The sequence below is a fragment of the Petromyzon marinus genome, chromosome 49 (assembly GCF_048934315.1).
Source record: "Petromyzon marinus isolate PM22_M1 ecotype Great Lakes invasive population chromosome 49, UKy_Petmar_22M1.pri1.0, whole genome shotgun sequence".
NCBI lineage: Eukaryota > Metazoa > Chordata > Hyperoartia > Petromyzontiformes > Petromyzontidae > Petromyzon > Petromyzon marinus.
This window is the reverse complement of record NC_133715.1, coordinates 10,571,352-10,715,530: the sequence shown is the minus strand read 5'-3', so window position 1 is coordinate 10,715,530 and position 144,179 is coordinate 10,571,352. Positions and strand designations below refer to the sequence as shown.

The 144,179-nt window shown below is 46.8% G+C and overlaps 5 protein-coding genes across 7 annotated transcripts in view; 2 read left to right on the top strand and 3 right to left on the bottom strand.

Annotated features, from left to right (window-relative positions):
- LOC116953056 (extracellular calcium-sensing receptor-like) overlaps positions 1 to 45,634 on the bottom strand; it is an 82,852-nt gene extending 37,218 nt beyond the window's left edge. The window contains exon 1 of the mRNA XM_032972908.2: positions 45,134 to 45,634. The gene's annotated coding sequence lies outside the window, so the exon portion shown is untranslated. The remainder of the gene's footprint in view (positions 1 to 45,133) is intronic.
- A 17,893-nt stretch (positions 45,635 to 63,527) lies between these two features.
- On the top strand, positions 63,528 to 101,140 carry LOC116952973 (uncharacterized). Its single transcript, XM_032972740.2, has 8 exons — positions 63,528 to 63,732; positions 67,020 to 67,058; positions 79,578 to 80,018; positions 83,171 to 83,292; positions 84,233 to 84,407; positions 85,259 to 85,299; positions 86,018 to 86,113; positions 90,391 to 101,140. Exons 2-8 carry the CDS (start codon positions 67,025 to 67,027, stop codon positions 90,640 to 90,642), a joined length of 1,161 nt encoding a protein of 386 aa, XP_032828631.2. The 5' UTR covers positions 63,528 to 63,732; positions 67,020 to 67,024; the 3' UTR covers positions 90,643 to 101,140.
- On the bottom strand, positions 100,482 to 105,309 carry LOC116952975 (non-histone chromosomal protein HMG-17-like). Of its 2 annotated transcripts, none has more exons than XM_032972745.2 (6): positions 105,093 to 105,309; positions 102,762 to 102,806; positions 102,608 to 102,637; positions 102,312 to 102,365; positions 102,007 to 102,144; positions 100,482 to 101,424 (listed from the first exon to the last, which is right to left on the bottom strand). In XM_032972745.2, the coding sequence occupies exons 1-6, from the start codon at positions 105,108 to 105,110 to the stop codon at positions 101,386 to 101,388; spliced, it is 324 nt and encodes a 107-aa protein (XP_032828636.1). In that variant the 5' UTR covers positions 105,111 to 105,309; the 3' UTR covers positions 100,482 to 101,385. The 2 variants fall into 2 exon arrangements, with proteins under 2 accessions (XP_032828636.1, XP_032828637.1); XM_032972746.2 differs by having other exon boundaries at positions 102,054 to 102,144; positions 105,093 to 105,248.
- A 551-nt stretch (positions 105,310 to 105,860) lies between these two features.
- Positions 105,861 to 112,368, top strand: GET1 (guided entry of tail-anchored proteins factor 1). 2 transcript variants are annotated; one of them, XM_032972742.2, is made up of 5 exons: positions 105,861 to 106,045; positions 108,560 to 108,725; positions 110,883 to 110,950; positions 111,181 to 111,295; positions 111,951 to 112,368. In XM_032972742.2, the coding sequence occupies exons 1-5, from the start codon at positions 105,953 to 105,955 to the stop codon at positions 112,022 to 112,024; spliced, it is 516 nt and encodes a 171-aa protein (XP_032828633.1). In that variant the 5' UTR covers positions 105,861 to 105,952; the 3' UTR covers positions 112,025 to 112,368. The 2 variants fall into 2 exon arrangements, with proteins under 2 accessions (XP_032828633.1, XP_032828632.1); XM_032972741.2 differs by lacking the exon at positions 105,861 to 106,045 and adding an exon at positions 106,072 to 106,261.
- A 4,649-nt stretch (positions 112,369 to 117,017) lies between these two features.
- LOC116952914 (uncharacterized) lies at positions 117,018 to 141,717 on the bottom strand. The gene is made up of 8 exons (XM_032972621.2): positions 140,467 to 141,717; positions 139,015 to 139,211; positions 137,042 to 137,322; positions 136,315 to 136,581; positions 134,530 to 134,667; positions 129,660 to 129,741; positions 126,141 to 126,485; positions 117,018 to 123,589 (listed from the first exon to the last, which is right to left on the bottom strand). Exons 2-8 carry the CDS (start codon positions 139,205 to 139,207, stop codon positions 122,997 to 122,999), a joined length of 1,899 nt encoding a protein of 632 aa, XP_032828512.2. The 5' UTR covers positions 139,208 to 139,211; positions 140,467 to 141,717; the 3' UTR covers positions 117,018 to 122,996.
- Between the last annotated feature and the right edge of the window lie 2,462 nt (positions 141,718 to 144,179).

The window sequence follows — 144,179 nt, the reverse complement described above, 5'->3', positions numbered from 1 at the left end:
TACAGTGCAAACGTACGTTTCACCAAGCAGGTGTAAGTTATTCCTTCCTAAGTGCTCCTTCCTATGCGTTTTCATTCCACCGGCCCCTTCACCTCTCCCCCTTTCATCCCTCGTGCTCCATATACTCCCTTAATTAAGTTATTCCTCCTTCACCTTCCTGCATCATAGTACACACATAGTCCCCACTCGCAGTCCCCACTCAGTGGGGCAGCAGCGAGCCCAAACTCCCCCCTCTCCTAGAATCAGGAGCACGGCATTCGAGACTTCCCCCCACCCTCCCCCCACATCACAGCACGTGCTCTGTGCCGGGCTCCAACTGAAATTAAAATATGAAAAACCATTGTTGCATTGGAAGACCCTAACAAAAAATGGCAACGGTGTGGGCATGCTTTCATTGAGTGGTGGAGAGACAATGGTTGATGATGATCATAATGACGATGACGGTGTTGTCGACGTTTATAAATTCATGAGTGGCTTCCAAAGTCCCAACCGCAAAATCTCAGCGTTGCTAGCTCAGTGCTTTACCGGAGGCACGGTGAGGCCTCGGGCAACCCAGCCACCTCTCACTGCACTGATCGTGAAGACGCTGATAATCATCGTCGTCGTGTGCAGTACAACGGCTGCCGCCGATATCGTTCCCGATGCAATGACAACGGCGTGTTCCCCCATAATTTGTTAAGTGGACGGGCATCGACTTCCGTTGTCACTAAAATATTTCTCGCAGATCCCCGATACGCGTCCACTTGGCTAAGTAAATTAACAATATCATCAGAAACAAAAGGAACACGTTGCTGGGTAGCTCAGCGACCCAAACCCCCTGAGTCGACATTCCTACTGAGATGGTGGGCCGAATGCAAACAAGGGTGTCAAAACCATGCATCTGGCATGCGTTCTGTAATGCGATTTCCAGCTTGCATTTGCCTTCAGCCGGATCGATGGAGGGTTAGAAAAACGGAGGGATAGAGACGGATATATAGAGATGAATAGATAGAGAGACACACATGAACGGAGCTAATGTATAAATGCTTTAAACCTTAGTTGGAAAGTGTTGAAAAGTGATGGGAGGGAAAATGTATCTTCGAGTTATCGATATTAAACTAAACTTACGCATGCACTGCGTGTGCAATGAATGATGTCTAACAACTCAGACACCGCAGCTCCAGCGATGTGGATCAGGACCATTGCCGCTGCTACAGGAAATGGAAGAGAGAGAAGCGGTTGGAGACATTAGCGGTGGATAATGATGGCCCAGCAGGAGGAAAAAATCAACGGAAGTTGTTTTTCTGAACACTTCACTCGTTGTGGGGGTACTAGCGGTAGTGTTAATGCCATTATGAGGTCTGATCAGCTTTAGAGATATCCCTAACGGTGTCTAAAAGCCAGAGACCCGCGGAGCAGCCGATTTATACCAACACCTTCACTAAAGTATGGAAGAATCGGAGTTACCCTTTGTGCCAATAAAGCAGGAGGTGTTAAGATGTTCAAACACCAAATAGATACTTCGTGGCAAAACATGCAAACAAACATGCTCTGATAACATCTGCCACAAGTAAGTGTGGTTAATGCAGACGTGATGCCTTGCAAAAGGCATCAATTTAGTGTTTGAACATCTTAACACCTGTTTCATTGCTAGAAAGGGTAAAACCTTTTTTCATATTTTGATACTGGTAAACATGTCCCATACCTTTAATAATCCGTACTTACCAGAATGGGGAGGTATGGTCAAATAGCCCCCACGTCCCTCATCCAGCAGTGGATTGGCAAAAATGGATGTGCGGTGTTACCGCAAACCATTATACAGTACCTGGAAGAGCTGGATTACTGGTGTCGACTCAGCCCATCACCTCAATGCACTGATAAAACGAGTACCACTTTGTGGGAAGGCTACATTGACTGTGCTAATGGACAAACTTGACCCATCCATAGGAATGTGAAACGTTCGCACTGAGACGGAGCCACGGATGAGAGATGGCCGCGGCGAATGGACGTGAGCACCGCCCGCAAGCTATAGCCTGAAACGCGGTGATTAAAATAAAGGGTCAACATTCTGTCTCTCACTTGAATGTAACTCTCTAATCTCTGTGTTACTCCAGTCAATAACATCGTTCCGTCTCTCTGTGCTACGTTAAGACACTCGAGGAGCTATTGTTCCACGTTCAGGAGCACGCCTGTGTATACCAAACACTGCCACAAACACTACCACAAACACTACCAAACACTACCACAAACACTACCACAAACACTACCACAAACACTACCACAAACACTACCACAAACACTACCACAAACACTGCCACAAACACTGCCACAAACACTACCACAAACACTGCCACAAACACTACCACAAACACTACCACAAACACTGCCACAAACACTACCACAAACATTACCAAACACTGCCACAAAGACTACCACAAACACTACCACAAACACTACCACAAACATTACCAAACACTGCCACAAACACTACCACAAACACTACCACAAACACAACCACAAACACTACCACAAACACTGCCACAAACACTACCACAAACACTACCACAAACACTACCAAACACAACCACAAACACTACCACAAACACTACCACAAACACTACCACAAACACTACCACAAACATTACCAAACACTGCCACAAACACTACCACAAACACTACCACAAACACTACCACAAACACTACCACAAACACTGCCACAAACACTACCAATCACTACCACAAACACTACCAAACACTACCACAAACACTACCACAAACACTGCCACAAACACTACCACAAACACTACCACAAACACTACCACAAACACTACCACGAACACTACCACAAACACTACCAATCACTACCACAAACACTACCAATCACTACCACAAACACTACCACAAACACTACCACAAACACTACCACAAACACTACCAAACACTACCACAATCACTACCACAAACACTACCACAAACACTACCACAAACACTACCACAAACACTACCAATCACTACCACAAACACTACCACAACCACTACCACAAACACTACCACAAACACTACCAAACACTACCACAAACACTACCACAAACACTACCACAAACATTACCACAAACACTACCACAAACACTACCACAAACACTACCACAAACACTACCACAAACACTACCACAAACACTGCCACAAACACTACCACAAACACTAGCACAAACACTACCAAACACTACCACAAACACTACCACAACCACTACCACAAACACTACCAAACACTACCACAAACACTACCACAAACACTGCCACAAACACTACCACAAACATTACCAAACACTGCCACAAAGACTACCACAAACACTACCACAAACACTACCACAAACATTACCAAACACTGCCACAAACACTACCACAAACACTACCACAAACACTACCACAAACACTACCACAAACACTACCACAAACACTACCACAAACACTACCAAACACAACCACAAACATTACCACAAACACTACCACAAACACTACCACAAACACTACCAAACACTGCCACAAACACTACCACAAACACTACCACAAACACTACCACAAACACTACCACAAACACTACCACAAACACTACCACAACCACTACCACAAACACTGCCACAAACACTACCAATCACTACCACAAACACTACCAAACACTACCACAAACACTACCACAAACACTGCCACAAACACTACCACAAACACTACCACAAACACTACCACAAACACTACCACAAACACTACCAATCACTACCACAAACACTACCAATCACTACCACAAACACTACCACAAACACTACCACAAACACTACCACAAACACTACCAATCACTACCACAAACACTACCACAAACACTACCAATCACTACCACAAACACTACCAATCACTACCACAAACACTACCACAAACACTACCACAAACACTACCAAACACTACCACAATCACTACCACAAACACTACCACAAACACTACCACAAACACTACCACAAACACTACCACAAACACTACCAACCACTACCACAAACACTACCACAAACACTACCACAAACACTACCACAAACACTACCACAAACACTACCACAAACACTACCACAACCACTACCAAACACTACCACAAACACTACCACAAACACTACCACAAACACTACCACAAACACTACCACAACCACTACCAAACACTACCACAAACACTACCACAAACACTGCCACAAACACTACCACAAACACTGCCACAAACAGTGCCACAAACACTGCCACAAACACTACCACAAACACTACCACAAACACTACCACAATCACTACCACAAACACTGCCACAAACACTACCACAAACACTGCCACAAACACTACCACAAACACTACCACAATCACTACCACAAACACTACCACAAACACTACCACAAACACTACCACAAACACTACCACAAACACTACCACAAACACTACCAACCACTACCACAAACACTACCACAAACACTACCACAAACACTACCACAAACACTACCACAAACACTACCAAACACTACCACAAACACTACCACAAACACTACCACAAACACTACCACAAACACTACCACAAACACTACCACAAACACTACCAAACACTACCACAAACACTACCACAAACACTACCACAATCACTACCACAAACACTACCACAAACACTACCACAAACACTACCACAAACACTACCAATCACTACCACAAACACTACCACAACCACTACCACAAACACTACCACAAACACTACCACAAACACTACCAAACACTACCACAAACACTACCACAAACACTACCACAAACATTACCACAAACACTACCACAAACACTACCACAAACACTGCCACAAACACTACCACAAACACTGCCACAAACACTACCACAAACACTACCAAACACTACCACAAACACTACCAAACACTACCACAAACACTACCACAAACACTACCACAAACACTACCACAAACACTACCACAAACACTACCACAAACACTGCCACAAACACTGCCACAAACACTGCCACAAACACTACCACAAACACTACCAAACACTACCACAAACACTACCAAACACTACCACAAACACTACCACAAACACTACCACAAACACTACCACAAACACTACCACAAACACTGCCACAAACACTGCCACAAACACTACCACAAACACTACCACAAACACTACCAAACACTACCAAACACTACCACAAACACTACCAAACACTACCACAAACACTACCACAAACACTACCACAAACACTACCACAAACACTGCCACAAACACTACCACAAACACTACCACAAACACTGCCACAAACACTGCCACAAACACTACCACAAACACTACCACAAACACTACCAAACACTACCAAACACTACCACAAACACTACCAAACACTACCACAAACACTACCACAAACACTACCACAAACACTACCACAAACACTGCCACAAACACTACCACAAACACTACCACAAACACTTCCACAAACACTACCAAACACTACCACAAACACTACCACAAACACTACCACAAACACTGCCACAAACACTACCACAATCACTACCACAATCACTACCACAAACACTACCACAAACACTACCACAAACACTACCACAAACACTACCACAAACACTACCACAAACACTACCACAAACACTACCACAAACACTAGCACAAACACTACCAAACACTGCCACAAACACTACCACAAACACTACCAAACACTACCACAAACACTACCACAAACACTACCAAACACTACCACAAACACTACCACAATCACTACCAAACACTGCCACAAACACTACCACAAACACTGCCACAAACACTACCACAAACACTACCACAAACACTACCACAAACACTACCACAAACACTACCACAAACACTACCACAAACATTACCAAACACTACCACAAACACTGCCACAAACACTACCATAAACACTGCCACAAACACTACCACAAACACTGCCACAAACACTACCACAAACACTACCACAAACACTACCACAAACACTACCACAAACACTACCACAAACACTGCCACAAACACTACCACAAACACTGCCACAAACACTACCACAAACACTGCCACAAACACTACCACAAACACTACCACAAACACTGCCACAAACACTACCACAAACACTGCCACAAACACTACCACAAACACTACCACAAACACTAGCACAAACACTACCAAACACTACCACAAACACTACCAAACACTACCACAAACACTACCACAATCACTACCAAACACTGCCACAAACACTACCACAAACACTGCCACAAACACTACCACAAACACTGCCACAAACGCTACCAAACACTACCACAAACACTACCACAATCACTACCAAACACTACCACAAACACCATCACAAACACTGCCACAAACACTCCCACAAACGCTACCAAACACTGCCACAAACACTACCAGAAACACTACCACAAACACTACCACAAACACTGCCACAAACGCTACCAAACACTGCCACAAACACTACCACAATCACTACCAAACATTGCCACAGCAATATACTAAAAAAAATACCACGTGATTTGTGACGCAGACATCTTAGACAATGCAAGGCCGGGTACGTGGACATTGCCCCGAACTCGATTTGTTCTGCCGCTCGTGCAACGTGTAGGTTGTCACCCCCAGAGCATCGGGGAGAGCTCAAGGAGGACGCACGGCAGACACGAAGCGGATCGTGCCGTGACTCGTTCTGTGCAGCGGTTAAACCCAGCACGTCGACCCCCCAATCAACACCCCCCCCCCCGACTCTTCCCATCCCTCAGCCCCTAAAAGACCACTAAAGTTACTAAGGCCACGATAACACAGAGAGAACACATATCCACGTCGCCTTTGTGTAACGTGTTGTTGGTCAAGGCACGTGTTTTATGGTGTGTATGAGTGTCTTTTCACAGCGAAATGTTGCTGACTTTCCCCCCACGTGAGAAACCGTCTCCTATTGACACGGTTGGCTACGTACGGCGCGAAATAAGTTCAACAATCGTGCGTAGAAACGTCTCCTGCACGGTACCCATGCCGCAGCCTGCTTAAGAGTTCGTTTAAGATCGACAGCGGCGTTCCCACCCGGAGTTTACGAATGCCCCCACCTCCCTGCGGGCAAAGTTCACGGCACGGGGCTGACGAAGCTGCCGTGCATCTTCTGCGTTCATGGTCGAGGCTCGGTGATGAACGGACCGATAATATCTTCATCACGGCTGCGTGTTCCTCCCTTGTCGGGCTGCCGCGATCCCGGCACTCACTGGAGGCACTCGGCTTACACGTAATCGCTGTTTACAACATCATCACGCGAGCCCCCGGGGAGAGAGGGATGTGTCGTGCGCTTTTTACATAAACAAGTGATAACCTCCGCTTAAGTGCGGGCATGAAACACTCACAGACAACAACAACTACAGCAGCAGCAGCCGTTCGCCGCTAAGTGGCGGGGTGATGTCACTTACGGCGCTTGTGTGCCAGGCTAGGTGCACTTTGAGGCCACGTAAAGTGAAGAAAGTTCACTGTTAGCACGTCACGGAACAGGTCCAGGTGCCATGGGTTGACTGAGTTGACTGGAAAAAAAAGTTTGCACCACCTGTGCCCTCCACTGTGCCAACTCGCCGCTGCGTTTTAGCCGCCCGGTGCTCCGCTCGTTGTTGTGAGCCTCGCTCCTCTCCCCTCGCCACTTTTGCTGGAGGACGACTGCCTCAAATTGCCCAGTAGCGTCCTTCACGAGCTTCCTCCACAGAGGCCGATTTAACTTTGCTGGTATGGCAAATCCACTCAGCCCCACATCCTCCTGTATCGGATCAGCCCATCTATTCTCTAGCCCGTGCCGAGCCCGTTCAGCCCCCTCTATCCGGCCAAACAGAAGCGTCTTACTCACTGAGTACTTAGTCGTGTTAAACAGAAGCTTCTTAGGCATGCAGTAGCTGGACATGCAGCCTACATGACCCAGCCAACTCAGCCTCGCCTACAGGAGGAGGTCACTGATGGAACTGTGTCTAGCTCCTTCAAGGATCGGTGAGCTCCTCACACTGTAATCCAGTCTAGTTAAACCCAGGATGTATCGTAGGCAGGCCAGCCTTTATGTTTCAAACCAGTTAAGATGTCCCTTTAAAGGGATCCACGCTACGCAAGTACTGTACAGAGAAGTGAAGGCATTACTAGCCGCGAAGATCCAGAGCTTCGTATGGAGCGACAGGCCAGGTAGCTTCAGCACAGCGTTACGCAGTAACAACAGGAAACACGCACACGCGTGCAGACACACGCACTACGCAAAGCATGAAATACCCACATGCACATTGCTTACGTTCTCGAGATGTGCTCTGGATATTTGTAGCGGTTCATGAGAAAAAAAATCGAATTATCAGGCGCAGATTTTTACGAAATTTCGGACGGTCCAAACCAACATGATCATTGCGGAATCTTTAGAAAACCACAAGTGGCGCCACTCACCTGCTGTGGCTGCTGCGTTTCTGCCGACGACAGCGGTGTCCCGTGGCGTCGGGAGGCGTCATTATTGGGGACATGTAGACATGTTACATGTGTACATGATGCAACATTTTAGCAAATTATCTGAATGTTAGAAAACACAATAAGATAACATCCCAAAACTGTTTTTTTTTACTGAAAATGCAATAATAGATTGCATTATATTTGTCAATTTGAATGCTTGTGATGCCTATATGAGATGGGCCGCTACGGTGATGAGATGTTAACTACCTCGCCTGGTATAACAGGAGGTTGTGGGTTCGTTACAGACCCTGACGCCTGCTGCTGTGTATTTGGAGTTTGCAGCGTGTCTCTCTTCCCGTGGTCGCGTGGATTTTCCTCCAGGTCCTCCGGTCTTTTTCCCTCCATATTTAGAATCAACATCACGCGTCTAGAGTATTTGGCTGCTTTTAATTATTTCCACGTGATGATGATAAGCCACTTCGTTGGGCCATCATTATTTTGTGGCCAGGTCGCTTCTGAAAAAGAGCTATGTAGCTCAGTGGGCCTTACTTGGTAAAATATAAAATAGTTGTTTTAGTTTTATGATGGTGATGAGGTTATATAGCAGCGATTAACAACATCATAAACATGGACTTGGGAAACAAAACATTGAACGGAAACTGAGAAGTGAACACAGAAGCATGGAGAGGCACTCAGACAAGAATAATGACGAGGTACATTCTCGGAATGACAATGAGAGCCAGGAAGAGGAATACATGGACCGTATGTGTCTGTGTTGTGCAGTACAACCACACACAGACGAGGAATACTACAAGGGCTGTCGCGGTTTAATAACACAACTCTCGCACTCGGCATCCTGCACGCACACCAGTGTAGGTGTACTCTATCTCGGTCCTTCACACGGACACTGAATACTATTTGCACTCTACCCTCGGCTATCCCCTTGGCCCTCTCGCTGCCCGGAGCGGGGGGATCAGCCAACACCGCCCCCGCGACGAGCAGAGAGAGACCCCCCCCCCACTCCAGCCGGTCCTTACCCTGCCTCCCGACAGCGAACTCGCCCCCGTCACGAGGCCCCCCTTAAGGACCCCTTGGGTGGCCCCGCCTTGCGTGACCTCATCCTTGGCCCCGCGTGACTCAACCAGCTCGCACATCCGTCCGCTCGCCCCCTCATTGCTTACTCACAATACTCCTCTACACCTGTATGCTGGACTTCTTTTGCACCGTACGTAGCCAACCGTATCATTCGGAGGTGCGAGGATGATAGAACATGCACAAGTGAGAGACGTGATTAAAACCGTGAATGAAAACACGTGGCCTTGGGTAGTCATGGCTAGAAGGGATGATGACCGAATGGTCGAGAGTGACGATAGGCAAATGAGGGTACACGCCTGGGACAGGAGCTGCCATGGAGATGGAGCGTTGAGATTACTTGTGTCCAGGAACTGGATTGGTTGTTGCATCATAAGACTGACAGACAACAGCTTAGGGAAGAATTCATCCAGCAGTGGAGAGATTATGGCTGCGGATGATGACATGATCGATAGTGATCGATGATGACATGATCGATAGTGAAATTGACATTTCTCAATTCCACAGCCATACACGCATGCGATGTACTATGTGTTATTAGGCTATTTATTTCGTCTCTCAATTAGTGTAACAGGTTTTTATTATTATTATCGAGCATTGGATTATAAATAGTGTCCACCCATTTCATTAATCCACTGCTGGACTGACAGCGACCTCCGGTAGTTAGCGCAAATGTGCTATGAACGCAGTTAGCAACCTGAGATCGATTCCCGGCCACGGCCAACATCAGTTTGCGAGCAGCGGTCGATGGCAACGTGGAAGAACTCCCTCGGTGTGAGCCCCGTGGGGCACAGCGACGGGCAGCGTCCTCGTCAGTGCCGGGACACGGCACAGCTGCTGGGTGCGCTGGGAAGTGGCTAACTCGCTCACTCGCTCATTTCGGGCCCAACGTTGACCAACGAGTATTACCTACGTGGAATTCTGCGTGAAGACGGTCACTGCGTCGCGCACTTTCAGGTGCACTTCTGTGGCCGTCTGGAACGCTCCTGCGATATTCGGAAGCCACTGCAGATATGCACTATTAAATCATCTAGATTGAAAACTAACTTTTAATAATTATTATTTTAAGTTTTGATTTAAAGCTTTCGTGACTGCAGTAATTCATATTCTTAGTTTTTTCGGTAAAGTCACGTTGAAGAGAAACAACAAAATAACAAAATATATATAAAACAATAAAAAATTCTCACGACGTTTCGACCATAACTCAAACGGTCATCATCAGGTGTGTCGGTTTGCATAAATTTATTTTGAAAACGGCATATTTATTTATATATATAAATAACGTTTGCGTCACGCGCAACGATTGGCTGTTTGCCAGGACTAGTCCATCTATTTTTTGAAAAGAGGAGGGGGGAGACGAAATTTGTTTTTATGTATGCTGTCTGAAAGGCACTGTAAGCGTGAACAATCAATCAAGAACTGAAATGATTTATCAAATCTTTCCAATGATTGCTAAGATAGAATCCATCTTCTCGGTTGAAATTGTCTCTGTGTTTGTATATGTGGATAGCCTCATGAACGAATCTCTCATGGAAGCCAGATGGCTTACAAAGAACCTCCGTCTTGGAAAAGTCAATGGCATGTGAGCCTACTGAATTAGAACAATGATCTGCTACGGCCGAGGTGTTGGTCCTACCGTGTTTAAGGTCTGCTTTATGTTCACGAATGCGGTCCGAGATATGGCGTTTGGTTTCTCCAATGTAACTACTACCACAGAGGCAACTTAGTTTGTAGACACCAGGGTATTGTATGTCCGGAATCACATCTTTTACAGACGGAACCAGATCACGGATTTTATGTAATGTGTTGAAACGGACCTGGATCTTGTGTTTATTCAAGATTTTGGAGATCTTTTTTGTGATCCCAGCAATGTAGGGTAAAGTGATGGTTTTGAAAGGCTCCTCAAGAGGGTTCTTCTTCATGGTTTGAGTGATAGCTTTGCGGATTGTATAGTCGGAGTAACCATTAGCCCTAAGAGCTTGGTGTACGTGCTTGAGTTCACTGCTTATGTGTTCCTGGTCGGATATGCATTGGGCTCTATGATACAGAGTCTTGATGAGAGAATTCTTCTGTGATGGATGGTGGTGGGAATCCGGTTTCAGATAAGCATCCGTATGGGTAGCTTTCCTGTAGACAGAGTGGCTCATTGAACCATCAGGTCTCTTTTTAATTAGGACATCCAAAAAAGGTATCTTGCCATCTATTTCGACTTCCATGGTAAATCTGATGGCTGGGTGTATGGAATTGATGTGGTCGAAGAATTGGTACGTGGATGACACAGAAAAGGTACGTGGATGACACTTTTGTCATCTGGCCACATGGCCGGCCTGCTCTAGACCAATTCTTCGACCACATCAATTCCATACACCCAGCCATCAGATTTACCATGGAAGTCGAAATAGATGGCAAGATACCTTTTTTGGATGTCCTAATTAAAAAGAGACCTGATGGTTCAATGAGCCACTCTGTCTACAGGAAAGCTACCCATACGGATGCTTATCTGAAACCGGATTCCCACCACCATCCATCACAGAAGAATTCTCTCATCAAGACTCTGTATCATAGAGCCCAATGCATATCCGACCAGGAACACATAAGCAGTGAACTCAAGCACGTACACCAAGCTCTTAGGGCTAATGGTTACTCCGACTATACAATCCGCAAAGCTATCACTCAAACCATGAAGAAGAACCCTCTTGAGGAGCCTTTCAAAACCATCACTTTACCCTACATTGCTGGGATCACAAAAAAGATCTCCAAAATCTTGAATAAACACAAGATCCAGGTCCGTTTCAACACATTACATAAAATCCGTGATCTGGTTCCGTCTGTAAAAGATGTGATTCCGGACATACAATACCCTGGTGTCTACAAACTAAGTTGCCTCTGTGGTAGTAGTTACATTGGAGAAACCAAACGCCATATCTCGGACCGCATTCGTGAACATAAAGCAGACCTTAAACACGGTAGGACCAACACCTCGGCCGTAGCAGATCATTGTTCTAATTCAGTAGGCTCACATGCCATTGACTTTTCCAAGACGGAGGTTCTTTGTAAGCCATCTGGCTTCCATGAGAGATTCGTTCATGAGGCTATCCACATATACAAACACAGAGACAATTTCAACCGAGAAGATGGATTCTATCTTAGCAATCATTGGAAAGATTTGATAAATCATTTCAGTTCTTGATTGATTGTTCACGCTTACAGTGCCTTTCAGACAGCATACATAAAAACAAATTTCGTCTCCCCCCTCCTCTTTTCAAAAAATAGATGGACTAGTCCTGGCAAACAGCCAATCGTTGCGCGTGACGCAAACGTTATTTATATATATAAATAAATATGCCGTTTTCAAAATAAATTTATGCAAACCGACACACCTGATGATGACCGTTTGAGTTATGGTCGAAACGTCGTGAGAATTTTTTATTGTTTTATATATATTTTGTTATTTTGTTGTTTCTCTTCAACGTGACTTTACCGAAAAAACTAAGAATATAATTATTATTTTACCATCACTCCAACTAGCCAACATTCATCGTTCACTGCCATTGTTGCTATATTTGCGGCCGTCTGGAACGCTCTTATTAGGAACTCACTGGAGCCATGCACTTTTAATTGTAGATTGAAAATTAATTTCTTTGCAACTTATTTTTGTGTTTGGTTTGTTGTCCTCCACCCGCACCTGAGATGAGCACGGTTGACTACGTACGGTGCGAAAGATGTTCAGCATACAGACGAATATTGTCATCTGTGCATTATGATGAATTATTTTGTTAAAACAAGCAACTGGTTTACTTGCGGGCATTTTGCGGTCACGAAGACACTAAGCGGTAGTTCACTGGCCCTTGGCGAGCGTGAAGCATGCAGCTGTAGTAGCTTAACGAGCGCGTGTCAAGGATATCTCATTGACCATGTTCGTCAGCACGGTGCATCCGCAACCCAGATAATCCGAGCACGACTAATTGAGTGTGAACAGGTTCACTCCCCATATAGTTCACGCGTTCACTTGTTACATAGACGACGTATTAAATCAATGTCTGTTTCGTACAGGGAGCCTCTGCGAGTAGTTCATAAATCATCATCCAGCTCACATATCCGCCTATCTATTTACTCCGCGCATTGAGCAACAGCCTGGATCCGATTCAACGCCACGACCCCCACCACCGCACCCACGCATCCTCCTTATCAGCTGCAGACTGGAGACACCGCTATGCTAATTGCATATCGTCGCTTCGTGGCACAGCGAGCACACTCGCTGGCTCGCTCCGGTCTGCGCTGGCGCGTTTGCTGACATCGCTCGCGCGCGTGCGTCAACGAAACTGTTCAGCCGCACGCATCCGGCGCAATGTTCACTCTCCGCTTGTCACGGAGGGGGGACGATGATGAGCGGTCGCTAAGGACGGGACCATCGTGTTACCAGGCTCGCCTCTCCCACGTGTAACCAGGCTAGCCTCTCCCACGTGTAACCGGGGTAGCCTCTCCCACGTGTAACCAGGCTAGCCTCTCCCACGTGTTACCAGGCTAGCCTCTCCCACGTGTAACCGGGCTCGCCTCTCCCACGTGTAACCGGGGTAGCCTTTCCCACGTGTTACCAGGCTCGCCTCTCCCACGTGTTCCCAGGCTCGCCTCTCCCACGTGTAACCAGGCTAGCCTCTCCCACGTGTAACCGGGGTAGCCTCTCCCACGTGTTACCAGGCTCGCCTCTCCCACGTGTTACCAGGCTCGCCTCTCCCACGTGTAACCAGGCTAGCCTCTCCCACGTGTAACCGGGGTAGCCTCTCCCACGTGTTACCAGGCTCGCCTCTCCCACGTGTTACCAGGCTAGCCTCTCCCACGTGTTACCAGGCAAGCCTCTCCCACGTGTTACCAGGCTCGCCTCTCCCACGTATTACCGGGCAAGCCTCTCCCACGTGTAACCGGGCTAGCCTCTCCCACGTGTTCCAAAATAAGCTATCGATCAATTCGATCGATCTGTTTTTCTTTTACCAGGTAAGACCCACTGAGCTATGTAGCTCTATTTCAGAAGCGACCTGGCCGCAAATGACAACTCAACTTAGTGACTTGTCACGTTGATATTTAGAGCAGCAGCCAAATACTCTGAACGCCTGATGATTCTTGACGTGGGAGGAACCGGAAGACCCGCATAAAAATCCACGCGACCACGGGGAGAACGTGCAAGCTCCAAAGATACAGGCATCAGGGTCGGGATCGAACACACGACCTCCTGAATCTCGCCACTACAGCACCCCCTCTCAACACGTGCAACTAAACGTCGGATATCGTGTCGGACAATAACACCCGATTGTTGGAAAGCAAACAGAATGTTGATAATTTCACACGACGCCTACCTTGGAGATTACTTCAAGATTCATCAGTCCAGCTCTCGTGTGAGCTCATACAGTGAGGGAAAAAAGTATTTGATCCCCTGCTGATTTTGTACGTTTGCCCACTGACAAATAAATGATCAGTCTATAATTTTAATGGTAGGTTTATTTGAACAGTGAGAGACAGAATAACAACAAAAATCCAGAAAAACGCATGTCAAAAATGTTATGAATTGATTTGCATTTTAATGAGGGAAATAAGTATTTGACCCCCCTGCAAAACATGACTTAGTGCTTGGTGGCAAAACGCTTGTTGGCAATCACAGAGGTCAGACGTTTCTTGTAGTTGGCCACCAGGTTTGCACACATCTCGGGAGGGATTTTGTCCCACTCCTCTTTGCAGATGTCCAAGTCATTAAGGTTTCAAGGCTGACGTTTGGCAATTCGAACCTTCAGGTCCCTCCACAGATTTTCTATGGGATTAAGGTCTGGAGACTGGCTAGGCCACTCCAGGACCTTAATGTGCTTCTTCTTGAGCCACTCCTTTGTTGCCTTGGCCGTGTGTTTTTTTTTCATTGTCATGCTGGAATACCCATCCACGACCCATTTCCAATGCCCTGGCTGAGGGAAGGATGTTCTCACTCAAGATTTGACGGTACATGGCCCCGTCCATCGTCCCTTTGATGCGGTGAAGTTATCCTGTACCCTTAGCAGAAAAAACACCCCCAAAGCATAAGGTTTCCACCTCCATGTTTGACGGTGGGGATGGTGTTCTTGGGGTCATAGGCAGCATTCCTCCTCCTCCAAACACGGCGAGTTGAGTTGATGCCAAAGAGCTCCATTTTGGTCTCATCTGACCACAACACTTTCACCCAGTTGTCCTCTGAATCATTCAGATGTTTATTGGCAAACTTCAGACGGGCATGTATATGTGCTTTCTTGAGCAGGGGGACCTTGCGGGCACTGCAGGATTTCGGTCCTTCACGGCGTAGTGTGTTACCAATTGTTTTCTTGGTAACTATGATCCCAGCTGGCTTGAGATCATTGACAAAATCCTCCCGTGTAGTTCTGGGCTGATTCCTCACCGTTATCATGATCATTGCAACTCCACGAGGTGAGATCTTGCATGGAGCCCCAGGCCGAGGGAGATTGACAGTTCTTTTGTGTTTCTTCCATTTGCGAATAATCGCACCAACTGTTGTCACCTTCTCACCAAGCTGCTTGGCAATGGTCTTGTAGCCCATTCCAGCCTTGTGTAGGTCTACAATCTTGTCCCTGACATCCTTGGAGAGCTCTTTGGTCTTGGCCATGGTGGAGAGTTTGGAATCTGATTGATTGATTGCTTCTGTGGACAGGTGTCTTTTGTACAGGTAACAAGCTGAGATTAGGAGCACTCCCTTGAAGAGTGTGCTCCTAATCTCAGCTCGTTACCTGTATAAAAGACACCTGGGAGCCAGATATCTTTCTGATTGAGAGGGGGTCAAATACTTATTTCCCTCATTAAAATGCAAATCAATTTATAACATTTTTGACATGCGTTTTTCTGGATTTTGTTGTTATTCTCTCTCTCACTGTTCAAATAAACCTGCCATTAAAATTATAGACTCATCATTTCTTTGTCAGTGGGCAAACGTACAAAATCAGCAGGGGATCAAATACTTTTTTCCCTCACTGTAGTTTCAACATTCAGGTTTGCTGAAAACCACTTTTCTTATTTTCCCACGTGACAAATTGATTTAAATGGTTCGGTTGAGTGGTGGAGGGTTTTGGTTAAACAATGCATTATCGGCACACACTCTAACCCCCAAAAAAACGAATTGTGAATTGGACAATTTCTATTAATATATCTGTCTCTCCAAACATAAACGATGCCTTCTGGGAGCAATGCGTTCTGGGAACAGCGGCATTGTTGCAATACAAGTAGAGTGTGGACCAGTGCCGACGTGAGTCTCATCAGCAGAGTCAGGCTGGGTTGGACCAATGCTGGCAGAGCACCTGATGTTCGAGACAAAGTTAGGCTCTTGTTAAGATGTGCGTCGAAGTTCGATGACAATATTATATAATCCACAGCAAAAGACAGCCTCGGTTCTGCCACGTAGACGGGGGCAGCTCTGTGCCGGCATTACTGTGATCACGTGGAAGTCTATAGCAGCCAAATACTCTAAGCGCGTGATGTTGATCATAAATGTGGAGGAGAAAACCGGAGGACCCGGAGAAAAATCCACGGCAATCACGGAGAGAAATCCATGGCAATCACGGAGAGAAATCCATAGCAATCGCGGAGAAAAATCCACGGCAATCACGGAGAGAAATCCATGGCAATCACGGAGAGAAATCCATGGCAATCGCGGAGAGAAATCCACGGCAATCACGGAGAGAAATCCATGGCAATCACGGAGAGAAATCCACGGCAATCACGGAGAGAACAAGCAAACTCCAAATATACCGCAGGCGTCAAGGTCGGATTCGAATCTACGACCTTCTGTATACCAGGCGAGGTAGTTAACATCTCTCCCTGGTCCTGCCCTTCACCGCACCACCATTTTATTATTCTTTAGTGTTCCTCCGAGACTACGCTTGTTTGGTTCCCTCCCTCATCCCCCACATCACTCAGCCCACCGGCCGTGTTGCCTCCTGACCCTCGCCCGACCTCCTCCTCCTCCCTTCCCAACGCCACCGCCACCGCCACCCTACATCTATGCATGTTTGTTGAACTTATATCACACCGTACGTAGCCAACAATGCTAATTGGAGGCGCGGGGGAAGGACAACAAACTAAACACAAAAATCAGTTCCAAAGAAATACATTTTCAATCTAGATTTAAAAGTGCATGGCTCCAGTGACGTCGTAATAAGAGCGTTCCAGACGGCCGCAAAGACAGGAGCAATGGGAGTGGACGATGCATGTTGGCTAGTTGGAGGGATGGGAAAATAACATTCATCCAGGTAAGCTACACTGAGTCGAAGGACTTTTTTTTCAGGAGGATCCTGCTGCTGCATCCGATTATTTTCACCCAATTAACAATGAGTGTGTTTATTATACAATAGAAAACCGGCGCGTGCGAGGGGGCAACACTCTATCCCTCGTAGAAATGTAAACAGATGGCGATGAGTCCACTCTGCTGTACTCCCTTCTCCTGGCGAACCAGGGTATGGCGAACTCCATTCATCTTCACAGCGGTGTTTGGCTCGCCACCGAACGAAGATGGTCACTGCATCGTGCACTTTCACATGCACTTCTGCGGCCGTCTGGAACGCTCGTCCCTCTGATACGAGCAAGCCACTGGAGCTATGCACTTTAAAATCTAGATTGAAAACTCATTTATCTAGAAAAGCTTTTTGTGTTTCGTGTGCTATCTCCGATTAGCACGGATGGCTACGTACGGTGCGAAGGAAGTCCCACAGCGCTGGGTTACAGATGTGTGAGTACCGCGTCATCATGAGATTGTACATGCAGCAGCATTACTCTGATGATGATGATAACGACGACGATAACATTAAAACGTTTATTACATTACTATTATGTTTGAATTCAGCTGGATTAACAGATGCAGCTTCACTGATGATATGGGTTGATGTTGTACAGGGGGAACCGGAGGCGAGTGGAGTCAAGTAATCCACGTGTCCCTCGCTCTCTGTCTCTCATGCCATCGATGCGCCCACCTCTTCACGCTTCATTTGCGCACTTTACAAATGTTGCTCCGTTGTATTTGTCAATGTGCGCGTTTACGATCCAATTTCCAAAAGCAGGCAATGGACACCGCTAAAATGCATTCCTTGTTTTCATTTTCATTGCGTCATAATAATTACAATTTATAACGCGCATCTTCGGATCCCAATGGGCATTAACGATGCACAGCGCACCATCGTGTCAAAACAAGAGGCTGGGGCCCTTCCTGGTAAGCGCCTCTTAGCAGTGAGTGTGGAATGAACGCTGCCGCTGTACAGCAGTGGGGCGATAGATGCTCGTGGTTGAGCAAATGTTGCGGGTAATCATATTGACCTACTTATGTAGTACGCGCGAAGTCTGCAGGTGCTTCTAAAGCTTCGAAAAGCTATCCATCTCTCTTATGTAGAGTTCCCGATGCGGTTCGCATGTCAAGTTCGTGAACAATAAATACACACACACACTCTCACACACTCGAGTACGTGTAAAAGCATCGCATGCTGGGTTTGCACACTCGCCTATGGCGTGCGGCCCAGCGCGTGTTCTAAATGAGGTCACACGGAGCGACGGAGCGTGGCGAAATGTCGAGGCGCAGCGCTCACGAGCGGCAGTCCGTTCAAAGTCGCGCGGTCAAGCGCTACGTACCTCGCATTTATATGCACTGTGGTGCCATAATACAAAATACATAATCTCAACTCGCCACGCTCTCGCACAGAGACAGAGAGCGGCTCAGAGGCGCGAGGAGGAACCACGGACGGGCGGGAAGACAGCAGCCCAAGCTCTGCGGCCCTCTATATATATACAAAGTCTTCTCGGTCAATTCATGAGTGTTTACCTGTGGGAGGATACCGGTGCCCTCGGAGATAACTCGCGCGTGCGAGGGGGAAACGCTCTATCCGTCTACCCCATACAGATGGAACGGGTGGAGCCGCTTTCTCCTGGCAAACCAGGGCATGGCTCGTATGTACGTTGAACCTCTTTCGCACCGTACGCAGCCAACCGTGCTAATCGGATGTGCGATGATGTGGATGGTGTGATGGCGGTGTGATGTGATGATGGCATGATAATGGCATGATGATTGTGACGCGTTACGTTGTGAAGGTGAGCGTGATAATGTGATGCGATGATATGGTGATGATGATGATGGCATAATGATGTGGTGATGGTGATTAATGTGTTTGTGTTCTCATCACTCCACCTCGACGCCCACGTGATCCACCAACCCTAACCTCCATCGTGCTGCTTCAGAGGTGCGCGAAGGCTCCGCTCTGTGTCCCATGCAGCCTCCTTGGCTGTTGCACTCTCAGTGTGCCGCTCTCACGGCAAATATATATACACAGTATAAGATAAAGATCCCCCTTATAGCTTTCACGTATTTTTGAGGCAAGTGCCGTTAGCGAGCAGCACCTATGAGGGTCGGCACGGCACACGAGGGGGTCGATGGCCAGCACCACGCCCGATCGCCTTTGTCTCCCAAGTGGCACCAAGTGCTTCATATGAGGCTGAGCCGACCTAGGCGAGGCCCATAACCGGTTCAGATAATCGTCACTGACATTGGTGGCCGTGAGCGGGAATCGAGCCGGGGTCGCTGGGTTCGTATCGCCGCCACTCCCCACACTCGATGCACCGACACTGACATGCACCAACATGTGCTGGCAGAGGTTCCACCAGAGAGACCTCCGACTCTTCCTCGCTAAAGAGACGTCTCTGGTACAAGGTGGTGGTGCACACACTTTACCCCACCACACTAAAGAGACATCTCTGGTACAAGGTGGTGGTGCACACACTTTACCCCACCACACTAAAGAGACGTCTCTGGTACAAGGTGGTGGTGCCCTCACTTTACCCCACCGCACTAAAGAGACGTCTCTGGTACAAGGTGGTGGTGCACACACTTTACCCTACCACACTAAAGAGACGTCTCTGGTACAAGGTGGTGGTGCACACACTTTACCCCACCACACTAAAGAGACGTCTCTGGTACAAGGTGGTGGTGCCCACACTTTACCCCACCACACTAAAGAGACGTCTCTGGTACAAGGTGGTGGTGCACACACTTTACCCCACCGCACGCGGCCTGCCAATCGACCGTACTCGCGGCGTCACCCACTCAGCACTTCTGGGTGGACAGTGCCCGTGGGGCCTGAGAAACGGCAGCCGTCGTTTGTCAACTGCCGCACCGGGAGTCAAATCGGCGCCCTCTGGATCGCGCGTCTTGTGACACGCGAAGTCGCCGCCACATCCTGGATCACCGCCTTAGGTTTGTCGGTGAGTCTCGTGCAAGCAGACGGGGAAGGCGAAACGTGACTCGGTGGTGAACTACAGCGCACGTTCTGCCACGGACACTCGCGCCCTGCTCTTGGCAGATGTTTCGCGGGAGTGTGGTTCTTGTTGTTGTTGTTCGTGGTGGTGTTGGTGGTGGTGTGATTAGTTCAATAGTTGCGCCGAGTGGTGACTCTCCGATTGGAAACTCTCGCAGGAGTGTGCAATAGTGAACGAACTGGCTTAGTAAACTTCCCCTGTGGTTGGACACAAATTAAAATAGCCTGTCGGTCACAACCTACCGATGCCCTTAAATAAATGTCATTATCAACAGGCCGTGATCGATACACTGCTGGATGGTAGCCTGCCTAAACCGGTACCGTGTAAAATAACAAGAATATCGATGCACATTCCTTTTTAAAATCCACCATTGTATAAAGGACGTCTCTGCACGCTGTCAGTCATGGTGTTTGTTTGACCATATTTCACCACGTTGGTAAAGAGGGCCTCAGGCCTGCTTCAGATATCGCTCGCCACTTGCTGTTACAGTGAGGGAAAAAAAGCATTTGATCCCCTGCTGATGTTGTACGTTTGCCCACTGGCAAAGAAATGATCAATCTATAATTTTAATGGTAGGTTTATTTGAACAGTGAAAGATAGAATAACAACAGGACAATCCAGAAAAACGCATGTCAAAAATGTTATAAATTGATTTGCATTTTAATGAGGGAAATAAGTATTTGACCCCGTCTCAATCAGAAAGATTTCTGGCTCCCAGGTGTCTTTTATACAGGTAACGAGCTGAGATTAGGAGCACACTCTTAAAGGGAGTGCTCCTAATCTCAGCTTGTTACCTGTATAAAAGGCACCTGTCCACAGAAGCAATCAATCAATCAATCAGATTCCAAACTCTCCACCATGGCCAAGACCAAAGAGCTCTCCAAGGATATCAGGGACAATATTGTAGACCTACACAAGGCTGGAATGGGCTACAAGACCATTGCCAAGCAGCTTGGTGAGAAGGTGACAACAGTTGGTGCGATTATTCGCGAATGGAAGAAACACAAAAGAACTGTCAATCTCCCTCGGCCTGGGGCTCCATGCAAGATCTCACCTCGTGGAGTTGCAATGATCATGATAACGGTGAGGAATCAGCCCAGAACTACACGGGAGGATCTTGTCAATGATCTCAAGGCAGCTGGGACCATTGTCACCAAGAAAACAATTGGTAACACACTACGCCGTGAAGGACTGAAATCCTGCAGCGCCCGCAAGGTCCCCCTGCTCAAGAAAGAAGTTTGCCAATGAACATCTGAATGATTCAGAGGACAATTGGGTGAAAGTGTTGTGGTCAGATGAGACCAAAATGGAGCTCTTTGGCATCAACTCAACTCGCCGTGTTTGGAGGAGGAGGAATGCTGCCTATGACCCCAAGAACACCATCCCCACCGTCAAACATGGAGGTGGAAACATTATGCTTTGGGGGTGTTTTTCTGCTAAGGGGACAGGACAACTTCACCGCATCAAAGGGACGATGGACGGGGCCATGTACCGTCAAATCTTTGGTGAGAACCTCCTTCCCTCAGCCAGGGCATTGAAAATGGGTCGTGCATGGGTATTCCAGCATGACAATGACCCAAAACACACGGCCAAGGCAACAAAGGAGTGGCTCAAGAAGAAGCACATTAAGGTCCTGGAGTGGCCTTTCCAGTCTCCAGACCTTAATCCCATAGAAAATCTGTGGAGGGAGCTGAAGGTTCGAATTGCCAAACGTCAGCCTCGAAACCTTAATGACTTGAAGAAGATCTGCAAAGAGGAGTGGGACAAAATTCCTCCTGAGATGTGTGTAAACCTGGTGGCCAACTACAAGAAACGTCTGACCTCTGTGATTGCCAACAAGGGTTTTGCCACCAAGTACTAAGTCATGTTTTGCAGAGGGGTCAAATGCTTATTTCCCTCATTAAAATGCAAATCAATTCATAAAATTTTTGACATGCGTTTTTCTGGATTTTGTTGTTGTTATTCTGTCTCTCACTGTTCAAATAAACCTACCATTAAAATTATAGCCTGATCATTTCTTTGTTAGTGGGCAAACGTACAAAATCAGCAGGGGATCTAATACTTATTTTCCCTCACTGTAGCTGTCAACAGGAATCCAACTCAGGTTATTGCAGTCTGCTTACCACTGCACAACCGCTCCACTTGTATAAACATCTATTCAATCGGATTTTAAACAGCAGCTGTACGACTCAATGTGGCCAAATTAACGTGGAATTTCCACCACTGACTCATGATTGTAAACAGGATATGTGCTGGCGTGACGTAATTCAAGATTAATGAGCGCACCCTTCAATATAATGTTTCTACAACTATGTTCTTTTAACCATTTTTTTATAAAATGGACAGCTGCCATCAGGGGTCCAACTCGGCCAACAAAAAGCCTGCGCCCTGAGACATTTATTACGTTATGGATGCCATATAAATGCAAGTTGTTATTTTTATTTTATTAATATTGTAATAAATCCTCAATTTAAATGAATTGTTGTGCTCGGGCTGATCGCATTAGCAAGGCGGAACTCTGCCTCCATATCTACATAACAATAGCAGCAGCAGAAACAATAATGGACTACGTGAAGGAGTATCTTCATCAACTTCGTTATGGAAGAGAAATGGAAGTCTTTTCATCGCGGCTGGTTACGTAGGATGCGACAGAAGTTCAACATACTCTTACACATTGTGAAACGCTCGGGGAGGAGGCTTGATGATGCCGTTTGTAACCACCGGAGAAACGTTGTACATACATTTTAAATGTTGTGGGTTTACTCTCAAGCACACGTGTGTGCTAAAGTAGTAATGCATTGGTACGTTTCATTCACGTGACAGACCTTATTATATTGGCTGTGTCCGAAGGTGTTGGGTTTTTACACGATCTAACCCAAAAAAAGCTATTATGAGACCTTTATCCAGCAGTAGATTGACCATGGAGTTGATGATGAAGGATACTTGAAATAACAAGCTAATATAAAAATCCCACAAATCCAGTGTTCGGGGAAATTCCACGTCAATAACTTGCTCGCAAGATGTACAATATTACTTTTACATAAACACCCACAGTGGGACTATCGTACCCACCAGAACGCAGGCTCTGTTATTTACGGCACTCCGAGTTGGACAACGCTAAATGTATCTCACATATGTCTCGTAGCTCTGTCGGACTTGGTGTCGGATTTTTTTTCCCCATCCCACATTTCCACGATGTCCGCAGGCTGAAGAAATTCACAGCCGCCAGCAAACTTCGCAACGTAATTATTGAATATTTTTGCAAACAAACTCGCCGTACGCGTACGCTCGCGCAAACGTAACGGAATTAATGCGGCGGTTGAAAAATTTCAGCGCTGCCGGTCAAAACTTTGGCTCCCAGGCCCACGCTGCGAAGGCGAAATCAAGGATCTTGGCCAAAAGCTTTCACTCGCGCTGCGCCGTTTCCCGTACAGGTCCCCCGCGTGTTTGGCGAAACTTTTACCGCTGCATAGCTCCTCTTCCCCCGGCACCGCTCTTGAACCGCGTATGAAAAACGATCGCACCGCAGCCACCGCGGTGGCCTCAAACCCAGATGCCCTCTGCGTGAGTTGTGGACTCGAGCCCCGCAAGGCCCTCACGTTTGCGGTGTCTCTCTCCCCGTGGTCGCGTGGATTTCTTTCTTCTGTGTCCTTCGGTTTTTCACTCCACATTTAGAAACATGCGTCTAGATTAATTCGACGATTTTGCTGCTGTGGATTTCCACGCAATAAGCTACTTCTTTGAGCTTCTGGAAAATAAGCTAATGGCTCAGTGGGTATTACCTAGTAAGGTGAAAACTATTGTTTCGTTTTACTTGTGTATACTTTTAAAATTATTTATCTACCTTGCCTATAATTTGTATTATGTGTTATTATGTGCCTTTGTATTATTTGTTATTGTAACGTTCTGAACTGCCCCTACTGAACATCTGTGAAAAAGAGCTTTATAGCTCATCGGATTTCTACAGGATAAATACAAATTCTAAAGTTGACGTCTATTCCGCGTTAGGAAGGCAGTGACGGAGAAAGCGGAAGGCCGGCGCGCGTGCAAAGGACAAACGTCGATTTATATTTTTGTTCACGCTGTCGAAAATGAACAAAAAAGGCAAACGTGAACAATCAGGCACCCTGCATAAGTTCTCAATATCGGGATTTCCGTCGTGTGTTTAAACAACGCTGAGTCTTGTCTATGTCTCACCCATTCACGTTCTTCAGACTTTTACTGGCAGAGGTCACGGCTCCATCTCCTGGCATGGCAGTTGCCTCAAGAGAGCAAATCGCTTCAATCCCTCCCACCACCTCTGTCCACTCAGCAGTGGAAATATGTACCACCTCAGTCAGTCGATCGGCAAGGTGCGTTTTGTGGGATGAAGTGTGGGTACTCCCACCTCTTCTAAGATATCTCACCATCACGAAAGAGTAGGCAAAAAACCTTCTAGAGATGCTCTCTAGTGCTCCCTCTAGTGGAGGCCTTTCTGCCAGCAGTGGCCGTGAGCGAGCAGTTGTAGGGCTGCGCCTTTACCTTTTTTTACAGGAAACCACGTTATCACTTAATTGTCACAACGGTGCGCATTTTAATTCCACTAAAACCTAGGTTCTTATTGATAGCGTGTAGAGTCAGTACTTGTGTAGTGACAGAATGAGTCACTGGCAGCGCGTAGAGCTGGGGACTGGTAGAGAATGGGATTATGGGGAGCAGCCCGGTCTACCAGTGGGACGCGTGGGCGAAGCCCGGAGCCTTCTGGGGGATTCAGAAGGGGGCGTGGCCGAGGGCGGAGCCTGGCCACGCTGGGGAGAATAAAAGGCGAGCTCCGACTCACAGTCGGGGCTGCTGCTGTCGGGAGTGGAACTCGTCGTGCTGCCGTCGTTGTGATCTTCGCCTCTCCGAGCTGTGGGTCTGGAAGCGTGTTGGCTGTCCCGACCCGGTATGGAGTTATCCCCTATGGCTGTGAAGGCCGGAATAAACGAGAGAGAATGCCACCTACTAGTGTCTCTGAATAAATGCACTACACTTGTATATATTGTCAGTAGTGTATATATGTAGTGGTCGACTTGACGCGGACAACTTTCTTGTTTTCTCCGACACCACTTTTATTACAACTCTTCACATGACGTCTGTGACTCCGTCATTCCGCTTAGCCACAGCTCGCTCGCCGCGCTCCGCCCGTCTCGCTCACTCCGCTTCCTCCCCTATCCCTCACTGTCCCTCTGCGTCGTCCTTGTCTCTCTTTGTCGCTCGCTGTCTCCGTCTCTCTCCGTCGCTCGCTGTCTCTGTCGCTCTCTCTGTCTCTGTCTCCCGCTGTATCTCTGTCTCTCTCCCGCTGTCTCTGTGTCTCTGTCTCTCTCTGTCTCTGTCCCACTCCGTCTCTGCCTGTCTCTACTCGTCTCTGCTCGTCTCTGCTTCTCTCTCTGCTCTACTGCTAGCCTGTTCTGTCTCCAATGTCTTCGCTCCAGTTCTCCCCGACCTGCTTCGTTCCAGTCCCAGCGACAACTCCACTCGTTCTTCCCGTCTCCTGAATATATCCCCGTTCTCATTACCAACCAATTAATTAGGCCGCGTGCCACCGACGCCCCGCGTCCCCCCCCCCCGCACCTGTTACCTGCCCCCTCTATTCCCAGACATCCCGGCGCCACTCCGCCCTTGACAACAACCCCAGCCAATCACAGCCGTACATCGCTCTCCAGCTTAATTGGCCCGTCATTACCGCACAGTTTCCCGCCGCCTCACCTGGCCGGCCCGACGTCACCCCACTGTCCATAACTCGCGCGTCTTTACCAATCCCCCCTGTATGCGCGTGTTAATCCACTATAGATGTATTACCCTTTGCCCACGTCTTCCATGTCCCAGTAAATAGCGACCGTCAGTGATTCTCAGTGCTTGCTACTCTAAGGAGCTCTCTGCTCCCCTTAACACGCGCACAACTTAGATCTTCATGAACTAACAACTGATTTTTTTGTTTGATCAGGTAAGGCCCACCGAGCTATGTAGCTCTTTTTCAGAAGCGACCTGGCCACAAATGATAGCTCAACGAAGTGGCTTATCATGTGGAAATCTATAGCAGCGAAATACTCTAAACGCGTGCTGAATCTAAGCACGGAGGGAAAAACTGGAGGATCCGGAGAAAAATCCACGCGACCACGTGGAGAGAGAGAGAGACATGCAAACTCCAAATATAAACACAGTCGATACACATGTGGCCCAACCGGTAGCGGGGAGTGTATATTTAATGCTCTGGGGCGTGTATTTGCAATGGATTTGCCTGCCATGAAAAAACAAACTGCAATTTGCCTAATTGGTCGAGCATTCACTCTTATTCGCCAACACCATTAGGCAATTGGATATGCCTCAGCGCCCCATTCACTCACCATTCCATTTTCCCTACAAATAACCGCCGCTGGGTATTGAGCTGGATCCAAACAAACGATGCAATGAGCAGTAGCAGCGTGGCTATTGTGCCATACATCATGTAGAGTATCCTAAAACTATCTTCTAATTTACCAGGTAAGGCCCACTGAACTATTTTGCTCATTTTCAGAAGTGACCTGGCCACAAACGACAGCTGAAAGAAGTTGCTTATCGTGTGTACATTCATAGGAGCCACATACTTGAGGCGCATGTTGATTCTAAATGTGGAGGGGAAAACCGGAGGACCCGGAGAAAAATCTACGCGATCACGGGGAGAACATGCATACTCCAAATATACAGCAGGCGTCAGCGTTGGGATCGAACCCACGATCTCCTGTATACCAGGCGAGGGAGTTCACATCTCGCCGCCTGCAGGATACCACATCCAGGATACCGCAGGCAATGGCTGTGTCTACGCGAGTCGCTATGGGTCACGTGCCGCCTACTCCACGTGACTACCAAGCGACACAGGAAATATTTCTGCATCTGGCACACCACATCCAGTATACCCGTGGTTCTCAACCAGGGGTATGCCGACCCCTGGGGCTACGTTGCAATGTCCCAGAGGGTACTTGAGGTGATTTATAAATGTGTTAAATTATTTGAAACATCATTAGACCTCCGTTGCCAGTACCAAAATGTAATAATAGGGTTTTCCCCCTTTTTTTCTGGCAACAAAACTGAAACCTTTTTACAAGGATTCATGTCTGCATTAACCACAATACCTGCAGTCAAAATGCAAACAAAAAACATACTATGATAATATATGCATTGTCCTTGAAACTGATTGGTCCATACTGCAGGCATTGTGGTTAATGTAGACATGAATCCTTGTAAAAAGGTTTCAGTTTTGTTGCCAGAAAAAAGGGTAAAAACCCCTATTATTATATGCAACATGAGAGCCACTGTTTAATAATCACGTGTGAATCTGCCAATATAAAACGACGAGGATAACATGTGAATCCACACGGTAACCTGGAAGGGTGGTGAAGACGTTTCTCGACTCACTGATCGTCAGCAAAGTGGTTTCCAAGAGTCACCGGCGAGCACGAACGAGCTACGTCATGCGTGGACATTGTTTGTTGATTTCCTTCTTGTTTGCTTACAGTTACTCTCTGGTTGGGATACCTCACGAAGTGGAGCATTGGTTAAAATGTTGATGTTCATTATTCATATATTATTTCTCAGAACCACGTTGGGTCAGGCAGAGGGGGGCACTCAGTTGGAACTAAATCCAACAAGGGGGGCCGACAGCAGCAGCTGCTAGCAGCAGCAGCAGCTGCCAAACAAGCTGACGATAACTGCAGCCTACCAACAGCTGTGGCGACTCCTGAGTGTGTTCCACGCACTCCCAGGAGCCACAGCCGCAGCGAGAGGCATGCTCGATGTGGTGCGCCGCGTTCGGAAACATGTTGGCGACTTACGCGACCGGGACCTTAACATTGTTCGACGTTTTTTTGCAATATTTTCGATTTATCACGTGACGCACGGTTGCTCTTTGCGCTGATTCATCGTTGTTCCGTGCGCTGTACAGCATAGTACCATACTTGATTCACCGTGAGCTCGTCGTTTTGGAGAACCGGGTCGCTCATGCCAAGGGGACTCCGATCTTGGCGTCCGGAGCTCTCCCTCGATTAGACGATCTCAGCTGCAAACTCCAAACTCCAAACTCCGATCCCGCAGCGATAAACGATTGGCCCCGATTGGAGCGCGTCACAACGCCGATGCGTGGACCACATAGAAGAGATATCCTCGCGGTGGCAGCTCTCGCTGCCTGGGTCATTTATGAGACACTGAACGACGCACTAATGAACAGCTGCGATGAAATATGATAAACAGCTCAGATGAGAATTAGAGGTGGTTAGCATTGAGGAACGGGTGAACGGGAGAGAGTTAGTGACATGGATACGATCCCCAGTAATGGCTCTGTCAGCATGACGATTCGAGTGAAGGTCAGAAGCCGACTCGTTCTTTCATGCTCGCCAGACCTGGGGAGCGGTGGAGGGCACCCACACTCCACCCCGGCACTTACAAACATGTCTGCCGATCGGCCTAACTGTGGCGAGTCCATCTGCATGTGGGTACCCGCGTTGAACTTCTTCTGCACCGTACGTAGACAATCGTGCTCGTGGGCGGTGCGGCGCAGGCGATACACGCCGCCACCTCGTGCTTTTACTCCGAGTGGCTAACGATTTCACCCAGCAGGCAACTGCAGGGCCTGCACCTTTACCTTTGAGGTGTGCGAAGCCGCGAATGTGACACCCCAGCACAGCCAATCGGAGTTGGTCAACGCTGGCCGCCAAGACTCCCTCCTGCGCAGTTGCTCGCTCTGGCTCAGACTGGTTCCCAGCAAATCTTTATTGAATGTTGTTTAGTGCGTGCGTGCGTGTGACCTCGCCGTAGCTGCACACCGTGAACTCATCCCTGCGCCGCATCGACTGCGAGGCAACTGGGCACTCACTCAGCGACTGCGAGAGGCAGTGAGATAGAAATATCAACTCACTGGGCTGCATTAGGGGGTTCAAGTCTCAGCCACCCCCCTACACCCGTCATGATTAGGTACAGTTTTTTGAGCTTACGATTCGGTTCAAAAATTTATTGCAGTTTTTTTGTCTACATTTGGCTGCCATTCGGTTGCAGGGTTAACGGAAACTCTTTACGCATTCAAGACAAATCCCCCATATTGCCTTAACAGACTGTTGGGGTAAGTGCTGTTCGTGAGCACCTATGAAGGCCGTGGGTGGCCAACAAAACGCCCGACCGCCTTTGCCTCCCCAGTGGTGATGTTGATACACCGCACCAGGTACTCATCTGAGTCGACCTAGGGGAGGCCCATGACCGCTTCAGATAATCGTCACCGGTGTTGGCCGTCAGCGGGAATCGAACTTGGGTCGCCTGGTTCGTAGCGCTAACCACTACGCTACCGCTCCCCCTCAACGCACGCACACTATGCCCATCAATATAAAACAACGCATTGTTACGTGCACAATCAGTCGCTGTGTTTATTGGGAACGTAATACTTACTTGGATTTGAGTCAATTAATTATTAGAGATTTGGTCTAAACATTTTTTAAGTATGTGGGTTTGCACAAAAATCCTTCACGAGAAGGGATGATGATGATGATGATAATAATGGCTGGAGGTCAACTCTAATGATGGAATAGCAGTCAAAGGAGGGAATAAACTCAAGTGGATGCTCACCACCACCGAGACACAGCGACGAGACCGGCACGGTGAGGCCTTCATTCAGCAGTGCATAGACCATGGCTGCTGATAATAACAATGGATCATTACACGCCCGGTTAGTGAAAAGTGCATTTTACATTTCCTGATTCGATGCCACATTTCGCAATTGCATATCGGGAGCTGTTTTATTTTTTTGTTTAAGAACGCACAATTACTTCAATTTAACGCCAAGCTCAATGTATCACTGGAATATAATCCATAATTCGAGTGGCTATGAGATTACTGTGCCCAATTATATGCCTCGGCAGAATGCTCACGTTTAATTGAATCTGATGTGAATCATCAGCTCACCCAATGTTCAACTGACAACACGCTCGCTCGCACCTGCAAATCCATTAACACAAAGAACACCACCAGTTGAAACTAATGACAAAACGAGTTGGTCTATGTGCCAGTTTATTACACATTCACAGTGTTAACGGTTGTCTTGTAAACACGTTGTGAGTCTAGCGTGCTGCTGCTATCTCCGTGGAACTGTGTTTTACACTCGTGTGACCGCGTGACATCAAGTCAGAAATGATTACAACAATGATGCTGGCGTCTGCCTGCCTGCTGCGGCTGCCGCAGCCTCACTGCGCTTGACGCTGGCATATTGCGCACGCGTCCGGAAGCAAAACGCGAACCCCGGTGTTGCCCCAGTGTTCTGTTTGCTCAGGGAGAGAACGATCCGCTCGCTCTGTTCCGCTGCGGGGAGGTTGCGAGATGGAGGGGGGGTGGTGGCGTTCACGTGTGGCCGGCAGATTGAACCGGCTGCGAGCACCACGATCAACGCCCCACCGATCCCTAACGAGCTCCGCTGGTCGAGGTTCGATGAGAGGCCGGCGGCGGTGGTGGTGCTGCTGCTGCTGTTGCTGGCCCACTTAGTTCAGCAGCTGACCGGTAGGAGCGGCCGGGCGGTGGCGATGCTGATGCTGAGCGTGGCCTGCAACCCGGTACTGTGGAGGTGAGCGTTGATGGATCACCTCACAGATTTTATATTTTTCCTCTACGGCCATTCAGCTGGGATTTTAGGAATTCCAAGGCGGAAGGTGGCCTACCATAAAATATATATATTTCTGCTTCTATAGAGGTTAATGATTACCACCGTGATAAATCATTGAGGTAATTTGGCAATTTGAGCTTTTTCATCACTATGTGTTACTTAATTATCCAGGAAAGTCACACTGAGTAGTACTTTCGCAGGAGGGTCCTGTCGCTACATTGGGTTATTATTCGTAAGATGTTTTCAGTCAATGAATGATGCGCATGTTTATTATACGAAACCCCACGCGCGTGAGGGAGCAACGCTCGATGCGAATACAGATGGGAAGAGATGGCTATCAGTCCACTTGCTGCATCGCCTTCTCCTGGCGAGCCAGGGTACGGCATCTTCTCGACGCGCACGGGAAGAGAGTTTCACAAAATCTGTGCGGTGATCCACAAACCCTCGCCTCCACAGTGCCGGATTGCAGGCCACGCTCAGCGGCAGCACCGCCACCGCCCGGCCGCTCCTACCGGTCAGCTGCTGAACTAAGTGGGCCAGCAACAGCAGCAGCAGCAGCACCTCGACCGAGACATCGTCAAGTAAGAGAAATGTGGACAAAAAGGCGATGTAGTGAAATGAGAGGAGAGAGTGATGGATAAGATGGGGATTTGTTGGCGTTACCGTATTCCCCGGATTATAACACGAACTTCCCCCCCCCCCCCCATGCATTTAGAGCAAAAGATGGGGTCATTATTTACATTGCCTTGAAGTGCTTCTGGGCACTCCAGATGTGTATCCTTTCATTGACACCGAGCACAATTGTAGCGCGTGTCTTACTTTCCCGAGCATCTTGAAAACCCGGAGAGTACGGTCATCAGCTTGTTGTGCCGATTACGATCTCAATACGAACTGATATTTCGATTTAAAGCTTTCGTGACTGCAAGGATTCATCTTCTTTGGTTCTTTCGGTAAAGTCACGTAGAATGAGAATAAAATAATAAAATAAAACAATAAAATTCTCACGACGTTTCGGCCACAACACAAGTGGCCTTCTTCAGGTGAAAGGAACAAACCTGTCGTGACGACAGGGCTTTAATGAACGCTGCTAAGATTTGCAGCGTCTTTTAAGCTGGTTGAGAGAAGTGAGGCACCTTGACAAAGGGGTTTACATATCAAACAGGAGAATTTAGGATTGAAACAGTTAAGGGATTAGCTTGTGACTGGTCACAGAAATAGCTATGTTAAAGTCAAAGCCTACACATCCACAGAGGCACCTAGTGCATGGACGCCAAAGGGGCTGCAATAACTCAACTATCATACAGCAAACCGATGTGCAAAAAAAACCTAAGTCTAAATTACATCAATATAATATTGAGTACATTTATTATATTGATGTCGGAAGAAAGAGCGTTGCAGTGCATCTGACAGCACGCGATGCAGTGAGCGTCTTTGTTAGATGATTCGCCAAAAGCCACTGCGAGGATGACCAGCGCTTGCGTGATGGTTTATGCTTCTTGACGAGATATAAACCTTCATGCCTACACAAGGCCTCGCTGACATCAGATACAAATGTAGAAACTGAACTATTTTTTTTATTTTACCAGGTGAGGCCAACTGAGCTATACGGCTATTTGTTCAGACGCAACCTGGCCACAATTGATAGCTCAACGATGTGGCTTATCACGTAGAAATGTATAGTAGCCAAATACTCTAAACGCGTGTTGTTTCTAAATGTGGAGGGAAAAACTGGAGGATCCGGATAAAAAAAAAACACTCGACCATGGGGAGAGAGACACGCAAACTCCACAATACAGGCGTCAGGGTCGGCATCAAACCCACGACCTCCTGCATACCAGGCGAGGTAGTTAACATCTCGCTAAACAACCTCTACAGCCACGTTGTATTTGCAAAATCCTTCTGCCTCATGCTCTATATTACAAACGAACGACATCACTGTGATCTTCACCCTGAGACCGGCTCTCACCGCCTCTTTCAACTCGCAGGGAGATTCGTCGGGCCAAGATCATCTTGATCCCTTTATATGACAAACACAGATGTCTCGGTCCCTTACCTTCCCACAGTGTTTATTCAGGAACCAAAATCATCATCACTCTTGAGACGCCCTACAACATCAGAGTGGTCGTACCAAAGGACAACACTCGAGTGGGTCTCATTAATTCTCTGTCAATGCCCCTAACACCTGGAATTCCATCGTTTCAAACAAATCCCTGCTTACTCTCCCATATATAGATCACAATTTGATGCCGAGCTGTCGATTATTTGCAATAACTTCACTTGTAATTGCGTTTAACTTCGTACACCCTTGTCTGTTTACATATCAGTACAATAGTCACCCGAGATCTGGTTAACGTTTCCGTAACTTTGTAATTGTACGATGATCGGCCTAACATGAATCTTCCCGAGCCAACTTACACAGCACGGGGGAATCCATTACTTCGCACGAATCCATGTTTGTGCAGTATTTTCGATTTGTCATAAAACGCAGGGAAAGGTGAGGTCTGGACCGCTCTACTCAACGTGCTGCTGCCACGATCCTCGCCAGGACAAGCCGATCGACAAAAAGAACTAACACTGTCGTTTTGTACTCTTTGGTTCTATTGGGTAAAGTCACGTAGGTGAAAATAAGGCGTGACTTTACCCAATAGAACCAAAGAGTATGGATCCTAGCAGTCACGAAAGCTTTAAATCTAGAACAGTTGTTTTGGTTTTGATTTCTTAATCGCTTCACTGCTACTTTGTAATTGCTTTGCTTTTGTAAAGTTGGTGAGCGAGGTCACTCTTGCAAATGGGACTCATCCTGGTCTCTTGCCTTCTCACCCGGTTACACAAAATCAGCTTGAACTTGGTCGACGCATCTCTGCCCAGGCCAACGCGAAGCAGGGAGAGGGAGGTTATTTGATTTGTTACGCAGATTATGCACTTTAGCCAATTGCCCGTCTATTTTACAAGGGAACTCCGTGGTGCGTCAGCACAGAAGCAACAAACGCAAAATAAAAAAAAAACATGAATATCGCAGAGAATGAGTAAATGGTGCCCGTGAAATATATTTCGCAACTAGCAAACGATGTATTTGACGGCCATAAACAAAACACACGCGAATTTAGAGAAGAAAAAACTCAATGCAAACGTGATCTGATAGCAAGAAACGCCAAACAACTGCGAGGTTCTTGTGCAAGTAAGCTCTATACGTTAGTCTAATAGGGACACAAACACATGCGAATCAAAAAAGATTAGGGAGGCAGGGAAGGAAATGGCTTATCAGGCCACTGTGGCATCTTCAAGACTCTGGTTCCTGCCAGAATTTGGCTGTAATTTCGCCAGTTGGCGTGAGGTCCTTCTTGTCCCGTTAGGCTCCAGAGGGTGCTCTGTGTGATGTGATCTAGTCATCGGAGGGTGTTTTTTTTGTTGCGTCTGTGAACACAGCTACACAATGGGATTCATGTTACACGGGATATGTTATTTTTCTTGTAAGAAAATGCCACGAAAGCCAACATTTTTACGCGAAAAAAAATCGACGTGATGAAGGAAGCAAAGGGCCGAATGACTGAGCGTTGTTAATTCGTTCCTTCTGGTGACTCTCCGCGGACAACTTTCGGCGTCGCGTTGTCATCGTGCCACAGGGCGAGCCACGGACACCGCCCGGACCTCGCGAGCGGCTCGTGAGCGTGACAAATGCCCAAACGAGAAAGGTTTACGAGAGAGAAGTGGGATACCGTGCTTCGTGGTCGTGATGAATTATCAGCGGCGGTGTCACGGTAAATGACTCTGCACTGAAAGCCGCATTGGTGCAGCTCTACAAAAGCGAGGGCTACAGACACCGAAGGCAGCCGTGGAAATTTCCATGTTTCTACGACAGGCAGTCGCGGTGCGAATAATTAAACAAACCAAGCAAAAGCGTCGGGCCCCAAGTGGATCGAGGGGCCCTGAGCTCAAATATAAATCCTAATGGATATAACAAGCAAGTTAACATGCAAATGCGGATGAAGATTTCTCGTCTATATATCTGTCTCACTTCACGATATCTATTGTTTGTTAAGAACATTTCTCTTATCTCATTACATGTCGATCTCTTGCCTTCATGTCCTTGGTAATGTCGCTGGGATTTTCTGAATTGAAAGAGAGGCACCCGGAAAATAATGTGGGCTCAAGGCCCTAATTAGAGCCCCCCCCCTCCCCCCCCCCGATTGATGCTCAGGTGTGTAACACAACAACCACGTGGTGTGTGACACAACAACCACCTGGTGTGTAACACAACAACCACGTGGTGTGTGACACAACAACCACGTGGTGTGTAACACAACAACCACGTGGTGTGTAACACAACAACCACGTGGTGTGTAACACAACAACCACGTGGTGTGTAACACAACAACCACGTGGTGTGTAACACAACAACCACGTGGTGTGTAACACAACAACCACCTGGTGTGTAACACCACAACCACGTGGTGTGTAACACCACAACCACCTGGTGTGTAACACAACAACCACGTGGTGTGTAACACAACAACCACGTGGTGTGTGACACAACAACCACATGGTGTGTTGCACCTCCTGTATACCAGGCGAGGGAGTTAACTTTAACTGCACTCGACAGTTTCTTGGGCAAGATCGCCAGTGCTATGTCGCTGCGTTACACCTTGCATCACAATGTCATTTATTTATCTGCAATATTTGCACACGCCCTCATTCACACACTCATTCACTTCCATATTCACACACACACTGTGGCCCACATTCACGTACTGACACACTCTGTCATACACAAAGACAAATATCCCCCCTACCTATGAACACCAACACGGCGCATGATGGGATGGGTGACCACCACCCCCCCCGATTGCCTTTCCTAAGTCTCGGTGTTTAGACGCCGCACCAGGCACTGATTTTGAGTCTGTGTCGACCTAAGGGAGGCTCAAGACCGACTTCGGGTTGTCAGTCGCTGATGTTATCCATGCTCTACCAACTCCCCATGCATGCACACACATTACTGAAGGGGGCATTCAATGCTAAAGCTGATGTTATTGTTTGGCGTTTTACATAATTCGTACCCGCTGTGCACGTGTAGTGGTGCAGGTGGCGCAGGGCGGCATTAACCTGAATAGTCGAAGCATATTTGAGGGCGGAGGTGTTTCAATTGTAATGAGCTTCAGAGGAGCGCGGGGAATGTATAATGAAGGGGAGCGCTGGGTCACTTTGAGGAGTTCGCAATGCGCCACCTTCATCAGCAGTGCCGCAGCCACTTGGCGCTGGCCAACTGCCGTGGTCCGTGGTGTTGAAGGGGAATGGGAGAGACGCCAACGAGCCCCCCACCACGACGACCAGAGATTTCACAGCTAACTTCGCGAGCAATTGGCGTGAGTGTGTATGCATGCTGAACTTCTTTCGCACCGTACGTAGCCAACTGCGCTCACCGGAGGTGAAAGGAAAACACACAAACTAAACAATCTCGGTTTAGAGAGTGCATGGCTCCAACGGCTTCCTAATGTGGGAAGGGGCAGGCGACTGCTGTGCTTTGTACCGCCTGTGGGACTCTACGGGCAGCGTGCCCGAGCGGTGGGGCAGTGGTTAGCGCACTGCGATATGGTAACCAGCTACCCCAGTTAGGTTCCTGGCCACGACTCACATCAACGGCGAGTGACATCTTGAAGCGATCCCTGGCACCCTCCCATCCCACCTCTCGCCCCTCCCCTTCACCCGCGTGGTGAAGTATGGTCAAACAACACGCATGACCGAAAGCTGTTGAGAGGCCTTCATCCAGCAGTGGATCGATAACAAGGCCGTAAATTACTCTGTATGCAGGTAGGAATAATGCTCAATATAAATTCCCAATGTTCCAGCCGCACGTGTTTGTACATCGTACCTTGTGTGTGTGTGTCGTTAGTAGTACGCCCTGGGCTTAGCCGCTCAAAGTTTTCCACGTCGATGGTAGCTCGAGCCCAGAGCAGGCACCTGAGCAGTGGCCACAGCCATAGGTGGGTATACTGGATGTGATGTGCCGGGCATGAATACGGGATCGCCGACCCAGACAGAACCGGCCGTGCGCAAAAGCCGCGATGGATTAGATAAAAGTGCCGCGGATAAACGAGAGAGCCATCTGGCCCAACATGTCGATGTCCCCCATCACCACGTGGCGATGGTGGCGTGGTAACGGTGACCACCTCAACGTGGGGCTGGCGAGGCCGCTGCGTGTAGAATGTGCATCCAGATGAGTTGTGCACGCACGCAAACAGCTCCATCCTTACAAAGCGTTTAGCCATGGAACGACTGTGAGGAGGCAAGACGCGGATTTCTTCACAGCTCTGACAATTAGTTACGTTTAATAACAGTTTATTGACCCACATTGTATGTGCGTGGTGTGTTTTTCTATTGCCGCTCACTGCCCCCAACGACAGCGAGGATTACCTGAAACAATTCCGTCCCTTAAATGAATAGTGCCGGGTGTGATGTGTAAACTTCGCCACTCGGGAGACGTGCTGGCAAACTCACCCCAGCACGTACGGTGCCTGCCTCATAGCACTCGTCCTAACATCCCGTGAAGGCTATGAGGGGGCTCTTTGTGATCATCATCTGGTGAATACATCGAAGGCAAGGGTCTCAAGTGAATGTACAGCTCCGACCAAGTCGCTCTGCGTCACGAAGCTAAGCCGAATGTTGTAGCCTTGAATGTCCATGGGGATGGCAGGACAACCATCGATTCCTTGAATCCCGTCTGTCCAAAGACTCGTGGGTAAATATAGACTATTAAGACTCCCAGGGGTGAATATCGGGCACGGTTATGTTTTTACGCATTCCTTTAACTCTACACTGCTCGCCTGTCTGTTAACTGGATGGTTAAGTTGACACCAGGCCTCCTTGGCATGCCGGTCTCTCCACGGAAAGCAAGTCGACACATCAAAGTTGTCTTTACACAAGTAGACACATCAAAGTTGTCTTTACACAAGTCGACACATCAAAGTTGTCTTTACACATGTAGACACATCAAAGTTGTCTTTACACAAGTAGACACATCAAGTTGTCTTTACACATGTAGACACATCAAAGTTGTCTTTACACAAGTAGACACATCAAGTTGTCTTTACACAAGTAGACACATCAAAGTTGTCTTTACACATGTAGACACATCAAAGTTGTCTTTACACAAGTAGACACATCAAGTTGTCTTTACACAAGTAGACACATCAAAGTTGTCTTTACACATGTAGACACATCAAGTTGTCTTTACACATGTAGACACATCAAAGTTGTCTTTACACAAGTAGACACATCAAAGTTGTCTTTACACATGTAGACACATCAAAGTTGTCTTTACACAAGTAGACACATCAAAGTTGTCTTTACACATGTAGACACATCAAAGTTGTCTTTACACATGTAGACACATCAAAGTTGTCTTTACACATGTAGACAATCAAAGTTGTCTTTACACAAGTAGACACATCAAAGTTGTCTTTACACATGTAGACATATCAACGTTGTCTTTACACATGTAGACACATCAAAGTTGTCTTTACACAAGTAGACACATCAAAGTTGTCTTTACACAAGTAGACACATCAAAGTTGTCTTTACACAAGTAGACACATCAAAGTTGTCTTTACACAATTAGACACATCAGAGTTGTCTTTACACATGTAGACACATCAAAGTTGTCTTTACACATGTAGACACATCAAAGTTGTCTTTACACATGTAGACACATCAAAGTTGTCTTTACACATGTAGACATCAAAGTTGTCTTTACACATGTAGACACATCAAAGTTGTCTTTACACAAGTAGACACATCAAGTTGTCTTTACACATGTAGACACATCAAAGTTGTCTTTACACATGTAGACACATCAAAGTTGTCTTTACACATGTAGACACATCAAAGTTGTCTTTACACAAGTAGACACATCAAGTTGTCTTTACACATGTAGACACATCAAAGTTGTCTTTACACATGTAGACACATCAAAGTTGTCTTTACACATGTAGACAATCAAAGTTGTCTTTACACAAGTAGACACATCAAAGTTGTCTTTACACAAGTAGACACATCAAAGTTGTCTTTACACATGTAGACACATCAAAGTTGTCTTTACACAAGTAGACACATCAAGTTGTCTTTACACATGTAGACACATCAAAGTTGTCTTTACACAAGTAGACACATCAAAGTTGTCTTTACACATGTAGACACATCAAAGTTGTCTTTACACAAGTAGACACATCAACGTTGTCTTTACACAAGTAGACACATCAAAGTTGTCTTTACACAAGTAGACACATCAAAGTTGTCTTTACACAAGTAGACACATCAAAGTTGTCTTTACACATGTAGACACATCAAAGTTGTCTTTACACAAGTAGACACATCAAAGTTGTCTTTACACAAGTAGACACATCAAGTTGTCTTTACACAAGTAGACACATCAAAGTTGTCTTTACACAAGTAGACACATCAAAGTTGTCTTTACACATGTAGACACATCAAAGTTGTCTTTACACAAGTAGACACATCAAAGTTGTCTTTACACATGTAGACACATCAAGTTGTCTTTACACAAGTAGACACATCAAAGTTGTCTTTACACATGTAGACACATCAAGTTGTCTTTACACAAGTAGACACATCAAGTTGTCTTTACACATGTAGACACATCAAAGTTGTCTTTACACATGTAGACACATCAAAGTTGTCTTTACACATGTAGACACATCAAAGTTGTCTTTACACAAGTAGACACATCAAGTTGTCTTTACACATGTAGACACATCAAAGTTGTCTTTACACATGTAGACACATCAAAGTTGTCTTTACACATGTAGACAATCAAAGTTGTCTTTACACAAGTAGACACATCAAAGTTGTCTTTACACAAGTAGACACATCAAAGTTGTCTCTACACATGTAGACACATCAAAGTTGTCTTTACACATGTAGACACATCAAAGTTGTCTTTACACAAGTAGACACATCAAGTTGTCTTTACACATGTAGACACATCAAAGTTGTCTTTACACAAGTAGACACATCAAAGTTGTCTTTACACATGTAGACACATCAAAGTTGTCTTTACACATGTAGACACATCAAAGTTGTCTTTACACATGTAGACACATCAAGTTGTCTTTACACATGTAGACACATCAAAGTTGTCTTGACACACATGTAGACACATCAAAGTTGTCTTTACACAAGTAGACACATCAAAGTTGTCTTTACACAAGTAGACACATCAAAGTTGTCTTTACACAAGTAGACACATCAAGTTGTCTTTACACAAGTAGACACATCAAAGTTGTCTTTACACAAGTAGACACATCAAAGTTGTCTTTACACATGTAGACACATCAAAGTTGTCTTTACACAAGTAGACACATCAAAGTTGTCTTTACACATGTAGACACATCAAGTTGTCTTTACACAAGTAGACACATCAAAGTTGTCTTTACACATGTAGACACATCAAGTTGTCTTTACACAAGTAGACACATCAAGTTGTCTTTACACATGTAGACACATCAAAGTTGTCTTTACACATGTAGACACATCAAAGTTGTCTTTACACATGTAGACACATCAAAGTTGTCTTTACACAAGTAGACACATCAAGTTGTCTTTACACATGTAGACACATCAAAGTTGTCTTTACACATGTAGACACATCAAAGTTGTCTTTACACATGTAGACAATCAAAGTTGTCTTTACACAAGTAGACACATCAAAGTTGTCTTTACACAAGTAGACACATCAAAGTTGTCTCTACACATGTAGACACATCAAAGTTGTCTTTACACATGTAGACACATCAAAGTTGTCTTTACACAAGTAGACACATCAAGTTGTCTTTACACATGTAGACACATCAAAGTTGTCTTTACACAAGTAGACACATCAAAGTTGTCTTTACACATGTAGACACATCAAAGTTGTCTTTACACAAGTAGACACATCAACGTTGTCTTTACACAAGTAGACACATCAAAGTTGTCTTTACACAAGTAGACACATCAAAGTTGTCTTTACACAAGTAGACACATCAAAGTTGTCTTTACACATGTAGACACATCAAAGTTTTCTTTACACAAGTAGACACAGCTTGCTCTCAGCATCAGAGTGGGGATTGCTTCAATCGTTGTTGGTGAGTTGCCAGAGCCCCTTCTTCCTTGAGATAAGGAGGGTCCTAATTCGACGCGAAGTTATGCAATGCATAACGCAAACAACAAGATAATGATTTGTGTAACGCGTGATTTTACTTTACTGTGTGGAGAGGCGGGCACAAGCAGGAGACGTTATCTGCTGACCTCTTTTGCAAGGCTGTTACATTCTCAGCAACGACGTGAATTATGATTTCTGGGTGTGTTAACGATGGCGGCTGTTGGACGTGGATCAGAAGAAATACGTGCAGAAAATCTGGCAGGTGAGCGAAGCGCCATGCGGACCGAGATGCGTGCTCAGAATAGACCGAGGCAGAGGGACGTGCGTGTGTCTGTGTGTACGTGGTGAACTTCTTCCGCACCGTACGTAGCCAACCGTGCTAATCGGAGGTGCGGGGGAATGACAACAAACTCAACACAAAACACGGTTTTGTAAATAAATGAGCTTTCAATCTAGCTTAATTAAAAGTGCATAACTCCAGTGGCTTTCTAATATCGGAAGGAAGAGCGTTCCAGACGGCCGCAGCAGCGCATCTGAAAGCGCCGCGCGACGACGACGACGATGATGATGATGCGGTGACCACCGCCTTTGTCCGATGGCTGAGCCAGAAGCCGCTGCTGCTGCGAGGTTAAGCGGGGGAGTTGGCATGACGATGGTTCATGGTGCTCCTTGACGAGATCAACGAGGAATCGCGGTCGATTCGTGGCAAGCTCGTGGTGTCTAATGGGTGCGAACGCGTGGATCGTCCAACAGGGGCAAATGAGGGGCATTTTACTGCCCGAGAAGAGAAGCGGATTTGGGAATTACTCATCGCAAGAAGGGACGCTAAGGAAGGTGCCCAATGAACGAGATTGGTGAGGGAGCGGAGGGGACAGATGGAGCGATGACGATGCACAGACACGAGCGAGATTTTGACATCGCCGCACCGAATGGGACTGCTGCGGTGCGCGGTTTACCCCCATCCAGCAGTGGACAGCCCCTGGCTGGCCATCACCCATCACCCATCAACCATCAACCATCACCCATCAACCATCACCCATCAACCATCAACCATCACCCATCAACCATCACCCATCAACCATCAACCATCACCCATCAACCATCACCCATCAACCATCACCCATCAACCATCACCCATCAACCATCACCCATCACCCATCAACCATCACCCATCAACCATCACCCATCAATCATCAACCATCACCCACCACCCATCAACCATCACCCATCAACCATCACCCATTACCCATCAACCATCACCCATCACCCATCAACCATCACCCATCAACCATCACCCATCAACCATCACCCATCACCCACCACCCATCAACCATCACCCACCACCCATCAACCATCACCCATCAACCATCACCCATCAACCATCACCCACCACCCATCAACCATCAACCATCACCCATCAACCATCACCCATCAACCATCACCCACCACCCATCAACCATCAACCATCACCCATCAACCATCACCCATCACCCATCAACCATCACCCATCACCCATCAACCATCACCCATCACCCATCAACCATCAACCATCACCCATCAACCATCACCCATCAACCATCACCCATCAACCATCACCCATCAACCATCAACCATCGCCCATCACCCACCAACCATCACCCATCAACCATCAACCATCACCCATCAACCATCACCCATCAACCATCACCCATCAACCATCAACCATCACCCATCAACCATCACCCATCAACCATCACCCACCACCCATCAACCATCACCCATCAACCATCACCCATCACCCATCAACCATCACCCATCAACCATCACCCATCAACCATCAACCATCACCCATCAACCATCACCCATCAACCATCACCCATCACCCATCAACCATCACCCATCAACCATCACCCATCAACCATCACCCATCACCCATCAACCATCACCCATCAACCATCACCCATCACCCACCAACCATCAACCATCACCCATCAACCATCACCCATCAACCATCACCCACCACCCATCAACCATCAACCATCACCCATCAACCATCACCCATCACCCATCAACCATCACCCATCAACCATCACCCATCAACCATTATCCATCAATCATCACCCATCAACCATCAACCATCACCCATCAACCATCACCCATCACCCACCAACCATCAACCATCACCCATCACCTATCACCCATTAACCATCAACCATCACCCATCACCCATCACCCACCAACCATCAACCATCACCCATCACCCATCAACCATCACCCATCACCCACCAACCATCAACCATCAACCATCACCCATCACCCACCAACCATCAACCATCACCCATCACCCATCAACCATCACCCATCACCCACCAACCATTAACCATCAACCATCACCCATCACCCATCACCCACCAACCATCACCCATCACTTATCACCCATCAACCATCAACCATCACCCACCAACCATCAACCATCACCCATCACCCATCAACCATCACCCATCACCCATCAACCATCAACCATCACCCATCAACCATCACCCATCAACCATCACCCACCAACCATCACCCATCACCCACCACCCATCAACCATCAACCATCACCCATCACCCACCACCCATCAACCATCAACCATCACCCATCAACCATCACCCATCAACCATCAACCATCACCCATCAACCATCAACCATCACCCATCACCCATCAACCATCACCCATCAACCATCAACCATCACCCATCAACCATCAACCATCACCCATCACCCATCAACCATCACCCATCAACCATCACCCATCACCCACCAACCATCAACCATCACCCATCACCCACCACCCATCAACCATCAACCATCACCCATCAACCATCACCCATCAACCATCAACCATCACCCATCAACCATCAACCATCACCCATCAACCATCACCCATCAACCATCACCCATCACCCACCAACCATCAACCATCACCCATCAACCATCACCCATCAACCATCACCCATCACCCATCAACCATCACCCATCAACCATCACCCACCAACCATCAACCATCACCCATCACCCATCAACCATCACCCATCAACCATCACCCATCACCCACCAACCATCAATCATCACCCATCAACCATCACCCATCAACCATCACCCATCTACCATCACCCATCCCACCCTCACACGCGCCGTTCCGGTAACTCTGCATGCATCTCGTCTTGTTTTGTTCTCGCGATGTATCGAATTTTGATGAACCCGCTAACAGGATTACAGGAACACGTGAGGCTGAAACAACCCAGCGTTGCTTTGGAGTTGGCGTCCCTTGGTGCTTCAGTGGCCATGCCTGGCGCCGATCGCCCCCAACACCAAGCTCACAACCCTCAGCCAACGCAGCCCTTCCAGAAACATATCGACCGAGAACAACAACTCCTCCACCGCTACCGCACACGCGCGTCAACACACGCGCACGCACGCGCGCTCACGCGCGCTCGCTCACCTTCAGCAGAAATGTAACGAAACGGAATTCCTGCCCGCCTCTGGAGGATGGATGACGAGGAGCAGGAGGAGCAGGAAGAGAGATGAAGACGCACCGAGCTCCTCTCCGCGTGTCACACGGGTGGCCCTGCTACTGGTTGTGCGGCAGAGGCCCCGTGTGTGTGGCTTGGCACGTGTTCAGCTGCTGCTGCTGCTGCCTTCTCTGATATGTCCCAGCAGAGCGGCGCGCACGCTCCCCTCGCTTATAGACAGGGGCGCGATGGGGCGGGGGTTTGAGAGAAGGATGGGAGGAGGGGATGGAGGAGGGAGGATGAGGAGAGAGATGGGGCGAAGGTTGGTGTGAGTGTGTGTGTGAGTCGACGATTGAGTGAGGTTGGTGTTAGTGTGAGTAGGTGGGTGAGTGAGTTTAGTCTTGTGAGTGAGGTTAGTGTGTGAGTGAGTGAGGTTTGTGTGTGAGTATTTGTGTGTGGGTGAGGGATGTTGTCCTTGTATTGGTGTGTGTGACGCTGTGTTCTGCAGCAGTGGCTCAGTGGTAAGCGCACAATAACGGATGAATTTATAGAGAGCGCCTTCATAGAACCGCTGACGTACAATGTAAGACATGGTGGATGTAGATTTTAATATATTAGTATCAATGTAATGTATTTATCCAGGAAACCCTGAGTCCAAGTAAGCCCTCTATTCACAAGGGTCATGCTTTATTGGGCAGTTTGGCCAAGTAAATTGTCAGCAGTGCTTTGCAATGTGGGAAGAAATGTAATAGTGCCCGCTGCACTGCCACCTTAGTGCGTATGTTGAACTTCTTTCGCGCCGTACGTAGCCAACCGTGCTAATCGGAGGTGCGGGTGAAGGACAACGAACCAAACACTAAAAGCAGTTCGTAAGAAAAGAGTTCTCAATGTACATTATTTCAGAGTGCAAAGCTTCAGTGGCTTCCCAATATCGGAAGGAAGATCGTTCCAGACGGCCGCAGAAGCGCATCTGAAAGTGCGCGATGACGATGACGATGATAATGACGATGATGATGACGACGATGATGACGATGATGATGACGACGATCATGATGATGATGATGACGACGATGTCGACGATGATAATGACGATGATGATGACGACGATGATGACGATGATGATGACGACGATCATGATGACGATGATGACGATGATGATGACGACGATGATGACGATGATGATGACAATGATGATGACGATGATGATGACGACGATAATGATGACGACGATGATGACGATCTTCTTTGGTTCTTTCGGTAAAGTCACGTAGAATGAGAATAAAATAATAAATTGATAAAATAAAATAACACAATAATATTCTCACGACGTTTCGGCCACAACACAAGCGGCCTTCAGCAGGTGAAGGGGCGAGACTGTCTGGTAGGACAGCGCTGGAGTGAAAGAGCCACGTTCAGATCACGGCTGAAATTTGAGGCTTAAAGGCCGTGATCTGAACGTGGCTCTTTCACTCCAGCGCTGTCCTACCAGACAGTCTCGCCCCTTCACCTGATGAAGGCCGCTTGTGTTGTGGCCGAAACGTCGTGAGAATATTATTGTGTTATTTTATTTTATCAATTTATTATTTTATTCTCATTCTACGTGACTTTACCGAAAGAACCAAAGAAGATGAATCATTGCAGTCACGAAAGCTTTGAATCGAGATGATGACGATGATGATGACGACGATCATGATGACGATGCGGTGACCGCCGCCTTTGTCCGATGGCTGAGCCCAGGGGGCTACCTGCGGCTCCGCAGCCGCGTGCGGTGTGTCTCTTGCATGGCTGCTCCGTGACGTCAGGTATTAAGGACCACCAGCGTCTCGCCGTCGCACGAATTGTGGCTCTTGAAATACTGAGCTGTTGAGCAAATTCGAAAAAGATGGCTCTTCTTGTTATTTTGGTTGCCTACCCCTGGGCTAGCCCAACGGATTACACAAATATTTTTTAGATTCACGAGCCCTTGCCTCTGAATCACCACCACCACCACGTCCGCTCGTGTCGAAGCAACCCTGAAGTGCATGGACGATTAATCAAAACGAGTGGTGAGCTCAGCACTGTTGTTAGTCCATGAGCCCAGACCAGACCAGATAATTCACTCAATTGTCCGGACCACCCGTAGTGGCATCACTTTCGGGGTCAAAATGTCTTCACGTGGCCAATAATTGCGCATTATATGACGACCGCTTGAAACGAGTGCGGTTATCAAATAAAGCCTGTGTATAGGCCGTGTAAATAAAGCCGTGGGACTAAAGTGTTGCTGCTACCTTAGGTGGTTAGCGACTTCTGCACTCACCCATGGACTAAATGAGGAAAATCCCCATGCGATTATTGACGACATTGCTTACTCGGAAGCGCTGGTATTTGATTCATGATTTTACACAGAGCTCATTGTCATTCCACTGCTGGATGAAGGCTTCCCCACCCTGCGCCAGCCCATCGAGGTTGTTTGCCCACACTTCGCCATGCTGGTTAGAGCAGATTGGTGAAGGAGGTGGCATCCAGAACCAGTTCGGATAAAATAATATCACGAGTCACTGATATTTAGCTGGGGCCAGGAATCAAACTCGGGGCACCGGGCTACCAAAAGTGAGGCGAATGAAATTCGAGAATATAAATTAGCCAAATACGGAAATAACCACATGAGCAAGATTAGTTGAGGTTATCCGGAGCTTTTAGTTTGAGAAAATGTAAAATGTAAACATCTCCCCCTCCATCTCGCATTGCCAACTGTCTCCTTGTCCCCTTCACGTCCCGGCGTCTCCCTTCCCCACGAGTCTCATTCGCAAGTCCTCACCACCTCTCCGCCATTTCACCTTGTAACCTCACCTGCATTGCTACGCTCACACACACACACCCGTTAGGCACCCTGTTCCATGTCCCATCGTTCACTTGCCGTTGCCGGGATCCGAACCTGCAACCGTTTACACTTTGGGGTCGCCCTATGACCGGCCCTTACGCAGCATCACGTGCGGGCACCACGTGGCCGTGTGAACCGAGACGCGATTGTGACGTTCGTCACTCGATCGTTCTTGCGCTTTGCTCTAGGTCCGTGTTTCTCAAAACGTTTTTTGGACCGATGCAAACATTCCCGCGGACCACCCGGCCAGACCGACCCCTGGTGACAAAACGCATTCGCTTCTCTCTAAATGCCAGTAATATAACATTATTCATATTGCTGGGATATTAAAACATTTATTAAACGCAGCTGTGAGGGTTTTTTTTTTCATGAAGGGGCATTTATAGTGTAGGGTTCGGGTAATTTAATCAAAGCAATTCACCTAACTTAATTATTAATAAAAAGAGCGTGAGTAAAATATTAATTATTATCCGAAACAAAAAGCCATTACTGTCACGATCAACTTTGCATTGGCATCATCAGCCCGCGGACCGACCTGGAGGGCCGTCTGGACCCCCCCCCACCCCCCGGTGGTCCGGGAACCGCACTCTGAGAACCACTGCCCGAGTGGACTGCCAGCAGTTGCGGCTGCTCCCTGTCGTGTCCACCACTTGCCCTGGACGAGAGACATCGCCGTTGCAAGAGGTGGCTGCCCGATGTACCGGGACTGGCAACGGAATGGCAGCCAAAGCAGGAAAACTCCACCGCCGTGGAGACGGAGCTCTGGATACCGCTCGCGCCCTGGAGCGATTACATCGGGAGGGATGGCGGATGGGACGGTCGCCCTTCAACCAGCAGTGGATAGAACACGGCTACTGCTGCTGCTGAAAAAACATGTGTGGTTCGCTTTGTGCTGTCGCGCTTGCCGCATGCTAAAGTTGCTGACCAGGTTGGTGTTTGGCGGAGTCGATGTTGGTGGTCGCGGTGTCGTCACATCGCCCCCTGGTGTGCTCCTTATTCTTCTCCATTCACTCCCCCAACAACAACCCACGTGGCGATCGCTCCGCGCAGCGTGAACGTCACCCGCGCGTGTGTCGCATTAATCACGGGGCGTTCTTCACACGGCCACCCACGGCGTTCCGTGAACACACTGACGACCCTGAACGCTTTGTCTAAAAGTCCACACCCTGCTGATGGGACTCAGATCAATCGAAACCGGTCCAGGGTTTGTCTACGTTAACAGAAGCTGCTGTAAACACACTCTTTGGTTCTATTGGGTAAAGTCACGTAGGTGAAAATAAAATAACAAAAAAATCACGACGTTTCGGCCACAACACAAGCGGCCTTCATCAGGTGAAGGGACGAGACTGTCTGGAGGACAGCGCTGGAGTGGAAGAAGCCACGGTCAGATCACGACCTTTAAGCTTGTGATCGCAGCTTAAAGGTCGTGATCTGAGCGTGGCTTCTTCCACTCCAGCGCTGTCCTCCAGACAGTCTCGTCCCTTCACCTGATGAAGGCCGCTTGTGTTGTGGCCGAAACGTCGTGATTTTTTGATTTTTTGATTTTCACCTACGTGACTTTACCCAATAGAACCAAAGAGTATGGATCCTAGCAGTCACGAAAGCTTTAAATCTAGAATTGCTGTAAACGCATTTGTTTGGAAGGCTAATGGGTGGAAATTGTTATCGGTTTGGGATGAAAGGTCGATAATTGTTCTATATTCTTTGGGTATTTCGGTAAAGTCATGTAGATAGGTTGGAAGAAAATAACAAAAAACGACATTTCGATCACGTTGTTTTCTCCTTCCGATGACGACCGCTTGCGTTGTGATCGAAACGTCGTCGTTTGTTTTTTTCTTTCAACCTATCTACGTGACTTTAGCGAAAGACCCAACGAATAATAATCCCTGCAGTCACGGACGCTTTAGGTCAATGTTTTTACTGGTAGGAACGAAGTTGTAAACTGAGTGTACCAGCCTGCAATAGATCAATGTGTCCGTCCGTCCGTCCCCTTTCAATACTTTAACGAAGTGAAATCTCGTGCTGTTGGGTGTAAATCAGCAATAGACAGCGCAGAGACTTGTCCTACCAGCCCACCCTGCAGGGACCTGTTATACATTGTACGTGGACAGGTGTGTCAACCCACAGGTGTACGAGGGCCTCCCGACGCTGATGAGTGCGGGTTGGCGAAGGCAGGGAGGGTTGACATGGGAGTAACGTCGTTGACGACAGTGGATCTTGCTGCACTGCCCTCTGCTACCGAGGCCCGCGGCAGCTCACGGCAACCTGGCATGCGTGGCGACCACTCGTGTGGACGCCATCCAGGAGCAAGCCTGCCGTGCCGGCCCGTGGGGCTCGGCTGCACGTGGCCAAGAGTCCGGCACTGTGGAGCCAGCAGCGAGGGTTGGTGGAATCACCGCACGGATTTCGTGAAACTCCCTTCCCGTGAGCGTCGAGGAGATGCCGTACCCTGGCTCGCCAGGAGCAGGCGATGATAGAGCAAGTGGACTCATCGCCATCTGTTTCCATCTGTACGTGGGGGTTTCTCCACGTACCCCAGCTTCCGCCCACTTGTCTCATAAACACAACTCATTATCAATTGACTGGAAACATCTCACGAATAAAAACCCAATGCAGGACCCTCCTGGATAAAAGGAGTGCGAGTCAGTGTGGAGCCCCTGGATGCAAAAGTGAAGGAAGCTTCTGAGATCTGTGACAAGATCGGGGGCATGCCGGGTGATTGGGTCACGGGCTTTGCTTGCCTTTGTGTTTGCTCTTTTCATCGTCTACAGGCAGCACGTGCATGCATGCAAGGCAAGGCACGGATCCGAAAGAGCGCCTATCGTGGAGATGGAGCCATGAAATCTGCACACGTGCCGGTGCTTGGTGGAGTATTCACACCGCAGGATCCTTTAGAGACGACGGTGACTTTGGGAGGCCTCCATCCAACAGTGGAGTGACCATAGCTGACGATACGGGCATGGTTGTACACGCTGGCCATTCAGAGCTGTCTTAAAGGGGGTTGCCGGATCACAAATAAGATTGATGGTCTGCGAGACTCACACCCTGCTGGATTAAACAGGGCCAGTAGATGGCAGTACAGCAAGTGTGTTACTCATCTCGCATCTCCTCGTCCGCTCGGGTGTTCACCTGCTACTCGTGTTCCTCCACCCCCCCCCGAATAAAACCGCCCATTAAATTAATAATTGGCCAAACATGTCAAAGTAAAGCCCTACTGAAAATGAGTCTTAAGTTTGGTGAGGCTTTGCTGGATACATCAATCACGCGTGTGGTGGTGACAACAGGACCACACTTACCACTGTCAATGGCCCATAGTTGCCCAGACATATGACCCATCTGACTTACTGTTCTGCTCAGCTGAGGAATAGTCGGGGAATGTATCAACAGACTCATAACGTTGAAATTTGATTTGTATAATCATACCACTTGCATTTTCAGCAAAGCCTCACTTGATGCTCCTGCGTTTTTTGGAATGTTTGGCCAAAATATTTCGTGAGTGTTTGGCTTTGTGCGGGGGGGGGAAACCCGCCACGCATAGGAGGGGAGATCCTCAGCACTGACACCCCCAAGTGACACCAAAGACAAAGACCCCCCATATAGCCTCAACAGGCTGTTGGGGCAAGTGCTGTCAGCGAGCACCTATGAAGGTCGGCACGGCACACGAGGGGGTGGGTGGCCAGCACCAGGTACACACCACACCAGGTACTCAATTAAGGCTTAGTCGACCTATTTGCCACCGATGTTGACCGTGAGCGGGAATCGGACTCGGGCTGCTGGGTTCTTAGCGCAGTGCGCTGACCACTACACTACCGCTCCCCACTCTTATATACAACACGCAGACAGCAAGGAACACGGACACATAGAGCAACATACAGCACCAAACCTGCTGGTCTTTCATCCCCAGTACTAACCAGGCTGGAACCTTCCGAGACGGTGTGAGATTCGGCGGGTTTGTGGTGATTGGATCGCAGGTGAATGTAAATGTCACTCCATCGGTGTGCGCTCTCGTTCTTCATATTCACTGCTTGTCTCTTTAATCAGGAACCGTTTAGCAACATCTGTCAGCGATTTGAGATTTGTTTGTTTGAGAAGTTGGTAGCACGAGTTAACTTCCCTCCCCCAGAAAATGTGACGTGTTTGTTACCCCTGTTCTGTGTGGGAGGAATAAACATTTGATAAGTTTGCTTTTGGGATTTTTTTTTGTCACAAGCACAGCCTCGATTACATTTGTACCACATGTCCAGCCCTTCTTGAACGTCAAGAAAATGTACTTCATTGAGTCACGCACAGCAAATACAAATCATTAACCCACTGCGTTAAAATACGCGGAACTGAGCCGGTAATTAATAATAAAAACACAAAGTGGTCTTTAGCGTCGTTGTGGAGAATATAACAAAATTAATTATTGATTAAGAAGCCCCATTCACACATCTGTTGTGGATTTACTCTCCAACACACCGGTGGGCTGAAATAGTAACTAATTGGCGTTTTGTTTACGTGACAATCCCTTATTAATTGGCTGTGTCGGGTGGTGGCGGGTTTAACGACACATTTATATATTTGCGCGATTTAAAAAATAAACTATTATGTAAAATATAATCACATTGTAGGAGCTTTGGCTTCTGTGTTTGGACCAATGCTGCTGGGAGTGCGTGCACTCTCAGCAGCAGCAGGCCGAGTGGCTGATGGTATGTGTAAATAGAGGCTTGAATTGTATTCGTCTTCTTGTTCATGTGGAGGGACAGATGGGGGAAGGAGGTTCGTTACTCATTTAGTCCGCAGCAGCAGCAGCAGGAGCAGCAGCAGCAGCAGCAGCCCTAATAACAATGACGACGATGATGACGAGGATAATGATGACGAGGATGATGATGAGTATGATGATGGTGATGAGGATGATGATGAGGATGATGATGAGGAGGATGATGAGGAAGATGATGATGACCAGGATGAGGATGATGATGAGGATGATGAGGAGGAGGATGATGATGATGATAAGGATGATGATGAGGATGATGAGGATGAAGAGGATGAAGAGGATGAGGAGGAGGATGATGACGATGAGGATGATGATGATGATGAGAATGATGAGGAGGATGAGGAGGAGGATGATGATGATGATGAGGAGGATAAGGAGGATGATGATGATGATGAGACGGATGATGATGAGGATGATGAGGAGGATGATGAGGAGGATGAGGAGGATGATGATGAGGAGGATGATGAGGATGATGATGAGGAGGATGAGGATGATGATGAGGATGATGATGAGGAGGATGATGATGAGGATGATGAGGATGAAGAGGATGAGGAGGATGAGGATGATGACGATGATGACGATGAGGATGATGATGATGATGAGGAGAATGATGAGGATGATGAGGAAGATGAGGAGGATGATGAGGATGATGATGAGGAGTAGGATGATGAGGATGATGAGGATGATGAGGAAGATGGTGAGGAGGATGAGGAGGATGATGATGAGGAGAAGGATGATGAGGAGGATGATGAGGAGGATGAGGAAGATGATGATGAGGAGAATGATGAGGATGATGATGAGGATCATGATGAGGATGATGATGATGAGGAGGATGATGATGAAGATGATGATGAGGATGAGGATGATGATGAGGAGGAGGATGATGATGAGGAGGAGGATGATGAAGATGATGATGATGAGAATGATGATGAGGAGGATGATGAGGAGGAGGAGGATGAGGATGATGAGGAGGATGATGAGGATGAGGAGGAGGATGAGGAAGATGATGATGAGGATGATGATGATGATGAGGAGGAGGAGGATGATGAAGATGATGAGGATGAGGATGATGATGAAGAGGATGAGGAGGATGATGATGATGATGAGGATGATCAGAATGATGAGGATGAGCAGGATGATGATGAGGATGATGAGGAGGATGAGGAAGATGATGATGAGGAGAATGATGAGGATGATGATGAGGATGATGATGAGGATGATGATGATGATGAGGAGGATGATGATGAAGATGAGGATGAGGATGATGATGATGAGGAGGATGATGATGAGGAGGAGGAGGATGATGAAGATGATGATGATGAGAATGATGATGAGGAGGATGATGATGAGGAGGAGGATGAGGATGATGAGGAGGATGATGAGGATGAGGAGGAGGATGAGGAAGATGATGATGAGGATGATGATGATGATGAGGAGGAGGAGGATGATGAAGATGATGAGGATGAGGATGATGATGAAGAGGATGAGGAGGATGATGATGATGATGAGGATGATCAGAATGATGAGGATGAGCAGGATGATGATGAGGATGATGAGGAGGATGATGAGGATGATGATGAGGAGGATGATGAGGAGGATGATGAGGAGGATGAGGAGGATAATGAGGATGATGATGATGATGAGGAGGATGAGTAAGATGATGAGGAGGATGAGGATGAGGATGATGATGAGGATGATGATCAGGAGGATGAGGATGATGAGGATGAGGAGGATGATGATGTGGAGGAGGATGAGGAGGATGATGAGGATGAGGATGATGAGGATGATGAGGTTGATGATGAGGAGGATGAGGAGGATGATGAGAATGATGAGGAGGATGAGGAGGATAATGAGGACGATGATGAAGATGATGATGAGGAGGATGAGTAAGATGATGAGGAGGATGAGGATGATGATGAGGATGATTATGAGGAGGATGAGGATGATGAGGATGAGCAGGATGATGATGTGGAGGAGGATGAGGAGGATGATGAGGATGAGGATGATGAGGTTGATGATGACGAGGATGAGGAGGATGATGAGAATGATGAGGAGGATGAGGAGGATAATGAGGACGATGATGAGGAGGATGATGATGAGGATGATGATGATGAGGAGGATGATGAGGATGATGAGGATGAGGAGGAGGAGGATGATTATGAGGATAAGGAGGAGGATGATGATGAGGAGGATGATGAGGAGGATGATGATGATGATGAAGATGATGATGAGGAGGATGATGATGAGGATGATGAGGATGAGGATGATGATGAGGAGGATGAGGAGGATGATGATGATGAGGATTATGAGAAGGAGGATGAGCAGGATGATCATGAGGATGATGATGATGAAGATGATGAGGATGAGGAGGATGATGATGAGGAGGATGATGATGAGGATGATTTGGATGAGGAAGATGATGAGGAGGATGATGAAGATGATGAGGATGATGATGAGGAGGATGATGAGGATGATGCTGATGAAGATGATGATGAGGATGATGATGAGGATGATGAGGAGGATGAGGAGGATGATGAGGATGATGAGGATGATGATGAGGATGATGAGGATAAGGAGGAGGATGATGATGAAGATGATGATGAGGAGGATGATGATGAGGATGATGATGAGGATGATGATGACGAGGATGATGAGGATGAGGAGGATGAGAATGAGGATGAGGAGGATGAGGAGGATGATGATGATGAGGATGATGATGATGATGAAGATGATGATGAGGAGGATGATGAAGATGATGATGAGGAGGATGATGATGAGGATGATTAGGATGAGGAAGATGAGGATGATGAAGATGATGATGAGGAGGATGATGATGAGGATGATGAGGAGGAGGATGACGAAGATGATAATGATGAGGATGATGAGGATGATGATGATGAGGAGGAGGAGGATGAGGAGGATGATGAGGAGGATGATGATGAGGATGAGGAGGATGATGAGGAGGAGGATGATTAGGAGGATGATGAGGATGAGGAGGATGATGATGAGGAGGATGATGAGGAGGATGATGATGAGGAGGATGATTAGGAGGATGAGGAAGATGATGATGAGGAGGAGGAGGATGATGAGGAGGATGATGATGAGGATGATGATGATGAGGAGGAGGAGGAGGATGATGATGAGGAGGAGGATGATGAGGAGGATGATGATGATGAGGAGGATGATGAGGAAGATGATGATGAGGAGGAGGATGATGAGGAGGAGGATGATGATGAGGATGAGAATGATGATGAGGATGATGAGGATGAGAGTTGCGTGTCTGCGTGCGAGGTGGGGACCGCGCCTCGTGTGTCGCTACACATGATGCGTGGTGCGCTCAGGTGCAGCAGCAGCAGCGCTCAATTAGCCACCTGGCACTGTACATGCACCCACTGGACACCCGATCGCCGCTGCCTGCCCGGTGACCATGGCACGTGGAGCCAACGTGAGCCAACGTTGCTCCAACTCCATGCCAGTCTTGGCCTGACGTCGTTGCAGGCTTTACTGCCTTTCTCGTACAGCGACAGGGTGGTCCAAATGTTCTGTGACCCCCCCTAACATTTTCTGCCCTTTGCGTATGAAGTTTATGTTTTTAATCAACCTTATTTTCCAAAAAAATGAATCACGTTTTAAAGAATTTAACGTGGGGGTCAGAAGACATGTGGAGCCCGCTGTGTAGGAAGCTCACAATCCACTCCCTGGGCAAGGGTCCATAGACGCTGCCCCGCGGGGCCGTCGTCTGCACGCTGGGACCTGCAACACGGGCGGTTCGATCTCCCTGCGTGGCAGCTTGAACAATGGGCCACGTTTCATTCACCCCCCGTCTGTGTCCCACGAAGCGGTGCTAATGGGTAGACCACAGTGGGACGATCCACAGGTTGGGTGTGGTGGGGTAAAGCGTGGGTGTCTCCCCCCACACCTCCGCCAAGGCGTCTGGCCGGTGTGTAAGAATAGGGCACACACGACTCTCCAGAGAGCCGCTCTCTTGAGCTCGCTCTCGGGGAGACATTTCCACCAACAGGGGCGTGAGTCAGTAATTGCATGGCTTGCACCTCTGCCTTCTATAATTGTCTTTTGCCAATTCACTTGATCTCACTCGATGAGCCCATAGACAGGTGCTATCGGCTGCTCCGGAGCTTCGCTGTCAGCCGAGCACAGTAGCAGCAGGATCCATTGCTGTACTCTACCCGTGCTTGGGTGCCACGGTGGCTAGGAGATGTTAACTACCTCGCCTGGTATAAATGAGGTCGTGGGTTCGATCCCTCCGTAGGCGTCCTCTTGGGACGAGTTCCATCAGGGGCGGAGCCAGGGGGGGGGGTGACAGGGGTGACATTCTGCGTATAAGTGTACGACACTCGGTCTGGCGGACTCCGTCCAACTGCATTGTCAGAGTGTGTCGCCAACCGATGGCGTCTAGCTCAACAGCCTGACTCTCAAATCATTCTTGAAATTAGAATTTGTTGAATGTCACCCCGGCCTGAAATCCTGGCTCCGCCCCTGAGTTCCATCCTTTCTCTGTCACTGCAACAATGAATGATACGTGTGTAATGACAGGGTGACACCTGTCGGTCTGGAGTGGTAATTACGGTCATGGCTGCATTACCTAACGCCTTATTATAAGGGGGGGCGTGTCTGGGGTAAAGGTGAAAGGCGGAGTCAGTCGAGAAGCTCCGGGAACCAACCCGAAGGTTCTGGAAAGGGGGCGTGGCCAGAGGTGGAGCTTGGCCGCGCCGTTACTGCGTCGCTGCTCGTCGCCATCGCTTTGTCTCCGACCACGTGGCCGATCTTCTAGAAGACAGCCTGCGTAGCGACGCCGGGGCCACGTGTTAGGATCGCCTGTGCGTGGCTGCGTTACACAGTGTATCGCCCCGTGTGCTCCTGATAAATAATAAGCATGCTACTCGGCGTGTTTCGGAAGCCGCTCACTACACATGCATGCGTTCATGTGCCACATGATGATCATACCATATCAGAAAATAAAGATTTGCTGGCTGGCTGGAGGCAGGGAGGGACAGACGTACGGTCTCGTGCGGGATGCCTGTTATAACAACTTTTTGTCACGTGGTCGATGGGACTGTATATGATCGTACCCATTGGGGGTTGTATCTAATGGTGGGTGTGGGGTGGTGGCGAGATGTGAAACTACACACGCGCACATTTACACTCACGTAACGCCGGTGTGGTATTACAGTTAACGCAGCAATCCCTGTAATAGAACAATCACAATGGTGCACGGTTAGTGCAGCTCTATAGATATACATCAATGCGTGACGTTAAAAGTGAACTGAGCATTATTTGGTATAGGTCTGTACAATATGAATGATTGATATGGGCGATATAAACAGTTATTCAAAAGGCTGGTATATAACTCGTGTGCGTGAGTGCGTGCGTGAGTGGTTTCAGGCGTGGTGCTGGCCACCCACCCCCTCGTGTACCGTTCCCGCCTTCACAGGTGCTGCTCGCTAACAGCACTTGCCCCTACAGTCTGTTCAGGCTATACGGGGGATCTTTGTTGTGTGGTTCCGTGCGTGGTTTGGTTTATGTTCGGTTGTGTCGTGTTGTGTGTCCGCTGGTATATCACCGGATGAGTGCAGACATTTTGTGTGTTTTCCCTATTGGTCACAAGGGTTTAATTTCAGCCGAAGCCGTTCCGGGCTGAGCTCCGGAAAATATTTCCACGCGGTCATTTATCATCGCAACAACGAGGGGGGCGAGCCAGGGGCCTGGGGGGAGTGCGGTGGCGGCTTAGAAGTCAGGAAAATATTCCATGAGAAACGAAGACGCTGCCGCGGTGTTAATGGTCAGCAGTGAAGTGGACATTCAATCAGAGGTCGCCGGTTACAGTCGATGTTACGGCAGGGCAGGTAAAAACAGGTCCCTGCAGGGTGGGCTGGTAGGAACATTGGAATTTTGCGCAATTTTATGACATTGTTACGCATTCCTGTTACGTGACTTCCAAATGTTGGGTGCAATAAGACATATCAAGTCTCTGCCCTGTCTATTGCTGATTTTACACCCAACAGCACGAGATTTCACCTCGTTAAAGTATTGAAAGGGGACGGACGGACGGACACATTAATCTATTGCAGGCTGGTACACTCAGTTTACAACTTCGTTCCTACCAGTATAAAGGACACCTGCCTGCGTTAAATCCCCCAAGCTCTGTCCACCCAGCAGCGTCAGTGGCTACACCGTGGGTACTCCCAGCTCTGCCAAGGTGTCTGGTCAGGGTGGAAGAGTAGGCCAAATGGTCTGTTATAGAGGGGCTCTCTGGATTTACCTCTAGCGGAGATCCTCCCGCCAACAGTGGCGTGAGCAAGCTCTTGCAGGGCTGCACCTGACAAAAGTATGTACATGTGCCTGCGTGCTAGTATCTATATTACTGTGTGTGTGTGTACATAGCTATGTATGTGTTCGTATATTACTGCGTGTGTGAGAAGACGTGATAGTCGTTGTATGTATAGTTCTATATTACTGGGTGTCTATAATGGAAGTATTTATGGATAATGCAACTACGGTGGACACTTAGCTCATACGCCGTCGAGCTCATACAGTGAGGGAAACAAGTATTTGATCCCCTGCTGATTTTGTACGTTTGCCCACTGACAAAGAAATGATCAGGCTATAATTTTAATGGTAGGTTTATTTGAACAGTGAGAGACAGAATAACAACAACAAAATCCAGAAAAACGCATGTCAAAATGTTATAAATTGATTTGCATTTTAATGAGGGAAATAAGTATTTGACCTCTCTGCAAAACATGACTTAGTACTTGGTGGCAAAACCCTTGTTAACAATCACAGAGGTCACACGTTTCTTGGAGTTGGCCACTAGGTTCGCACACATCTCAGGAGGGATTTTGTCCCACTCCTCTTTGCAGATCTTCTCCAAGTCACTAAGGTTTCGAGGCTGACGTTTGGCAACTCGAACCTTCAGCTCCCTCCACAGATTTTCTATGGGATTAAGGTCTGAAGACTAGCTAGGCCACTCCAGGACCTTAATGTGCTTCTTCTTAAGCCACTCCTTTGTTGCCTTGGCCGTGTGTTTTGGGTCATTGTCATGCTGGAATACCCATCCACGACCCATTTTCAATGCCCTGGCTGAGGGAAGGAGGTTCTCACCAAATATTTGACGGTACATGGCCCCGTCCATCGTCCCTTTGATGCGGTGAAGTTGTCCTGTCCCCTTAGCAGAAAAACACCCCCAAAGCATAATGTTTCCAGCTCCATGTTTGATGGTGGGGATGGTGTTCTTGGGGTCGTAGGCAGCATTCCTCCTCTCCAAACACGGCGAGTTGAGTTGATGCCAAAGAGCTCCATTTTGGTCTCATCTGACCACAACACTTTCACCCAGTTGTCCTCTGAATCATTCAGATGTTCATTGGCAAACTTCAGACGGGCATGTATATGTGCTTTCTTGAGCAGGGGGACCTTGCGGACACTGCAGGATTTTAGTCCTTCACGGTGTAGTGTGTTACCAATTGTTTTCTTGGTGACTATGGTCCCAGCTGCCTTGAGATCATTGACAAGATCCTCCCGTAAAGTTCTGGGCTGATTCCTCACCGTTCTCATGATCATTGCAACTCCACGAGGTGAGATCTTGCATGGAGCCCCAGGCCGAGGGAGATTGACAGTTCTTTTGCGTTTCTTCCATTTGCGAATAATCGTACCAACTGTCGTCACCTTCTCACCAGGCTGCTTGGCAATGGTCTTGAAGCCCATTCCAGCCTTGTGTAGGTCTACAATCTTGTCCCTGACATCCTTGGAGAGCTCTTTGGTCTTGGCCATGGTGGAGAGTTTGGAATCTGATTGATTGCTTCTGTGGACAGGTGTCATTTATACAGGTACCAAGCTGAGATTAGGAGCACTCCCTTTAAGAGTGTGCTCCTAATCTCAGCTCGTTACCTATATAAAAGACACCTGGGAGCCAGAAATCTTTCTGATTGAGAGGGGGTCAAATACTTATTTCCCTCATTAAAATGCAAATCAATTTATAACATTTTGACATGCGTTTTTCTGTTTTTGTTGTTATTCTGTCTCTCACTGTTTAAATAAACCTACCATTAAAATTATAGACTGATCATTTCTTTGTCAGTGGGCAAACGTACAAAATCAGCAGGGGATCAAATACTTGTTTCCCTCACTGTACACGGTGTGTGTGTCTACATCTACACTGTGTGTGTCTACATCTACACGGTGTGTGTGTGTGTGTGTCTACATCTACACGGTGTGTGTGTGTCTACATCTACACGGTGTGTGTGTGTGTCTACATCTACACGGTGTGTGTGTCTCTACATCTACACGGTGTGTGTGTGTGTGTGTCTACATCTACACGGTGTGTGTGTGTCTACATCTACACGGTGTGTGTGTGTGTGTCTACATCTACACGGTGTGTGTCTCTACATCTACACGGTGTGTGTGTGTCTACATTTACACGGTGTGTGTGTGTACATCTACACGGTGTGTGTGTCTACATCTACACGGTGTGTGTGTGTGTCTACATATACACGGTGTGTGTGTGTGTCTACATCTACAAGGTGTGTGTGTCTACACGGTGTGTGTGTCTACATCTACACGGTGTGTGTGTGTCTACATCTACACGGTGTGTGTGTCTACATCTACACGGTGTGTGTGTGTCTACATCTACACGGTGTGTGTGTGTGTCTAAATCTACACGGTGTGTGTGTGTGTGTCTACACGGTGTGTGTGTGTCTACATCTACACGGTGTGTGTGTGTGTGTCTACATCTACAAGGTGTGTGTGTGTGTCTACATCTACACGGTGTGTGTCTCTACATCTACACGGTGTGTGTGTGTGTCTACATCTACACGGTGTGTGTGTGTCTACATCTACACGGTGTGTGTGTGTGTACATCTACACAGTGTGTGTGTGTGTCTACATCTACACGGTGTGTGTGTGTCTACATCTACACGGTGTGTGTGTCTACATCTACACGGTGTGTGTGTGTGTCTAAATCTACACGGTGTGTGTGTGTGTCTACATCTACACGGTGTGTGTGTCTACACGGTGTGTGTGTGTCTACATCTACATGGTGTGTGTGTGTCTACATCTACATGGTGTGTGTGTCTACATCTACACGGTGTGTGTGTGTGTGTACATCTACACAGTGTGTGTGTGTGTCTACATCTACACGGTGTGTGTGTGTCTACATCTACACGGTGTGTGTGTGTCTACATCTACACGGTGTGTGTGTGTCTACATCTACACGGTGTGTGTGTGTGTCTACATCTACACGATGTGTGTGTCTACATCTACACGATGTGTGTGTCTACATCTACACGGTGTGTGTGTCTCTACATCTACACGGTGTGTGTGTGTCTACATCTACACGGTGTGTGTGTGTCTACATCTACACGATGTGTGTGTGTGTCTACATCTACACGGTGTGTGTGCTGCCAGGGCGGAGAAACTTGGGCATGGGTCACGGTAGACCTCAAAGGGAGGCGCCTGGAGCCCTCTGGTGAGTCCCACATGCATGTCGGTGATGTGCAGCGCAACTTCTTCGAACGCTGGGGAGCCAGAAAAGCCCCTCTCTGTACCAGCGTGGACGGCATCACCCACGTGTTCACCTTCTGAAGCGCTCGCTCGCTCGCTCGTCACCGTGGCGTGCGCGATGACCACCACCACCACCACGTGACTTTTATTTCGTCTTGTGCGCGGTGCGTTTAGCGCCACAGCGTGTGGATTTATAGCCATTAATTGTGTTGCTGGTGACTTTGTGTGTTTCATATCGGAATTGCCTCCAGTGCTGTTGCTGCTGGCGGAAATAAAAGTTGTTTAAAAGTTTGGTGGGTTCGAGAAGGGAGGCGCGGCCAGGGCGGAGCCAAGCCGCGCCGAGGAGAATAAAAGCAGCGGAGAGCGAGAGCTCCGGGCTGCCGGTGCTGGGAGTGGACTCGTCTCGTCGTCGCCGTCGATTGTGCCCGATCATTGCGCGGCCGGACAGTGGTTGGCTGTCTCGGACGACGCCGTCGGAGCAACGCGGACAGGGTCGTGTCTGGGCCGGGCTGTAAGGCAGCGTGGTCGTGAGAGAGGAGGCCGGAGTTGGTGGTGTGAACAAGATTATAAAGAGAGACGGTGCCTCCTGAAACTACCTCGTCTCCCACTGAGTGTGTGCACTACACACACATATGCACACACACTCACACACTCTCACACGCACACCGAGGAGGACACTACACATGCATTGTGTGTATAAAACTTCGTTTGCGTGCTTGTGTGAGAATATGTTTTGTACATGTCGAAATGTGTCCGTGTTTGTTAGTGACTGCGTGTTTGTATTTAATAGTGGGGAGCGGTAGTGTAGTGGTCATCGCACTGCGCTACGAACCCGGTCACCCGAGTTCGATTCCCGATCCCGGTCAACATCGGTGGCAAATATCTGAAACGGTCCTTGGCCTCCCCTAGGTCGACTCAGCCTGAAACAAGTACCTGGTGCGGTGTGTAAACAACGAAGGCTGCCGGAGGTGTTGCCGGCCACCCACCCCCTCGTGTGCCGTGCCGGTCTTAATAGGTGCTCGCTAACAGCACTTGCCCCAACAGCCTGTTAAGGCTACATGGGTGGTCTTTGTACTGTATGCTGGCGGTGTGGGAGTCTCTGCGTAGTTTCCACTCTCGCTGGGGACCTTCTGCTGCCATGGTTCCTACCCCACGTATCTCCCTCCTCTCTGCACTGGGAGCCACGGGGGAGAGGGAGGAGATTTGAGGGAGGGGAGGGATGGAGATGTGGAGGGAGGGAGGGAGGGACAGAGTGGGTGGATGGGATGGCTCAGGTGACAACAGCAGGAACAACCAAAAATCAACAGGCAATCGATTGGTGTAGTCAGCGAGTGAAGGAGCAAGCCTGCGTCGCGTGCTCGTCATCACGGTCCACGTTGTCCCCGTTGTAGACTCGGAACGAACTCTCACCACCACCATATTTCTTTCTTTCTCATCACTCTCATACGACTTACAAGGTAAGGGTCTGTTTGTCGTCCACGTCAATTTCAAGGAGCTCCTATCGTGTAGCAAAAAAATGCAACATTCGTTTGTAACACTTCCCTAATCGGAGATGTATTGGGTTCTCATGTATGTGCTGTGAAAAACGGACATTGCCCGAAACGTCGCCTATTATATATTTGTTTCTTTTAAGACCACATTGTTATTGACGAATGTGTTATTCCCCCCCCCCCTAATAGAACGAAAATTTATATTAAAACTAAAAAGTATGCAACGTTTCGGGCGATTCCCCTTCATAGCAGAGATGTATTATATTGTAAAAAAAACTATAGATATACAATTTACATTCGTTAGTTATTACCAGCATTGAACTGGACTATGAGTGCACAGCCGTTTGATATGCGTGGCCACGTGACTTGACGTGGTGGGCAGCGGTAGGCAAGTGGTCAGCGCGCTGCGCTACAAACCCGGCGACCCGAGTTCGATTCTCGCTCACGACCAATAACAGTGACAGCGAATGTGAACCGGTCCTGGGACTCCCCTAGATCGACTCAATCTTAAAACGAGTACTTGGTGCGGCGTGCAAAGATCAGCGCTGGGGAGACGAAGGCGGCTGAGCGTGGTGCTGGCCACCCACCGCCTCGTGTGCCGTGCCGGCTTGATAGGCGCGACTCGCTTAGAGCACTTGCCCCAACAGTCTGTTAAGGTTATACGGCGGAGTGGGTGTATCTTTGTCCTGGTTATACACACGCTACATGCGTTCGTAACAAAATAATCTCAGCAGTTATGGAATGTACGTGTAGATGTATTGCAATGAAAACACATTTATTCAAGGAACTATCATAGTATTTGTAATGTAGTCATTGTGTTGTAATATTTGTAATTGAATGCATGCGTTTTTATGTGTATGATGCATATTGTGTACAGCTTATATCTAGAGCGATGTCTCTGATTACATATCAGAACCGTGACACGAGTTAACAAGTGGCAGCTTGAGGAAGCCTTCATCCAGCAGTGGATTGACCATGGCTGATGATTTATCAATTTTGTGATTTCAAAAAAAGTGCAAACCTATAAAATGTTATTTTAAATCTATCATAAAAAATATATTAATTTCAATTAAGCATGGTATTATCACCATCGTCAAATACTGTAATGTAATGTCATTTTTATTATCTAACTAGCGGGAAGTACCCGGCGTTGCCCGGGTGAGAAAAATATATTTTAAAACTTATCTTGAAAACCTTAAATATTCACACACAAGATACTAAGGTATTGTAAAAGCCCGGTGGGCCCTTTGTCCATTTCTCCACCAACACAATTATAAGATTATATAATAAAGATTTAATCAGCAGCAGCTGCAGCAGCTTGGTCAATCCACTGCTGGATTGGGGTCCTCCCGCAGGCCAGCGCCGTCTCCCGCGACCCAGCGATGTCACCATCCACCCACGACGCGAGGCGATTTTATCGCTCCATCGCCTGGCTGGTCTCCCAGCCAATGTACACATAAACAATTATTATTATTACTAACTTATATTCACCAATTGGATTAACGCAAACATTTAAGCATAGGAAAACATTATTGAGACAATAGCCTCAACATATATACTGGTTTAACACGTAGGCTTTCACGACCAATATCATCCATAATAGAGGTTTTTTTTTAGGTTAGATCGCATAAATATATAAATGTGTACTAGTGATCAATTGGTACGTTATGTTTACGTGACAACATTTACTAGTTGGCTGTGTCGGGTGGTGGCGGGTTTAACGACACATTTATATATTTACGTGCTCTAACCCAATTATGGCACTCGACGTACGGCAATTGTGAAGAAGTTAGTGCTCAACAGGAGTTCGGAACAGCCCGGAACGCTCTATTACAGAAAAATGTTTTTGGCATGCCACGTGTTTGCCCTCATAGTTTAATTTATAAACCTGTTCATACGATTACACCAATATAGGGTAAACTGCTCTATGATTACTATGGGTAAACGCACATTGCACTCTAGATTGTAGTGGTAGTGCCTTATGCCGATACTTCATACTCCATTCCTGCCTGGCAGCTTTCTGAAAAATGTCGAGTGGGAAATTAAGCCGTGATCAAAGACCCTGCCATTGACTCATAGTCAAAGTGATTTGCTGCATCATTGAGGTGATGCTCACGTTCCATTAACGACCCTGAGCCTGTTGTGGAAATTCCATGTTCCTATGACGGGGTGTGAGTCAATTCATAGGAGAACCATTACACTTGTTGAATTCTCGCAAAGTTGTCTCACTGTATCGACCCTTGAGTGATGACGATGATGATGGGCTGCTGAGTCAACCTCTCAGCCAGGAATTGAACTGGCAACTTTCTGCTTGAAGCCACTTGCCCGGACGAAATCGTAGTCTGGGATTCTAACGCTCACTTCAGGAGGGCAGCCGTGCTATCGACGCCGGTCCGCCCCCACCTATCACTGTGACGATGACGACGCCGCCGCTTTTCTAATTGAGCTGCCCAAGCGCTCGGGGTATTCCCTAGGGCCACGGTCGCGTGTATTGTACCGCCGGTTTCTACAACAGCAACGCGGGGACGGAGAGAAGTGGCCACAGGAGACATCGGGCAACGGCACATCCAGTCCGCGAACCCTGCAATAACAACATGCAGCTGGCTTACCCGATTGTGTAGCCCGAAGAAACAAACTCGTTGAAACTAACCGTTCGATTACTCGAATCCACGGGGTGTCACTAACATAGCAGGTGGAACAAAGCTAAACCAAAAACATTCCTAAGCGTGTCGCTGGACGGGAGGTGATAGGCGAGGCTTGGTGACGTCATAGGCATCGATCCATAACCCGGGTGGCGTCACGCTTGGCGTGGCTTGTGGGAGGGGGTTTCCCGCCTTCGGGCGAGGCGTGGTGTCAAGGCGGCTGACATTTTTAAATGTGCCCTTGGGAATATTTTCCGGAGCTGAACCCCGGGCGGCTCCGGCTGAAATGAAGCCCCGCATATATCCGCTACGTGTATCCACACGAAGGGCGTGAAGCCGCTCAGTCAGTGAACTTACACAAGGAACAAAAACAAGCCCGACAAACAGGATAAGTCCTGCAGAAGGCCGGTCGGCCGGAACGTCGAGCAATTTTTTTTTTCAGTAACAAAAAACAATCAACCTTTTCCAGTTCCTAAAGACGCTCTCGGCACGTGGAGCAAAACGTCGGACATCGTGCCGAGCAACAACACGCGGGACCCACGCGGCGATGTAACTCGTGACTCGCTCGCCGCTCGCTCGCGCCTACTCACGCGTCTCGTGTCTCCTCCGCAGACGCGATGGCTCTGGGCTGGATCGTGTGCGTGGCACTGGGTGAGTTGCGTTCACGCCACGCTCACTCTCATCCACCAGAGTCCGTCTACACGTCACTCCCACGGCGAGATGCCACGTGCAGTAGTCTACGGACGGTCTACACCGTTGGGAGCACATTCCGTTCGCGAGCATCCATTGAGGGGCGGCGTGATCCCACAACGAGCACCGGCGTGTTTACGCAGTGCAATCTGGTCCATATTTAAGGCTGAGGCAACCTACGGGAGAGTTCCAGAACCGTTTCGGATATCGCTCGCCGCTGGGATTAGCCGAACTCAGGCGAGCCTGGCAGCGCCGCGAATCACAGCGCCACCGCTCCGCACACTTCAACAGCAACACACTTCAACAGCAACAGTCACCGCAGCGTTTGTGCCAGGCTAGGTGCACTCTGAGACCACGTGAAGCGTCTATTGGTTTTCCGCTGGTGGGAGGTCACGGGACAGATCCAGGTTTTATGGTAGATACATCACGAACGATGCGTGTTTGATATTTTAAACTATTAAACAGTTTGTTTTAGTTGACCAGGTAAGGGCCACTGAGCTATATAACTCATTCTCAGAAGCGACCTGGCTATCATAAATAATAGCTCAACGAAGTGGCGTATCACGTGGAAATTTAAAGCAGCCAGATACTCGAAACGCATGTTTCTAAACGTGGAGGTAAAACCCGGAGAAAAAAAATCCACATGACCACAGGGAGAGAGACACGCACACTCCAAATAAACAGGCGTCAGGATCGGGATCGAACCAACGACCTGTATACCAGGCGAAGTAGTTAACATCTCATAGCCACCGTGGCGAGATGTTCACTCCGTCCCACACTGCGTACCCTGGGGCGTCTCAGAGCGCCTTGCATCACGGATCATCTCAACAGCTGCTCCTGTGGACTACAAGGTGACTCTCAGCGCCTGGCCTGACCACGGACATTGGTTCGTCTGCCGGTGGGGGCGGGTGTGACTGATCTCTATCATCCAGATTGGTGCTGTCGATAGGCTGCTGCCGCTCTGGTGTCATGGTTAACGCACTGGAACCCGCAACTCAGAGAAGGAAGTTGCTTCGATTCGATCTCCAGGCGTGGCAGTTTAAACATTGGGGCAAGTCCCGTGACCTCCCCCGCCCCCGACCGCCTCCGTCCCACCGAGTGGTGTAACGTCGCGAGACCACACTGGGACGAGGGTAAATTGTGGCGACTCGGACCTTTGGGCAATGTGAAAGAGTCGGTCAGATATCTTTTATAAGGGTTCCCCAGGGCTCTCTGGTGGATGACTTTCCGCGGGCAGTGGTGTGAGCAAGCATTTTCAGGGCTGCACTTGTACCTTTTTTTTACTCTACATACGCTGTACGGTTGAACAAATGAGCAATCGACTTATTTAAATGTCCACATTGTAAAGTGTAACCCGGCGCGCGTAGTCAAAATAGGCAGCTTCCCAGTTGACGGCTGACAACGTTAATCATTTGCAAAGGAGCGGTGGCGCAGTGGTTAGCGCGCCGCCCTATTAACCGCACTAGCAGAGTCCAATTGCTGGCCACAGCTAACGTCACTGGCGAGCGATATTTGGTTAGCACGGTTGGCTATGTACGGTGCGAAAGAAGTTCTACGTACAGATATGAACCGGTCAAGAACGCCGCCAATTCCACTTCCTTTAACTGCACAGAGGAGTCAGTCAAGTGCCCCATTGTTTAACCCCGGAGATTAAGCAAAGCCACTGAGGGTGATGCAACAGCGTCGCCTCTCTTGCAAGGGCAACCTGCGTTAGTTACATCCAGAACTATTTAAACATACAAAACTAAACAATTTTAAATGCCATGCATGCGGATGCCAATGTGTTATGGAGCTAAATGCCAACGTCGAGGTCTGTGACAGCCGTGGCGAGAGGGCTTCAGCGAGAGAGAGTTGGTGTCGTTGTGCTGCTACTGGTTCTCCTTTTGTTGAAAGGGGCGCAGACCGCCGTGGTTTTACTTCGAGGTCCATGGCTTGGCTTGCCAGTCCACAATCGCACTGCTGCGCGGCTTGTCTTTCATTGGCCATTTAAATTCAACAAAACCGTACGATCATGAACACGAATGTAAATGCAAATTGGAACAACGAGAAGTACATCACAAGCAAATTGCTGTGAACGGCAACAAAAGAAAGCAGAAGTGAAGTGTACAACGGATTGTTCGTGCAACTTCTGGCGAGGAAACTTGACTGAGACCGGGCAGGTAGAGGCAACCGGAGAAAATGTAACAAAATATCATCGATGTCAACCCGCTTGAGCCTTACGCTCGAACCAATGCCGCTTGGAGGGGCGTTCATCAAGCGGCGCACTGACAAAAGGGGCTTGGAGTGATTTTGTTTTTCTTTCTTTTCCAATCTCTCCCGTCGACTCCTCATTGTGTAGCTCGCTCTCTGTTGAACGGCGGAAAATCACTTTTGTCGCTGAACTACGTCGCTTATCGCCTTTCTTTGGCACAAAAACCGGGCTCTGGGATGAAATTTCACTCGGCGTGCGTCCGTGTCGGATTGTGACTCTCATTGTGTTTGTCCCTTTAATTAATTTCAGGTTCACTCTCTCCACCATCCTATTGTGACCACAGCCCAACACGTTTCACAATGTCTTGCATTTGCCTCTCTGTAATAATGAGCAATGATTGTTGCACAAGTCCAGGCTTGTACGTCTCATACAACAAAACTTATTGTGTTTCGTTGGTTTTTAAATCACAGTTTGCTGAACACAGTTGCCCAAAATGTCCCAAAACTCCAAGGTGCCAACGACTAAACATCGCGATTGAAGTTGTAACGGATAAGAGTGAACACGTTGCGTGTGTTGACGAAGGTTATCATGAGAACTCGGGCAGAGGTCATGGGTGGTAGTTCTAAAACCAACATCTCCACGGTGTCTGCTCAAGGCTGCCGTCGTTGCGTGCTCTGCAATTGCTAAGAAGCAGAAAGAGAGGCGTTTTGATCTGCAGCGTGGTGGTTGAACGCAGTGTGGACGAGACACAACTGCGAGGGGGTAAAGGCGCAGCCCTGGAATTGCTCACTCACGCCGCCGCTGCCGGAGGAAGAGCCTCCACTAGGTTGGGAGAGCCCCTCTGAAGGGTATTTGGCCTACTCTTCCACACACTTTACCCCACCACACACCAGCTGCCGATCGACGAACTGTACTGAACACATTCTCATACTGCTGGGTGGACAGAGGCAGGGGGACTTCAAGAAGCTTCCTCTTTATCTCAACTGTTGCTCCGGGAGATCAAACCAAGACGGTGAAATCTGGATGATAATTCAAAAGGGCTCAATATTAGCCCACGGCAGCATCGCTGCCATATACATCACCGATATACCTGACAGCCCAAAGCAGTGGCTTATCATGTGGAAATTCATAGAAGCGAAAAACTGTAAACGCATGTTGGGGGGAAAAACCGGATAACCCAGAGAAAAATATCCACGATCACGGGGAGAGAGACACGCAAACTCCAAATATATAGCAGGCGTCAGGGTCGGGATCAAGCCCACACCCTCCTGTGTACCAGGCGAGGTAGTTAACATCTCTCCCTGGTCCTGCCCTTCTCAGGGACGTCTGGGGTTATAGGGGCATCAGCTGTTTTTTAGAGTCAGATAAAGTTCAAAGAAATAAATAATTACGTAACAGCCGCTCAATTCGTATTTGTTGTCTATTAGCAGGAGACCAGTTCGATTCCCAATCGTGGCTCACATCAGTGGCATATATCTGAACTAGCCCTGGCTTCCCCCTTCACCAGCCTGCACTGACCAAGATAGAGAAGTTTAGTAAAATAACCCTCCATAACTGACACAGCATGGGTAGGCCTGTAAATTATTATTGTAATTAACATACACATAACTTTTTGGGCTGAAGTTGAGCACTGGATTCAGATATAGTTTAATCTGCCGCAAGGCAAGAGTTAATAGATTATTGGAAGAATGCACAATCCAGTGTTGTACAAACACTTTCATCATTATTGGCAGCCAAGCAACAGACGGCTTCCGAGAGGAGGCCAACCAGAGGGGAGATGGAACAATGAAATCGTCCCGTATGCATTATTAATTACGTCGCAGGAGAGGCGTTCACCCAGCAGTGGATTGATCATGGATGATGATGAATATTTCATAATCTGTACGAAAGCATCTCATTTTTAATTGAACACACAAACCTACAACATCAAACACTCACGGGTACCTTAAGGGCCCACGTGGGACCAATAATGATCTTATATAGGAACCCACAATCTAATTTATATTTATATAGAGCGCCTTTACTGAAGTCGCTTACTGAGGAATGAGTGGCGGCGATAGAGGAGCACTTGGGGATTGCGGAAGGGGAGGGATGGGGAGGAGTGGAGGGGCGAAGGGAAGGCAACAATGGGCAAGAGGAAGAGGTGAGGATTTGAGAGGGACAGAAGGGGGTTAAGGAGGGGGACTGCTTCATGTACAAGGGGAGTTCAAGGGTTAGCTACAGAGTAGACACCTCTCCTGTGCTGGTCAGCTATGAAGCATGCAACGTTGTTATTTGCGAAATGAAAACATCTGCGGCTCTTCGTGTGATGCCATGACGTCGGGGGACACGCGGATAGTGAACAAGACATTGATTCGTGGTTGTTGCACGGTGTTTGCTCACCCCAAGCAAAGCTATGCACACTGAAATGCACATCCCTTTTGTCGATCCACTGCTGGATGATGGCATCCAGTAGTGTAGCGGGTCATGGGGGGGGGGGGTGTTCAGTAAGTGCGGGGTTGGTGAATGGGGGCGCTGAGAAAGGGCTGCTTTCGAGATCACGTGCCACTGATGTTGCCCGTGGCCTGGAATGGAACTCAGATTGCCGTGTTTCAGGGCGCATTGCGCTACTCACTGCGCCACCGCTCCACGTCCTTTCTCAAGGTATTGAGTTGCATAACCTCCTCCTTTGTTACGAGCACAATGCCACTCGCGTGAAGGTGTTGTGGAACATTGCTATACATGGACAATGCTGCCAATAAATGTGGCCCCACAGTAGAAAGATTCTTGTTTGTGTTGTTTAATTGGTGCACACTCAACCCGGCTTGCCGCCTGTCGGGGCCAGATTTAGAGTCATGGGGGGGAGGGAGGAAGGAAATTTGACTCATGCCCAGGGCCCAAAATCCCAGAGGACCCGACGAAAACACAACATGGGATATATGTATTCATACGATAAGGATTGTGTTGAGTCACACTGTCGGTTGTGTTCGAACAATAATAAATGAATGCTGACGTGGTGTAATGGCGAGCGCACTGGATTTACAATCGTCGCTTCAATCTCCCAGCGTGGCACCTGAAGCAATGGGTGCGAGTTTGGTAAATCCCCTACCGCCTCTGTCCAACCCAGGAAGTCTAAATGGGTTACGCCGGAGCATTTGGTGGGGTAAACTGTGGGTATTCTCACCTTTAAAATGTCCCACCACTGGTGGAAGAGTAGACCAAATACCCATTAGAGGGTCTCTCTGGAGCTCTTACAGTGGAGCACCTTCCGCCAGCGATGGTGTGAGCGAGTCCTTATTTATACCTTTACTGTGAACAATGAGAGTGCTTCCAGTTGGTTGTTTGTACTGAGTGGGGCCTGCCAGTAGGGGTTCTTGTGGCTGCATGGGGCACCGCGGTGGTCGGATGTTAACTCTCTCGCCTGGTATACAGGAGGCCGTGGGTTCGATCCCGACCCTGACGCCTGCTGCTGTATATTTGTAGTTCTCATATTCTCCCCGTGGTCGCGTGGATTTTTCGCCGGGTCCCCGGGGTTTTCCATCCACATTTAGAAAAATGCGTTTATAGTGTTTGGCTCCTGTCTGTGAAAAGCCAACTTTGTTGAGCTGTCATTTGTGGCCAGGTCGCTTCTGGAAAAGAGCCGTACAGCTCAGTGGGCGTTACCTGGTAAAATAAAAACACTTGTTTTTGGTTTGTTTAGTCTGTCCAGTGTGCCAGGCGAGGTTACGACACCGCCACTTGGAGGCGAACGGCGGTTGTTGTTGTGGTTGTTGTTGTTGTTTTTTATGTCGAGTGTAGTGGTAAGCGCTGCACTGCCCTACGAAAATGATGACCCGAGTTCGATTCCCGCTCACGACCAAAAAGAGCGGCGAATATTTAAACCTGATTCTGGGCCTCCCCTAGGTCGACTCAGCATTAAATAGACACCTGGTGTCGCCCGAGCCTTCACGTGCAATGCACAATGAGAGCCACATCGCTCTTCGACGTGTTTCCAAGTTACGGCACCGTACTCGGTGGTGGTTGCGGTTCTTTGTTTTGATGACGTTTTGTTGTTAGTGGTTTTTTTGTGTTTTGGTGCGGTTTATTATTTTGTTTATTCATTTTTTTATTTTGCTTGGCAGTCGGGTTTTCATTTGCTTGGTGTGTATTAATTACATATAAGGGATTTGGTCCTTATATATAATTAATGCCCAGTGCTGTGGAACGCTGTTGGCATGAATGACACTGCTTTATAAAATAAAAGTATTATTATTATCCTGAAGAAGCTCCCGGCACGTGCAGCAAAACGTCGGACATCGTTTGTCGAAGGCGAACAACAACAGCACGCGGTAACAACCCGAAACCACATCGGAGAGAGCTGGAAATCGCAACCGAGACAACCCCCTCTGTGGCGGAGCACAGCACCGATAGATAAACACCTCGCCTGGGTGAGCGTCTCCAGGGCGACGTGGAGCCACGTATGATGGGGTGGGTAGCAGCAGCAGCTGCGTGTACGCTGCGAGATGTAAGCTCAGAATTGGAATATTTATTCATACTGGAGGAATCCGATGAGCTATAAAGCTCTTTTTTTCACACGTGTCTGGTAGGGATGGGTCAAAATTTTGTATTTTATAAATGCGATAGGAGTATAGGAACGGTAAGCAAATAACTGATACAATTTAAAGTAAACATAAAACTGAACTATGTTTATTTTAGCAGGTGAAGCACACTGAGTCAGTAGCGTATTTTTCAGAAGCGACCTGGCCACAAATTATAGCTCAACGAAGTGGCTTATCACGTGGATATGTATTGCAGCCAAATAACCTAAATAATGTGAAAGCATGTGTATATGGGCTCCCTTTGCTCCTGAGAAGGCGTCAACAAATCCACATCTTTTGATCGACGGATCCTCTTTTGATCGACGGATCCCTTTTGATGTTGTTACATCATTTAGGAATCTTGAGCGTTCGCCCGACATTGCCAAAGAGGCTCACCGGGTTTAATTTTAATGCAGCCTGTATGTATGAATGTTGAACTTCTTTCGCACCGTACGTGGCCAACCGTGCAAATCGGACGTGCAGGCGAAGGACAACAAACTAAACACAAAAAGCAGTTCGAAAGAAATTCGTTTTAATTCTAGATTTTAAAGTGCATAGCTCCAGTGGCTTCCTGATACTGGAAGGAAGAGCGTTCCAGACGTCCGCAGAAGCGCATCTGACCACGTGTTAGTCCACTGCTGGATAATGGTCTCCACCAAACCTTGCAGGCCACAAAGGTTGTGTGATGTTACCTGCATGGCCGCGTTGGTCAGGGTGGGATAGCGAGGGATTACATTTCCTCTCGTTCATTGCCACCGGTTGTTTTAATGACCGTGTCGTTGTCAAATATGACTGAGGCGAATCGTCTCTCCATTCGTGTTTATGCCGTTGTTTCTCCAACAGCAGTTGTCTGAATGTTGAACGTGCGGAATACATTTTAAGTGGCATTGTCGAGCACACGTCGAATGCGTGACGACTATCCCCACTTTGTGTCCTGTGGCTCTCGTTTCGCAATCCCAGTGCAGCTGTTCTATCTTTAAATACATTTTATTTTAATATCATTTCTATATACAGTTTGTTTTAAGACCTTGGCTCGTGAGTGCTTGGATGACTGCGTGAATTTCCACCGAACCAAATGCCCCTGCGTAAGTCTTCGTACTGGCTGTAGTATCGATAAGGCATTCACATTTTCCAGAACAGGGTTGAGAATATGTGTGGTGGTCACTCTGTAAACACACACACGCTACACAGTACCTACCAGAGCGGGGTCATTGATAACCCTGACCAAGACCCCGCCTGAGGGGTGGAGGCTGTGGAGTGTGTGTGTGTGTGATCCCCCAGAACCCTGCCCCTAGGCAGAAAGCGGGATAAACAAACACAGATCGGTTGGACTACCTGTGGCCAGAACCCCTCCTGAGGGGAGGGGGCTGTGGGGGATCTGTGATCCCTCAGAACCCCGCCCCTCGGTGGGGAATCCTATAAAAGGCGGGCTCCTGAGAGCAGAGTTCAGTTCGCCTCAAGCCGAAGTCGAGGAGCCACCTGGAGACGAGACCCTGGACCCCAAGCCCCGACGTCCTTCTAAGGACCGGGGCTCAGTGCGGTGCCAGAGGTCGAGAGGCTAGGACCCTGAGGTTCCCTCAGCCCGACGTCCTTCTGAGGGCCGGGTCTGGACGGGCCAGTGGTCAGAGACCCACCGGTGCCAGCGGTGGGTCAGCCTCCTTAGCTCCAGCCAGCCGGAGGGCTATAGGAGTAGGTCAGTTGCGAGGATAGATAGCCCGGAGGCTGTACCTCCACAGGTTGTGGGTGGAAGGGGCCATTACCCCTTCATGTTAAGTCCCAGTGAGTGTTGTTAAAGAGATAAATAAAACGTGTTGCTTCCTACTACGACTCCGTCTCCATACACGACTACTGCATATGTATGCGGGTCATAGAAAGATGCTGGGTTTAAGCCGGATTGCTCATGCGATGTCGGTGATTGGCCTCTGGGTTGTCCATTATTTGGATTCCTCACTGAGCTTTGTCAACAGTGGAGGACCAGGAGGTGGTATGTACGTCTTGAGACATCAGTTTTGTATCTCTTTTGTATAAATAAACTCAGTGGTTCGCAAACTTTCTTAGCTACTGTACCCACCCCCCTCCCCCCCTTGTTTAATTTAGTTTAAACCAAGTACCCCTTTGCCTGACCCAACATGGTTCTGAGAAATACATCTATGAGTAATGAACATTCATATTTTAACCAATTGGTAATTTTGTCCTTTCCAGCGAGTACCTGCAAGCGAATAAAATAAATCTACGGACAACTCGCGCACGCGTGACGTCGTTTGTTTACGCTGCACGGTTCCTGTTGGCAAACACGTTGCTTACGATCAGCGAGTTTAGAAAGGTTTTTCATATCGTTCTCGGTTAACGTATGGCTTTAAAATGTTATCGTAGTTATTTATATTTGACAGATTCATACACGATTATTCACGAATGACTCGTGCGTTATATAGTTTCACGCATTTATCGATCACCTCCCGTACCCCCTGGGACACTGCCACTCACCCACAGGGGTCTGCCTCGTGCCCCCGGCTGAGAGCCGCTGTCACAGGCCAACGATTGAGGCATCACTCCACAACAGATATATTTTATTTCCGTGTAAACGTTTAGTCAATGGGTCCTTCTGATATGATCCAACAGCTGGGTCACGCTTTTTCGATCATGTCCACACACCTATTCCATCTGGCGCAGGAGCTTTTTTTAAGTTTTTCACACTGAAAGGTTTTGGTTTACCCCTCAAGGTGTGACATCTGGAACCTTCTGCTGATAACCTGAAAAAAACCGATGAATGATTCGTTTCCTGGGATACGTGAATATATGTTTTTGATATGTAGATTTACGTGGAATTGATTATATGAATACGCATACATTTATCAAGCACACATTTCCACGAAAAGGAAATAAATCAACTTTCAGTCGAGACTCGGGGGTTGTGCGGAGCCAGGCTTAGGTTAACTAAACTAAAAATACACTTTTTATTTTACCAGATAAAGCCCAATGAGCTATATAACTCTTTTTCAGAAGCCACCTGGCCACAAATGATAGCCCAACGAAGTGGCTTATCACGTGTACATTTATAGCAGCCAAATCATCGAAACGCATGTCGATTCTAAATACAGAGTGTTAGAAACTGGAGGACCAGGAGAAACATCCACACGACCACGGGGAGAGAGACACCGCAAACTCCAAATATAGAGCAATCGTCAGCGTCAGGATCAGGATCGAACCTACGACCTCCTGCATACTAGGCGAGGGAGATAACATCTCACCTACCGCGACGTCCTATCTCATAGCCCCGAGGACACAGCTCGATTGGCCTTCACCCCTCGCTTACAACGTGGTGGTGGTGGCTTTGCTGGTGCTGTGTGCGTGGGGCGAGATGCGACTCCACAACGAATGGAGCCGCTACAGAGAAACGGCGTCGCTCTGCCAGGAGGACACCCCCAGTGCTGGTGAGGGAGTCGCGAGCGGGGTGACGGATGAGTGAGCTCCGTGGTCCACGGGGACCCACTGCGCCCCCGGTGTCGAGGACGACCAAGTGATGCGGAATTTCGTCGCTGGGTTCGTGATATTGTCTCTGTCACTCACCTCCGAACGTGTACAGGGAGTTGAACTTCTCTCGTACCGTGCTAATCGGAGGTGCGGGCGAAGGACAACAAACTAAACACTACAAGCAGCTGTAATTAAATTAGTTTTCGATCGAGATTTTAAAGTGCATAGCTCCAGTGGCTTCCCAATATTGGAAGAGCGTTCCAGACGGCCGCCGACGGGCATCTGGAAGCGCGCGATGATGATGATGCAGTGACTGGCTGAGCCAGAAGCCGCTGCTGCGTTGATGATGGTGCTTTATGTTTCTTGGCGATATCAGCAAGGTGTTGCAGTCCATTTGTGGCAAGCACTTTGTGTATAATGAGTGCGCGACCTTTTTATAATGTATCTGTTGGCACGGTTGGCTCCGTAGGGGTGCGAAATAAGTTCACCCTTCATACATCACGAGCAATGGCTCCGCTTTGCTCTGCGAGGCACGACTATCTGTAAGATGTACGACCATCATCTTCCCCTGTTCGCTCTCTCTTCCTCTTCTGTGTGAATGTGCCCTTTTTGTTTTAATCCTGGCCGCTTCAATCGCTGTTGCAATGTGCACTCGAATTTCTTTCCTCATTCTTTCCCGCACCATTCTGGGTGTTGCACGCTTTGTTGGGTTATTTGTCCATTGAAATAAAATGGCAAACAGAATACGTGGAGAGCGGTGTGTGCGTGTGTGGAAGGTGGTGTAGGATCAGCGCACTGTGTTACGAACCCGGTGACCCGAGTTCGATTCCCGCTCACGGCCAACACCGTTGACGATTATCTGAACCGGTCCTGGGCCTCCTCTAGGTCGACTCAGCCTCAAATGAGTACCTGGTGCGGTGTGTAAACATCGCCACTGGGGAGACAAAGGCGGCCGGGCGTGGTGCTGACCACCCACCCCCTCGTGTACCGTTCCCGCCTTCACAGGTGCTACTCGCTAACAGCACTTGCCCCAACAATCGGTTCAGGCTATACGGGGGATCTTTGTCTTTTTTTGGTCTTTGCATTTGGAATTCAAGAGGCTCGCACCAGCGTCATCCCAGCAGTCCTCACTCAACCGCAGTTTGTAGAGACGAGAATTATAGCTCGTCTCCCGCTTGTAATATAATACAAGTTGCATTTATTCTCAGAGTCGTAAGATTAGGGAGGCGTAATTGTACCTTAGTTGATTCGTGGGTGCACGGCTTTACAAAAAGGCAAAGGCGCAGCCCTGAAATTGCTTCATCACGACACTGCTGGTGGAAGGGTCGCCACTACAGAGGGTCTTTTCAGGGGCGAAATTCTTGTTGGGGGTCAGTGGCAGCGTTGCACAGCCCCCCATTGTAATAGAGTCGTTGTGCCCCTGGGAATGTTGGCCTACTCTTCCATGCTGTCCGGATGTCTTGTAAGAGGTGGGAGTACCCACACTTTACCCCACCACACGTGGCATACCGGTCGACTGACCTGCGGTGTACCCAGTTAAATTGCTGGGTGAACATTGTATCGATATGCGCATTCAGGAACATCGCTTTACAACTGCCTATAATCATCTGCAACGTTCACGCACATTGGTACACGCGTACTATTGGGACGAGTTTTTGAATGCAAATTTCGTATTTTGTGTTATAATGTTTTATCTTTTGACGAATGTTTTGGATCCGTTGACGTTATTTAGTTAGCGAATGTGTCTTCGTGCAAACAAAAGTGACGCCATCATGTCGTACGATCAGATAACGATCGCAACATTTTACATCTGGGCCCAATTTTTCCCTTCGGGTTTTTGGCGGATTAATCCAAAAAATCAAGAGCACATCCCCGGTGCACAACATGGGTTACCTCTCGGAGGGCCTCCGACTCAAGTTTGAATCTGCGTTGTAAAGATGACAATGATGATGATAACGATGAAACACTTGGAGATGATGTCCACAAGTTGCCCTGCGGCGAGTAGGGCTAGCCGTGCTCCTCCTCCTCGCCCAGGGCTCCACAGCCTGTGGCTCCGGAGCCGCGTGCGGGAACCTTTAAGGGCCGCTTCGCGACGTTGTTTGTAAGGGACCACCGTCTCGTATCCACGTGCACTGCAGCTCTTGAAATATTGAGTTTTGTTTTTAGCGAATTCGAAAAAAAATTCACTTCTTGTTATGTCGGCTACCAACCCCACGCTCTAAACGTGTCGCACACCCCCCCCCCCCCACCCGCCCCCCGCAGCGCCCATCATGATGGGCAGGGTGAGCTGTTCTTCAAACCAAACAACACCGGTGGAAGTCACGGACACCGCCTGGACCAGCTTGTCCTCAGTGGCCGGGGGAACCGAACATTCCCCTACGGCCACTCCCAGCAGCATGGCCCCGAACACGGCCACGGCCACCGCTGGCTCCGGCAGGAACGCAACCACGACCACAACCACCGCCACTACCGCCACCGCCGCCGCCGTCACCGCCACTACCGCCACCAACGCCACGACCGCCAACACCGCCACCACCACCGCCGCCACCACCACCACCACCGCCGCCGCCGCCACCGCCACTATCGCCACCAACGCCATGACCGCCAACACCGCCACCACCGCCGCCACCACCGCCGTGACGGCTGCAACGGTGACGGCGGCTGTGGCTCCCGGCGCTAACACCGTCTGGGGATCTGCAGGCGGTGGGTGCCACGACTGAGAGCGATTTGTCGTTTGTTGTCCTTCCCCCCCCCCGCACCTCCGATTTGCACGGTCGGCCACGCACGATGAGAAATAAGTTCGACATACACACGCGGACATTCATCGCTTCGTGAATTTATTCATTTCATTTTGTTAGTTAATTAATTCATGCTTTCTCGTTTGAAATGCAAGGCGTTGGTGGCCCTGCAAGGTTATTGCTCGCGCTGCTCTCCGACGCAGTCAATCGTCATCCTTCTGCGGCACTCGATGGAACGAGTGCCGATTTGTTTTATTTTCGGGAAGGCCGACGGCGACCGTGCCATGGGGGGTTGATCCGAGGCGTTCCCTCGCTTGTGGCCGCCTCCACTCTAAATCCAACCTCTCCGCGGTGTCTGCTCAAGGCTGCCGTCGTCACGTGCTCTGAAATTGCTAAAAGACAGAAAGAGAGGCGTTTCGATCTGCAGCGTGGTGGTTGACCGCAGTGTGGATGAGACACAGCTGTAAGGGGTCAAGCTTTAGCGCTGCAATCGCCTGCTCACGCTGCTGCTGGAGGGAGGGCCTCCTGCAGAGGGAGCTTGAGATGGTCCCACTGGGAGGTGTTTGGTCTCCTCTTCCGTCCTGGCCAGACGTTCTGGACGAGGTGGTAGTGCCCCTCACTGTGTCCCACCACACCACGACCTTCCAATCAACCAACTGCTCTACCCATCCGTGCACTGCCGGAAGGACGGAGGCAGTGGTCTGTGGTTCAGCTGCCGCGCCCGGAGACAGAACCAGCCACCTCTGGATTTGCAGGTCCAGTGAAATAAATGAAATGACCCGAAAAGTGTGATGCGGGTACATTTAAAATTATGAACATTGCAGTCTTTGGTGTAAACTCTTAGCGTTTAAAACTTGGCGATGCTCTTCACTAACCCGCACTGACCGGCGTGGTGAAGTATGGTCAAACGGGCCATGACCGACAATGCGTGGGAAGGCCTTCATCCAGCAGTAGATTGATGTGTCCGATTTCAGGTTCTCTGGGGCTCGTTCCAAATGAGAGTGCGGCACAGGGGAAGTCTAACTCGGTAAACACATCCCTGGCATCAATACGATTACTCAAGGTCAACGCTAATCTGATGGCTGCGCGTCTCATTCCAGTGTTGAGTGGCCAACGGAACTTGCAGACAGTGGTTTACGTTTGTCTGCATTGCCCTCTAGCTGTCGGTACTTGGAAATGCATTCTAGAAGCGACCTGGCTGCAACTAAAAGCACAACGAAGTTGGTATTCACATGGCAATCTATAGCAGCAGGCAAATAGTGTAAACGCGTGCTGATTGTAAACACGGAGGGAAATACTGGAGGATACGGAGAAAAATCCACGCGACCGCGGGAAAATCATTGTGAACGCTTGCCTTGAAATATAAAATATCAACAACAATAATAATAACAGGCGATGTTTTCGGGCAGTGTCGCTTACCGTTGTCTAGTGCTCACAGAGAGCCCACTGCCCGAAACGTCTGCTATTATCGATATAGTTTATAGTTGAACACGCCAGCTTTCACGACCAATAATATCCATAATAAAGGTATTTTTTTTAGTTAGATCGCATAAATATATAAATATAAAAGTGTCGTTCAACCCGCCACCACCTGACAACCAATTTGTAAGGTTTGTCACGTAAACAAAACGTGCCAATTAGTTACTAACCCTAACCCAGCGGTGTGCTGAACCAGTAACTAATTGGCACGTTTTGGTAACGTGACAACCCTTACTAAATGACTGCTTGGACTACAACAAGTTGTTCATTTACCCACGGCTCGTGCGTCTGTTTCCCCGATTTCGCATGAACAAAACCATTTCCACTAGTGCTGGCCGCAGGCCACGTGTGCCTCGTTCACTTCGTTCTGACACCAGGACGCTTGGGTTATGCCCATTTTAAACCTTTCAAACAGCTCGCCTTCAGTGGCTTTTTTCCCGTTTTTCCACCAGATGACGGTCGCTTGTGTTGCGATCTAAAGGTCGTGGTTTCTTGTTTATTTTTATTTGTTAACCAATATACGTGAATTTACCGAAAGACCCAAAGAATATGAATTCCTGCAGTCACGAAAGCTTCAAGTCTTTATTATATACATATATAGTTTTCCTTTTTGATGAATGTGTGGAGTTTATGTTAGTTGTGTTTGTATATTACTGCCCACGCAGTGTAAAAAAAATATAATTTGTATTAAGTAGGGGTTGCTGCGAAATGGTTTTTCATGATACAGTACAACATCTCGCAGTGGGGAGATGTTAACTACCTCGCCAGATATACAGGAGGTCCTAGGTTCAACCCCAACCCTGACGCCTGCCATATGGTTGGTGTTTGCATGTTCTCCCCTTGGTTGCGTGGATTTTGACCTCATTTAGAAACAAGCTTTTAGATGATTTTTCTCTGGGACATTTTCAAATCATGAGCCACATCATTGAGGTATCATTTGTGGCCAGGTCGCTTCTGAAAAAGAGTTATATTGCTCAGTGGGCCTTTCCCGGTAAAATAAAAAATTGTTAGTAGTTAAAAAAAAAAATTATTTTGATGACAATTATCGCCATGTGAGTGTTCCATAACTTTCTAAATTAAATACTAGACAAACAAAATTGTGTTTGCCAAGTATTTGTGCATTTGCTCTACCCCCAGTACTAGTTGTTCAACTGCAGCTCACTCAACGTTAGCCTATAATATACATTCCCAACATTCCAATATAAACAACCCATTAACGTTTAATAACGCACACCTGCGCTAATATACACGGAGAATAAACAAATCATCAAATAAACATTGAAAAATATCGCGGTCACATGCCACGCTGCCAATTGCTCTAAAAAACAAGCAAAGCACAAATGGATAATAAACTCCGTATTTATTTTAACAGAACTCTCATTCTTGTTCATGATTAATTCCGAAATATTTTGCCAGGAAATGACACGAGGTTAAAAGTTTAACGAGCAACGATACCCGCATACAATGTCGCAACAACCCCTACACTTCAGTGTCCGTGTGCGATTGTGTGGACTCTTAGCTCAGAACACCGAGGTACGATTCTTGGCCAGGGCTGTTGAAGCCTGCGAGCACAGTGTGTGCCACGTGACACCGCCTTGATTTCGTCTCTTCAACACAACACGTGCGCTTGCCTTCCAGGTTCAAACGGAAGCGCTGGATTCTATTGCCAGAAGATGTCCTGCGCTGGAGAAAACTGCTACCAGAACAAGACGTTTCTACAATACAATGAGACGTGCATGAGTTCAAATCCCATGTGCTGGGTGAGTGACGCGTACTCAACCAACTTGTACCTCCGAACCCTTGCGCCAGGCCAATCATCACCTCCAGCATTGATTTTGTGAACGAAATCAGCCGCGTGAATATTTGTATGCGCGTATGCTGAACTTCTTACCCACCGTACGTACCCAACCGTGCTAATCGGACGCAAAGCTGATCAGTGACAATAGTTGAAAGTGGTAATGGCCACCTTGCTTGAGAGTGGTTGATAAAGATGCAGATTGAGTTAACTCTGAACCAATAATTCAAATACATTTTTCCAATATAATGATTACTACGAAAACAATACCGAATAGTCGAATAACAAGAATCGGAGGTGCAGGACGAAGGACGACAAAGTAAACACTAAAAGATGTTCTAATGATATTAGTTTGTCAATCTCCATGAATTAAAAGTGCATAGCTCCAGTGGCTTCCTAATATATCGGAAGGAAGAGCGTTCCAGACGGCTATACAGAAGCGCATCTGAAAGTGCGCGTTGCGATGACCGCCTTTGTTGGACGACCGGCCAAAAGCCGCTCTGAACAAAGTGCCCTCCTCCGGTTGAGTCGACGGCGACGACGTTGACGTTGATGACCCCGCAGCGCCGAGTGGAGCGTGCCCGACCGTGACGAGACGAGAGCTGTTCTGTTCGTGCGTACGGCAATACGTCTGGGATCTGGCGGGGGCAGTGAGGCTGGGGGTAAAAAAACTGTTGGCGATGGGTCGTGGTGGCAGTAGTGGTTGTGGCATCGTACTGAAAACGAATTTATTTAGAACTGACCTTTTGTGTTTAGTTTGTTCTCCTTCCCCAGCACCTCAGATTATCATTGTTTGTATGCGTATGGTGCAAAAAAAAGTTGAACACGCATACATCGGCTGCTTTGGTCACGACATCTCGGTCTTAAATCGACGCCTCCTCATTACGCTCCTCATTTCAATGCAGTTTTTGCGCTCGACGGAGGGAACTGCTGTGAACTACACCTCAGGCTGCGTGTCCAACAACTTAAACGCCACGTGGTGCACCGCGTCGGGCACAGCGTCCAGGTGCATCGTGGAGTGCTGCAACACCAGCCTGTGTCTCAACTTCCCGGCACCACCCACCACCGCAGCCACCACCAGTAAGAGAGACTCGCCGTGCGTTCTTGCGTCAAAATCAGAATTTTTATTTTCATCTCCGCATTTATAAACGTGCATTTAGATGACAGTATTTGGATTATTTTGCTGCTATACATTTTCACACGATAAGCCGCTTTGTTGAGCTATCCTTTACGGCCAGGTCGCTACTGCAGAAATAACTCTCTAGATCAGTGGGCCTGGGACTTCAGTCTCCAGGGACTGCGAGCTCCAGAGCCTGGGCGCCGTGTGGACAAAATCTCGGTGGGGATCACAGAGGAGGGTCGGAGCCCGGACCACTGTCACGCTGAGTCGGGCGCGCTCGGTGAATCTCGGTGGAGCGTGTGGGCCCCCATCAACTCCTGGATGTATCGTGGAGCAAGCCCCATTTAATCCCTTGAAAACAAGTAGGGGGATCTCAGCTCTGACCTCACCCTGGCCGCAATGATGGCGCGTGGCCACTCACTGATGTCGCGGTTACAGGCGTCTTGCATCGTCGATTCTGCTCTCACTTAACATTTCACACGTGTTACACATGTGCAGCTCCTTTGTCAATCCACTGCAGATCGTGAGTACCATCTCTTCACCATAATTCACAATGCGGGTCGGTGTGAAAGCGGGGAAACGGGAGAGCACGGCACAGGACGGCAAAGTATGTCGTTGCCAACAGCGTGGCCCCCTTGTGCACGTCGATGGCTCACTCATCAGACATGCGAGCAGTCTCCAGTCTCACTGCTTAGCTTGCGAGACGCGACGAGGCTGGTAGCTTTGCGGGTGATTGGGTCGTTGGCGAACGTTTGACAACATCGCTGGCTCTGCGACGGTTCACCACTTGACAAGAGTTTCTGTTCTTCAGCAACGACTGCAGTCACCACCACCAGCGAGCCGATGTCCGACGTGAGTACACTGAATCCACACCCGTTTGCACGCAGCTGTTTTTTAAGCAATGTTATGGATGGTGTTGCGGGGGGGGAATGGTGCGTGTTGATTGTGCCACATGCGAGGTCCTGGGCTCAAACCCAGGCAACCGCCGTCTGTGACTGTACCGAGTTACATTGAGTGCAGTGAGCTGATGATCTCATATTTGGCTAAATTCTCTCGATGAAATAATTAAAATGTCAGTTGGACTTTTCGTGCGACCAACGTGATTACGCCCAGGGGTCAGAGCGGGTGAGAAGGGTGCTCGCCCCTCCTGCAGGGGTGGGCAGCCTGCGGCTCCGGAGCCGCATGTGGTGCCTCTTTAGGGACTGCTTCGTGACGCCATTTATTAAGGACCGTCACCGTCTCGTATTCTCACGCATTGTGGCTCTTCAAATATTGACTTTTACCGAATTCGAAAAAAATGGCTGTATCTTTGTTATTTTGGTTGCCAAACTGTGCTATGAACCGGGAGGCCCACGTTCGATTCCCACTCACGGCCAACATCAGTGACGAATGTCTGAAGCAGTCCTGGGTGCAAACATCAGCACTGGTGAAGACAAATGCGGCCGGGCGTGGTAAGGCGACCCACCCACCTTACTGTGCTGTGCCGGCCTTCATAGTTGCTCGCTAACAGCACTTACCTCAACAGTCTGTTAAAAGGCTACATGGGGGATCGTTTGTCTTTTGTGAGCAGCGTGTCTGCCAGATGTTTACCTGCAGCGGAGCTGACTGCTTCATCAAGGTCATACCTGCTCCACAGCGCTGCTACAAAAGCCAGCTGTACTGTGAGGTGAGTGAACTCCAATCGCCAAGCGTCCTTACGATGGCTGCGACTGCCTGCCAGAGACTGCAGCGCCACTCTGATGAGACGAACGGAATCCGCGTGTCTGAATGAAGATGCAGCCTGAGATCATTGGGGCACCACGTTGGTGAGATGTGAATTACCTCGCCTGGTATACAGAAGGTCGTGGGTTCGATCCCGGCACTGATGCCTGCTGTATATTTGGAGTTTGTGTGTGTCTCTCTCTCCTTGTGGTTGCATGGATTTTTCTCCGGGTCCTTCAGTTTTCCCTCCACATTTATAATCAACATGCGTACTCTTTGGTTCTATTCGTGTCTTTACCGAATAGAACCAAAGAGTATGGATCCTTGCAGTCACGAAAGATTCAAATCTAGAAATAATCAACATGCGCTTCGAGTATTTGGCTGCTATACATTTCCATATGATAAGCCACACACTTGTAATTGGTTAAGTATCATGGTTGAATAAATTAGAATAAAAAAAGTTCTGATATTTAAGAACAATTTCACATCTTTCTCCGATTTAAAAAAAAATAATTTACATCATTTGCTCACGACAATAAATCGTTGAGGAAAATAGCGGAAGTGGTTGCATAAATTGGTGAAATCACTTCCTGTGTTCGGGTCAAATCGAAAGAAACAAAAGTTAGGGATCATCCACAATTCTAGATTTGAAGCTTTCGTGACTGCAAGGATCCATACTCTTTGGTTCTATTCGGTAAAGTCACTTAGGTAAAAAATAAAACAACAAAAATCACGACGTTTTGGCCACAACACAAGCGGCCTTCATCAGGTGAAGGGACCAGGCTGTCTCGAGGACAGCGCTGGAGTATCATCCACAATGTTGTCTTGGCCTGTTTTTTTTTATTTCGAATTAATCCAGAAATCGGGAGCACACCCCTAATATATACGCGTACAATACGTATACTCAGTTCACTGATTGCCTGATCTGAATATTTGTTGTGGGGCAAAATTGCTCGTCCCTATAACTAAGAGTGAACGAATTTCTTGACTGCTTTAGTCAACTACACTAAGATAATGACTAAATGCAATCCACAGACTAAGACCGTGACTGCCATTCCCCAGGGATGTGTTTAGTTTGTCGTCCTTTCCCCACACCTCCGATGAGCACGGTTGGCTACGTACGGTGTGAAAGAAGTGCAACATACATATATACATACAGGACATCGCCGAAATGTATCAGTCACCTCTGCGCTCTCAAAGCCTCCTGTTAGGACAAGGATGAAGCCGTGATGATTGAAGATGATGGTGATGCCACCCAAAATTTGCAATGTCTGCTTCCCAGTGCAGTCCGCATGATACCGCTTGGCAGAGGATACAGAGCTGTCCATTCTGTAGGAATGTGATCATGATGTAGCACAAGAGGAGCAGCAACGCAATTACTTGCCCATGTCACTGCTGGCAGAAGGGCCTCTACTGGAGGGAGCTCTGAACAGCCCCCCCCCCCTCCAGAGTATTTGGCCTACTCTTTCATGCTGGCCAGATGTCTAGGCAGCAGTCCCCACACTCTATTCCGACACGCGTGACCTGCCTGACCAGCTGACTGCGATGTATGTGCCCATTTACACTGCTGGGTGAACACAGGAGAACGGATTTAAGAAACTGGCACTTTTATTTAAACCGACGTGCCAGTTTCCAGGTTTGGTCCCCGTCGGTGCACCCTGGGCTCGAATACTGGCGACCTCCACCTATTACACCACAGCAGCATCCACCTGTGGACCAGTTGGACACTGTTCGTGTGCCCAGAATTGGCGATAGAATTGGCACTGGTTGCATTTTTTGTTGTTTTAGACTATATTTATTATTTAAACGGTGGAAGATTTGTGTTGCAAAACAAAGCATTTTTGATTCTTTCAGCATGATATATGTTGATCTTCTTTCGCACCCTAAGTACCTAACCTTGCTAATCGGACACAAAGCTGATCAGTTACAATCGTGGCAGTGGCAATGGCCATCTGGCTTAAGAATGGTTGATAACGATGCAGGTAACGATTTATATTGACTTAACATAACAAAAGCACCTATTAAAATCAAAATTTTTAATACAATTAATAAAAAAAAAACAATCCCAGTCATCGGGTAACAACAAACATCATGCCGTAAACTCTTAACAATCAGTTCTAACCAATCACATCGGAGGGGGGTGCAGGCATTGCCAGCTCAATTCATTTCAATCAGTAGCAGGCAATGTTCAGAAATCTCGTTACACATGGCAGCATTCAAACACGTACTGAAAAAGACACACGTGCCCTGATTCACAATCTACCGCTGAAAATATCGATGTATTTTATTCACCATTTGTCCAGATCACTCAGCAGTAGGATAGGGTGGCTCGAAATCCGAAGTTTGTGAATTCAAACATTCGGTGGGGGTTGACTCAGCCCATCGTCTTTCCGAGGTTGAGAAAATCGGTACCACGTTGTGGCGAAGACAACGGTAGCTGCCCTGTGGAGAGATTCGCCCCTGCCATAGACATTTGTAATTTCCACCACTGGCTCTGAAGGGGCTTAAACTGGGTAAGAGCAACTCCATAATGCTCATGGGCAGGAATTTCCCCTTGCCTTTCTGATTTATTTGCCACCCACACATCACGTGGGTGGAAGCAAACTTCACGTCGATTATGCCGTTGGAAAGAAATAAAAGATAGAACCACGTGAGTTGCTGTACAGTGTAGCTCTCCGAAGGTGGATTTTTGATATTGTACAACAGCCACATTTTGTATGCCTGACATTTCACAGGCGCCATTTCACGACTTTCACTTGTAAATGTTAAAGATGGAAAGAAGCAATTGTGGGTTTAGGCAGCAATGGCTCACAAATGACAGGTGGCTAACGCTTTTATTGCTGGTTTTTTTTCTGTAAAGAGTGTGTTGAGTGGGATGCATGATGTTTTAACGTTTCACGTTGCGGTGTGCACACGGCAATCAAGCGTCTTTGTACAACGTGCGTTGGTTGTTGTTCTCCCTCCGGTGATGTAACCAAAGGTCTATTTTACTTGTATCGGGGCCAGTAATGAAATACTAGCCATTAACCAAATGTCGGCTCCGCCATGCGATCCAGAAGGCAACAAACCGTTAGTTTCTCTCAAGGAGCACCATGAACCATCATCACGCCAACTCCGCTCATCCTCCCCCGCAGCAGCAGTGGCAGCGGCTTCTGGCTCAGCCATCGAACACAAGCGGTGGTCACCGCATCATCATCATCGTCGCGCGCTTTCAGATGCACGCTCTTCCTTCCGATATTAGAAAGCCACTGGAGCTATGCACTTTTACTGGTAGGAACGAAGTTGTAAACTGAGTGTACCAGCCTGCAATAGATTAATGTGACCGTCCGTCCGTCCCCTTTCAATACTTTAACGAAGTGAAATCTCGTGCTGTTGGGGTGTAAAAATTAAATTGCGCAAAATTCCAATGTTCCTACCAGCCCACCCTGCAGGGACCTGTTAAATATATATTTTAAAACTAATTTCTAATTTCTTTACAACTGATTTTTGTGTTTAATTGTTGTCCTTCCCCCGCACCTCTGATTAGCCCGGTTGGCTATGTACAGTGCAAAAGAAGTGCAACATACATACACGTGTACAGTGGGCTTTCACCCACTTTTCGATCTGTTTTCACATTGTGCCGCATAATTCCAAATATGTAAACGGCGAGAAAACCCATGACTATGGGTCGTAACCGTGTTTTGTTCGGCATGATATCCAACGTTACGCTCCACATCCTTGTTTAGTCCTGGCAGCTTCGCACAACGTGGAGCGAAACGTTGGACATCGTGCTGAACAATGCACGATTCAATCAAACAAAACAAAAAAACACATCGGAGAGCTACAGCACAATCGTGAAAAGCCACGCAGTAGTGGTACTAACACGCTGCTGGAGATGGCACAGTCAACAAACTGATGTGAGCAGTCATACCCCGTTAAGCAGTCACACTCCAGGTAAGCTGTCTTTGGAAACCTCCGATTAGCACGGCTAGGTACGTACGGCGCGAAATAAGTTCTACATGCATACAAGTCACCCCCAGGACATTAAAAATCCAGGTTTTGTCAGTTGCCTAATAATACAACACATTTTACGTGTATTCCTCCCCCCCCCCTTGCTGTACCGATTGTTTTTCCACCTCAGAGGTGGCACCCCTGCCGGCAAACCCCTCTGTTCTAAGGTTATAAAGCTCAGCGTTCACATGCAGCCACGCAGCAGTGGCAACTAACGGTGTCCCTCCCTCCCTCCCGCACGCACGCACACAGCTGGTGAGCCACATGGAACACTCGCAGATCTCGTTTACGGCCGGCTGCAGCTCTCGCTGCAAGGGCAAGGTGGCGTCGTGCGCCTCGCAGCCCGAGTGCTTCCAGGAGTGCTGCGCGGGCAACGCGAGCTGCCTCAAGCTGGACGGGAAGCTCTATGACGTGAGCGGCGGGCCGCGCCCCGGGGCGCTCGGGGCGCCCGGCCACGCTGCCACGTTCCTGCTTGTGGCCGCGATCGCTCGGGCGATGCTGTGAGTGGTCGACGAGCGCGACGGGTTGGCGGGGGGGCGGCGAGGGGCAGGGCCCCCCGACCACCACCAACCACGCCGAGCCGGGCGAAGGGCCACACCAGTTCTGGTCACCACGGCGATGTCCCCCACATCCACGTTAAAGATTTCCATGTCTACCAACGCGCGCATTTCATTGATGTCGTTTCTGGTTCATGTGCAAGCAGGGCGGGTACTTGAATCCACATGAGTCAGTGAGGTACCCAAAGTGAGTGTTTTTGATTGCTTTGCTGTTGAGAGTCAACCACAATAAAATAAAGGGAACTCATCTTTAACTAATTGTACAGCCCCTTGTCATTCACCTGCTGGATTAGGGGCCCACCCATGCCACGATGACTTAGGGGGTTTTCGTGGCCACGCTTATTTACGCTGGTCAATCACTTGACAGTGATGTTAGCCATGGCCAGGAATTGGACTCTGGTGGTCAAGTTCATGGCACAGTGCTATGCCTGTGATTTATTTTTTACTGGGTGGTAAGATAGTGAAGAGTGAGATCATTTTAAACATTAGAAAAGATGGGTGGTGGTTGTATTAGCACTATTGATACACCACAAATTATAATTATTAGTAGAGAGTGATGGAATGCCTTCACAATCTATGTGGTTACACTATTTTGGAACCTTTTGCGGACTGACCTGCACATTAATGCCATTCTGGTGTGCAAAAAGAGTGGTAGACATGGAATGCTTAAACCTGGATGCTTCATGACTGAAGCATTATATCTGCCCTAAAGTTGCAATCAGGAGTCATAGATATATGTGGAACTGTATTTTTAGTTTTTTTTATTTCACCCTTGCACGGTGCAATACTGCATTTTCATACGTGCACCTGGAGCGATGCATGTTCAGTTTTTATTTGAAAAGTGAAAGGTACCCATCCTTTATGGAGCGCTAAGGGCATGAGCACAGTCATCAGTTTTATTATTAGAGTTAAATTATTAGAGATTGGCATACCAAGCTAAAGTCTCCTAGTGGAGAGGTCCAAGCATACGTGAATGTTGAAATACAGAGGGACGTGAGAGCAGGTTGGAGCTCTTTTAAAAAGCACTGAACGTGATAACAAAAGACAACAGTGAAATAGTGAACAACCTAAATAAAAAAGTTTTCAATCAGGGCATATGACCTCCTACGACATGGACCAGAGAAGCATGGAGAGGTGCATGATTTGAATTCAACCGAGACACGAAAAAACGCACATCAGATGACACGAATTAAAGGCATGTTAAGAACAGTAAATGTGCTATAGATGACGACTGATGGTGGGGACCACCAGTCGAGTGGCAGCCAAATAAAGAAACCACCTCGGAAGTGGAGCAATGAGATCAGCCCATGTGTAGAAGTTGTACGTAAGTACAGTATGTTGAACTTCTTTTGCACCGTACGTAGGAGGTGCGGGGGAAGGACAACAAACTAAACACAACAATACATTCTAAATGCATTTTTTTATCTATTTTAAATTGCATAGCTCCTGTGACTTCCTAATATTGGAAGCAAGAGCGCTGCAGATGGACGCAGACGCGCATCTGAAAGACCGCGATGCAGTGAGTCTTTGTTCGATGGCGATCAAAGTGCAATGGATTGTTGCATCATGAGATTGAGCGATGCCAACAACTTGGAGAGATTTCCAGCAGCAGTCCACTGAACATTCCAGATTTCAACAGATCGCACATGCATATGAACTCATTTATTTGGAGGATTGCCCTTTGTAGAAGTAAAATAATAGGTGAGCATAGGTCATGAGGATCAAGTTATAGTTAATTGGAATCATATAAAACAAACTATTTTCTAACATATAGGAATTAAACCAACTTTGTCACGAATTGTGAAGCCAGTTATTGAGACAATAAGACACATCAACCTGATCGCATATATTTTAATATAAGTAAATAAGATTGCATAATTAACACAGTACGTCACATATCCGACTTGCTAGAGAACACTGTATAGGCGTGTGTGAAAATGAAATGCCAGATATGTGAACACCCGAGAGATAAATTTTGATTTAAAGCTTTCGTGACTGCAGGGATTCATAATCTTGGTTCTTTCGGTAAAGTCACGTAGAAAGGAAACAATAAAAAATATAAAACAATAAAAATCTCACAAATTGTATTTATAAAGCAGCAGCTCACCTGGCTAAAGACACGCACACCGTGCCGCTGGGTTGCAGTGTCGGGCATCGCAGTTTTTGCCAGAGCTAAGCAATAGCCCACATTCCAAAAAATATAAAACAATAAAATTCTCACAAATTTTATTGTTTGATATTTTTATTATTTTATTGATTCCCTTCTACGTGACTTTACCGAAAGAACCAAGAAAATATGAATCCCTGCAGTCACAAAAGCTTTAAATCAAAATTTATCTCTAGGGTGTTAACATACCTGGCATTTCATTTTCACACACGCCTATGCAGTGTTCTACAGCAAGTCGGATGTGACGTAAAACAATAAAATTCTCACAAATTTTATTTTTTATATTTTATTGTTTCCCTTCTACGTGACTTTACCGAAAGAACCAAGAATATGAAACCCTAGAGATAATGAGTTACACATGGGGAAATGCTTCACTATGCTTTAGACGCAAATTGTCCGCGATATTAGTGTTCATTTACTGTATGTGAAACGGTCGGATTTGTGCACACCTATAGAAAATGCTACCACACGCGCATACCGAACTGGGTGTGTGCAATTGGATGTTACGGTCGGATATGCGACTGAATTTCATTACCAGTCGGGTACATTTTGTAATTAAATTCGTATATTAAGTCTGTATATGTTCCACGTATCTCTATGACCTCTAGCGGCAGCTGGGAGACTTTCTTTCACTATTCATTCTCGCGATCTCTGCGTTTCCTTTGGGAGGCGAGCCCAATTTATAAAGCAGCAGCTCACCTGGCTAGAGACACGGACACCGTGCCGCAAGTGTCGGGCATCGCAGTTTTTGCCAGAGCTAAGCAAGTCAGCCCACATTCTAAAAGTTAATTTAGTATTCCTCCCAAGTATGCGTCCCACCTCCAGGTTTTACTGCTCACCAGTCCGGCTTTCCAAAACGTCACTTACTCTGCATACAGAAATTGGTTTTAAATATAGATACACATTATCACGCGAATAAAGAATGTATAAAAGCTGGATTTTCCGTTACAAAAATCAACAATGGGTAGTTAGAACTGGCAGAAACTCTAGAACAAGGGCAAACCAGTTTTGTTTTAATCTTTTAAATGTGTGTATGCATAGAAGTGTAACAGAAGACTTCAGCAGCCTGTTGAAATTAACGCTTGTGCGTCTATTGAAAACGTGGAAACAGTTGCAAGGTGTAAGACTAAATGCAGCTAGCATTACATCATTAATATCCGGTCAGCTTCAGCAATAACGTAAAACTCGATCATAGCTTGCCAAGTACTACAGCAGCAGGAAAGGATAACGTTTGTTTCTCGGGACAATTGCTTTTTATTTTACAATACAAATACGTGGGTAAAATCTGAATAGCTGAGGAGTTAAGCATTTGCCTTCGGGCCAGTTTGTATGACAATGGTTCAATTCTCACAACTGCTCGCTAATTCCTGCAGAGATGTCCTACAGTGCTTTGAATATTGTAATGTAACTTATATGAATAGGCTGCCATGTGCTACTGCCATCCCTCAGTTCATCATTTACCCAGATAACCGGTGCCTAATTAAGCTCAAAATCTACCGGGCACGGATTGGGAACCGTCAGAAAAAACACAATGCTTTAAAGTGCTGAAAATGTCTTATTCTATAAAACAGATATACATGAGGTGTTCCAGTCAAGAGATGCCTTTAAGACTTGCTGTGGGATTTTGTAAGTACAGACCTGATTTACCAAAGCATGGTCGATCGTGCCTGTAGGAACGTTTTATTAGGCTCTGCAGATAACATATTAAAGGAAAATAAACACGTTATTATGTAACTACAGGTACCCACGTCTGCTGGGTTATGATTCACAATGTTTCTCGCTTGGCTGCATAAAAGGGCATTCCATTGATGTATACTATAGCTGAGCTACGTCATGAAAACCACGCACATGCCACGCCAGTTGACCAGTCACTGATGTGGTCTTAAAAGGGATTATTACAGATCCAGGTGAGCGTTTGACAAGAATATAGGTGAAACGTTGCACAATTCCAAGTAAAATGCCATTAATTCACGACACTATAACCAGGTGAAACCACAATGAAGCAACTTGTCAAGGGTTTAAAGAAGGCTTATCAATGTGAATGCGTTATTCAGCCTCTGTAAAATGTAACAAACACAAGGCTCTCGTGTCCACACACCAACCGATCGCAGCTCATTTGAACTATTCCGCAATTCGGAATTTGGGAGTTTAAGAATTCACAACGTGGGTGTAGTGTTGGATGTGGTCGGGTGGCTCAGAGGTGAAACGCTGAGCTGGCACTGCTGAGATTCTGAGTATTAATCCGGGATCTCAGCAGTCTGTAATTCCACCAGGTTCACAAGTGCCGCGTGTTTACGATGTTGACCGTGTCACCAATTCTATAGCACTAAAGATGGTGTATATATTCATGTTTGAATTCAAAGATTCGATTTGATTACTGAATGTAACATTGATAACCGCATTTAATTATTTGTGGGGGGGGGATACTTGTAAATAAAAAAAGGTTTCATACGCAATTTCCGGCTAAAGTTACTCCCTTTTTAATAAATTCCTTGCCGAGTAGTTCAGTGTATCTGCAGAAAGTATGTGTACACAAGTGCCCTGTTTTGTTAGGGTTTCCTCCCCCCTTACCGATTATTAATCAGTAACCATGGATAGGTAACTGGGCTGACAGTGGGCGCCTCTTGCGAGAAACGTCGAAGGATATCTAAGCGTGCAAAACATTTCATTAAACGGATGGTGGAGCAATACTGTGGGTTGAACCAGCAAGATGGGCATCTGCGACCACTCATTTACCCTTGCTCAATGCACCTGTAACATATAAGAAAAATGCTTGCAATTAACTCTTTCACGGCAGCGCCTTATGCTATTTCTTTGATTAGATATGCATAAATGCCTCATGTGCAGCAGCCAATCACTTTCACAGTTCAATTTTGAGTGTCAGCGTTGATGGTAGACAGGAAAATATGAAAACATTACCAATTTGAGAGCTTATAGTTTGTGTTTTAAAATGGGGGCCGGTCTGACTTTCTGCTGTTGCCTTTGTCCTAAAGTTGTTGTTGCTGCTAATGGAGTTGAAGAGGCCACTAAAAGCAATAGCAAGAGGCTAAACTATGGTTCGGCTTGTCACCCAGAACCGTACTCCCATTGGCACTGCATTATATCACTGTGGAACTGACAAATGTAACTGATGGGTCAAACTTTGTTCCAAGCGTATGCGAAATCACGGGGTTAAAATGAAATATAACATGTTGACAATGTGTAATGCAGTCTGCAATTTATCTTTCTCTATTACAGGTTTAAGTGATACGCAATAGTAATTCTACGCATTTTCTGTCATACCAAGTTTCAAACAGACGTCGAAACATTTACTCCAAAACCATATGCTAATTTACAGCATCCTAAATGCACTTATTCGGAAAACAAGGACATGCAAATGCCGTGATCTTGAGTGGAACATTTATGTACATACATTTTCCATCCTATAGATTTATCCCGCACCTCCAATTAGCATGGTTGGCTACGTGAGACGTTCAACATAAATACACACATTTAACGCTTGTTCACTCAAATTAACATTTGAACAAAAAAATGCTAAACAGAAACCCAATTACACAACATGCGATGCAATGCGCTGCATATTACTGGAAAATTCCATTCCTAAACCATTTTTGTCCACGTTTTTCAAATGCTATTCAAATGCACACGTACATAACGATTCAAATGGAAACCCGTGCTGTTGAGCACAATAAATTGCATTTGGGAAATGCTGAACAAAGGACTTATGGAACTCGGTAGCCAATTATGCTTAAAAGTCACTTCTACACTGTATACAAAACACAGTTGTACAATCGTGAATTTCCAAGAGAGCACAGACCCTCTAAATACTGAAGCTCCAAGCATGCACACTGCATTTAAACATTATCTAAAAATAGGGAGTGGCGTGCGCAGGGTACATTCTCCTGTGCTGCCACTCCAGTCGAATCAAACACACATTCAAACTACCCTCATGTGATTCTTAGAAAGTCAGAAGGCATTCTGCTACAAGCCAATGAAGGAATATGTTCTAACTAATGTGATGTCACCGCAAAAGCTATACTGCATATAAAGGGCTCCCAATGAGCACTAGGAAAGCACATCTTTTGGATCAAACATTTCAGATTAACAATTGGCTCTCATAAAACAATTACTGAGATTGTTTGCGGCTGTGCTGTATTGTTCTCCAATGTGTTTGCAGCTGGACGTTATGTTATGCAGCATGTCTGACGTTTCTCTCCACATCTTGGGAGCTACTTCAGGCATCGAAATCCTATGACGTGAAGTAAAACAGAGAACTATATAGCACAACCGTAAAAACCTATAGGTACGAACTTTTATTAAGGATAGTTTCTGAAAAAGCTCCCAGTAAACGTGGAGCAACACGTTGTACAACATGCTGAACACACATTTGGACATCGTGGTCAGCACGCTCTACATCCAGAAAATACATCAGAGCTAAACTAATGAATTATAATGATCTATTAATGAACTGTATCGAATCAGCTTGTGCTGCTTGATGACCTGCCAGTGTTGAAAGCATGGCAATCCACGACTAAATTGCGTTAATGGTAATTACACTGAATTGTGGTCTTCTCAGTCGTGACTGTTAAGATCTTTACTTTATTACAATAGATTATATACCAGGCTTGCTAGGTTAAATGCATTTTCAGATTACCAATCTGCAGATTAACAAGTCTAAAACAGTGTGCAATAATTCAGCAACCACAGCAAGAATAGCAATGTAATCCAAGTGCAGAATATTATTTTTATCATTATACACATAAAGAGCTTTGCAAAATAGGTCATCAGGGGGCTATTATTCACTTGCAGACCAGGTTGGTTCGGAGGGTGCAATGAAGTTGGTTCAATTTGAGCTTCTAATTTGACAGACTGCTTCGCTAAATGTTCAGAGAAGCCATAGTGCAGCCAGTTTTATTTTTGGGGTCATTCCCACATCACTTTATATAAGATGCATTTAATATATTTGCTTACATTATGTTAAATGTAGCTTTATGCGAAAATGCGTGTAATTGTCAATGTTGATACCTTAACATTATGCTGATCACATGATTTTTGTATGAACTTAATCAAGTAAATTCCCTTTGCTCATAAATGAATTTTACTTCTGATTGAAATTGCTGCCTTGCATTGCTTCCTGGGTATTTTAGATGCATGCTAGACATGCATGAAACATGGACAGACTGTTGCAATAACAGTAGAGACAGCTTGCAGATGGCTTCTACAGTGTAGAGGTCTTACACCTGCCACCATGAAACCCTGGTTCACCACAAATTACTTCCATGCCTTGGGTCACAGAATATAGCATTGACTTAATATTGTCGCACGAAGCCAACAACTTATTTTTGTATACAACTCAAGACCACGTGCTATAAAAACATAATTTGGCTTAACCCTGCCACGTAAGGTAATGTGACCGTGGCTAACAATTTTAACATTAGAATATTTTAATTGTTCATCATAAAGTGTGATTTCAAACCACCCTCGAACAATTACAGATACTGCAAGTGTGGACACAATTACTCAGTTCAATGTACAGGTATCCCTCGATTTACGAAAGGGATGCATTCTACAAAAATACATGCATGAAACGAAATTTACTAAATAGTAATGGCTTTTCCTATCAATTAAAAAAACTAGATGTTTTTGGCCAGTCACTCCAAGCCTAAAAATATACACCTATATCACTTTTAACAATACAAAAAAAGAACGTGACATTAAAACGATTGATTTAAAACCAAAATACTCAACTTTTCAAGAAACTCACCAAAAGGTCTGCATGTTGGAATTAATGTTCCTCTGATACTGTCACGCACAGCCTCCCAGTTCTCTCCATGTAATGGAAGGGTTTACAATTTGTGAACTGCATAAACGCAAAACTTGATCAACAGAACGTTCATAAATAGCGGGATACCTGTAAATTGGCACTCAAATTTCTGTAGAGGTTTGATGGTAAACCAAGGAATCCATACCTTCGGCACTCTCCTTTTCAGATTCTCATTCATATCTCGACATTTTCAGATGGTTTTTAAGCATGCAAATGTCAGTCATATCAGTACCAACAAATTTATATTTGTGCAGTGCAATTCACCACAACGTACCAAATTATCTCCCACGTGCACGAAAGCCTGGACACCTCAGATGCACCACTGCAACAGATATTGCCACGTTTAAACCAGGACATTGTAAATAGAGAACACAATTAAACCACAGTAAGCAACACATTGCCACCTTGAGACAAAAGTTGTTCTACTAAACACCAGTGCTGCATTACTATTTTTAAAAGCAAAAAAGGCCACAATTGTAATGGTTCCTATAAAAACAGCACCATTGCGTGTAGCTAACTTCAGACAGGTAATGTAAAAATGTTCAGGGATGCAGACCAGATATATTGTGAAGTTTTGCCATCGACAAAAATAACTCTGCTCGTTACGATCCATTCAGCAATGCATGCTTAAATGTATGTCAAAATCGCCAATCGTATAATTAAAAATACATTGCATCTTGACTCATTCAAGTGTAACATGTTGGCACTTTCTCAATGTGCTTAAATTGCACGTTACATACATCAATTTAGTATGAAGTGAAAACGTTGCACCCACCCAAAAGAAATGCACTAAAGCCAAATTCAGTAAATAGGACTATGGCCCAATTACGTTTTAAATGGTGGATTACAGCACCGTAAACCTGCTCAAGTATTAATGCTAATTAAGCTTCATACACTACCTGACCACATAACATCACGTCCTTGCAGTCACATTCCACAAGGTGGAGTCACTTGAACTTTATACTCATCCTTGGTGAGAAAAATGCAGCCACCATTTTAGCAAATTGTCATGTGCATGGCAAAGCAACATGTGAATACATCTTAACTCCAGTTCCAGAACCTACCACAGTAAAGCACTCTGCAATGTCAGATGTACATTTATTGGATATTTGCATAGCGAAATAAAGACTGCTGGCAAGTGTCAAGTACCGGAGTTGAGATGAATCAAGTTTTGGATTAAAGTTAAATTTAACTTTCAACTATATCCACAAATCCAGCTCAATTACCATTACATTGACGTTTTAGATTGCCATCAAATCAGAATGCCAACTTAAGCTACAATGCATCAACCATGGTACTTTTGTTAATGTAGTAGCAAAGCCCAAAATACATTTCCACCAACAGCACCAATCCAAAAAGTCGAATTTGAAACTGAAGTTCCAGGAGACCTGTTTTAGGCCACAAGCGATTTTTTTCAAAAATATCTAATATTCAAATCAGCCAAAATTAAGTCGCAAAACGAAAATATGCATGGAAAATTATCAAACGTGACAATTGCTAGATGTGCAATGGTAAAAAAGGACATCTCCAAATGCGACTGTTGAAGTGGCTTAAAGCCTGGTTTCCTGAAACCAAATGTAGCTTTGTACACCTGAACTCATGGAAATTTAATGAACATGAGTATAACCATATTACAATTGTTTCCATACACTAAAGTTGTTTGCTCACGCTTTTAAGATGTAAATCAAAGTTCAAATAAAACGCCGCATATCATGCATGTCCCGAAGCACTTTAATAAGTTGCTGTGTGTGTACTGAAAAAAATATTGGTTAAACCAAAAATACAGAACAATGCATTAGAGAAAACATCCACATTTTATTTATAATTGTAACGGATCCAGTAAATATTTTCCAGGCATTTCTAACAGCTATGTTGAGTGTTGGGATGATAGGTTACTGAAACTAACATTACAACAGAATGGCATTTGACTAAGAGAAGAATGCATTGTCAAGAGACATTTTATTTCCAATGACAAAATTACATCATATTCCACGTAAAATAATGCATTAATTACCAAGCCATATAAATGTAAAATTGTAACTTTCATTTTAGACTCAACTGCCTTGCGCACACATGCATTTAAACCACAATTTATGCAAATTATATTTCTAAGCTGCCGTTTAAACCACACAAGACCAATAATGCAGCTAAAAATAAAGCTATCATCCCAACACCACCTTAATGGGAAGGAAAAAAATCCTCTTTTTAAAAACACCCCACTGCTAAATTTAAATTTTACAAAAAACACACAATGTTATTAAAGTTAAAAAAGGATGTCATGCCAATTGGTTGTGTACCGATCTTAAAATGTACTTTATAATGAGAAACTACTGGTTAATACTACTGCATGGTGGGAATGTTGCCACTGCCGCTGTGTTGTCTAAACTGTTGTACAACACATTTAGAAGGCTGAATAATAAGCATTCCTGAGCATTCCAACTGGCCTAATACAAAGCAGGATCCAAAAATAGCGTCATGTACACTGGGCCGAGGACACTCTACTTGGAGATGGGCGTAATAAACTGGCTTCCTCACAAGGAATGCTCAGGTCTGTTGCAGCCTTAACTAATGGAACAAACTATGAGGTGGGTAAGCCTAAAAGCGGGTTTAAAATCTGTAATAATAATAAAAAAAGGACAACTGTACAGGAAGCTGGGGATGTCACAGACTAGTTAAAGCGGACGAGCTGAGAATGAGCTTCACTTGGAGTCGCTTGCCGCTGCCTCACTGGCTTTTGTCTGTGAACACATGCACACACACAAAGTCTCAGACAATGAATGGTAAAAACTGTTTGTAAAACATTAAGTGATGTGTTGCACATGTGCAACATTTGAACAGCATCGATTAGATATAGAATAGTTAAATGGTATAAAAGAGAGTTCTCAATGCATGTTGATGAAATGCAATGGATATTTAATGTCGGAAAAATAGAGAAAGGTGTGGAAGCCGCTATGCGGCCGAGATTGAGACACGACAAAAGCAGATGATTTGCACAGACAAGAGAAATCCACAGCGCCACCCTCCCCATACCTTCAGTAAATAAAGTAGTGATGAACCAAAACTAGCTAATAAGTTTACTTTACTCCAAAAAGGCACACAGCTGCTCTTCAAATAAACAGCATCGCAGCTTCTTCTTAAGGGAGAAGAACTGCCTATGCACTTCTTCAAAGGGACGGGCACTGTACCTATCCGGTCACATCTCTTGAATACAAAAATGATTTAGTTCAAAAGTGCCTTCAGATTTCTTCTGTCGATGCAGAGGACAGCGAGCAAGCAAGAGCAGGTGATTAGTGAAGCAAGCTGTGGAGAGGGGGGGTTACCTCCTCTCCGTTATCAGCCGTAGCGGCAGCAGCAGAAGCAGCCTTGCCTGCATCCTGCTTGGGCTGCTCGTCGGCCTTGCCCTTCCCCTTCTTCCCCTTAGCCTTCTCCTCCGCAGGCTTCTTAGGGGCCTTTTCCTTCTGTGGGCAAGAACGAAACGCACAACCGCCTGGTCAAGCCCGCGTGACGCTAAATTTAGCACTTGACTAAGCACAAATGTCATCGAAAGTGGATGAAGTGGAATGATGGCAGATTAAATAAAGACGGCAACAGCACGGACGTTCAGGAAAAAGAAAGCATTATTAACCTTGGGGGCAGCAGCCTTCTTCGGTTTGGGCTCAGGCTTTGGTGCCTGGGGGCGCTGTGGAGGAGAGTCAATACACACGTCAACGCATGCTCCACAAGACCACCATCCATTTCGCGACCAACAAAACACCAAGCACGCCTTGTTGAGGCAACGCTAACGTCACACCGTCGAGTTACCAATAACTCGAAAAATACTCAGCAATCGTGGGAATGCATTAATTAATGAAACCTGCAATTAAAATAAGCAATCAAAAATGTCTCAACTGCCCGCTTTGGGAGAATGCATTTAAGTCTTACTTGTGAAATCCTGACAGACCTCCTCTGCGGCTGAAAAAAAACACAAGCAAAAAAATAAACAGTAAAAATGTAAATACAAAAAAACCCATTCACGTTTAAGTACATGTATAAAAAAGTGTGCAAGTTAAGTGTAAATAAAACTGAGAATACAAACCTCACTCTTCGCCTTCTTTGCGTCTCCAGCTCCCTCACCAGCACCCTGAACGCCAAGGCAACAATCAATTAGTGATAGCGCCCCATTGAAGGAGACCCGAGCAATCATTCACGTGACCAGACTTCCCGCTCAAACAACACTCCGCGCCAAAAATACAAAAAAACATAAAAGCGCGCGCACGCACGCATTGTATCATGCGCGGTGGCACTAAAAACCCCGCGAAAATATAAAGGCACCTGTCCCACCCCCCTTATGGGGGGGGGTCACTAACAATAACCTTCAAAAAACAGCAGCGGCACAAATAGCGAGGCTTTTGCATCTTCTTCTTTGCGAGTTACAATTCCAGTTCCAGCCGGTTCACTCAAAACAAAAACCCCCTCTCGCAGGGGTCAGAGGGGACGCATCGCAAACTTCTTGTGCACAACAGCCAAAATATTTGACAAAGCCCACAACTAAATTTTGATTTAAAGCTTTCGTGAGTGCAGTAATTCATATTCTTAGCTCTATATATAAAAAATATATTTTATTGTTTCCCTTCAACGTGACTTTACCGAAAGAGCTAAGAATATTATGATTTTATTGTTTCCCTTCAACGTGACTTTACCAAAAGAGCTAAGAATATGAAAGCCCACAACTATTTCGAGGAAAGAACTTCAAAAATCCCCTCCACCCCCCGTAAAAACCAAACACATCCATAGGTATTTTTTTTCCAAGTAAAACGGCCAAGCGACGTCCATAACTGTTTCAAAGGCGCGCGCGCGCTCTCAAGTGCACGGATATTCGTTAGGGACTGTAAAAGTTAGAATGGGCGCCATTCCACCCCTGGTGGCCACCACCACCCCATGTGCTTGTAGCTGCCATGTGCTGCCCCCCCCCCCCCCCATGGCCTTCAGGACGGGGGGGGCAGCGCCACAAATTTTGGGCGGGAATTTCGGTTGGCGGTGACGTCACCACACTTTTTTTTGGGGGCTCCTCGGTTTCCCGCCTTTATACATTTGAATTGGTGGGAGAGAGATGGCAGAGGGATAACGAGTTCTATAATTATAAAAACTCATATATTCAATAACCGCAAACGATAATTTAATCGGTCAAGGGGACCGATTAAATTGAATATTTTAGTTTTAAAAAACACTTCCATCGGGTTTAATTTTTTTTAATAAGATCCTCAACCGAGCCCTCCCACCCCCTTAAATACATTTTTAAAATACTAAATATACAGCGGGGGGCTGATGTGCATTTTGCCTTTTCGCGCGTAAATAACGCCACGCGATGTGCAGCAAACCACGACAAAATGCGGCTCCGTCTAAATATATTTTTTTGCCATCGCATTAAAAAAACCCCATCCTTGCGTTTGAACAGCACGACGCGCAGTTGAGAATAAATGCGGCGGCACGCAAACAATTTTTTTTTTTACAAACGGTAAGAGAGATAAAATTAGCAAGGCGAGTAGTGGTTTGTGTGTGTGGGGGGGGACGAGGCGGCCCTCGCCGTCCGCCATTGTTCGCCTCCGCTCCAGCCTCTTGGCGCGCAAACATAACGCGGCGAGGGAGCGCGGGGAGGAGACGGCCGCCGAGAGGGGGGGGAAAACCGCGCCAAAGCCGCCGCCGCCGTCGTCGCACGAAAACGTCGGCGAAAAATCGGGGGGGAGAAACGTTTCGGCAAGAGGCGGAGAAAAACGAACGGCGGGCGCTCATTCCGTCGTGCGTCACACGGCTTCGAGAGGTGGTGGTGGTGGGGGGGGAGAAGGAGCGAGCGAGCCGCCGCCATCGACCGTTGCGACATCGCGACGGAGGGGGAGGAAAAAAAACACATTGCAAGAACCCGAAATCGCTTTCTAACCGCTCGAGCCGTCGCCGACACAAGTTTAAACTTTGTTATTTGTCAAGGGGAAGGGAGGAGAAAAAAATCGCAATCGAGCGTTGCTTAGGGTTAATGGTTATTTAATTTTAATCGCGGCCATAAAACGTTGGGCGTCGGAGACGAAGACGACAACGACCACGAGAGGCGGACGACTATCGCCTCTTCGCTCATTAGCATTTTAATTTATAAAAAACAGTTAACTTGCACGCACGTTAGTTTAACTCGCTGTTATTTTTATTTAAAATGCAATGAAATTTATTACAGGATTACAAAAAAATATGTACTCAACAATTACCGCCATTTTTATTCGCGGTCCTGTCCCCCCCACGCGCGTAAAAATTTACCTTTCGACCTCACTTATTTCTTTTTAAAAAATACATCAAATCTGTAGAAAAACTCAACTTAAACACATTAACGCGTTTAAATATATTTTTTAACAACCCTCGTGTTATCATTAAACCCGAGGCTCACCTTTCTCTTGGTGGTCATGTTTGCTGTAGTAGTGGTGGTAGTAGTATCACAGAAGTCGGGAATGCACCGCCTCACGCGCTGCGTCTCTGCCACAAATGCGCGCGCACAACTCAAGTTCTACTATACAAATACGATACCCTCATTTGCATAATTTATGCTAACGATATTCCCAACCGTCCTTTCCCGGCTTCGCATCTGCTCTCATTGGATGATTTAAATTCGATTTGGCCAATGAACAGCGGGCGGCGCGCGCCCCGTGCACATTCCCCCCCCCCCTCATAGTCGTTGGAGCGACCCCGCCCCCACAACCATTGGACGCGGCCGGGTGGGCGCGTGCGCGGTGACGTAGATGCGCTCACGCCCCCTTCTGTCGAGCGTAGACTTTTGCACCCACCCGCCCCACCTCTCTCGTAATGTATACACAAAAACAAGTTGAATTCCGTTGAGGGGGAAAACAAGTTGCGGTTAAAGGAACGTCGCGTTTTAAAATCGCGCACAAAAAAAAACGAACGACCAAAGATCCCATGCCCTCAAAAGGAGAACTTTGACCACACCCACCCCCCTCCCCCTCTGCAATGGCTCACGATGGTTGCAACCATAGCCCCCAACGCCATTGCAATTCCCACACCGCATACGGGCAGGCGGGCCCTTTGCATTTAGATGCACTTTTGTAATTGGCTGGCGCCGGCTCGAGACGAACGCCGATCTCGCACACGATTGGTTGGTGGCGCGTATGGAGGGGGAATGTGACGCGCCGCGTGCCTATGCGCTGTACGGTATCCAGAGCGCCCATTGGCGCCCATGTTGTGGTTGTGTCGAGGGGGCGCGAGTGGTGAGAGGTGTGGAAGGCGGCGAGGGCGATGGCGGAGCACGCGTGCGGCTGGGCGGTGGTGCTGTTCGTCGTGTTCCTGTGTAACCTGTGCAGGCTGCTGCTGCCCGCGTTCGCGCTGCTGGTGAGAGGGACCGTCGTCGTTGTCTCTCCTTTAAACAAAAAAAAAGTCCCCCCTTTTGTTCGCGCCACCGGCACGTTAAGACTGCGCACTAACGCAATGCAATGTCACGTCCCTATGCAGTCTGATGTAAGAGGAGGGGGAAACCCCCCAACAAATCATTTAGCTCTCGCGGTGCTGAGGGGTGCTCCGGTTGCGTGGTTCGAGCTGTCTAGAGACGTAAGTTTGAGGCTTGGATAACGACATAAAAGCGCCTAAAGTCACTCGTGGTGCAATGACGTCGTCACGTAGAAGATTAGACGAAGTGACGTGGTGGAGATATCCTGAACGTAAACTTTTAACTATTTTTTTCGTACATAAACCGAACTTAAGGACGTCGGCGGACATCTGTTACCACGGCCTGGGTGTGTGTTTACAAAGTGTGCTTCAGGTTGAGTAATCGTTCACGCTTCATAACTTTACGCATTCGCAATGCACACTGAGGAGCATTGTGGTGAAGTATGGTCAACAAAAGACCCAAGGGAAGCACTTGTCCAGCAGTTAAAATTAAGAATATCCGTAAAGGGTGAATATCGTAAAGTGTTCTGTGTCGTGCATAAAACATCCACCAGTGTGTGAGAGACGTCAAGCTGTGATTAGTTTGGCCTTCCACATCATCTCCCGAGTATCAAGGTTGGCTACGTACGGTGCGAAAGAAGTTTTACATGCATACATTGCAGGAAGTCAGCCGTGGTCCTTTGGCTTATCGTGACCTGCCACAGTAATATAGAACTTTCAGTGCGATAACCACCCCACCACTGTTAACACCACCATACTAAAATGTGCTCGTGATGTCCTTAAATGTGCTCATCTCCTGTTTGTAGTCCTGAGCCTGTCGTGTAAATCTCACATGCCTATGGTTGGGGCTTGTATATCTGAAGGATAACCACTGTTAAATTCCCAACATGAAGATACCTATTGTATCTACCCCCGAGGAATGATGGGCCGAGTCAACGTCCAGGATATGAAGAGACTCACAAAATTTAAGTCTCTTAATGAGCTCATCCATGAGGTTTCAATGTGAGAATCTAAATGAAAGATTAAATCATGGTTGTCCAAAATGTTTGCGCATTATTGCACTATGAATTCGATAGTATTCTTACCCTTTAATGAGGTGGAAGAGTGGCACAGTGGTAAGCACATTGCATCATGAACCCAGTGACCTGTATTTGATTATTGGCTGCAGCTGAGATCAACAAGAGATGTACAGTATTTAGAAATATGCGTTTCGAGTATTTAGCTGGTATAAATGTCCACACGATAAGCCACTTCATTGGGCTATCATTTGAGGCCCGGTTTCCTGAAAAGGAGTTATATATCTTCTTTGGTTCTTTCGGTAAAGTCACGTAGAATGAGAATAAAATAATAAATTGATAAAATAAAACAATCATATTCTCACGACGTTTTGGCCACAACACAAGCGGCCTTCATCAGGTGAAGGGACGACTGTCCTCCAGACTGTCCTCCAGACTCGTCCAGTCTCGTCCCTTCACCTGATGAAGGCCGCTTGTGTGTGTGGCCGAAACGTCGTGAAAATATTATTGTGTTATTTTATCAATTTCTTATTTTATTCTCATTCTACGTGACTTTACCGAAAGAACCAAAGAAGATTAATCTTTGCAGTCACGAAAGCTTTAAATAGAAGTTATATAGCTCAGTGGGCCTTACCTGGTCAAATAAAAAAAGTTTAAATAGTTTAGTTTAATGATCTCTCCAGGTCCTGTGTGATGCAGTACCATCATACAACTCTCCTTGATTTAAAAAAAATGCAGGGAGTTATTTATCCAGCAGTGGACTGAAACTAATTATTGTTATACCCTTTGTACATATGCATAAACACAGAACATCAAGTGCAAATATGTATATTCGTTTAATAAAAAAATCAATGGATTTTTGTTCACTTCAAAATCTTAAATTCATCATTTTGCTGATACAAAAATGTGAAATGAACCTGGTGGATGTGTAATGTGGTTCTTTAGAGGTTTCTTTGAGCACTGGACATTGGTGAGACCCAACATAGTACACATGCTCCCCAGGACCATTAACATTGCCATGAACTGGTGTACAAACAGTGAATTTGTAGGTATTCCTCAATTGTGCTATTGGTGTCATGTTATGAGACTGAAGTATCCATTTGGATCACACATGCTAGAGAATGACCCTCAAGCATAAATAACAGAGCAACCTTCTAGTTACCTGGTCCACACAGTATAGTGCAGCACTTTTCCACCTGCTCTGCCACATGAGGGCAATGTTCATTGAGTAAAAATAATATTTTATTTCTCAGAGCTGGAATTTAACCAAATTAAGTGCAGAATATACTTTTTGTGCAGCTATTGCTGACCAAGCTGAAACTATCAACTTGCTGAATTTGAGAACTCATTTTGAGCACAGGCAGCTTTCCTGTATTCAAACCCACCATCTCTGCAGTGGCAATTGCGCCTGTTCCATTCCCATGTTTTTGCGTGAATGGTCGAGGTGGTGCGGCTGACGCAGCCGGACTCCGGACGGGAGCTGGAGCTGAGGGAGGAACTGCGGAAGATGCGGCGGGAGCTTGCCACCATCAGCGTCATGGACGAGTTTGCGCGCTACGCCCGCTTGGAGCGGCGCATCAACAAGGCCAGCGACGAGCTGAAGACCTCGCGTGCGTTCCGCCCTTCACACCACTGCCAGCAGCGAGCGTGGGGCTCGGTGAGATTGGATGCCGCAGGAAAAACTCGCCCCAGTTAGCGCTAGAGACGTTTTAAGATGAAAGCAACAAAAATAATACTACTTTAATGATCAAATATTGTCAATCGGACCATTTAAATGCGACGTTTGACTTTATTCATATATTTTCAGACTAGTGTTGGGCCATTCCTGTAAAATTGTATCCAAATTCCACGATCTAATGAAGGCTATTATGCCAGCAGCAAGCAATTGCAGGGCTGCATATTTACCTTTTACCATAATCCCATTACAATTCCTTGCAGGGATTGCGATTCCTCTGAATTATTCCCAGGTTAAAATGTCCATTCACTGGAATGGAGTTCTAATGGGGAATATGCCATGGAAGGAAATGTTCAATATAATTGCCCTTGCTTGGAGACACAGGAATTGCCATTGAAATGAATGGCATTCTTTGAGAGCTGAGGAATCACGCAGTGTATAACCATATTCATTTTTAAATGGTTGATATATGATCCTTATTGCGGTACCCCAGGCTACCAAATAATACAAAATGGCCGAGGCAATTAAATATTTTATTTCTGGGTCACTATTTTTTACAGGGGTATACTTAACGCCGTGACTGTTGTAGCAATCAATCCGAAATCAGTGCTACTCCGCGATGTCAAAACGCAGCGAGGGCAATTGCGCTGAAACCCTGCGCTCGTATGCACCATAGTTAATTGTGTACAGCTCGTCGAGATGAGTCAATTGCCGCATCGCCGACCATCAACAGACTAAAAATGACTGCATCACGGACATTATGCACCGCCATCAGGTTCATATGTGTCTCAACTGAATGGGGATTCCTTGGGCGCCTAAGAATCATCCAGTAGAATCCCCGTTCATTGAAATCGTAAGTCCAGGAAATTCCATTAAAATGCATGGCCAATTCCTAAAGAGTGACATCAAAATGAAATAAAATGTATATATCAAACACTCGTTTTTCATGAAAACATCAATGTACACTAAATTATCAGAATGGTAACTTAATGTTTTCCGATGTTCAATGTTTTTTTCGTGTTAACTATTTACAGAAAAGAGCAGTGTAAATATTAAAAAGCAATGTTTATTCTCAAATAAAATAACGAAGAATAAAATAGAAAAGCGAGAAGTCCAGGGTCAACGCGAAAACAACAGCAAACTTAAATCTACTTTTCAGTATATTAACTTTTAACCTATCTGCACTATTATACAACTCTCCGTGGTGTTTGTAGTGGGACTATTGTTTTTAATTGGATGGGAAAAAAGTTTTTTTTTGCATAATAACTACATGGAAAGGAAAACATCGACGTAATAGGAGAGTCAAATTCTTGGTTCTTTCGGTAAAGTCACATAGAAGGGAAATAATAAAATAATACAAATTAAACATTAAAATTATCACGACGTTTCGATTGCAACACAAGCAATCATCAGGTGTGAAAACCACGGCAAGAAAATTTTCTTGCTGTCACGAAAGCTTTAAATCGAAATGTAATAGGAGAGGTCAAGATCCACCTTATTAGGAATTGTATTCAATGATGATTATTCAATCGGGATTCCACTCTAGGAATTGTGAGAATCGGCCAGGTCCATTTAAGACCGCGTGTTACTCAAGTTGATGAGGTGTTTGATAGTAACTGAATTTGGGTTTAACTTAAAACGTATATTTTTTTATCCAATACAATGGTCCATGTGTATTTTTTTTGCTTAGGTAACGTGATACTTTCATGCCAACGTGTGACAATCTTGTAGGATGGTGCAGGGTTAATAACAATAACTTTGATCTAAAACTACCACGTGGCCTAACCCAAAAACAATTATCGTTGGATTTGTTTTTGGGTTTATTCTGCTTTTATGCACAGTGCATAAGTAATTACGTTTGTGCAGGACAATCATCCTTATGGAGTTGCCTTTGTGTTTAGCAGCATTGCATATTGTCCATTTGCCACATTAATGCTATTGAGCAGTGTGAAAGAGAACCACTTAAGTGTTGTTCCCACACTACACACACGTGAACATCCATTAATTCCCGTTTATTATTTGTATGTGGGGTTTACATTGAGAACCCCCTTCTTAGGCCCACCGTTGAACATTGTGTTTTTGGTGTTCACAGTTCAGGCACGAACAACCCAGCTGACAACTATGAAGTGGATTATAAACATCTCTTTCTACACTCTGCAGGTGAGTGTGCAGTCACACCATCATTATTTTAATGCGAAATTGTGTAATTCGCTTTGCATCCCGACACGAATGATGTTACGTAGCGAGTTAAAGGTTAATTAATCTAAGTTCATTCATGCATAAATAAGTAATACAGTGGTCTAGATGGTTCCTGAGGAACTTGGTAAACATCTTCATGTGTGTTCCATCTTTTGATTATTGCCGGTGCATGTTGTGTTTGGTAATGACAGGCAGTGGTGATGATCACTCTGATATGGAACTACTACTCTACACCGGTGGCAATGCTCCCATCCAAGTGGGTCTCACCTCTAGAAAAGCTCGTGGCTTTTCCCACAGGTGTCCCAGGTCAGAGCGTCTTGTGTGAACCGTTAAGCATCATAACTGCTGTTTTGCAGAGTGTATGTCTTCAAGTGCACCAACACAATAGTATTATGAGTTAATTTGACAAGTCATGATTGACTTTACAGCCTTAGTCATAAGCGTGCTTGCCATGAACACAGTGCCCAGAATCTTAGGTTAAAGTCACACACTGGCCTAATAATTTAGACAGTGAATTCATCAGCTATTGTCAATCCATTGCGGGATGAAGGCCTCTCCAAATTGCCGTCATCTCTCTCGATCCAGTGATGTAATAATCCACCCGGCACCTGCACACAAGCCGATTTCATCACACCATCTCCTTGGATATCCTTTCGGATGTGTTTCATTCCTTGGCTGCTACTGTCACTTTTCTTGTCCATTGGCCATCATGCCTACGAGCAACATGTCCTGTCCAAGCCCACTTTTCTTTTTATGTGTTTGCCCTGCGCATGTTGCCTGATCCACGTGTTGCTCTTGATGTCTGTCGATGCAATTCCAAGCAGGCGTCTGCATACTTTTTTGCACAATTATTTGTTTTTGTTCAATTTATTTTACAAAGGTACAGTGAGTGAAACTGTGAACAGAAGGAGTGAGGGACATCTGTTCAGCTGACACTGTCATCTTTCGTCCCCCCTTGCAGGAGGCATAGGCATCACGTGCTGGCTGCTGGTCTGCAACAAGATTGCGGGCTTACTCTTCCAGCCGTTCACCTGAGACTGCATCACTGAAACTCTCCTATATCAACTTAGGGCGCTTCGAGGCACAGCTCCGCCTGCCCAGCCTTACCTCCAGCGGGTCACTCTAATTGTGCGACAGCTCTTTTTTTTTGGCGGACGCAGTAAAACCTTAAGCAGCGACTCGCACGTCTGGCAGACTCGCTTCTTTGCGACTAAGTATTGCTGATTATTTTATTTTGTTACCCTTTTTCTTTTTTAAACGTGCAGACCTTGATCGATGTATATATAATACCCAGGTCATGTTTGACTATTTATTATGTAAGCGAGTAATCAGCCATGAACAAAATGTTTGCATCAAAAATAAATTTGCGTCAAAAAATACAGGTTTGGTGACTCCTTTTGAATGATCAAAGTGTGATGATTTACCACTCACGGTTACATGTTAAGAGGTCCTGATAAGCGCCAATGTACGCACACTGTTAATTATAACTTTTACTCTTAATTTGTAAGGAAGAGTGGTAGCATCGTGGTTAGTGTACTACGTGTTAAACAAACTACAGACTTAATGACCCGAGTTCAATTCCCAGCCAAGGCTAACATCAGGATACTCAGCTAATATTAAGCCAGCATTGTTCTTCACATTGCAATATGTGAAGCTTCAGGAGGGCAATGTTTAGGGGTTCCACCATTAAACGCCATTTTACGTATGTATATTGAACTTCTTTCACACGGTACGTAGCCAACCCTGCTAATGGGAAGTGAGCGGATGTCACTGAACACATGATCAGTTTAACACGTAATCCTCCACCACCCGGCAGCCAATTAATAAGGGATTTGTCACATAAACAAAACGCCAATTAGTTACTACTTCAGCCCGTCGGTGTGTTGGAGAATAAATCCACAACATTTACAATTTGAGTACGACGTTTCACTGGTAATTACATCCAGCATGATCGGGTGATTTCCAGAATAGTGAAGCCATCCACCTGCATCCGGTCTTAAATAGAGCAACAGGACGACGTCATCACTGAACCCATCAGGCGCAGAAGGGGGAGTTATTTTAATTATATAATTAGTATGTTTCCTTTTAGTCTCACGCTAATGTTACGAACCGTCTGTTCTTGTGCTTTGCTTCATATCTAGTGTGAAAACCAGTCAAATTAGTGAACAGACGGGACGTAAACAGCATAAGACTAAAAAAACACCAAAAAAATATTAAATACTCTCAAACACAACTGTGGGCAGTTGCAGAACATGCTTGCCAACAAGGACAATCAATTTATTATGATAACGTTGAAGCAAGATGTAATTCGAGAATCCGTTGAAATTGAGTGAAATACAAATAATTTTAACCGCTCTGACAGCTACAGGCTTAGTGCGGCCTATAAGCGTATTATTAAGTAATTGTAAGATGAGATGAAAAGGAAGGCAGAAGAAGAGGTGGGGCGATGTGGTGCGATCGGACGTGGTGGCCCGAGGAGCGGAGGGAGAGATGGCGTGGAACGGGGCGGTGTGGAGGAGGTGGCAAGGACGGCGGAACACCCCACAAGAGTGGGACAAACGCGTGGAAGAAGAAGAAATCTTACATTGCAAATAGAGAAAACACAAACTGATTAAATTATTACGAATCAATTCTATAATTACAATACCCCCTCCCTCGCCTCTGATTTCTGCACTTGATGGGTTCAGTGATTACGTCCTCCTGCTGCTCTATTTGAGACCGGATGCAGGTGGGTGGCTTCACTATTCTGGCATATCGCCCGATGATGATGGATGTAATTACCAGCGAAACGTCACGGTACTCAAATTGTAAATGTGGATTTACTCTCTGAAACACCGGTGGGCTGAAATAATAACTAACTGGCTGTTGGTTACCTGACAAATCCATTACTAATTGGCTGTCGGGTGGTGGAGGGTTACGACACATTTATACTTACGTGATCTAACCCAAAAACCTTTATTATGGAACACATGTCCACTCAACTTGTTCTGAAGACACTAGTTTTGTACAATCATTTTCATCCTGCAACAGCAGAGGGGATTGCCTAAGACTTCACTAATTTGACTGATTTTCACACTAGACGTGAAGCACTTCACAAGAAACTCTTTGATCGGTGTTGGCATAGACGTCTGAAGTCCCTGGTGACCATGCTCAATATCTATATAAAAGTAAAAAATGTGTTTGTGTGTGGGTTTCTGTGTGTTCGCGCGCTTGCGAAGAATTTGGCTTTTTAACGGAGAGGTTTACGTGAAAAAAATAGCCAGGTACCACGCCATAAGCTCCGCGGTGAGCAAGCGCTATTCCTTTTTCACATCCGTCAACTTTAAATTAGTTGAATTAGCGATTTAGTGCGATTTTTGTGTGCTTTTTATTTATTTATGACATGCACGGCCATACCTACTCAGGCGCCTTTGGTGGGGGGGGACGGACAATCCCAAGCCGCACGTCTTCGGTGGGAGTGAGGGGGACATTTTCTTTGGCGTTAAAAATGCTATCAAATACACTAAACGCTGAGGTAAATTACTGTGTGATGTCCCCCCCACCCCAATGCATGCGGTTACTACTGTACAGTCGGTATATGCTACCACTATAGGCCATAGATATTACTGCAGAGCGGCCGGGGAGATCTCGGCTGGTGTGGGGGGGGGGTCAGGGGTAGCAGCCCAGCCCCAGCCTGCCAAGGTGCCACCTTGGCCGGCTGGACAATCTAGGCTAGGCTGGAGGCTCTGCACGGGACTAGGCCTTACCATGCCACTCTGTCAGGCGAGTACTTTGTGCTACAGAGTCGATAAATACTGCAAGTCAGAATGTACTACTGTAGTGATAGCAGGTACCACCACAGTCGGTATGCACTGCTGTAATCAGAGCAGGTACTACCACAGTATGCACTGCTGTAATCATAGCAGGTACCACCACAGTATGCACTGCTGTAATCATAGCAGGTACCACCACAGTCAGTACGCACTGCTGTTAGATTTTTAAGAGTAGTTTAGAAATATTTGTTTGGCCCGGGCAAACAAAGTCTGCATTGGTTTACCTTCCAACCTCATCTGCATTTGTTCGTTTTATTAACATTTCCCTTCAAGCACATGCTTTATATAAAGGCTTGGATGCAATCCAATTTTCTTCAGTTGAATTTTGAAACGACGGAGGTGAAGCTTGTTGGGTCCCCTCCCCACTCCAACTTTCGAAGGCTGGTTCGGTCTGTCTGACCACCGATGCCCGCAATATTGGTGCTGCTTAGTCAGTTTGTAGCCTTGGCGTTGTCCTTTATGCCTCATTAGCCTTTGAAGCGCACATTAACAAGAACACTAAGGATTCCTTTCACCATCTTTAGAAACATAGCCAGGCTGTGCCCCCGTCCTTTCACTATCGGACACTGAGAAGCTGGTTCCTGCATTTATTTTCTCTCGTTGACCCTTGTAACTCACTGGTTTGCTGGCATGCCCCATACACTGTTTAAGTCGCCTACAACACGTGCACAATGCGGCTGACAGAATGCTTACGCGCAGCAAGTCTGCTGCTGAACACGGTAGCCCGTGAGCCGGCATCTCCATTGGCTGCCGATCTGGTTTCGGGAAGCGTTCAAGATTCTACTAACCTACAAGGCCCCTCAATGGTGCTGCCCCCTCGTATGTAGCGGACCTCCTTCGCCCATGTTCCAACAAGTGTACTTGGCTCTTCCGAGTCTAGCCTGTAGTGTGTGTGTGTATGCCGTGGGTCACATTTCTGTAGGATGAGGGTTGGTGACCATCGTTCCTTCTCTCGTGTGGCCCCCAGGCTGTGGAATTCACGTCCACTGAACATTCGCCCTGCTGACCTCCACCCTCGCTTTATTGAAATCGCGCCTGAAGATTTAGAACGATTTTTTTTTACTTCTTGAAGCCTTTGTTTTTTTTGTGTGTGGGGGGGGGGGGGTGTTAGATTTGATCGGTGTGAGCCTCCCCAGGTGTGTTGTGAACAGTGCCTTGTGACCCCAGGGTGACGGGCACTTTCAAAACGTAAATGATTGTTTGTGTATATAGGGTCTATACAATCGGACGTGCCTCATCGCGTGAGGACAATTGTGTGAATGAACACACTGATGGGGTTGGATATTCAATATTGCCCACGGAGGAAACAGGAGCCTGTCCTTAAGTTAACGCCGCTGACCCATATCTCTGATTACCACATGGGTGTAGCAGTATATAGCGGCCAAGGGCTTGTCGTTCATATCTTACAACACGTGTAGCTATGTGCAATAGCGAGATGCCCGAGATAACACACTATTTAGGCTGTTTGCAAACAGTACATTGTATTTATAAACGTTTGATTGTTCATATTCTTGGTTCTTTCGGTAAAGTCACGTAGATAGAAAAGAATGATGTTTTTTATTTTATTTTTTTATTTTCTATCTACGTGACTTTACCGAAAGAACCAAGAATATGAATTCCTGCAGTCACGAATGGTTTTAAGTCAAAATGTATTTGCTGGTTCTACAGTCTGTGCGGGTGGCAGCATTGTTGCAGTGGTTAGCAGACTATGAGCTTGGCTGAAATCGGTGAAGATCTAAACTGGTCCTTTGCTGCTTATACGGTCAGCAACCCGCATTGACCATAATAGTGAAATATGGTCAAATAACACCCGTGACCGAAATGACACGGGGAAGCCTTCAACCAGTAGTCGATATACAAAAATGGATTAACATTTTAAAACGGTAATAGTTGCGCAAAGGGTGGTGGAATACTTTTTTTCAGATTCGATCATTCCGTTTTAAATGTAGTCATCGTTAACATGGCACACTCTATTACAATTAATGTTTGTCTCATAACCATAGCAGGTCGAAGTTGTAACAGTGCTACGTCTAAATTTAAAAACCGCAAACACAAGTTCTAATATATTTGCTTCTTTCGGTAAAGTCACGTAGATGAAAAAATAATAATGAAAATAAATAAATAAAATTTCATTTTTCATCTACGTGACTTTACCGAAAGAGCCAAAGAGTATCCTTGCAGTCACGAAAACTTCAAATCTAGAAACAAGTTCCAGCTTTTGTTAACGTCGTTTTATTAATACTGTACAGTACAAAATAAATACCATACCAACATTTATTTTTTTAAGTAAAAAAAAACCACACACAGCTGGAGCAAATAAATGTACCACCGACGTAGAAACGGACTCCAGTTGTACGAGTTTGTGTTGCTCACTTCCCAGCCTCAACAGCTGGGGCTGTGGACTCAAGGCCCATCATCATTTTGCCATTGACGGCAAAGAGTGAGTGCATGGGGGGCCACGCTTTCAGCTTGCGTCCGTTGTTGTTATAAGGCAATCCCATGTTGGGGGTCCTTGATGGACGGGCGGTGGTTACCAGTGCCGCGAGTCACGAGCAAATGGAACGACCACGGAGAATAATAAACACGCAAACACGTCGGTTTTAATAATCGTGGCCAAAAACCAAACGGAAAGACACTTCCCTCCTTCACCCCCCCCCCACACACAAACATAATTTACACATTCTTAATGAAACCACTGCCGTGCACACTTTCAAATGGGCACAGATAATTAAATAAGTGTGGTTCCAGCGCACTTCCCCTTTGCCGTGTGAGCGTCAGTGTCCGTTTCATTTGGTGGCCCTGCATGCGATTGGTCACTCGGGGGTCGTTTGCGTTTGAATTGCGAACGGACGCCAATCGGCGCCGAGCGAGTCGGCGTTAGCGACCGTGAGCAACAGAATGCTTTGTTTAAGGAAGGTGTCCAGCTAAAACCGATTAAATCACTAACGCGAGACGCGGTTTTCCTGTACGCGTTCACGTTTCTACGTGGCGTGCACTGTACCTTTTAACATTGTGTCCGTGCGCCAAAACGTGCTCGTTGCAGAATCTGTGAGATAACCTTTTACAGTGTTCAGAGATTTGGAATTTGTTGTTCAAACACTGGGGTTATAAAGGGTATTGGTTAATTGTGCGACTGTGTGTAGCCATAAGACTGCATTTTTTCAGAATGGTTACATGACCCCAAGTAAAACATTTTCAGTTCTTGTAAAATTCAAAAATAGATTTTTATTTATTGATATGGTAAGGTCTAAACCAGGTGAGGTCACTCTTGCAAATGAGACAATCTTGGTCTCTCGGGTTCTCACCTGGTTCAACAAAAAAAACCTAAACTTGAGAATTAAATGAGACAGGGCTCTTGGTAGACCTTTACGTAAATTTCTACTGAAAATTTTCGTGACTGCAGGAATTCATATTTCTTGGTTCTTTCGGTAAAGTCACGTAAATAGAAACATAACAAACAAAAATAAAGTGAATAAAAAATTATAAATAACAAAAAAACCCTAATGTTGACTGCAGCCTGGTTCTTAATTGGAGTGAGTGTACTGGCAGTCTATAATGTAGACTGTAGCAATGGTTATTAAGCTGGGTGAGTGTATTGGTAGTCTATAATGTAGTTTAACATGTAGGCTGTCACGACCAATATTCATAATAAAGGTTTTTGGGTTAGATCGCGTTATTTATAAATGTGTCGTAACCCTCCACCACCCGACACGGCCAATCAGCAAAAAAGTGTCACGTTGACAAAAGACAAATAGTTCCCTACTTTAGCCCACCGGTGTGTTGAAGAGTGAATCCACAACATTTACAGTTTGAGTACGACGTTTCGCTGGTAATTACATCCAGCATCATTGGGCAATTGTAGCAATGCTTATTAAACTGAGTTAGCATACTGGCAGTCTATAATGTAGACTGTAGCCTGGTTTTTAAGCTGAGTGAGCGTACTGGCAGTCTATAATGTAGACTGTAGCCTGGTTTTTAAGCTGAGTGAGCGTACTGGCAGTCTATAATGTAGACTTATCCTTGGTTCTTTCAGTTAAAAAAAAACCCACGACGTTTCGATCGCAACACAAGCGGTCGTCATCAGGAAAAGGGGGTTAGCCTCTAAAGGCTATCCCCTTTAGAGATGGGCGTACATAAAATGTGTGATCTGATCCCATCTGTGAAGGACAAGATTCCTGTCATACAATATCCCGGCGTCTACAAACTAAGCTGAATCTGCGGCAGCAGTTACATTGGGGAAACTAAACGACACGTCTCGGACCGTGTTCGTGAGCATAAGGCACATTTGAAACACGGTAGGACCAATACTTCTACCGTGACTGATCATTATTTTAATGCAGCTGGCTCACATGAAATAGATTTCTCTAAGACGATGGTACTTTGCAAACCTTATGGCTATCAACAAAGATTCGTTCATGAAGCCATCCATTTTTTTACAGACAGACAAAATTTCAATCGAGAAGATGGTTATAAACTCAGCAATCATTGGAACGATGTCATCGACCACTTTGGGTTATGACTTGATTTGTGTTTTCTTGTCAACCTCCACCGTCAGCAGTGTGGGTGTGTGGAGGGAGGTACAATGATTGCCTGGCGGCCCTTTGATTGGTGTAGACCCACTGCCGGTGTCGTTGTTTTCTACCTACATTAACATTTGCTGCCCCGCCCATGATGCTGACACACTTGGGCTACGCCCATCTCTAAACCTTTATAAGAGGCTAACCCCCCTTTTCCTGATGACGACCGCTTGTGTTGCGATCGAAACTTCATGGGTTTTTTACTGAAAGAACCAAGAATAAGTCTACATTATAGACGGCCAGTACGCTCACTCAGGTTAAGAACCAGGCTCCAGTCTACGTTATAGACTGCCAGTACACTCAATCAGTTTAATAACCATTGCTACAGTCTACATTATAGACTGCCAATACGCTCACCAGCTTAAAAACCAGGCTACAGTCTACATTATAGACTGCCAGTACACTCACCGAGGTTAAGAACCTGGCTACAGTATACATTATAGACTGCCAGTACACTCACCAAACTTAATAACCAGGCTACAGTCTACATTATAGACTGCCAATACACTCGCTCCGATTAAGAGCCAGGCTACATTGTACATTAGTGTTTTTTTTTATTTTATTATTTTTTATTCACTTTATTTTTTATTTTTATATCTACGTGACTTTACCTAAAGAACCAAATAATACGACCTTTACGTACTTCACGACTCAACGTTAGAATGATGCAATGCTTTAATTGAATAGGGCTTTTCCTGCCATATCCTCCTATAATACAGTACTGCTTCGTTCTCTTTGTTTTTTTTTCGGTAAAGTCACATAGGTAAAAATAAAATAAAACAACTAAATTAAATCACGACGTTTTGGAGGCAACACAAGCTTCCGTCTTCAGGTGGAACAATCACAGCAGAATCGCTGTACCAAGTGGGCAGCTCTTGAGACGACCGGTTAAGGGGGGGGGGAGGAGCCAGAAAGGGACGTGGGTGGGGGGAGGGCTGAGTTAAGCAGTCTTTTGTTATGCTGCAGGGGGTTCGGGGGAAGAGATGCAGGAGTACATACAACTCACTGAATGCAATGGAAATGGCTGTACAATTATAAGGCAGCTAAAGTTTGATTTGGTTTATAACATCTTTCCTATGGTTGCTCAATTTGAAACCATTCTCTCGGTTGAAGTTGTGTCTATGTTTGTATATCTGGATGGCTTCATGGACAAACCTGTATATAATCCCGGTCGTCTCAAGAGCTGCCCACTTGGTACAGCGATTCTGCTGTGACTGTTCCACTTGAAGACGGAAGCTTGTGTTGCCTCCGAAACGTCGTGATTTAATTTCGTTTTCTTTTATTTTATTTTTACCTACGTGACTTTACCGAAAAAAACAAAGAGTATGAATCCTTGCAGTCACGAAAGCTTCAAATCTAGAATTACTGCTTCGTTGTTTATTCCGATTCCCATGGATTAAAGATTGAACTGATAGCACAATAAAAAAAAACATTTCAAAGTACTCCAACAGCATTCCCCATTGTATTGAAACTCATTTAAGATAATTGACAAATTACTACACTTGGTATTCACGCCATTCTCATATCATGGGGGCTATTATAAAGGTGATATGTTTCACAGATGGGTATAGTCTGCCAGTAGGGGGGCGATATTGCCATATGGGTTTTACCAAATTAAGTAATTTGTGGGTACATTTTAAAACCTGGCAGATTTGAACTGTGAACCCGGCACATGTGGCCTCCTCGCTTTCGAATGTCATGGCATCTGTAACATCCGCTATGAAGCTGTGGCCTCCTCGCTTCGAATGTCATGGCATCTGTAACATCCGCTATGAAGCTGATGGTGTGATTTCTTGGTGAGGCACACTTGCAGTATTAAACTGGTGGTACAAACTATCTTTACTTTAGAAGTACCCAGTCTTCATAATAAGGCGACAGCGCATTTTGAGCCCGAATGTATAACCTAGCACATTGGAAGCACGTGGCTTGGATAGACACGGCACCTCTGCAGGCCGGTGTCTAAAAGCCATCTGCCTCATGTCAACAGGGAGCAAAATTGACAGAATATGAAATATTGATGCACCCTTGTGCATTCTACTTTGCCCAATCACACGTTTATTGTCACATGCAGTTTCAGTCTCCAACACTGCAGTGTCAATAAATTAATAAAATATCTCATTATGTTTTGGTTTATAAAGAGAAGTATAGAATTCACCACTTAGTTATGTATATTTTTCTTAAACGTTGTTTTGTACTGGCAGTATCCTAATCTCTGCATTTTTTAAAAAATACATGTAGTGGTGGTTTGTATATATGTAACAACAAACTAAACACAAAAATCAGTTCTAAATGAGTTTGCAATATATATTTAAAAGTGCATAGCTCCAGTGGCCTCCTAATATCGGTAGAGCGTTCCAGACAGCTGCAGAAGCACATCTGAAAGCGCTGCGCGATGCGGTAAACCGCCTTTGTTCGATGGCTACACTTGAGCCCTTGCATTCCCACCTCAATCTACAACACATGATGCACCAAATTCACAATTCCAACATTGCAAATGAGATGCTCCAGCTCAGGGATTATCCATTTCAATAATTATAAAAATACCCATATGGATATACAAGGAAGAGCTGGCGCACTGAGGTTTGGATTGTCCATTTTGTGACACTGTGGTGAGAATCGGAGAATCTACATTTATGTGATCCACACTTGCAATCCAGCCTCGTTGATGATCTTGTATAATGTACGCATTAGCATCTTTTGTTATGTCAATGTTCATGTGTTGATGGTGCGCCAATTTAAACATCGAAGCAGATGACTCGAAGGTAAGCCAATGCAGAAATTGTATTAATAAATTAATAATGCAATCGTACATTTGGTAGCCACTGAATTTACACCTAGATTAACCTTGATCAAAGCTCATGGAATGTTTCGCGTTTCCTGCGGATTTAGAAAAAATGGTCAATCATTGATAATTCTTACACCAGAGAAAACCAGCACCTTTGATACAATTGCGTATCTTGTACATACACACACGAGTAAAAACGAAGCCGATTTAATTCAAAGTGTTCTCATGGGACGTGCATGGCAAGGAAAGTTGACGTATTTGTTTTTCTTGTATTCCGCATAAAAAAAGTTACAATATGCATGCACACTGTTAGGTTTTACCTATCTGAGAGGGCAGTACTTGATATAAGTACAGAAAAAAACCACCTGGTTCAAACAGTGTGCGTTGATGCTCGGGGTCAAGCTCACCACTACAGGGTCAACACAATTCATTCACACCTAGCGTTGGGGTATGTGTTGGACGTCTCTCAAGTAAAAAACAATACAAGTTTAACCTACTCGCTGACTGGCACTACCATTGAGAACAAAAATTCACTAGAGAAAAAAATTCGTTTTAAAACAGCAACCATCAAAACGACGTGTGAGAAATACTGTCCAACATTCAAAGTTCACAGTTTGCGCTTTATAGCTCTCTAATGCATCTTCGGCTTTTACCACGTATTATTCGGCATGATGTCCGATGCTTCACTCCACATTCTGATAGTTCCGTTCCTGAAGAAGCTCCCGACATGTGGAGAAAAACATCGGACATTGACGAACAATGCCCGGTGCAAACCGTCAGGGCATCGCGGAACAACTAACAATGAAAGTTTACGTCCATGTGCACGGGCAACGTTATCGCGGATCCTCGTTGATGTCCCGCGGTGGTAGCTTAGGCTGCATGGCCGACCCGTCACTCGCAACCGCGTCACGCCGTACCCTGTGCCACCTCCTGCTGCAGCCGTGCGCCGCACACTCCTCCACCCGCGCTGGACGGGATGCCCCACTGCAACCTCCGACGCCGCCGTTGACCAATCCGGAGCGCGATGATTTATTGCCGGCCGGTCCCAAGATCAGTTCGGCGAGCTCGGCCTTGACTCTCGCTTCCTCGACGGCTCTGTTTATCAGCGGTCTCGACGCGGCTCCGTCGGAAGCCGTGTCTGTGCCACTGCCACCGCTGGCGTTGCGTGCCCCGGGTGGCCGGGTGGTGGCGGTGGTGCCGCCCATCCCGTAGGCCGGCCGTCCCCGGTACATGTTCTCCACGGGGTCGGTGAAGCGGTATACGCGACGCGCCTGGGTGGGCCGCTGCCGTTGCTTGGGGCCACCGTTGTCCGTGAGGGCGTCGCCGTTTTGCGACGTGGCTGGTGGACCGTCCTGCACCTTCAGCGACTCCGCCATTTTGGCCGCCAATTCCTGCGCCCTCCTTTCAGCCTCTTGTCTTGCTCGTTCTGCAGAGACAAATACAAATGTAAGATTTTGATTTAAAGCTTTCGTGACTGCAGGGATTCAAATTCTTGTTTTTTTTTCGGTAAAGTCACGTAGAAGGGAAACAATAAAAGAATAAAAATATAAAACAATAAAATTATCACGACGTTTCGACTGCAACACAAGCAATCATCATCAGGTGTGAAAACCACAGCAAGAAAATGGTTATTGTTTCCCTTCTACATGACTTTACTGAAAGAACCAAGAATACAAATGTAAGAGTTTATTAACTTCGCTGTCGCATACAAATGGATAAAGAGGTATGAAATAAATTAATAAATTACCGTTCTTTAGAACCAGTTCATAGCCGATTGAGACACCAATTTCAACGGAGATCTGAGCCTACGTGTTCAACGGAGATCTGAGCCTACGTGTTCAACGGAGATCTGAGCCTACATATTCAATGGAGATCTGAGCCTACGTGTTCAACGGAGATCTGATATGCAACTAAATAAAGGTGCTGCCCTGCAATTGCTTGTTCACGCCACCGCTGGCAGAAGGGTCTCCACCAGAGGGAGTTCTGGAGAAAACTTTATCGAGGGTGTTTTGCCTACTCTTCCACGCTGGCCAAACATCTTGAAAGACGTAGGAATGGTCCCACAATTTACCCCACCGATCGACTGTAGTGTATCCATTTATACTGCCGTGCCGGGAGATGTTATCGAATCGGAAACCTCTGGATTTTGAACTCCAGTTTGCTATTAATTACATTACAGAAATACAACAAAAATGATAACAGTTTTTACTTTTTTTTACATGATAGTAAAGGAGATAATTTCTGAACAGGATTATGCATACAGTGCGCATTATGGGCCACGTTTAAATACACATCACAGACTAATATCATCCAAATATTCAGCTGGGTGACATTCACAGGTAACCCTATTTACTGAACATAATACTTGGGTAAAGAAAACGTAAATGGAGTTTATAGTTAGAGCTGTGTAATAATAATGGTCATAAAAGTCACGGGTTTACAGGACAGTGAATCAATGAATGGAGAACCAGAAGGAACGCTGGCACGTGTCCAGAAAATACATGCAGAACAATAGACCAAAATGAGATATATGCAATTCATTATCTAATAATAGGGTTTTCCTCTTTTTTCTGGCAACAAAACTGAAACCTTTTTACAAGGATTCATGTCTGCATTAACCACAATACCTGCAGTCAAAATGCAAACCAAAAACATACTATGATAATATATGCATTGTACTTGAAACTGATTGGTCCACACCAAGGGACAGCTTTCTTTTGAGCCTCGACCCAATTGGTGCTCGACCTTTTAGCATCATCTGGTCGAGCACCAATTGCAGCAATGGTCATCGCTATTCTGGCTGCAATTCCCTCACCAGTCTTGTCCAGTGTCCATCATCACTCCTAACAGTGGTTTGTTATGCTCAATTCCACGCTTCTTACGTGAAAATTACATCTCTAACTCACACATGTTCTCTGATTCATGTATTTTGCTTTCTGTGTCTCGGTGAAATTCCAGCTTTTGTTCCATCTTTGTCGATGTCCCTGTTTATGCTCCATGTTGTAGAATGTCATCCACACCAAGTTGACTAAGATTACATGATATTAAGAAAACACGAGATGGTAAATAAAATAAATGGGAAGTTTAGAAAATATCATCGAATATATCTGTAACGATTTCACACAGAGTAAGATGTGCATTTGCTGCAGTGGCTAGGAGATGTTGACTACCTCACCTGGTATACAGGAGGTCGTTGGTTCCGATCGCTACCCTGACACCAGCTGCTGTATATTTGGAGTTTGCAGCGTCTCTCTCTCTCTCATCATCATCACGGTGGCTAGGAGATGTTGACTACCTCACCTGGTATACAGGAGGTCGTTGGTTCCGATCGCTACCCTGACACCAGCTGCTGTATATTTGGAGTTTGCAGCGTCTCTCTCTCTCATCATCATGGTGGCTAGATGTTGACTACCTCACCTGGTATACAGGAGGTCGTTGGTTCCGATCGCTACCCTAACGCCTGCTGCTGCTGTATATTTGGAGTTTGCAGCGTCTCTCTCTCTCTCATCATCATCACAGTGGCTAGGAGATATTGACTACCTCACCTGGTATACAAGAAGTTGTTGGTTCCGATCGCTACCCTGACGCCTGCTGCTGTTGCTGTATATTTGGAGTGTTCGTGTCTCTCTCTCTCATCATCATCCCGGTGGCTAGGAGATGTTGACTACCTCGCCTGGTATACAGGAGGTCGTTGGTTCCAATCGCTACCCTGACGCCTGCTGCTGCTGTATATTTGGAGTGTGCGTGTCTCTCTCCTCGTGGTCGCGTGGATTTTTCTCTGGGTCCTCCGTTTTTTTCCCTCCACATTTAGAAACGTGCGTTTAGAGTATTTGGCTGCTATAAATTTCCACATCAGCCACTTCGTTGAGCATGTTACCAGGTCGCTTATGAAAGAGAGCTAGATAGCTCCGTGAACCTTACCTGGTAAAATAAAATAAAAACCAGCTGAATGGTTTACTTCCTAATAATGGAAGCACCTTTGATGAGCCTCAGCGCTTGCTGCTCCTCCTCGTGCCGTTCACGCTGCCTCTGCAGGGCGAGGTCCCTCTCCCTCTCCACGCGCAGGACAGCCAGTCTCGCCCTCTCCAGCCTCTCTCTCCTCTGCCTCTCCCTCCTCTCCTTGCGTACTCTCTCCTCCCGCTTTCTCCTCTCCGTCTCTCGTCTCGCGTTCTCCTCGCGCTCCCTCGTCTCCCTCTCGCGCCTCTCCTCCAACTCGCGTGTCGCCCTCTCCTCTTGCTCTCTCCTCTCCCTCTCTCGCCGCAGTTGCTCGAACCACTCTCTCTCCAGGTAGCTGTCTGTTTGCACCGCTTTGTTTGCTTGATCTGTGGAGAAAATGCAAACAAAATAAAACACACACAAATCATAACAAACGTGGCAGCTTGGTGCTCTATTGGCGTCCTTCAGCCATGAGTAGAAATTACACATTCTTATGGCAGAGCTAGTATCTCCATAGGACAACAGCTTTTGTTAATACACTGATGGATGAGGAACTGAAATGTGGTCATTATGTTTGAGCCTACCATTAATAAATTGAGAAATTGTGGAAAGTTGACAGGCAGCAGCCACACAAAGACACCACTGTACACCAGCTTCATCCTTGTTTGGACTTACAGTATAGCAGTCATCAACGTCCACTGCTGCCATCTGCATCTCGGAGCCTCGCATATGGAGAGGGCTTGTTCCTTTACACTATGAGGACCCATTCGCTTGCCTAACTGGCGATTGCACAATGTGCAAAGCTGAGAGCCTTTGCACATGGCAATGCACATCTTGGTGGTTGTTAAATCTGTTTTCGGCACCAGACTAATGTTTCTATTGTGTTGGGTTTTTCTCGTCATTCACATTTTGAATCGCTATCCTCCCCGCGCCTTGAAAGCCGCGAGGGATACTTGGCCATATTTCACCTGGCTGGTCGGTGCTGGGAAGTGAATGTGGCGGGGTGAGTGTGGAACAACAATGTATTTTGCTGCATGGCCATCTACTGCCCACGACGCCTGCCACACCTGTCTTCTGCGTACGGTGGACGTAGCAACTGGTGATGTGAACTTTGCCAACCCCAGAGGGTTATAGTGGCCACACCGGGATTTGAACTCGCAATGCTTTTGTAGTGTGTTGTACGGAGGCACACAATGGAGTTGGAGGCAATACGTTTATTTAATAACTCCCCAATAGGGTAACTTAATCTTCTTTGGTTCTTTCGGTAAAGTCACGTAGAATGAGAATAAAATAATAAATTGATAAAATAAAATAACAATAAAATTCTCACGACGTTTCAGTCACAACACAAGCAGCCTTCATCAGGTGAAGGGACGAGACTATCTGGAGGACAGCGCTGGAGCGAACACAGCCAAGCTCAGACCGCGACCTTTAAGCTGTGTGAGAAGAAACAGAGCATCTTGACAAAGGAATTAGGAATTAGGTCGCGGTCTGAGGTTGGCTGTGTTCGCTCCAGCGCTGTCCTCCAGACAGTCTCGTCCCTTCACCTGATGAAGGCCGCTTGTGTTGTGGCCGAAACGTCGTGAGAATTTTATTGTGTTATTTTATTTTATCAATTTATTATTTTATTCTCATTCTACGTGACTTTACAGAAAGAACCAAAGAAGATGAATCCTTGCAGTCACGAAAGCTTTAAATCGAAATTTAGGGTAACTTAACTCAACGTACACTGGTTCTACTGCTAAGCGATAGCTACAGTTAACTATGTGAGTAGCGGGTTAACTACACGAATGGGTCAGTCAGCCTACACGCTGGCTGACCCACGATGCCGAGCGAAGACCGAAAACGACGAGGCGCAGCACCAAGGGTTGATTCCAGAGACGAGCCTAGAACGCTCTCGGGACTGCCCCTTTATGCTCCTGAGCGTGGCCTCGCTCCGCTTTCGGCCACGCCCCCTTCGAGACCTTTCCCGAAGGATCTCGACGGAGCGTCACGTGTCCCTCAAGCCCTCCTCGTGCCTACCTCACTACCCTGTCCCAGTCACGTGCCACGGGTTCACTCAGACTACCATGTCCTGATTTGCCCTCTCTCTGGCCGCCACCAGGACTATGCCCCCTAGGGCCCGTTCGCATACCGTACTCACTCTGGCTCCAGAGAGAGGTTCCAGACGCACAGTAGCACTCTTATGTAGGCCTCGGCAAGGTAAGGTAATTTACTCTTTTTACCGGGTAAAAGGGTAAAGGTGTCGACATGCCAAGGGGTAAGGTAAAGGGTAGGATGAAGGTAGCTCGGAAGAATTACCAGGTAGGGTAAAGGTAGCGCGAAGTATTACCCGGTAAATACGGTGCCTTGTTTACTGCTAAAAGCTCCGTGGCGCAGTCCATGGCCTCCATTTAATAAGTAATATTTAAAAAAAAACTTTTTTTTAAACACGCTTTTATTAAATGTACTCGTAATGGCAGAACTTCACGACTCCAGGAAGTGGCCCCTAAGCTTGCCATAACGTAAGGGACTGTGGCCAATTACAGCCAACGTCAGTTGACCATGGACATTAGACCCAAGCTGAAACATAACATATAAAAGATTGTTTAAAAATATTTCATTTTATTTTTATGATAGAATATAGTATTGTCATCAGTATGACATAAATATACCAAGTTTGCAGTCGATACCACATTGGGAAGTGGGTTAAAATTGAGTTACAAGATTTGAGGATACGACAACAAGCGTGTAAAATTTGAATCGAGAGTATTCTATATGAATAAAGCACTCTACCTAGCATTTACCGTTATAAACCTTTTTCATGTGTAGTAGCACCCCAGTAATTACCCTGTAATCGGGTAATTTGTATGGGGTAATGGTAAAAGGTAGGGTAAAGGTAGGCTCGTTGCTTTTTACCTTTTACCTTACCTGCTAAAGGGCAAAAGGTAAGGGTAGAGTGATTGTATTGTGGTAAGGTAAAAGGTAGGATAAAGGTAGGCTCGTTGTTTTTACCTTTTACCTTACTTTGCCGAGGCCTACTCTTATGACAGTGCCTGGCGCTACCACCATGGTGACGTCACTCCACTATGGCTGGGAATCATGTCGCCAAAAGGTGGGAACCACAATCCCAAACATTGTTATGAAAATAAGAGCCCACGTCAAAGCCTATCATTTATCGTGAATGCAATTAGTAACACGTGCACTTGAATGGCGGTTCATATGCGTCTTTGCACAACACGATGATGTCTCATTCCAGACACCGTTCACTATAAAACGTCGCTTGCAATCTTACTTTGGGATCATGGCACGCATTTACACGAGCCCCACTGTAGAACTTGTGTTCTCAAGACACTGGTGATGAATTTCAATTCGGTGATACATTTGCAAGCGCGTATATTCGCTCGCCAAGAACACAAGCCACAGAAAAAGCACTTGGCAAATTAGCATCTTCAAAGGTCTATTAAGGTTAGTAATCTCTTTGGTAGGTGTCATGCTTTGCATTGTAATCTGACTATGGGTTATGTGCCAAACAAGGAATACAACTGGTCCACTGTAAACTTCAAAGAAGCTTTGCTTGCCTGAGTCATCATCTTTCTTCGACGAGCCCTTGAGACAACGATTCGCGTAAATGTTTTGGATGTCCAGCTCCCGATCCTTTTCCTTGGAAACAAAAAGAGAGGAGGATAAGCGCAAACACACAATAAAGGGATGCCACACCAACGCTCCACGCACACAGAAAATCATGCTCGTGCAAGTAAAATACAGCTGCATGGTGTCAATCGTCGGTGGAACAGGAGCGGATTTCCAAACAACACACCTTCCTCCAATATCGGAGAACACTCAACATTGTACTTCACAGCAGTCCTTTGACTTTGGAAAACATTTGTGGACTACGCCATTGTTTTGAAGGGATTTTTTTACGGTGCGGGGCAAGTGGAAGTGCCCTTTATATAATGCATATTGCTAGAAACAGTGCACTGTACAAAGCGGGAACAAGAAAATCCAGTTTATAGTCCAGAACGTAGACATTCTTCATGATTTAGTTAATAAAATAAATAATAAAATAATAAATATTTAGTTAATGTTCCATTGCGTTACTAATGACTCATTGGGGTGGCCTTTCATACTTTACAACCGAAGGCAATTTTTTTTATATAAACATCTTACCAGGTGTTTAAGTTCAAGTTGGACTAACGGTTGCGCAGTAGTTGTTAGCGCACTGCAATGTGAACCTCACCGCTCCTGCGCTTGATTTTTGGCGATGGCTGTCACCATTGGCGAGTGACGTCTGAAGCCATTGTTGGCCACCCCTCACCAACCTTGACTTCGCCACGCCGATACCAATCAGCGAGGTGAGGTATGGTCAACAACCCCTATGACTGACATGCTGTGGGGAAGATTTCACCCAATAGTGGTTTGACAAGGGGCTGTAAATGATAATAAACAAAAGCATACAATTTTGCGAAATGTTAACTGCCTCGCCTGGTATACAGGAGTTTGCGGGTTCGATCCCGACCCTGACGCCTGCTGTGTATCTGGAGTTGGCGTGTCTCTCTCCCCGCGGTTGTGTGGATTTTTCTCCGGGGCCTCCGGTTTTCCCGCCAGATTTATAAATGTGCGCTTAGATTATTTGGCTGCTTGAAATTTCCGCACGATAAGCCACTTCGTTGAGAAATCATTTGTGACCAGGTCGCCTCTGAAAAAGAGCTATATATAGCTCAGTGGGCCTTACCTGGTAAAATAAAATATATATAGTTTCGTAGTGTTATTAAGCTGGAAACAGACAGAGGTGTTTTTAATATTTTACAGAAAGGCCCTGTGTATACTATATTACGCAGTGTGTTCCTGAAGAGAAATTTCAGCAATGCGCGCACAGATGTTTAAAGAGTTGGACACAATTATTTATTTAGAAATACTTTATCGAGTAACTGAACGTTGTTTTATGGTGTCTGCATTTGTAACATACCTTGAATACTTGATGTAATAATGAATATCAACATTATAACGCATGTTTTATTCTCTCTCTCCAAACTTTGTATTTTGGTTATGGAATCTGCCACACATTGGCACGTTGTTTTCTTGTTTAAACAAATTACACTGCGGTATTTTGCGCCACACAAATATACCCCAGTTCTCCTTTGCAAATGATACTTTCGTATAAGTTTGCACGTAGTTAGAGATCAACTTCATATATACAGTACACGTATTATCCAAGCAGCATTAAAGAAGCACACATTGAACAATATTTGCCATCGTTTTAAAAGAAAAATTATTTATATATGCACGGATTCTCGAACGCTTTCCAACTTGCGTTTATTTACGAGCGATTGTAACAGAAGTATTTGTGTGTTGCTTCATACAAATAACTCAATTGGGATTACACATCGCAATCATCGGCACCCTACTGGCAGGCCAGGTGCTGAGTCACATTGTGCCCACAGGGACAGCTGCCATTGGGGTGCCCTTTTAAATGTTTGTGATGAGATGTGATGTAAAGCATTCTGAGATGCCCCGGTGCATAGCAGGATGCTACATTAAAAATAAATAATTGCCATTATTTCGTTATACTGACGCTAACGGTAGCGTTCACACAAGGTGCGCGGACACAAGGTGCGCGGACACAAGGTGCACGGACACCAGGTGCGCAGACACCGGGTGCGCGGACACCAGGTGCATGGACACCAGGTGCGCGGACACCAGGTGCATGGACACCAGGTGCACGGACACCAGGTGCGTAGACACCGGGTGCATGGACACCAGGTGCGCGGACACCAGGTGCGCGGACACCAGGTGCATGGACACCGGGTGCGCGGACACAAGGTGCGCGGACACCAGGTGCATGGACACCAGGTGCGCGGACACCAGGTGCATGGACACCAGGTGCATGGACACAAGGTGCGCGGACACCAGGTGCATGGACACCAGGTGCGCGGACACCAGGTGCATGGACACCAGGTGCATGGACACAAGGTGTATGGACACCGGGTGCATGGACACCAGGTGCATGGACACCAGGTGCGCGGACACCGGGTGCGCGGACACCGGGTGCGCGGACACCGGGTGCGCGGACACCGGGTGCATGGACACCGGGTGCGCGGACACCGGGTGCGCGGACACCGGGTGCATGGACACCGGGTGCGCGGACACCAGGTGCGCGGACACCAGGTGCATGGACACCGGGTGCGCGGACACAAGGTGCACGGACACCAGGTGTGCGGACACAAGGTGCATGGACACCAGGTGCGCGGACACAAGGTGCGCGGACACCGGGTGCGCGGACACCGGGTGCGCGGACACCGGGTGCATGGACACCGGGTGCGCGGACACCAGGTGCATGGACACCGGGTGCGCGGACACAAGGTGCATGGACACCGGGTGCGCGGACACCGGGTGCGCGGACACAAGGTGCGCGGACACCGGGTGCGCGGACACCAGGTGCGCGGACACAAGGTGCGCGGACACCGGGTGCGCGGACACCAGGTGCGCGGACACAAGGTGCGCGGACACCGGGTGCGCGGACACCAGGTGCGCGGACACAAGGTGCGCGGACACCAGCGTGGCATCCACAGGCCGTGAGGAGGCCACAGGGCTCCAATGTCGGCTCTGCTCGGGAGGGTGTGTTCAACCCTTGATCATTTTGGTCGGTTTTCTTATAGGGTACACCTTCATCATGAAGATCCTCTTAAAGAAAATGTTAAATTACCTAAATGACCATTAAGTTCATATAACTCCCTCCCGTAATCTCGGAAGTGCCTCCTTATTCCGACTAAGAATTACAGTCGCTCAAACTTTGTTTGGCAAAAAAGTATTTGTGCGTTGCTGCTCCAGGTTTCTGGAAAACCCTCGCCCGCTCATCTACAGCATGATTCCCTCCCTTCTCTCCCCATCGTTACTTTCCTAATAAACCAAAACTTAAACCATACTTACACCTGTAGCTAACTTCCTCTGGCGCCTGCTGCTCCCACGTTTGCACTCTATTTTTCGATTTTCTTACAGGCACCTGTACCTAACTTTTTACATAACGCTTGCACTATTTGTGACTCGTGTGAGTTTCGTTTACGACCGTTATATCCCTGGCTTGTTAGTTGTCCAATATTCATTGAGGACCCTGTACTCGTTCTCTGCGATACTGACGTGTTTGTCTCTCTTTTGTTGTTCCTGCTGTGCTCACGCGCTACAGATCTCCATTTTAAAATACCCGTGTAACAAACAAAATAAGCTTAAACATAATAGCGACGCAACTTGTTTTTCACATTTCATCATGTTTAGGAGCATTAACATGCCGTGCCCTCTCCTCCCCGCCCCCTCTGTTACAAACGGATAGACCAAGGCATAGAAATACAGAGTTAATGCATACACACTTTCAACCTTAGTTGGAAAGCATAAAAAAATGCAGAGTAGGCTAAATAAACAAGCTAGTTTTGGTGTCCTGCACACTTGGAATTATTATTGTGTCCTGAGCCTCGAATTGTATATTTCACAGAAACTGTGAACTGGAGTCAGGTGCAGGTGTTGCTCCCAAAGGTCATGTAGCTGGGGGGTTAGACAGACATATCTGGGCGTGTTATTGACAAGGAGCAACGTGCAAAGGGTGTGGTTGTAAACGATCGCAACTGGAGTTCAGCATAAGCCCGTGAATGCGGAGGTAACTAAGTTGCCTTGCCTTCCCTTCGAATGATCTGTTTGTATACATGCTTCTCGTCCCAAAACTCAACAATGAAAAAAAGACGAACGTGTATATTTACAATGCCAGGAATGTTCACGACAAGATTGACAGTGAGATGAACGTGAGATAAACATGACGGAGATGAGAAACGTGAAGAGAAGAGGTGCATACTAGCGGTCACATTTAGAGATGTTATGAATTTGCTTGTTCAGGAGAGGGTGGGGCAGTATTCATCTCTGTTGATAGGAGTGGAAAGTCCACATTCCTATGGCTAGGATTAGGTAGCACAGTGCTAATACTTGTACCTCACAGTAAGAAGGGCCCAACTCGGGTGCCTGCGTGGCGTTTGCATGTTCTCCCCCGATTCTGCATGGGTTTCTCCTAAGTTCTCCGGTTCTCTCCAAAAGCTAAAAGCATGCAATGTCACTGGTATTGACCAAACATCCCAATGCTAAACATCTACCTGCAAATAGCTCAATTGTGTTACACTGAGCAAGATCCTCTTGCAGACAGTTTTGAAACTCAGTGAAGATGTCCTGGATAAATAAGCGAATTAATAATCTTGAAACAACTAATGCCACCTGAACACAAAACGGTTCCCCATTTTATTTGACCCCAAATGAATGATGGACCAAGTGAACTTTTCTAATTGCTAGCCGATGGCCCTCATCACGAGCGCTGCTCATGTTAATTTCCTGCATTGGCAGCACCTGACATTCACAGCAACAAAGGAAACACACTGTAAGCAGGAATGTCTTCGAGGGCTGAACCGATCATGTTACCCGCAGCTGCTGGGCCAGACAGTCTATCTGGACCTGCAGGGCCCTCTGAAGGCTTTGTGTCTCCGCCAGGCTGCGCCGCTCTGCTCGAAACTGCCGTGTGAAATTGATGACATTCACCTCCAGGCTTTTCTGCAGTTCCTGCATTTCGCATGCAAAGAGATAATTGCGTGCCGTGCTGAAAATGTCACTGGCCAACCAGTGCAACTTATACAATATGCATCATCAATATAATTACTGGTGATTCTCAATCTACTTTGCGATGGTTGCTTCACGTTGACCGATGATCCAGCACTCCAATCACTTGCTCACTATCATATATCGCTACTACAATGGTTATTTGTTCACGTGAACTTTAACCATTGATTCCTCCACCCATGTTGAGGACTTGGTCTACCACGCTGACTGGTTTGTCTCATTGGAATTGCGTTCAACTACCACTTCTCTCTCTGCTTCTTCCCTCGCATTGCTTGACTTTGGAATTCCCCCCTTTCCCCTGGTTCCTACAACCGTGTGCTATTTGTTGTTGGCCACTTAGCATTTTGTGTCTGCCCCTAGCAACCGAGATCTAAAAAGAAAATGCTCAAACGAACGCCTCGGATCCTGTGCTACTACAAATCAATCTCACTATTGGGAGGCCCTTTATTACGTCTTTCTATTATATTGTGGCCTACTTCTTTCAGATTACTTCCTATTACAGACCGCTTTTAGAAGTGGTCAAGAGCTGCCACTCTCTGAAGCTCCTTGCAAAAGGAGACTCAGGGATGTGGACACACTGGGCCTGCTGTGAGCATAGCTGCCCATGTTTGTGTGACATGTGTCATTGTTACGGTGGAGGAAGCCAGACAATTTACTAGCTCCGAGGCCGCCACTGTGTAATGATTTTCTCATGTTTCGTGCATCCCACATTATACGTTTTAAGTTACAACCTGGTGCAGATATGTTTATACTTGAAAAACGTGTGTGTGCATTCCAAACATCTGACGCTCTCTAGATGCAGAATTCCTCGAGCGGGGTTCTACAGCATAAACACAACTGGTCAGGTGGCTTTAGGACGCCGCTTTCGCAAGGGACTAACAACTGTTCCAAACAGCAGGGGTGTGGTGCGACGCACTTGCCAGCCATAGCGATCTAAGTTGCCGCTTTTTAACGCATGCCAGTTAGCAAGAAAAACATGTCAACATTTGTTCCCCCCAAAATGTTGGAATAGCTTTCAAAAATCAGTATGTGGTAAAAGATAAAGGTGCAGCCCTACAATGGCTTTCTCACGCCACTGCTGGTGGAAGGGCCTCCACTGGAGTGAGCTCTAGAGAGCCCCTCTGGAGGGTATTTGGTCTACTCTTCCACAGTGAAAAAATGGGAGAATCTGCACTTATCCCTATGACATACAACCTGCCAAACGACTAACCTCATCCGGCAGTATAAATGGGGCACCTGTTTATGCTGCTGGATGGACAGAGGTGGCATTTGGGGGGCGGGAGGGGGGCTACGAATCTGGCCCTTCGTTTCATCTGCCGCACCGGGAGAGTGAATCAAACCAGTGACCTTTGTAATGTATGTCCGGTGTGCTCACCAATACAATGTGGTAAAGGGGCTTAAAAGTCAGCAGATAACTGCTTCGATCGGTGTTGTTGACAAGTACGCTGGAGTAAGCACTGGAGCGTCAACTATTTGCAAGGCGATTGGTGTGGGAGGGGGGGGGGAGACACCCCATGTGGAACTGCACAGCACAGGGCGCGTCAGTGTCAACACCCCGCCCCCGCGCCGAGGGGCGGGGCTGCATGCCACCTGCACGCGCGGCTGCGTCCCCAGCAGCCTGCGCTCGACGTCGAGCAACGCCGCCCGCAGGCGCGGCTCGTCGGGCAGCGCGACGTCAGACGCGAGCGCCGCCAGCGCCTCGAGGTCGAGGCTCGCGCGCCGCCCCAGCGCCTCGACGCGCACGGCGGCGTGCGCGTGGCCCCGCTCCGCCTCGCGAGCGTCCCGCGTGGCCTCGCGCAGCCGCTGGCACTCCCGCGCGTGCGAGTCCAGCGCGTGGCCCAGCCCGCACTCCGGCACCTGCAGCGCACGGCGGCCGAGTTAGGGGCACGCGCGATCGGACAATGTTTCGCGCCCGCGTGCTGTGATGTTCATTTATTAAAGTTTGGCTTTGTTAGGGTTTTTTTTTTTGGTTGTGTTGTTTACGCACTATAAATCGCCCAAAAGTCAAACCGATCATTTCATTTTCAGAACTGAAGTTTTGCCAAATTAAGTGCACAACCAAATTTAATGTGATGTTTTTTCTCGTCAATTGCTTTCCTTCCCCCGCACACCTCTGATTAGCACGGTTGGCTACGTACGCTGCGAAAGAAGTTCAACATACATATATACATACCATCACATCGCTACACTTTAAAACCTGGTTTTATCACAGGTGACCACCTGGACTCGAACCCAGAATCTCAGCAGTGCCAGCTCAGTGCTCTGAACTTTGGGCCGCTCGGCCACCCACAGCGGTCGCCCATAGCCGCATCCTCACCTCGAAGGCGTTGATGGCGAGCTGGTGGCGACGCTGAGCTCCCCACAGTGCGATGTTCTCGTGGCGAACTTCGGCCAGGCGCCGCGTCAGCGCCACCGCCTCGTCCCGTAGCTCCCGCGATGCTCGCAGTCGCGCTGAATGCACGCGCCGCTCCAGTCTTCGTGCGTCCCTGACGCCGCCGCCACCGCCGCCGCCGCCGCCATACAGAACGCGTGCCGCGCGCGGGGGGCCCCATCGCCCCGGTGTAGCGTTCGGCAGAACTGTGAACGCCTTCTTTTTACCTGCAGCAGTGTGGTGTGTTTTTGGGGGGATTATTTGACACATACTGTGCAGACTTACCGAGGTCTTATGTGAATTGTAATCGCCTGGCGCAGCAGTTGAAAAAACATCGGTCAGTTTCTTAAATCTCCCTGCCTCTGTTCACCCAGCAAAAAAAATAGGCACACCGGAGTTAGTTTATTAATAGACCACATGTGGTGAGGTATAGAGTAAGTACTCCCACCTTATTTAAAACATCCTGCCAGCTTTGAAGAGTCGGCCAAAATACCCTCTAGATTTAGTTTGACTGCTGCCTCTAGTGCAGGCCCTTCCGCCAGCCGTGATCGGACCAAGCAATCAGAATGTTGCACCTTTACCTTACATTGACATGGATCAAAATGTTCAGTTTTCAAAGAACAAGATATGGCAATGGTGCCCTGTATTTTGAACAAAACAAGAAAATATTGAAGTGATGTATATTAATGTTCTACTATCAAGGAGACTTGGGACAGTGTCGTATGCATAACTCACCACGGATGAACGCTGTCCATGAAATATATCTTAATTTACTCATTTTGAACCGCAAAAGTTCAAACACAGGTTAAAGAGGCAAATACTGTCTTAGTACCTTCCTGAATACAGCTGACATGACCAAGCTTACACATGCATCATTATCGCTTCATATTTATAGTGCACCTCCTTGCAATACATCTCCAGGTGCCCTGTGGCAGTCTAGATAAGGGGGACCCTCAGTGGCAGCTGTCCCTGTGTGGTAAATGGTGAACACAGCACTGGCCTGCAATAGGTATCCGTCTGCCAGTAGTGGGCAATGTTGCTATGTGGCTTTTACAAATTAAGCAAGTAATGTCCTAAATTTGGATCATGACGCCAGCACACATGGCCTACTCTTTTTTTGAATGTCGCAGGATCTTTAACGTCCACCGTGAAGCAGGCAGCACCTATATCTATGATTAATACACCCAAAGTATTAACCGGGGCAGCCTTTGGGCTCAGACCACGAACCACTGCAACAAGAGGCAAACGCACTACTGGTGGGCCATGATTTAGTTTGACTGCTGCCAGTGTGGACAGGCATAACCGACACAATTCCTATACATCGTCAAATACCTGACTCAGTAAATCCCTGGCTTCGACCTTCTGCAAAGCTTAGGGTCACAACCCTAAACCGCATCTGCACAGACTATAGCAGACGCGGAAACTTGATACGTGAATGTAATATTTAAAACTCTCCGGCATTCTACTGTGGAGACCCAGAACAGACCAAGCAAAATATAACGACTCAATTGTTGATTCACATTTACGGAGGGATCATCACAGCAATAACCTCTGCTGCTCTTGCTTGACACATTTATCCGGCTCAGACCCATCCTGATATATGACTCAGACCCGGTCTGGATGACGCCCTGATTTTACAGACAATGTAGCCTCAGAGCAGCCAATAACTCCTGATGGGGCATAGTGGTAGCCCATCAAAACACTAACCAGGCTCCAAGCCTGCTTTGCTTACGTTATCTGATAAGATCAGTTGAATTCCAGCTGATTTGGTCATAGCCTTTTCAGTTTTACTCAATGTCATTCGTAAGAGCATTTTCTCAAAACGACGAGGGCCCTAGCAGCACATCCTTCACAACTGACATTCAATGTAAAACTATCTTTTTGTTGTTCTACATCAGCCACACGAAGACTATTCTTACGTTTGGGGAGGACAATGATGGGCGTGCTGACGTTGTAGTGGCTGGGCGTGACGGACAAATGGTCGGGTGTTCGACATCCAGACCAGCGTTCTGACCAGGTGCCCGGACTGCACTCCTCAGAGTGCGATGGGGGGGTGCCCTGCCAGGCCCCTTTCGCTCTGGACGCTCCGCTCACACTCCCAGCCATGAGCATGAAGCTAGAGTGGGCAACACGCGAGTTATATTTGCAGACAAAAAAGGCCTGATCAACTGCATTAATTTTCTGACAAGACTCTGTTGAACTTGTTATCGTAATTACCATAACGTTTGTTACGAAACAGCCCAAATATAATCACTATAGAAGATTATCATCCAGTGATATTCATAACGTTCACCCACTTTAGACACTAAACGGACATAACCAGGAGCAAATATATATACAGTATTCATATTCTTTATTTATAATCCGATGACAAACCATTTAGATTGAAACAAACATAACAGTTTTTCAACGTTCAGATAAATGAACTAAGTTCAACACGCATACATAGTTTGTAACGTTAATACTTGTTTAACCCAGGTCCCTTAAAAAAAAGGGTCGTTTCAGTACTATGATCCATTCATTGGTGAACGAAGACCTGTCTAAGCCTTTGCCATCTGCTACAACAAAATCCATCTCATCCCTCTCCACATTCATCATAGTTGGTCATCGCCTCGGGCTTGTTCTCTTCTTTGGGGCAGACGCTCAATTTATCGGTCACATCCATCGGCCATCAGAACGATGAGAGTACACAAGACCTCCGTGTATATGGTATGGTTTAGAATGATGGCAGACAACAGAATGGTACGAGGGGGTGGGCAAGAGGAAAGTTCATGGTGGTAAAGGTGAAACCTTGATATTTCAATCTTGATTTGAAGCTTTCGTGACTGCGAGAATCCATACTCTTTGGTTCTTCCGGTAAAGTCTCACACTGCTGACAAGTGGAAGGGCCTCGACGAGAGGGAGCTCTAAGAGTCTTTCTCGAGTTGTATTTGGCCTACTCTTCCACGGTAGCCACCGCACGGGTGTAAATAGGAGGGGTGGGGAGGGTATTTGAGTAACATCGTCTCAGCTGCGGGGGCGGGAGGTCGAACCGGCGGCCTTTGGCTTGCAAGTCAAGAAGCGTTGCCCTGGGTGGGTGGCAGTGCGCTCAGCTTGACACGTACCACGGCATCCGGCAGGCGATGGAATGACGGAATAATGGAGTGGCGGATAAGTGGTGGACAATACAATGGTGGACAATGCGATGGGTGGACAATACAATGGTGGACAATGCAATGGGTGGACAATACAATGGTGGATAATACAATGGTGGATAATACAATGGTGGATAATACAATGGTCAATGCAATGGGTGGACAATACAATAGCGAATGACAAGAGGGTGGTGGATACAAAGGAGTTTTGCAAAAGTAAAGCGAACACATAGTCACCTTTGAACGGTCTCCACGCTAGCCGCCAGCTAAATTGTGTTAGACTTGAAATCCTTTGTAGTTATTGTTGTTGCAAGTTGTTATTGTAGTTATCCATAACAATGAATGATGGCTTCGTAGCCATGACGATGACCCTCCCGTTACATTGTAACCAGCGGCAGCTCATTCGCTCCGAAACAATACGCATCGCCCGTCGGAGCTCGCGCGAAATTAATTCCCTTTAAATGTCCTTAACACGGACGCCGTTTTTAGTTTTTAATCGCGAGAGAAGTCAATAATAATGTCACCAAAATCCCATTTCTTTGTATCCCAACTTTGCCATACACTCACTCTTTTCCATTAAATAAAGAGTCTGGCGTCGTCACATTTCCCAGCGCGCTTACGCGGCCATCGGTCGTCCGCCTCTCCGATTGGACGGGGCGCGCAGGAGTGGTCGCCGTGCTGCCAGCCTATTGGACGCTGCGAGATCAGTTGGCCAATCAGTGGCGCGGCAATCGGAACGCTATGCCTATCCGTTGTAGCAAATTTGCGCCTAAGCGCTTCATCGCTACGTACAGCTTTTGCTGGCGTAGAAGACGCAGAACTGCAATGTCGCATTCAGCGGGCAAGCCCAGGCGGCCCACAGCGCCCAGGGGCAATAGCGGAGTCGTGTGTCATCGCCGTGTGATGTCTCCTTCGTGTTCGTGGACCCGGGACATTGCGTCGTTATACGATTGTGGAGGGTCCTGGATGGCCGCAGTTGGACACTCCGGGCTGAAGAATTTAACACGTACTAGTATTAGTAGTAGTACTAGTATTAGTAGTAGTACTAGTATTAGTAGTAGTACTAGTATTAGTACTAGTATTAGTAGTAGTACTAGTATTCGTAGTAGTACTAGTATTAGTAGTACTAGTATTAGTAGTACTAGTATTATTAGTAGTACTAGTATTAGTAGTAGTACTAGTATTAGTAGCAAGGAGGAGGATTTCGCGACTAATGTCAGGCTTTTTTGGGGGGGTTAGATCATGTAAATATATACATGTGTCGTTAAACCCGCCACCACCCGACACCGCCAATCCGTAAGGTTTGTCACGAAAACAGAACGTGCCAATTCGTTACGTGACAAACCTTACTTATTGGCTGTGTCGGGTGGTGGCGGGTTTAACGACACATTTATATATTTACGCGATCTAACCCAAAAAAAAACGTTTTATACTGGAGAGTTTCATTTTACATTTGTGCATCATCAGGTATCCGCATATGTTGTCACGGTTTGTGCAGTGGATGCGTTTTCGGGTGGACCAGGGATCTTCTGCGTTGAGTCTTTCACAAGGAGGCGTTTGTGAGTTCTTTTGAACTCCATTCAGCTCTCCAAGTTTAATGGGGATTGAACTTGCATTGTCGAAGGTTAAGTGCATGGGATGAAACCCGTCCTTACACGTGGTCTGTGCATCATGGACAATCGCCTGGATTTTTTTCTCCGGGTCCTCCGGGTTTTTTTACCTCCACATTTAGAAACATGCGTCTAGATTATTTAGATTACGTTGATGCTATAAATTTCCACGTGATAAGCCACTTCTTTGAGCTATCATTTGTGGCCAGGTTGCTTCTGAAAAAGCAGCGATATCGTTCAGTGGGCCTTACCTGGTAAAAAATAAATATGTAAGTGATTTGCTTACCTTTCCTATTCTTTGCACTCCTATCGTGTTTTGTATTGTGTGTTGTTGTGATGTTCTTACCTGCCTTGACATTTGTGAAAAAAGAGCTTTATAGCCCATCGCATTTCTCCAGTATAAATATTCTGATACTGCTGGATGAGGGCCTTCCCACAAGCAAGTGTGGGTTGTGTGGGGTGTGGCGTTAATTTGACCATACTTCACCACACTGGTCAGTGAGGGTTGAAGGCAGGGCGCACATCTACTGTTTATTAGAATCAGAATATTTATTTATACTGCAGGAATCCGATGAGCTATTAAGCTCTTTTTCACATATGTGTAGTGTCTTCCTTCCTCGAGGCGTGTGTGTGAGTGTGTGTGCGTGTGAGTGTGTGAGTGTGTGTGAGTGTGTGTGTGCGTGTGTGTGCGTGTGAGTGTGTACCACATCACTCCATCTCTTCTCTAGCCCGTGCCGTGCCCGTTTAGCCCCCTCAATCCGGTCGAACAAAAGCTGTTTAGGCATGCGGTGGCTGGGCATGCGGGCTACCATGACCCAGCCAACGCAGCCTTGCCCGCCGGAGGAGCTCACCGATGGGACCTTGCCCAGATCTTTCAAGGATTTGTGAGCTCCTCACACAATCCAGTCTGGTTAAACCCAGGATGGATCGTAGGCAGGCCAGCCTAAATGTTTCTAACCGGCGAAGATGTTCCATTAAGGAGGTCCACGGAGTGGAGTGATGTGGTACAGGAGGATGTGGAGCTGAGTGGACTTGCCGATGACTGGTACCAGCGGTGTCAAGATCGGCCTCTGTGGAGGAGGCTCGTGAAGGACGCTACTGGGCAGTTGGAGGCAGTCGCCCTCCAACAACAACGGAGGGCGGAGGAGCGACGCTCACAACAACGAGCGGAGCGCCGGGTGGCTAAAGCACAGCAGGTTGGCACAGTAAGGGGCACAGGTGGTGCATCAGCCAGTCATCTCAGTCAGTCGACCCGTGGCACCTGGGTCTGCCCCGTGACCTCCTGCCAGCGGGCGTTCGACACTTCACGTGACCTCAAGGTGCACATGGCCTGGCACAAGCGTCGTGGTGACGTCACCGCCACTTAATGGCGAATGGCGGTTGTTGTTGTTGTTGAGTGTGTGAGTGTGTGTGTGCGTGTGAGTGAGTGTGTGTGCGTGTGTGAGTGTGTGTGTGTGAGTGTGTGCATGTGGTGTGCGTGCACACGCTCAGTCAGAGACGAGGTAGTTTCAGAAGGCACCGTCTCTCTTTATAATCTTGTTCACACCACCAACTCCGGCCTCCTCTCTCACGACCACGCTGCCTTACAGCCCGGCCCAGACACGACCCTGTCCACGTTGCTCCGACGGCGTCGACCGAGACAGCCAACCACTGTCCGGCCGCGCAATGATCGGGCACAAGCGACAGCGACGACGAAACAAGTCCACTCCCAGCACCGGCAGCCCGGAGCTCTCGCTCTCCGCTGCTTTTATTCTCCTCGGCGCGGCTTGGCTCCGCCCTGGCCGCGCTTCCCTTCTCGAACCCACCAGAGGGTTCCAGGGGCCTCCCTATGAGGTCTACCGTGACCCTTGCCCCAGTTCCTCCGCCCTGCCGGTACACACACCGTGTATGTGCTCGACTTCGTGTGCGCTAAGTGTCCACCTGCAGTTGCTGCTGCTGGCCAGCAGTCGGCTCTATGTCACTACATCTGTACAAAAATACGATAGGAGTACAACGTACATATAGGAAAGGTAATAAAATCACTAAAAGAGCATACAAATTAAACTAAACTATTTTATTTTACCAGGTAAAGCCGACTGAGCTATTATCTTCTTTTTCAGAAGCGACCTGGTCACAAATGACAACTCGACGAAGTGGCTAATGTGGAACTTCATATCAGCCAAATACTCTAAACGCATACTCTTTGGGTCTTTCGGTAAAGTCACGAAGGTATAGAATAAAATATATTACATCATGGGGTTTCAGAAGCAACACAAGTGTCCGTCATCAGGTGGGAAAGCCACAGCAAGAAACAACTGTTGTGGGCAAAAGAGCTGCTTCTGACAAGAGGTTATATAAGGT

Bases quoted from the DNA above. Each gene is read 5' to 3' on its own strand.
- LOC116952914 (XM_032972621.2), bottom strand. From the start codon at position 139,207: ATGCTCATGGCTGGGAGTGTGAGCGGAGCGTCCAGAGCGAAAGGGGCC. The intron at 137,323-139,014 runs GTAAGAATAGTC...ACACTGCTGCAG, and splicing joins CATCATTGTCCTCCCCAAAC to GTAAAAAGAAGGCGTTCACA. The intron at 136,582-137,041 runs GTGAGGATGCGG...CGTGCGCTGCAG, and splicing joins TCGCCATCAACGCCTTCGAG to GTGCCGGAGTGCGGGCTGGG.
- LOC116952973 (XM_032972740.2), top strand. From the start codon at position 67,025: ATGGCTCTGGGCTGGATCGTGTGCGTGGCACTGG. The intron at 83,293-84,232 runs GTGAGTGACGCG...ATTTCAATGCAG, and splicing joins GTTCAAATCCCATGTGCTGG to TTTTTGCGCTCGACGGAGGG. The intron at 85,300-86,017 runs GTGAGTACACTG...TTTTGTGAGCAG, and splicing joins CCAGCGAGCCGATGTCCGAC to CGTGTCTGCCAGATGTTTAC.
- GET1 (XM_032972741.2), top strand. From the start codon at position 106,142: ATGCAATGTCACGTCCCTATGCAGTCTGATGTAAGAGGAGGGGGAAAC. The intron at 106,262-108,559 runs GTAAGTTTGAGG...TGAATGGTCGAG, and splicing joins GGTTCGAGCTGTCTAGAGAC to GTGGTGCGGCTGACGCAGCC. The intron at 108,726-110,882 runs GTGCGTTCCGCC...TGGTGTTCACAG, and splicing joins CGACGAGCTGAAGACCTCGC to TTCAGGCACGAACAACCCAG.
- LOC116952975 (XM_032972745.2), bottom strand. The intron at 102,145-102,311 runs GTTAATAATGCT...TCTTGCCCACAG, and splicing joins AGAAGGCTGCTGCCCCCAAG to AAGGAAAAGGCCCCTAAGAA. The intron at 101,425-102,006 runs GTAACCCCCCCT...ATGTGTTCACAG, and splicing joins CGGCTGATAACGGAGAGGAG to ACAAAAGCCAGTGAGGCAGC.